A 144179-nucleotide genomic window follows, 5' to 3' on the forward strand; every position below is an offset into this window, starting at 1 on the left:
GCTCTGAGGGCTGGCCTGCGCATTAGAGTATAGCCAGCAGCATCCCTGGCCTCTACCCTCTACTAGCAGCACCCTTTCCTCCCCATGTGTCACAATCAAAAATGTCTCCAGGAGGCAAAAATGACTGTGGTTGAGAACCGTGACCCTAATGTATTACCTCACTGTTGCCTACATTAAAATTTGGCTATTTCTGTCTACTTACACTTTAGCTCTGAACCAGTCCATCCAGTAAATATTTATAAACATGGGTAAAGTCAAATATTTAACATTGAGGGTATGACAAATGTAGGAAATTAAAACCAAAGATCATAAATTTAAATTATTAAACTTTGCGGGGCTCAAGGACACTGTCTAACTTGGAATTCACTGACTTCAGTTAATCTGTATACAATCTCACTTTATTTCTATGGTTATTAAGTATTCATAGCTACTCAGGCCACATCAATCAAGCAGGTACCAAATGCTCCCTGCAGGACTATGTTACATTCTGTGGGGTTACCAAAGAGCATAAGATGTAGTGTCTCCCCTCAAGGAACTTGTTCCATCAAGCTGTGGGAACACCTTCTAATATATTATTATACTCTGGGCTGACATTTGAAGTAAAATATTCAAGTGTCCTTCTTGAGGGGGAGTACCAAAGCACACTTGAATTTCTTAACATGGGGCCAGCCCGGTGGTGCAGCAGTTAAGCGCGCACGTTCCACTTCGGCGGCCCGGGGTTTGCAGGTTCGGATCCCGGGTGCGGACATGGCATCGCATGGCAAGCCATGCTGTGGTAGGCATCCCACGTATAAAGTAGAGGAAGATGGGCACGGATGTTAGCTCAGGGCCAGTCTTCCACAGAAAAAAGAGGAGAATTGGCAGATGTTAGCTCAGGGCTAATCTTCCTCAAAAAAACAAAAAAGAATTTCTTAACATTTTATTTAAATTAGAAAAAATACATATATGAAAAAGCATAAGCAAACCACAAGGAGCTCCATGTAAAAACTCAAGAGATCTCTATCAATAATAGCAACAACAAATAATTTGTTCAATAGCAGTAGGCCTAAATAAGGTCAAAAGTTGCTAAGATCTCAAAGAAGTGTTTTTAAGGAAATGTCTCAATGGATCAGGTCTCAAAATTTAGCATTCAGTCTTCCACACTCTTTCAAAACTCTGGCCCAGAATGATGCCAGGGAAAGTCACTTCAAAGACATACTTAATTTACTTGTTTATTAAAGTTACACAACACACTCTTAGGTAGTTGTGAAATTAAAGCAACTGGAAAGAATTCAGAAGACAAAAAAATGGGAGGTGTAACATGTTATAAAGTGAACAATTTAAAGATTCAGCAAGAGCAGTGCCTAGGGGTTTAACCAGGCAGCAATAAAACATACAGTGTACCCATAGCGTGCCCAGCACTATACCAACCTCAGTGAGGAATTCAAAGGGAATCCATTCATTCATTCACTCAACAAATATCTGTTGAGGGCTTATTACATGCCACATACTGTTCTAGGCTCTGAGGATACAGCAATGAACAAAACAGACAAAAATCTTGCCCTCAGAGAGCTGACATCCTACCTGGATAATCTTCATGTAAGAGAAGCTGGATCTCTGGGCTCAAGCACTCAATAATCTTGTTGGGCAGACTAAACAAATGAAATGCATGAAATAAGAAAAAATTACCATGTGAATGTAATAGGAGAATTTGGAAGGAGGGCTTGGAGCAATGAGGAAGGCTGAGTGGGGGTGGGCCTTGAGATGAGCCTTAAATGATGGAGCTTGATTCAGACCCTTGCTACTCAAAGCATGATCCAAGAATCAGCAGTATTGGCACCATGTGATAAATTGTTAGCAAGGCAGAATCTTGGGCCCACTCCAGACTTCCTAAATCAAAATTCGCACTTTAAGAAGAATCCCAGGGAATTTCTATGGACATTAAAGTTTCGGTGGTACTGCCAGTTTCTGGTTAGGCTGACATTGTGAAGTGTGAGCTGGGCTGGTGGGAAATAGACTGGATTGGGGCCTATCATCAGGTTAGAAGGAGCAAGGGCCTGGAATTGGGGAACCAGGAGTAAGGGAAATGCAATTATATCCTTTATCGTGTGAATGGATAATGAAAATGTGTTGTATATACATGCAATGGAATATTATTCAGCCATAAAAAAGAAGGAAATCCTGCCATTTGTGACAACATGGATGGACCTTGAGGGCATTATGCTAAGTGAAATAAGTCAGAGAAAGACAAATACCACATGATCCCACTTACATGTGGAATCTAAAAAAATACCAAACTTACAGAAACAGAGAGTAGACTGGTGGTTGCCAGGGGCAGGTGATGGAGGAAACAGGTGAAGGTGGTCAAAGGGTACAAACTTCCAGTTAGAAGATGAGCAAGTTTGGGAGATGTAATGTACAGCATGGTGACCATAGTTAACAATACTGTTTTGTATACTTGACAGTTGCTAAGAGAATAGATCTTCAAAGTTAGACGAACCTGGGTTTGAATTCCCAACTCTATCACTTCTTAATTGTGTGATATTTGGGTCAAATTATTTAACTTCACTGAGCCTTTTTCTTCTTGTGTAAAATGAGGGAAAAGCAATACGACCTCAAAGGGCCCTTGTAAAGATTCAATAAGGTAACACACATATAATACTTAGCAGTCCCTGGGCAAAGAAAATGGCATCCGTTAATAACAACAATATTGATAACAGTAATATGTTATCTTTTGAGAAAGATTCAAAAGGAACAAGAGAAATATTTATTGAGCATCTACTAGAGCCCCAGCACTGTGTTGGGTACAGACCTACAGCAACTTGCAAGGTAGGGAACTTCATCCTCATTTTAAAGTGGCACTCGGATATTACATTTTTAAAATCTTATTAACCCCTTGTAGCTTCCCAAAGGTGCCTTCACAACGAGATTCCTGTAATTACTATTATTATTATTGTTACTGTTGTTATTATTAGGGTACTCTTAAAGGAGCTTGTCTCCCTCCTGAAGTGGAACTTAAAATGGGGTGGAGGCTGGGAGTTGCCGGAAACATTGCTGTGTATGCTGAGTCCAATAATACGGACTGCTAATGATCCGATCTCATTTCCCATGCCTCTATTATCCTCATTAACTTTTCTGCCGCTATACCAACTGTTTTCCAATTTCCCTCTCTGTTACACGTGCGAACTTGCGGCGAAGAGAAGCCTCAGTCTGGCCGTCCCCCACCAACTGAGAGCCCAAGAGGCAGGTGTAGCCTCAGGTTTAAGTCATCTGAAGCACGTCTGGGGGCAAGGAATCCGGAAAGCAGGACAGTGGCTACGGACCCGCCCAGTGGCGCGCAGCCCTAGATTGAGGAGATTGGACCCCGCGAATGAGCAGGGGTCCACTGACTTGGCGGCTCTCTGTGCCTCCACCCTCGACAAGATCGGGGAGCCAAGAAACACTTCCAACACTCCCCGAGTTTCAACTCAAAACGTCTCTGAGGCTGCGTGTGCCCCAGTCTCGCGCGCCTGCCTGCAACGTGGCCGCGTCCGGGACGCCCTCAAACCCCCAGGGTCACCCAAACTCTTCCATTCTCTCTCCAGGCCGAGCCGTGTTCCAGGTTCCCCAGGCCCCAGGTTCTCATCTCCATGTGCCGGGAGAGTCTCCCCCTTCTCAGGTTCCAGCAACTCCAGCCAAACCCCTTCACTGCGTGGAGCCTTAGTTCTCCTGACACCGCCCGGCTGCGGGGCGGGGGCAGGGCCAACGGCGGAACCGCCCCCAACCGCCTCCCGGGCCAGGCGGGCGGGCGGGCGGGTTGCTGGGGCGCCTCCACCTCCTCTTCCTAAAGCGGCGAGGCGCAGACAAGCGGCATCACTGGAGCCCAGGTCCCAGCCACCGCCACACACAGCGCCCCGCATTCAGGAGGAGAAGCGGCAGCGGAGGCGGCGGCAACAGCGCCGGGCGGGCGCCAGAAAGGTAGACTGAGTCCCAGGGAGCCGCGCCGCGAACTGCCCACCTCCCAGCTCGAGCTACGCGCCACCAGCCCGGTAACCCTACTTCTGTGTGTCCTTCCAGGCCCCGGTCGAAAAGCCAGGGAGGGCCGCGGAGCTACCCCCGGAGGAGGAGCCAGTCCGAGCCCAAGGCGCCACCGCCGCCGAAGCAGTGTGGAGCAGCAGTCGCCTTCATGGCCCACTCACCGGTGGCTGTCCAAGTGCCCGGGATGCAGGTGAGGAAGCCCAGGCCTCCCCCGCCGCCCACGTGACGGCCCGGGAGCCCGGTGCGCGCTCCAAGCTGGGCACCGGCGACGAGAGGCGGCCCCAGGGCTCCCCTCAAGGCAGGGCCGGGTGCTCTGGCCAGGTGACCCAGGAAGAGGGCTCTAAGTGTTTCTTGGCGTTTAGGCTAGGTAGTGCCCCGCGCTGGGAAGGCGGGGAGGGACTGGGGCGCGCAACGAGGTGGGAATGGGGGGCGGGGGCTTATAAAAATAGGCCAGAGCGAGACACCTGCGCCTGCTGAGCGTGAAACGATTGGGGATTGGAGTGGGAGGACGTAATTTAGGAGAGATGGAGGTGCCTCGGAATTCGTGGGGTAAAACGCCAGTCGTGCTGCCCCACCACACACACACACAAGTTGGGCCGGAGCAAGACAAGAGGGTGTCTGTGGTGGCGGCATTGAATTGGGCTCTTCCTGTGTGCGTAGAGCGAAGAGCGAGGTGACTTCTTTTCCCCTTTTGGTGCTGCTTCTGAAGGGCAAAGTTGTATCTCGCTCCCCCACCTGGCCCAGCCCATAGTGTGGCGTGAGAAATGCAGGGTCCTATGTCACAGTCGCCTAGATGATGACTCCCCGGTCCCCTCCCCCTGCCTTTCCCACAAGATGACTGTTGAATGTACTTAAAGAAAGCTTTTTGTCCTGGACAAGGGACTACAGCATGGGACCCAATTTGTTACTCGCGATCTACCCAGCCCCTCGTTATATTTTCATTTTACTAAAGAAGAAATAAGCTGTGTCCATACACTTTTTATGCTGTTATGTTTTTAGATCGGTGCATTTCAAGCTATCTACTAAATGTTATCCAAGTCTACTAACTTTTAAGCGTTCACATTTTTTTTCCGTTGCTAGATAGCCTAAACAACCCATTTATGAATAGGTCAGAGGCTAGAAATACTAAAGCCGCAGTCCCTCATTATCTTCTAAAACTGTGAAAGCAAACTTTTCAAGTGCAGAAAAAATGTTTAGAGTAGTAAACAGACAGCTTATGTTTCTAGTAGAAATCAAAGCACTATGCATTGGGGCCTCAATTTACTAACTGATGCATGGAATTCATCCTGTTTTAGCAGTTGGTCACATTTTATGCATGGCCACAAAACAGTGATTTTAAAAATACTTTCCCAAAAAAGGACCATTTGTGTCAGACATATATCTGACCTATGACTCCCGTGTGTCTAAGCACCGGGCCTGTTCGCTGAATATGGGGCAAGTCTGTGTTCAGTCCCAGGAAGTCGGTGTGTATTTAATAAAGAAGAGAGGGGGAAAAGGGGAAATGAGAAATATTAGGGCTTTTTAAAAGGTTAATCCATTCAATTTTTGCAGAATGCCTCAAACTTTTTTCTAAGGCCGCCCCCCTCACCATCCTTTCCTCCCTCTTTCTCCCATCCATCCTGCCCCACACCCCATTCATTCAGCCCTGCCTTTAATTGTATCAAGAGAATTAATAGTTTGCAATAATAACTACAGTTTTGCTCTTTCTGGTGTGGAAGAAAGTGCGAAAGTTTTCCCACCGTGCTCTTCATCATGTGGAGAGCAGAACGTTACAGATGTAAAATTTGTCTCTGAGGGTCTCCATGTTTCTCTCTCCATTGTGTACGCGCTCCTGCGTGCATACGTGCAGTGCGTCAGCAGAGTGAGTGCCTCCAGTTCATCAAGTTTGTGGTTCTAGGGAACCTGTGTGTTGAAGAGAAAATGGTTTCTGGTCTTTATTTCATTTGTCTTGACGTTATTTGATTTATATGGTTTCTGGTCCTTATTTGATTTGTTTTATTTGATTTATGGTTTAGGAACTGCTTACTGTTCAGTATTTCTTTTTGCTCCCTGCTTTTTAATTATCTGCGTTCCCTATCACTTGAATTTTTAAATCTTAATTAAGGTGGCTTAGAATGTGAATCACATATTTTAAATGTCAAATTCTGCCTTTTCAGTTTATGCCTTCTCAAAGTTGCGAATACTTCTTCCAACCTAATTTGGGGAGGGCAGTCATCTCAATATTAGCAAAGAAGAAAGGAATATTTGTCATTTTCTCCAACTTAATGAAATGGTAAATTCTTAAATTCTTATTTCCGTTTTCTTAGTAGATGTGGTTCTTAAGCATTTGGTGCAACACAAAAGTTTTCCACAGTTAAAATTGTACAGTACCCTAAAAATAAATTTAATAGCATGCAGTGTGACTCTTGAGCCTAGACTACTTTTGCTATTTTTTTGTTCAAAAATATAGCAGATGAGATGCAGAAATATACCAAGAGCTTGTAAAATTCTCCTAGAGTTTTCTTAAGGAGTTAGGAGCAACTTTTAGACCTTTTGAGTAGTAAGAAAACTCGAGTTAGCCATGTGTTCTTGAAATTAATGTATAGTATTTCCACAAATCAGGGTGAAGTGGTCGACCAGCCTATAACTTTTTAACAGTTTATTTTAGAGAATTATGAAGATTGATGGAAAAAATGATTTTTCCAGAAATAAAAACAAAATTACTGTACCCACAGTGTTTTTCTCCCCCTGAGGAGAGACGTGAAGTAGAAGCTGAGTTACCTGTTCTATCACTTAAGACTTCCAGCGTTCCTGACTTTCAAACAAAGAAATTTCTGTTGCCACTAGTTTAAAATAGAAAAGAAACTTGGAGTGACGAAAGAAAACCCAGGATTTGGTCCAGTTCAAACTCTTCCTTGTGAATTAGTTATTCAAACTCATATTGTTGATATTTCTTAATATTGTGGTAATGAACATTTTTGCCATATTACACCAAATGTTGAGGGTAGGAATTTTTCTTATACTTAATTTGTGCTTACTTCTTTAGTATATAAAGGAATTTTCCATACCAGGAGCTAAACTCTTGAAAAATATTTAAAGCACTAGTTTAAAAAAATAAGCCAATAAACCTGTTTCTTTCCGCTGAAATATTTACTCCTTAATGGTTTAAAACATGTTTTTTTCTTTGAAGTTTTCGGTTATAAATCATACTTGAGTTTAAGATATTTCCCCTTAAAACCTGCATTAGTATTTATGAAGACAGTATTCTAAATAGGTTGTTAAATCTTTCATAAAATGTAGGTGGGAGAACAAAGTTAAATGTTGGAGTACTAAGCATTATTGTTATGCTTTATGTTATGCCTTTTGTGAAATAATTTTTTTAAAGTTCTTACTGAAGAATTTTAAAACTAGCCTTCACATATCTTTAAGTATGATCAAGGTGATAGGTGATACACTTTTTAAATGGTTGTTATTTGAGATGTGAGACGGAAATGAAGTTTAAGGATTAATGAACACTTTATTGAAGACTTTTATCTAAGAGGTGGAAAGTATTGCCTTGCATTGGTGAACCTACTTACTGGGTTCTGGGAAGGATGTAGAAGTACACTACATAATCTGTGCCCTTAAAGATCTTAAAATGTTGTTGAGGAGTTAAATCTAGCTCATGAAATATCAAATAATGGAAAATCTGTGATACTCACTCTGTAATAGAATTTTCTGCCTAGAAGAGTTGAAGGCTTACAGAAGGTAAACTGACCCCAAAGGATTGTTAGGCTCCATGTTGGAGAGGGCATTTCCAGGCAGGGAAATGCCCTGAGCAAAGCCATGTGGACAGAGAAGGGCCCACCCACAGGCATGTGTGCACACACAATCTTTGAGAATGGAATAAAATCACTTGGACTTTGATGAAGAATTCCTGTAGAGAAACAGTAGGGGGTAAGATTGGAAAACTTGATTGGGTCCAGATTATGGTCGTTCTTGAATGTTAGGGAGAAATTTTGGCCTTTGGACTAGCCACTAAACATTTCTGAGTAAGGGAGATTTAATGAACAAAGTTCTATTTAGGAAGAAAAATCTCAAGACTGGATGAATGGATGAACTGGAGAACTGAGAGACTTGAGGCAGTTTGATCTACCGAGGCTGTTTCAGTGGGACAATCATATCTGTACAGATGCAATGGACCTTGCACTGAGTGATTGCCTTCTATATGCCTAGTACTGTGAAGAGAAAAATATAATTATCAGACTTAATAATTAGCTAGTTACAGAAGGAGGACTCAAAGCCTTTGTGGTATTGAATATGGGGAACTGGGAAAATTATGGTACATCTGAAAGAAATTGGAAAGTCAGGGGGAAGAGCCAATTATGGTAGGAAGTTAATGATTTCTAGGCTTGTGAAGTTTGAGGTAGCAATGGGATGACAAAGTGAAAATGTAGAACAGTATGTCTATTACCTTGATTGTAGTGATGGTTTCACAGGTGTATGTGTGTGTCCAAACTCACCTAATAGTGTACATTAAACATCTACAATTTCTTGTTTATCAATATGCCTCAATAAAGTTGCTTGAAAAAATGTCCAGCAAATACTTGAAGACATAGATCTGGAGCTTTAGTCATTCATCAGACATTTAGTGAGCATTTACTATATACCAGTCTCTTTACTTGAAACTGAAGGATGGAAGCCACCAACCAGGGAGAGGTTCATAAAGCCAGAGAGAATATGTGGAAGTGAGGGCCCTCGTGAGACAGGAACATAGATGGAGGATTAGCTTGTAAGAAAAGGAAGGGTGACTTTAAGAGGCGTGGTTGGATGAGAAAATATGTCAGTATCAGGATCTAGAGGGAGTTAACTGGGGGGAATTCTTGAACTGTTTAACTCTCATCGTGAAACCTAAATTGGAGTAGGAATTCAGTTTGGTTCCAGAATATAGTATGTGGAGTTCTTACTTCCTTTATACCTTCTGAAAGGACTAATCAGCTTTGCAATTTGAGGTGGAAAGCATTGCCTTGCATTAATAAACTCAAACCATTGACCTTGTTGGTACGTGATTGATACAGAGATGTTGAATATGCTAATAATAATGGCAGAAGACCAGCTGGAACAGAATAATCAAAGACAACTGTTAGCTGGGAGAGTTGGAAGGTATGGGGTTAGAGGCTAGGGGCTGTAGGGAGAGTAAATAGGAATTGGATATCATAGTGCATGTGCCTTGAAGACTAATGAGGGTCTAGAAATGGCACTTGAGGACAAATGTCCATCATGTCCCACCCTTACTTTAGTCATAGAAAATAAGAGAATGTAATTTAGCTGGTACTTAGGAACCATTGAACATTGTGATACTGTGTTTTTTTATTCTGCCTTTCATTTATTGAGTAACCTTGAGCAAATCATCTACAAAATGGGGAATAATAAAAGCTTCATTTCCTTTGCTTCAATGAGATGTTATTAGGATGAATTAAGTATCATCTGTGGAGTATATTTTGAGCTCCTTTATAAAAGGTGTTATGATGTATATGGGCAGTTCATCCTGCAGAACAATGCTAGGCTAATCACGTGAAAACGTTGTCATTATCTCACCTCTCTGCTGCTTGATAACCCACATTTTTCTGTTGAAGTCCATCCCCCCTCCACCACACACCCTGCCGCCAGACCCAAAGTCCTCTGCTCGGCTTTCCAGACTTTCTGTTATCTGGCTTCTCTCTACAGATCTAAACTTCGTTATCACTACTTCCCACCAAGAAATTTCTTTTGTTGTACCATGCTAGTTACAATTCAATAATCACTGACTAGCCAAATCCTACCTGGTTTTCAATGTCTCCATTTTACTTTCTCTATGAACTTTCTCTGAATGTTCCAGGCTACAGAAATCTCACCCGTTTCCAAGCACTTATTATATCTGTTGTCGGTAGCAGACAGTCCAGTCAATTTATTTACTGCCTTAGATTTTCTCTAATTATATATGTTATTCTTGCCTCCCAAACTTAAGTTGTACATTTCTTGAAGGGACCATGTACTTTACTTTTCTTTGTACCATTAAGTATGAATTATATGTAACAGTGTTGGCTAATGAATGTAGTATAAACTAGACTTTTCTAACTTTTTTCCATTGTTTCTTTAAATATATTGTGTAATGCTTTAATTCGTGTAGATCATGAAGGCTAATTTCTGTGTGCACAATGTAGACATTTTATACTTACTAAAATGATTTGAATGCATTATATGTAATATGTCTAACAAAATATACTTGTAACTAATCAGCTGTCTACACACTGAAGCTCTCATTCCCTTGCCTTCCCAGGGTTTTGAGAGAAAAAGGAGCCTCATTGCTTTCCTAGTAACTAGGGCTGATTTCAGACAAATTTGTGTCTTTGGGAGAAATAACCTCTTGTCCCTTCCCTCTGTCCCCACTCTCCCCCCACCAAAAAAACCCAAATAAGTAAAAGAAACTTTTTCAGTTCTCTATCCCAGCTATCACACTAAAATGAAACTGATGAATTTCATTCATATTAAGGTGGTTTTGATTAATGCCTCAGTGTGTGACCTCTCCCATGGATGTTCACATTTTACAGGGAATAATGCCTTAAAAAAAGGAAATCTAGTAGTAGAATTTCAGACAGCTTGATAGTTTTTGACTGAGTTGTGTCTCCTGAAAGAGTGGTGGTTTTACATGTTTTATTTGATGCTAGAAAATGGAGTTAGGAGAACAAAAATGAACACTATTACTAGGTGTGATGCAACAAACTCCTTTTCATTTCTCATAATTAAGACCCAAAGAATTTCTGCCACATGTACATATAAAACAATGTCTCTAGAGGAATGCCATGAAGTAACTCACTTTTAAAAGAACAGAAATCAGTAAAGTGTGCACAACTAAAATTTTGACTTCATCTTGTGTACATTTCTCATTTGGTCATCTGCTGCCGCTTTAGACTAAGGTGCTATATGGCAGAGACCACATCTTTGAGTTAATGCTTGTAGGAATCAAACATTTTATAAAGATACTAACTGATTCTTCTCAACAATTCTATGAAATCGGAAGAGTTGTCCAATAGGAAAATGCCTTCAAATTTGGATTTAGAAACTCTACCCATCATCCTCTTTATTGTCCCTCCCCCAAATCCCATATAATTCAGGCAGGTCACCTGACATGCACATGCAGAGAAACCCAGAAACCTAGTACAGAGAAGAACCCATACTTCTCTAATCCTGCCTGTTTCCCCATCACCTTTCACCAGCATTTACCTGACTGGGGATAGAGCTACATTCGCCCTCAGCCTTTTCTGGACTTGTTCCAGCATCCCCCTGACAGCAGCCCTCTGGCCTTTCTTTTCCTTCGTTTAGCATATGATCATGGATTACAATGATCCATGTCCTAAAATCTCAGATTAGTCGTTAGTATGGCATAGCTTTAGATATTCTAGCAAAATTAGAACAAAATTGTGGTTCATACTTCCTAGGGACTAGAGACAGCTTAAGTGAAAGAGTTAAAAATATTCTAATTATCTTTTATAAGTGCCCACTTTCCTCCTTTTTGGTCAAGTAACTTCAAAAATGTGCTGCTGAGGAAATTCAAGGACTGTGTTTTTGTCTTTTTCTCATGGAAAATGTTTATAGGAAAAGCTTTTCAACCTTTCTTTGTGATCCTTGTAACAGAGATTGTGTGTTCTTAGTGGTATTTTTTCCCCTCTCCGTCTTTCACCTGTTTTTAAAAAAGCGGGGAAAAGAAATCTGTAAAACCCTACCAATTTAAAATGTAAAGGACTGAAAAAAGTAGGTTCAAATCAACCATCATTGAATTTTTAAATTTGTTTATCACAGAACAATAGAGTGTCTAGCTGAAGAATAACAGTTGCTTTGAATTATGGAAATAGCTTCCCAGTATCAACTTAATGAAGTTTTACTGGATTTGAAATCCATACCACACTAGATGTGTTAGGGAATTTCTAAGCATACTAGTGAATTACTCTACCAGGTTTCAGTAGTGCCTGGTAACACAATCCTAGCAGTGAATTTTTGGCAAATGGAGGAAATACTTCAAGGACATCTAGACGCATCCAGATTTTTCTTTGAAAATGCATTTTTGAGTTGCTCTGGTAATGCCTTTTTATCTCCCTCCCCCAGCTTTCCATTAAACCATTGGCTTCGGGACATATCACTTTACAGTATGTTATATTAAGCTAGGACTTTACTGCTTGGTGCACTATAGTGTAAATAACAGCAGTGGGTGATGAGGAAGGGATGGGCAACGTAGATAATCAGGTGGGACATAGGTTGTTATTAATGCAAGAAAATTTGGGGGACCTGAGCCAATAGAAACCATAAAGTCATAAGTTCTTCAAAAAGCCTCTGCCTCATCATCATTGCTGCCCGCTAGAGCTGGGAAAGTTTCTAGACTCCCTGGTCTCAATTTCCTGCTGCCTGCCTTAACTTTAAGCAGAAGCACAAAAGAAACTAATCAGCAAAGCATGCACACATGCTACTAAGTATGGTGATAGAAAATAGAACTTTGACCTCTTGTGGTTAAAGAGACTACAGTCGGTGTGTCTAGGAGCCTCAGGGAAAGAAGCGTATTTCAGATGTGTGCTTTTTAAGTGCTGCTGACCCCATGGGAAGCACAGTTAGCAAACTCATTAATTAGGATCCTGTTTGCTTCTCTAGCTTTAGTTCAAATCCTTTGTTTGAACTTAGCTCTGAGCCTTCCTATGTGCCTGTCAGTAAATGGTAATATATTGGACTTTCCCAAGTTGGACACTGGTGATCCAGGTTTAATGGTTTTACACACTTAGTCTTCATAAAACAACGAGGTGTGATTTAAGCTAGAAAATTATCAGCAAAGTTTGGAAGGCCCACTTTGTGTAGGACATGGTGCTTGATGCCTGTCTTTGAGATGCAAAAAGTATGAAAGTCTCAGACCTCAAGAAGTTTATGCTGTGACTGGAGAGACTGGACACCTGCACATTTAGAAATCTAAATGCAGAGCAATAGTGATGAATCCTAAATGAGACAGAAACTGCTGTAGTAGCGTCTGAGGCAGACGGAACGAAGGAAGGGAACTATCGTTTACAGAATTCCTTTATGCTAGGCACTCGTGCTTTTGCCACTGCTGTACTTTGCTTCTAGGCAGGGCAGCCCTCAACAGACCCTTAAAGGAGAGTAGGAGACAGGCAGGAGAAAAGGCACAGAGAAGCATGCACAAGGTTCCTTCTATAACAGACGTTTGAGGTAGGTACTTATTGCCATGAACTGTCTTAGGGCCAAATTATAAAAGGCCTTGAATGCCAAACTGAGACTGTTGTTTTTAACCCAGTCTACGAGGAGATTTTCAGCAAGAAAGTGAACTGATGAAAGCAATGACTTGTTTGTTTGTTTTTAGAAGATCACGTTAGACTTTCAACCCACCAGGCTGGGTTGGAGAAGGGGAACACTGAATGTAATAAGTGGATATTGTAATCGCCCAGGCTTTAGTTGATAAGGGTTTGATCTAGGGCAGTGATGGTCAAACTTGAGCAGGTATCAAAACTAACCGGAGGGTTTGTTAAAACACAGACTGCCAGGCCCCCCATCTCCAGAGTTTCTGATTTAGTAGGTCTGCAGTGAGGTCTCTGAATTTGCATTTCTGATAAGTTCCCAGCTGCCCTGCTGGTCTGGGGAGCACTCTGAGCACCACTGAAGGAAGACTAACAGACCTTGGGGACTCATTGGATATAGCAAGGGGGGAAACATGATGGGAGAGTAAAGACCCAAAGATATGGCTGAGTTTGGGAGAAAATGGGTTCATTTTTACAAGTGTTCAATTTGAAGCACTGGCCACATATCCAAACAGAAGTAATTAGGAACAGGTTTGTTCAGGAGTGAAGATGGAGATCGGAGGTTCTACATGGAGGTAGATAGTAGATGAAATTGTGAGAAATTAAAATAACATGATTTTCAATTATCCCTCCAAGAGACTGAGCTCAATTTTGTGTTAAGTTCTACAGCTTCCAAAATCTCAGTCACCCATCACTTCTGTTTCCCTTCGTCCAGGTAGGTGTGACAGCTCAGTAAATGCTCTTATCTTCAAATGCAAACACTTTTATTAAGAAAATGAAATCTATTTATGCTTATAGTTGTGAAAATGCAACTTGGCTAAAGTGAAATAAAATGCCAGTAAGTGGTAATATTTCCCCCAATGGTAGATATTTTTAAGACTTTTTCCAATTGTGATACATCTCACCAATTTTTATTGTTCAGAATCCCTTTCCCCCACCCTGTTATTACCCCCTGCAAAAAATCCTATACTTGATAACTCTGAGCTGCTATTATGTCAAAAGTACCCATTTACAGTCATGACATTCCAAAACCAACTCATGTTTACATATGTAAATTCCTGGAGAGGAGAGGAAGTTACTTCTGAATCATTAAGGAAATATCAAACCACTTCCTAAATGGCCTTTCTGACTCCAGCTCCTGCTCTCTAAAATATTCCCTATACCTGTCAGATTAATGTATTACCATTTGCCAACAAGTACCATGTAGGAAAATTCAGAGTTTAGTTCAAACAAAGGATTAGAACTGAAAAGAAGAGAAGCAAATAGGGCCTCCCTAATGAGTTTGCCAACATCAAACAATGTGAGCAAACCTGATCACCCACCTCACTCACTAGCCTTGGATCTAAATCTCTTTTCAATTTCTAAAATGAACACACAACAAAACCGAAAGTATCCTTCAGAGTCAAAGATTTGCCACCAATAAGGGTGTTAAGAAACATGTGTAGAAATGTACCTCTAAACCATTTTAAGCAATGTTTAATTATCATTAGAATAAAGTCTTTGAATCTCTAGGTGGCTTGCTCCCCCTTTAGGGAATACAATTTATTTGGGTGTAAAAATTCTAATATGTTTATCTTATACCTCACACCTCTTATGTGGTAGCTGTCTCGTTTCCTGGCTACTTAATTACTCTTGTGACCCACTTTTCATTTTCTGGATGGTAGATTAAGTTTTTGTTGGGGAAAATTGGTTGGGGGATATATATGCACAGGCAACGTGTATTGTGCGTGAAGTATATTTTGTGTTTGAAAACGCTTTTAATCTATTCAAGAAAGTAAGACTCAACATTTGCCTTTAGTTTTTAATGAATTGTACCAATTTTAGACGTAATTGTTTTTAAGAAGTAGAAAAGTGCATTGTCAAAACAAAAATGGGCAAAAGATAGGACGGTCACTAAGTTCAAGAAGCAGAAAATTATGATTTGGCGATGTCATTTAAGAAGGTCTGTGTATAAAATGAATTCAGTAAAAATTATGTACTCAGTAAAAATCATGGTATCCATGGATTTGCTAAATATTTTTGTTAGACAAAAAATATATAGAATTATTTATTGCCTTTAAAATATCTACTTTAAGGTAAATACATATATGTATATGTACCTATCTCTAAATACCTGAAAGGTTATCAGGATTTTACACATGTTGCATTTTTATCATGGCTGGTTCGGTTTGCTGCTTTTAATATTTAAACTATTATTATTATTATTCAAGAAATTGGACTCAGAGCAATCCATTCCATATAGGGTGCAGATCATGGGAAATGACTTTTAATGAAATTCAATACCAGTATTAAGCTGTTTTGGTGAATTAGAATTGAATGGTACATCATGTAGGATTATATTTATCAAGATTCTCAGTTCTCTGCTTAATTTCTTCCATAGAATAGTCTTATAGAGAATCATTGCATCAAAGGAACTGCTTTTGATAAATTTAACCGGTTTACCTGTTAGTAAAATCAGAGGCATGTGGGTAGTATACAGATGACTTGTAGTTAACAGAAACTTGTGATCATTGTCTAAGCTCTCATTTTGAAGCTAAAATTGTTATAGGTATTTTACACTGTAGATTCTAAGGTGATAGAGAATGGAAGGGATGGGACATTGGACCCTGTTTCAGTGACAAGCAGAATCTTGTATGCAGAGAGCTGCTTTTTTTTAAACTATTTATCTCTTCATGAAAAACGGTAACTGTCACCAAAAGATCTTTTTTACTCTTTGACAAGCTTCCCAAAGGACACATAAAATGAAAACGTGGGATTTGACTAGTTAAATAATGAATCAATTTCAAGGTTTTAGCATAGGTGACACTTCTATGGTCGTCTTTTTGGACTGTGATTTCTGGTAATAGCAAGTGAAAAAAACTCTTACCGCTGTTGCTATGGATCTTCTATCTGCTGAGGTTCAGGCATCGTTTTGGAGGCTGCAGTGTAAACCCTGCTTAGGGAAGGTAGAATTTCATAATACCAGAGGATTACTGCTGCCTCATGAGCAAACAGAAAATGTAGGTGAGGGAAAAGGTGTTGGACTCTGGAAGAAGAGAAAGACAGTATTTCCAAGGAAGGGGAAAAGTAGTCTTTTGCTTGAAAGGTTGAGAATTCTCTCTTTATTTTTTAGAATGGGAAATTTCTCTACTTTCTGCAGAGAGGAGAAAAAGCTAACAGAAAAGGAAATTGGGGAGGTAATAGTAATTCATTTCTTTCTTGTTGCTTATGACTTCTGTGATAAAAGTTACATTTACATAATTGATTTGTTATGGCAAGAAAATGTCAGTAAAGAGTCTTTTGGTTGGGAGAAAGCTTGTGAAAGATCAGGGGGAAGAGCTGACATCAGAGAGATGGTGATTTAAGCTGCTTTGCTGTTTAAGATATGCAATTTTGGTGGCGTGTGTATTGGGCCAATAAATTGTTTCTAGACACTTGGAGTCATTTTGGGTGGCCTTTTTTTTTCCCTCTGTAGGCAAGATGAATACTTTTCATTAACAAGGAAAAGTGCCAGATATCACTGGGTTACAGCTGGCTAATTTGGACTGTTATTTTGGGGGAGGAGGGAGGCTAAAGAGAAGGAATCTTTCTTTCAAATGACTGGACTTAATATTGTTGTTACTTTTCCAGTAGGTTCTGGCCTTAAAACTCTCCCTCAGGGAATGATTAAAACAGTTCTTTGGAGCGTTTCAAGGCTGAGTAGCATCTCAGATTTACTTTAAAATAAGTTTACTTAATGACTTTTTAGCACCACTTGATTTATGTCTCGGCTGAGAGAAGACTTCTAAGTAGTATGTAGTCCAGTTATTTTTTTTTCTAAGAATGCTTAGGGATGCTAAATACTGTATTATCCTATTGTTAGCTTTCAACTTTCCAACAGTTTAAAAGGTATAAATATCCTCATACAAAACAAAACAAAACATTGTGTTCTGCTCCCAGGAATGCAGCCCCCTCTCCAGGTTCCTGGCTAGACACAGGTCTCTCCCGTTGTCCATTCACATGCCTGAGTTCTCTGGGAGGGTCCATCTGTGTAACTGTAAGCATTTTAATATGATTGGTCTTGTGTGTATTTTTTGATGACAGTGTGTCATGTAGTTAGAGTGTAAGTATGATCCTGATTGAAAGATCAAGCACATTTTTGGAGGATTTTTAAAAAAACTCCTTTAACTGAAAACTTGATCTGTATATTATGAAAGAATATTCTTGTTTAATATGACCAAGTGGTTCCAGAGCTTGAGAATTTAATTATTTTTTCCTGGTAGGACACTAAATTATTTCCTCCTAACTACTAGAATGAGGAATGCAGTGTATTCTGTTCCTCTATACTATGTAATAATGCCTGCTTGCATCTCCTCAAATGTAAAGTAAGGGGATTGTATAGGGAATCCTTAAGCTCTAAAACTGTGAGCTTTGGGGATTCTGCTCAGGAGTCTGGACTAGGTTATTATTTATGAAAGATAAGGCATACACAACTATTCATATATTGAAGGCATCAGGTACTCATTCCAAGTAAATTTTGAATTAGGTGTAATTAATTTTCTACTGAGGCAATTTGTGTGTAATTGCTTTTCCACTGTGTGTAATTAATTTTCTACTAAGAGGTAGTGAAGCTATAATGTTTGGCTTATGCTTTGGACAGAAGGAAAGTTTTGAAATTTTGGATTTTAACTTCTTCCTGGTAAATATTTTTTGACTGCCTGTACTTTTTGAAAATAATAATGATCACCTTCTTTGTTAATCTAATGCAGCCTTTCTCATCCTGGATTGTCATCTGAACCACATAATAAAGCAAATGATTTGAGTTAATGTTTTCTCAATTCTCCCAAGAAGGACACGTGACTAAGACCATTCTAGATCTACTAGAGAGGAGTTCATTTAGTACATACAATGGATTCCTTACAGCAGCAGTCGGCAAACTGTAGCCAAGGGCCAAATCCAGCCTGCAGCATGTTTTTGTGTAGCCTGCAAAGTAAAAATATTTTTTACATTTTTAAAGAGTTGTTGGAGGCTAAAGAAGAAGAATATGTGACAGAGATTGCAGACTGTACCTGGCCCACTAAGCCTAAGATATTTACCATGTGGCTTTTTACAGAAAAGTTTGCCGACCCCTGTCTTAGGGCATGCAACCACATTGAGAATTGCTGATCTAAAGAAAGGAAGCATTTTATAGCATTTGCTCCAAATTGGGGATACAGTAAGATAATAGGAAAGTTTCTCTTTATTAAGGTAACTGACTTGTATCTTGGTCCCATTATTGTAATGCTTGATTCAAGGAAAGACTCCAGATTATAGCAAAGAGGTAGACATATTTTTGTTTTCTAGACATAGATTTTAATGGTTGAATTATATGGAAAGTTACATTGGTAATAATAATGAATGGTAAATTATGTGTGTGTGTGTTTTTCTTAATTTCTAGAGCAAGAAAATAAAAGTGGGCAAATTTTATACAAGCATGTAAGGGAAGGCATTCATTTCTTTTATCGCTATTTTAAATTGAAGGGCCATGTCTATTAAAGAAGGAGAGTGAATAGAGAATGTTACGTGTCAGATATAATCACATTTGTTTCCTCCTTGTACTGAATAAGTGTCTTCACCCTACAATTAACATCTCAGGTACTTTGTCAGCAGTAAGAAGAATAGTACTGTAATCAAAAATGCATTAAAATTATTAGATCATAGCATATGAAATAATCAGGCTCCACCAAATGCCACTTAACTACTTGATTTAGTGGGGGAGGTGCCATCAGCCATAAAACATATATTGGTAAATCGCAAAATTATCAAGGAGAAAAAGACCACCAGGCATTATTTGTCATTTGCGGCTGATTTCCTTTATCTCCATGTTCAGTTAATCATGAAGTTCTATCAGTCTTTTTTCCCAGAAAATGTCAGACATCATCCCTTCTTTTATCATGCCGTTCTGGCCTTTGTCACTAGGTAGACTCGAGGCTACTCACAGACATGATGGAGCTGCCTGACACACAGACTTTATTTTTTCACTCATCTGCTGAAATCTTTCAGTGGCTCCCTACTAGCCTGATCAGAAATTCCTGGGGAAGATGAGTTAAGCCAGTCTGCTGAGATGGGCAGGAAAGCCGTTGCTGGGTAGCTGAGCTGGCTTTAAGACTAGTTGGGAAGAAGGGAAAGAAAGGGAAGGAATGAAATTAGCCAAGGCAAGAAAGACACACAGAGTTGTAAGGTGGTATTTTTCAAAATGTTTTGAGTCCTTTTCGGGTGGGAAGTGAGAATTTGTTTGATGAGTGGTACTTTCTCCCTGGTTAGAGCTGTAAAATGATAGGGTACAAGTCAGCCGAAGTTGTAGATCACAGATCATTTTGGGTAGCACACTGTTCAAAGCATTTTAATTACTTTGAATTGCTCATCAAGCTTATTTTGGCGATGGCAATTCAAGAACTAATTAAGGAACTTTGTCATTTGTCTCTATCTTGAGGTTGCTTGTTTGTCATTGCCCTCCCCACCCCATTCCCAGCTAGAAATCCCTCATTATAAAATCAGAAAAGCCAAGTATTTTATAAGGGTCGCTTCCAGTTCTAAAATGCTATGACCCTTTAAAGTTCCCAAACAGACTACATAGCAGGTTTTTTTGGAGGAAAATAAATCAGATTTTGTGCATGTATTCAAATTTGGTACTGGATGTTGATTATCCTTATTGGAGAATTATAGTTTTGCTAAGTTGATTGCTAAATGAACAAGGACTATAAATTTCGACTAATAAAATATATTATCCTAGCCATAGTTGTGTGGAGAACATTTAAACAACCTTATGTTTATAATGGTATTTGTTAAAAATTGGAAGATTCAACTCATTTTACTAGATAGCTCATAATTTCACTAGCATTTTCCCCTTCATTTGAACATTTAATTTATCAAATATTTTGCTTTGGTAACACGAACAGATTTCAGCACAGGTCAATGGGGGTAAAAACTGGTCAATCTGTACCTTTAGGAATAGAGATTAGGAAGTTCACAATTGCTATTGACAGTGGGGTGTAGAGTAGGATGGAGATTTATTTGAGAAATTTCAGTTCAGGAAAAGTTGGCGAAGTTCGAGGGAAGATTAATTTATAGCAGAAAGCAGAAGAGTTCTCTAAGCTGAAATTCTTTGGGAAAAGGAAATATAACAATATTTAGGGCATTTTTTTTCAAATGAACTGGCACTCCCTATGCAAGGGAAAGGGAATAAGTATAATAAAGTCATCATCAGTGAGGATGTTGGAATCCAGTCCCTGTTTTGTTAATGTAACGAATTTGTTAACGTAAGCTAATTTTTCATATATGTTGGGTGTATCATGGTGCTGAGTACAGAGCTAACTTTTATGCCCATTTATAGTAGTTCTTCTTAGCTTAGGTTTTCAGGACTAACTATCACACACACATCCCATTTTACTTGGTTTCTAAGTGTATTCTTATTTATTAATGCACTGCTCCAAATCTTTTAAAGAAGTAGATAGGGCATAAAAAATAACAACAAGCCTTATTCTTTTAGCCCTGCACCCATAGACACACATAAACATACACACTGATGATGTTTTTTGCTTTGGGTAAATGAAAATACTAGATTGTTGAAACTATTAGAGACCATTCTTTTAGAGTATTCTATAATCTCTCTGCTTCATTCTTAGTGTTTGCCAAGATTAAAATAGTTTTCTATTGACGCCATCGTGCCATCAGTGTCATTGTCTTGGGATCATAGAATGTTAAAGACAGCAGGACCCAAGAGATAATTTTCCTTAGTCCTAAGATTCCAATGGGTAACTCCTTGCAAAGGCTATTTGATTAAATTCGTTCAAAGTATAGATTTGGTTAAAGAGGAAAATGTTGGAGGAAAATTATTCTGCAGCCACTTTCTCATTAAGAATGAAAAGGTAAGTCTACGTAAAATTCCACTTTTTCAATCAGTGTTAATTTTCTAAAAGAACTCATGGTGTTAATAATTTAGTGCTGTGCTTACAAGCTTCAAACCTATTGATTTTAATTGGAGTTCCACATCTAGAAGGAAGATAGGCAGTGAGCAAATCAATTTTGTTTTAATCCAATGCATTTTAATAAGTGTGCTGAAGATTCACCATAACATTACCTGTAATAGTTCGATATTTGCTATGAGTCCTCTGCCTCAGATTCCATCCAAAAGTGTTTATTTCTGAAAGTGCTCGAATGACATCCTTTTATTTTACCTCCAGGATGAATAGCATAAAATAAGGCTGTGTCCATCACGTTAAAGTGCCCTGTGTGGGTTTGATTGAATAATGGCCTGAATAAATTAGGATACCTGTTTTATCATTTACATTTTAGCAGAATCCTTGTCTTCCTTTCATTGTATGGCCTTATCCCCCTTCCCAAATAAATGTTTTATAGTTAGGGCTTGTTATCAATCCCAGGGAATATTTATGTAACATCCTGTCTAGTCAGTAATAATCCCTTTTATTTTAATATTAATGCTTATGGTTAAACCTGATCCCTGATTGAATTGTGTATTTCTATATGTGTTTAGCCCAAAACAATTCAATGAAATTTACAGCAGAGTGATATACAGACTGTGGCTCTTCGAGACTTCTAATCATTGCATTAGAGTCTGAAATCGCCCTAGACTCTCCGGGACATACAGTAGTCACGCGGCTCTGGTTAATAGTGATTGTAGGTATGCTTCCAGAATCAGACTTGCATATACCACTGATAATGCATCCTCGTGTGTATGGCCACTACCAACTCTCCTTTGGTATCCATATTATTCAAGAACTGCTGTTTTGCGACCTAGAGAGCTCTCCAGTAGAAAGAAGAAAAATCTTGAAGTTGTCACTTTGTAAAGTTTTTATTATGTTAATCAGATATGAGAATAAGGATTGACTTAGAATTTCGTACCTATTTTAACATCCTTCAGTTTATTGAATGTGATCTCCCTTGCACCAAAAGTCAGAAATCAAACTGCAAATGAAAGGATAACCTTATGCCGAAGATTGCATTGTAGGAGGGCCCCCAGGTAAACACTCTGCAAACATCCAAGGGCCACAGTATACAAAGCACTGTACTGGGTGCTATGAGGGTACCTAGTGTTTAGTGAGACAGAGCCCACAGAGCCCCCTCCTTATTGAGCTTACTGTTGAAAGCAGAAAGGTCATGGCAATGAAAGAGAATGCAAAGATGATAAAGTGTGTGCAGTAATGGAGGTGCAAACACAGTGGAGGCTGCAGGAGGGCAAAGGAGATAGTAATTGATTCTGTTTGGGTGATCAGGTTCCCCTGGGAGTTGGGAAGGTTGGTGGGTTTTTTCTTTTAAATTAGAGGTACAGGATTTTCAGAGATGGAGGAGAGGTAGGGTATTGTCGACTGAGAAAATGGCATCATTCAAAGGCTCAAAACAAACAAAGTAGATTTTTCCCCAATGAAGCATTACATTTAAGTTTGTGTGTCTAAGCTCCTAATCACTGATGCACTGGGTTTGAGATATGGTAAGATATCCTTGAAATTTTCCCTTTAGGCACCTAGTTTTGTTGGATGTTCTAGTTCTGTATATGGACAAGTATAATTATGTTACTTTCTGAATGCTACTTTACTTTCTGAATGAATTTACTTTACAGTTAAAGAAGAGGAAGACTAATAGAACCTTAAGTCCTGTATGAGCTGAACTCCTGGCTCCCCTTGACTTCCTTGGAGCAGTCACTCATATATAATGGGACATGGCCAGCGTGAGAGGCTAGAGATCAGTCTGGGCAATAACTCTGCTGCTCTTTATCCGTCTATCCTTGGCTTCTGAGCCTACTTCATTATAGTATCAGAGAGTTGGGACTTGAATGAAGCCTATGAGTGATTCGAAATTTCTTGCTGGAATAATGGGATAGTACATAGTTTTTGTTTGACTATAGAATTGACCATTTGGCCAGTGCCAGTTTATCTCTTGCCTTAATGATTGCTTCAGAACTAGAGTTGGCAAACTGCTAGTGATAGAAGGAGGGGAACAAAGGGATTTGGCTTCTAGTACTTCACAAATTCACAGTGTCAGAACAGTAAGGGATTTAGTGATCATTTAGCCCACCTCTGTCTCTCTCATACAGATGGTGAAGCCAACATTTAATTGCTGATTTCTTGTAATTTCCAGGATAAACAAAATTAAGCCAATTTTGCCTGACCTCTCTGCTCTCTTTACTTCTGTAATACTTATAAGAAACCAGACCGCCCTTTTCCTTTGGAATGGCTGTAAGGTCAGAGAGAAATGAGCTAAATGATGCAATGGAATTTGCATCCAGCATTTATTGTGATGATAGCCTTCACTTTTGGTTTATTGAAAGAAGAGTGTGATTGTTTGCAGGATGTTTCCTTTCCCTTCCCCATGGATATAATTAAAGATTTAAGGGAATTTCAGATCTGAGAGAGTTAGTCAAAAAGACAAAATTAGTTATTTCATTTAATTTAAGAGCTCTTAGATCCAAAGATGATTTAGCTGGCTGAACAAAATAATCTGACATTTCTACTTTCAATTAAATTTAAAGATCTATCTGGGAAATGGAGCTAATAAAAGTGTTGCCTATTATGACTTTGTTTCTTACTTGAGGATTTCTAAAAGTGGGGGAAGTTATTAAATTTCTTCTCATTCTTTATTTCATTTTTCTTTAGAAAAACGTGTTATGTGGTAAAATGACAACAGAATCAAATAATTGTTTCATTTTTCTTTACTCGATTGTAAATTCAACTGTCTTACAAACATATGTAAAGAACTGCGTTCTTCACATCCCAGAATGTGTTCTCCTTCCTTCATTGTTCTTTTCCCCTGCCTCCTAACTTGCTGTTCTCTATGATCTGTTGAGTAGGCGGAATTAAGATGAAGGAATATTATCAATTATTCTTTTGTTCTTAAAGAGGAAGTAGATGCAAAATTATTAATCAGGATAAACTCCTCAAATGGCTGTGTTATTCATGCAGCTATGTCAAAACCTTTGTAATAATTTTAATGAAGTTATCCTTTACTAAAATATTTGCATTCTAAGTATTTTTGCTAATGAGTTACATTTAAAAATAGAAATAATAAAATAAAGAGAAGATGAAAAAGTACTTATAAATCTAATTATATATTTGCCTGATGAACACATTTTTCTTGTTGCTAGGCACAATATTGCTGAAAGTTTAAATTGTTGCCTTAAGAGTACAAAATATTACTGCATGAGACCTTTGACTTTATCCTTTGCCGTTAAGACCAGGGCTGCTTTGCTGCTCAAAACTGCCTTTTAGGTGAGTGAGTAAAGACAGGAACTCAGCTGTGAGTTGATAAAATGCTGTCTGATGACCACAAGGAAGCCCAGGGTTGTTGTAACTACATTTCTGACTACGTTCATTTATCCCATTGCATATATGTAAAATGAGACAATTTGACTTCCACTTTATGTTGCAAAAGCAGGTTATAATAACCTTTGAGAGAGATGTAAAAATGTGAGTATGCCATAAAAATAGGTAAACTAAGAATATTTTCTTTATGTGCTTAGATAAATATTTTGAGCTCTCATAAACATGGAAATGCAAACTCAAATGACTGACCACCCAAAGAAGTTTGACCTCAAGCCCAATTCTTCATGTTTAATTTGAGACGTATACAGACATAATTATCTTAGTTCTTATTCTGTCATATGCTAAATATAGTGAAGCTAAATATTTTACTTCAGTAATATAAATCACAGAGGTGTCTTAAGAATTCCATAGGGGGCCAGCCCCGTGGCCGAGTGGTTAAGTTCGCGCGTTCTGCTGCGGGCGGCCCAGTGTTTCGTTGGTTCGAATCCTGGGCGCGGACATGGCACTGCTCATCAAGCCACGCTGAGGCAGCGTCCCACATGCCACAACTAGAAGGACCCACAGCTAAGAATATACAACTATGTACCGGGGGGCTTTGGGGACAAAAAGGAAAAAAAATAAAATCTTTAAAAAAAAAAAAGAATTCCATAAAATTTCATCAGATGCTTGTAATATGAACCCGAGGTTGTACAAAGTGGAGAAATACTCTAACATCACATTCTTCAAAAGTCTCTATGAGTTTGTTTTATCCTTCTCATTGTTAAAGTAATCTGAGTAGTCATACGGTCATTTGAACAATTCTATGCCTATATATAACCTAGCACAGAATTATTATTTTTATTCTTGGACAATTTCATCAATTTGAGGGTCTTTTTTTATGAAGAGAACTGAAAACCTTAGTGTTAAGGGCTACTGAATTCTATAATAAATCACTGATAAAGCTGACATTGGAGCTGTTGGCTTCTGGACATTGGATCCTATGGGAATCATAGTATAGAATACCAGCCCTACCTTGTTTCCCATGCTCTAGAAGCTGGCCCATTCTCGTCTGGTTATTGACATGGACAAAAATGGGCTGAGAATCGTAACTTTGCCAGAAAGGCAAGATTACATGCAGGTCGCTTCTCTGAAAGATTGTAGTATGAAGTATTTGGTAATTGTGCATATATGCAGGGATCAGTCAATTGTGTAGAGGTTCAAAAATTATAAGAAATCATAGCATTCAAAGAATAGGAAAGTCCTATTTTGAGTTTTTCAAATGCTTTTGTTTAAACTTTTTCAAATTCAAAAAATTACATTAATAAAATAAATTATAAGAATTCATAGCATTCAAAGAATAGGAAAGTCCTATTTTGAGTTTTTCAAATGCTTTTAAGTTTAAATTTTTTCAAATTCTTTAAATGTAGGGCTATTACTAAGTAGACATTAGACAATTGTATGATCTGTTCATAGTGGAAAATAATCTTGGTTTTATAGCAAAAGAGTAGAGTTTAAGTTACAAATTAACCCAAGTTGTAGTGAAAGAACCTTAGATTTAAGAGTCAGGAGACTTGAGTTCAAGTTTGAGCTTTGCCGCTAGTTAACTGCCGTATATCCTTAAACAATTTATAACCTCTCTGGACTACAGTTTTCTCTCTGTAAAAATAGATTTGTGATCAGATGTTTGCTAAATTCCTGTTCATCTCAAAGATTCTATAATTCTTTTAATTCCAGGATTTCTGCTTCCCTTCTTAACCTCTCCCTACCTCTACCATCACTTTGACATAAATGGCCTTAAATTTCATGGTTTCCATTAGGTGATATTAACCTAGGACACAGAAGGCATACAATAAATACTTGTTGCTTTATTGGAGTTGGATTAAATGACCTATACATTTCCTTCCAGCTCTAAAAGCCTATGACTGTTGTAGTTCCATCCAGGGAGAAGTCAATTTGTGCTTAGATCATATATGGCACTTTAAAAAGACAGATGGTGTCCTGTGGTCTTTCTTGAACTCAAGCAGTACTAAGAGGTATATGGCTGTTGATTTTTAATATTTTTTTTTCTTCTGACAGTATCTTGATTAGGAAGCACTCAACAAACTTTTGAGGCAATGTTCATAGGGCAGTTGAAAAATCTTAACATAGTCAATCATAATAGAACTAATTGAATTTGAAGCTCGTAGATCCACTAGAGAATAACTTATATTTATATGCACCCTACTTGTTAGATGACAGGTAATACTATAGAGATGGAAGTAATCCAGAAAAGCCTTTCCTCTCTAATTTGGGAGAACTAATCTGAGCAATTTAAATAGGTAGCTAACTGGGTATGCCTCTAGTTTTTAGTACATCATTAGGCTAAAGTTTTCAGTTACTCTCTGTGATTGTCAGGGCATCTTGAGTTCACTGCTGTCACTCCTGGTGTTACCGCTTGAGAATTTGAAGAGCGTAAGAGGTCTTCCTTTCTAAGCCTTTATATCATTAGCACATTCTTTGCTCATCATTTCCCATATACCCCTCCTCATCAGTGAGTCACTGAAAGGCCTATACACAGATCAGTCTTTGCAAAGTGCAAAAAGTATCTTATAGCCAAGAGCATTCATAGTATGGATTTTATTAAGATAGGGAGGCAAGTGCAAAACTTAGAGTTCAACCTTGCTCTTCTTGGTTCTTGGTTCTTGAAGGTCCTTTCACCTGAACTCAACCCTTCCTAGTCAAATCTTCTGAGAAATCTATCGTCTCTTCCCTAAATCTATTATGTGTTCACTCTCGGCTCCAGACTAGAGGTCTTACTTAGCTACTGCAGATTCAAAGAAACTATATTTTTTAACTTTGGTTCTTTCCCACCTTTGGCTCTCCAGGTCTCCATTCTGTTAGAACCTCAAGGCTAATTCTAATTCAGTCTATAATTTTCTTGTTTATCCCGATCACTTATTCCTAATGCCCCCTCATGGGGTTCAGAACACGCTACCCCAAAATATAGCACCTTGGCATATTGAATATTTGAAGCTGAAGGAGTTTGAGAAAACTGCAGAAGCACGAAGGTTACTGTCACTCCCCCTCTTCTCCCCTGAAGCAGATCCTAAGACCCTCATGTGAGAGGTGCTCTCCCTATACCCAGAGGAAAGGAGCATCCTTGTCTCCAAAGACAAAGAGACGCCAAGAAGAATCTGAACAAACACACCTCACTGAGCTTCCCCCGGTTTACTACACTTAGCTCATACTCTTGGCCCTATCACATCTTCCCACGACTTTCCACACTTCATCAAACCTCGCATAAAACCCCACAAGTTTAACCATTTCCTCGAGCCTTCACTTCCTTATGGAGGCTCCCATGTCACACAAAACTTATATTAAATAAATTTATATACTTCTGTCCATCTGTCTCTGTCAGTTTAATTTTCAGACCCGGCCAGGGACACCAAGAAAATCAAGGAAATCTTTTGTCCTCTCCTACATCCCGCTCCATGATTCGTACCTACTTTCTACTGGCTAACTAGGACTAAATTTTCACTCCTTAGCAATGTTGACTGTTACCTCAAAACTGTCATCAATTAAATCTTAACTTGTTAAACACCCTATTATTACATAGACTATACTGGGTAAAGAAAATGTTCGAGAATACATAGACAAAGAGTATGGGATCTATTGTGTGTGTTTTGGTACATACTACGTGTCTGGTCATATTTTGAGAGTAGGTACTAACTTCAGAGAGGTGTTCTTAGAAGAAGTGTAGCAGACTTAATTTTTAAAATATAGGTATGTATATATAAATACCAAAGTCCTCTTAGTTTTTTTTTTTTTATACTTTTTTTTTTTTTTAAAGATTTTATTTTTCCTTTTTCTCCCCAAAGCCCCCCAGTGCATAGTTGTATATTCTTCGTTGTGGGTCCCTCTAGTTGTGGCATGTGGGACGCTGCCTCAGCGTGGCTTGATGAGCAGTGCCATGTCCGCGCCCAGGATTCGAACCAACGAAACACTGGGCCGCCTGCAGCGGAGCGCGCGAACTTAACCACTCGGCCACGGGGCCAGCCCCTAAAGTCCTCTTAGTTTTATTTTCCTCTCCAAGTTGTCCACTTACAGTGTGCAGAGTTAGAAGAGAGCCGTGTGCTTGCCTGGGGGAAAATAAGGGTAATGGGTTCCCCGTAATCAACGATACAAATTTCAGATGTGTCTACTCCATGGTTCCTAAATGCTGATCTTAAGACTGGTGCCAAAATGACTACATAGGGAATAGTTTGTAGTACTTTTTTAAAAAAAAAATACTGATTGCTGGGCCTCAATCTTAGAGATTCTGACTCAGTAATTTTGGAATAAGGCCTAGGTATCTGCATTTTAAAAGTTATGCTTGTGCTTCTAATTTGCAGCCAGGACTGGAGAGCACTTAGAGAACCTTTAAGAGTTCTTCCAGCCTCTGATTCTGTGAGTTAAGTGTGCAGGAAGTCTTCTTCCATCTGCCCCTGACTTTCCACAGGAGACAAGCAAGAGGATCATCTTGCATTTTTCCATTTTGGACTTCCTAAGAGTATTTCCCTACTGAAAGGTCCTTGTTATTGTTGTTGTTGTTTTAGTGGTAATGATACCTTCTGTCTAAGACTTAAATTTGTAGAGGCCGGCCCCGTGGCCGAGTGGTTAAGTTCGTGTGCTCCGCTTCGGCAGCCCGGGGTTTCACCGGTTCGGATCCTGGGTGCGGACATGGTACCACTCGTCAGGCCACACTGAGGCGGCGTCCCACATGCCACAACCAGAAGGACCCACAACTAAAATATACAACTATGTACTGGGGGGATTTGGGGAGAAAAAGCAGGAAAAAAAAGAAGATTGGCAACTGTTGTTAGCTCAGATGCCAATCTTTAAAAAATAAAAAAAAGGCAAATTTGTAACAGTGTGCTTAGAACTGAAGAGTCCAAATCCAAGCAAAGGAGAGGTAGAGAGTGCGAAGGGCTCGTGAGAATGTCCTGAGGTGACTCTTTCAGGTTTTCATTTTCACAGACATATTTTTGAGGGGCACATATAAATCGTCTACTAATAGTTTGTAAATCAATGTGAAGTGAATTTAGTAATTCCTCCTATTTGTTGCTGCAGAATTTAGAGCTCCTTCCTGGGCTAACTCTTTGAGAAGGCAATGCAAATACAAATATAGTAGTAAACTATAATTTTGCAGTAGAGATAGAAAGATTTGGAAATTTTAATATTCTTCAAAGAATATTTGATTGAGTGGAGAGGGAACTGACTTGACTTGATTTTCTTAGAGGCTCTGAAGAAGAGTGATGTGGATGATTGGGCAAATCAGGTTCTTTGTATAGGTAGCTTTTAAATTGCATTACTTGGGATGTTTACCGTTTATTTTCTTGACTTTTGCCCTGTTATGAAAAACAGAAAAGAAATCTGTCTTAATAAAGACTTAGGACGCTTTGATTTAAGAAGCTGGTGAGATAATACTTAGGTATTATCTATCCACGATTCAGGAATTGGTAAATAGGGCAGGGACCTATCCCTCAGGTAGTCAAGGAGGCGAGGTTATACTAGTGAATGCTCGTTCTCATGATTCCCTCCATTCTGAAAGTTTGGGTTTTTCATGAGAAGTTTTAGTCCCCAAATAAAAGAGTGGGAAGTGCAAACATTGTGTAAATGATAGATCTTTCTCCAACTTGGTATTCATTGATTTAAAATCTTAAACTATATTGATGAGTTAGGATTCACTTCAGAGTTTCTTTAAAATGCAAAATGTGACTTGATTTTTAAATCTTTGATTTACATACTTTCAGGAACTCATTTATTGTAGAAAGCAAGAGCAGCTGTGTGCTCCCTGGGGCTGATTGTTTCAGTCAAATCCTTTTAAAACATGAATTATGAACATTAGGATTTAATCTTTGTTTCTTGCAACAAAAATTTCTGGTTTTAAAGTTAACGAAAACACTTCTTAGTCCAGAATGTGTTATCAGAAAGTATGTACTATGTATTTTTTAATCAATGTTATATTTACAACTTTTAGATTTGTAGTTACATGAGAAAAACTGAAAGATTTGATTTTTTTATTTTTCCAAATCCACCGAATTTAATAAGTTATAGGGAGGCAAACTTACCACCAAGCTGTTTGGTGAGTATTTTTGCTGCCAGGTAATAGAAAGACAAGAACCATCACCAAAAGTAGGAAGAGGTAACTTGTGGGTTAGCTACTGTGTAATAGTAATCACAATGAGCTACAATGCCAAGGGAACCAATAATGATGATACTCAAGTTTTGGAGAAGGTATTATAACAAAATGTGAGCATTAAAGAGGCATTTGCAACCTACAAGAAGTCTAAATTATTTTTAAAAGCCTATACAGGAAGGTCAAAATGTATTTGCTTCGTGTGGGTGCTCGAGGTAGGTGGGGATAACAAGTGGCTTGCAATATCAGAGACTACTACATAGAAAGTGCATCTTTTAGAAGTGGAAAAAATCCAATCAAGGAGAAGGGGAAGCTTGTAAAGTAAGCAGGTCATGTGCAAATTGTATTTTAGGCAGGTTGAAAAAGAAAGGTTGGTGAAATTCTTTAAAAACAGTCGTAAGTATTTAAGTTACTCAAAGGTGTGCAGTTTACTGGAGTACTAGTGGATCTATTTGGTGATGATGGTACAAAGAACTTGAGAGAAAGCTAGTAACCTTTAATGATGTCTTTCTCTAATAAGAGAAGATATAAGGAAACATACTGATTCTGTAATTATCTCCTGAAATTGAGGACTAGGTAACATTATAGCAAATGAACAGACAATCTAGGTCAGATTGACAGATTAAATATAGACAGCTCACCAAAACTAGATAGCATCCTCCTATATTTTTAAGGAGCTCAAAGTAAAGTTTAAGACGTAGACTAATTAAGCACCTAAGTATAACTTAATAGCGTTCCTATGGGGAGGGAGGTTTGGAAATCTTGTGTTTCTACTTTATCAGTAGCATTTATTCAGCAATATGAGTTTAAGTAAGGATATAAAAATTGTCTTGTGGGAATAAAATTTTAATTCAAAATTGTATAAGACAAAGGATATTTCCAAATCGGGAAAGGACAGTGAATTTGTCAATCTAAGTCATGCCTATACATTTGTTAACCTAAAAACCTATGCTTGATTCCAGATTTTATTGTAGCAAAATTTTGACTTATTATGGATTCCCACTGTGAGATGAGTTGTGGGAGTTCAACATATTACCATTTCCCTCATGAGTACTAGCAATTATGGTGAAGCTATAGAATCTTATTTCGGCCATTGATGAGAACATTGCATATGGATAGAATCCCACGTAAAGAAAAAAAGACTTGTAAATTCTCGAGTGTTCTGTGCTGTTTACATGCTGGTTTAGAAGTACAGGTGGGGTGATTGGGATGTCCGAGCTGGAGAGAGAGGAGAGTTAAAGGGTAATGTTTTGCTGATAGGATGTTAGGTTCTCTCACTGTCGCTACCATCGCATTGATGTGCAAATTGTGTATTCTTAAAAGTTCCTGTCCATTTTTCAGGCACCGGAGACAACATTTGCTCTGTGGGATTGTTTGTGGTGGTAGGATCAGCTCAACTCAGTTAGTGTGGGCGATTCAGTAGAATATGGACTGGCTGGCTGTTTAGGATTGCAGTTGTTCCAACAAAGCACATGTGCAGAGTCAAGGGAGTTTGTATTCTTTTGAAAAATGTGTGATGTCTTATCTGATTTATTTTCCTTCATTTAAACAAATGTGCTGCAAAACATTCCTTCTCTCCTTTCTTTCTCTCTCCCCCCTGGTAGAATAATATAGCCGATCCAGAAGAACTGTTCACAAAATTAGAACGCATTGGGAAAGGCTCCTTTGGAGAAGTTTTCAAAGGAATTGATAACCGTACCCAGCAAGTGGTTGCTATTAAAATCATAGACCTCGAGGAAGCCGAAGATGAAATTGAAGACATTCAGCAAGAAATAACTGTTTTGAGTCAGTGCGACAGCTCATATGTAACAAAATACTATGGATCATATTTAAAGGTAATGTGTGTGCTATATTATTTAAGTCATAAGGTATTTTCATTATAAGTTTTTCTTTGTTTTTTTTTTTAAATTCTATTTTTTGAAAGGCAATGTCTTAAATTAGGATTTGGCAGTCTTTGGCCTCCAGGCAGAATCCAGCTCCATTTATAGTGCCAAATAGACTGTTTTTCGATTTAGCAGCTGTATCCTGAATGCATCCCAGCCCTCAGCTGCACCGTTTTTCCACACCTGAACTTCTGAGTTGATGGAGGAGCAGAAATGTAGCTGGTCCTTGAGACATATCCTTTGTCAGAAAAGAGCTTTCCCCCTGGGCTTTCATACATTATTCTTGATGATCCAGTCTGTCTCAACCTCAGAATTGATGGAATATGTAAATACTGTATGTCACTTATTCCGCTGAGTTACAGTGGTTATTTACACATCTCTCTGTCCCTCCAGGTTGTGAGCTCCTTGATGGCAGAGAGTTTATAGCTCAACCAGTCTTGGTTTTTACATCACTCAGTACAGGGCATGGCACATCTTAAGCACATAATAAATATTTGTTGAAATGGAATTAAATGGAATAATATCTGTTCCCCACCTCCTCCAAAGAAGAAAAGTTGGATTTTTAGTTTCCGTGGAATTAACAGACATTAAAGTTCCAGCAGATGGAGATGTTTCTGCATAACAATAAACTCTTTGGTTAGTAAAACCCAAGAGTTCTTGGGTTCCAGAGTTCGAAGTCAGGATTGGTATCTATTGAAATGTGAAGAATAAATAGGTAGAAACATCTAGCTTATGTTAGAGTTTAAATTATTTTAAAATAAAAAATTTCTGTGCTTGTGTTGAAATTTTTCAAAGGAAGGCAGTGTTAGTTAGATCCTTGCTTTTCTGGGTTTACAATGGGGGAAGGGCGTTTTGTTTGGTTGGTTTTTGGTTCATCTATCTCTAGGCCAAAAAGGGTGTGTTTATAACTCATCATGCTGTTAGCCTGCATAAAAATTAATTCTATATTTTTACGTTCTGCTGACCAATAAACCCTAGGATAATCTATTTATATTAATCAATACTGATGTAGAAATTCGTCATCAATTTTACTGCCTTTTTATGATGCGTGATTTATTCTAATATTACATGAATTATATTAATGTGGAATGAATGCATAGTAGAATGAATCATTAAACAGCCAGTCACTATGTGTCTTATACTGTACTAGATGCTAGAGATAGAAAAATGAGCAACTCACTCCTGCCATTACGGAGCTCACAGTGCCATAGTGCACTAAAATGGTACAGATTCTGTGATTAAGTATGTATAAGGTACAGATGGGGCACAAATAAGCAAGTAGTCACTTCTGTCATTTTTTGGGGGGTTGTGTGAAGCAAAGGCTTCCAAGAGGAGGTGATACTGCTGGTAATTCTTATCCAATTTACTTCTAAGTATTAGCCGTTACTCTATTTTACTATATACGCAATTATTGGATTCTTTGTGGCGTATTTTGCTTTGGTATTCTTTTCTAAAAACCTTATTTAGTGGATCAGATTCTTCTTTAGGAATCCTATCTATTGTCACCCAGTCTCACTAGTTTTAGGTCCCCCTGCTAATTCCCATAGCAGTCTTGGTTGTAGGCAGCCCCAGGAATTTGTCGTCTCGTGTGTGTGTGTGTTTGCTTGTTCTGGTTTACTCTTTCTGGATTAAATCCTGGTAATTCCAGACCCACTCCAGAGCAAACCTGAACCCTTGCTATTTTTAGACACCTGTAACAGATAAGCTATTTTTGGTAACTGACTTAAAATATTAAATAAGCCCTATTTAAAATTGGCTATTCTATATTATATTGAAATGAGTACTGAATGGCATGCCTGTTTGGTTTGTTGCTTATAGCCTTTGTTTATTCATATTCAGTACTCTCATGGAAAATAAATTATAGCTCTGTTTGTATTATTGATTCATAAGATTTCATGTTTAAAAAGAATTCCCCTCATAGTGCGCATGTACCGGTCACCCAATACATACCTGATCTTTAAATGTAAAAGAATGGATAGTTTGTTTTGTCCAAATCTTGATTGCAGAATGCTCTCAGGCCAATCAGTGATATAAAACCATTATCCATGATGTCTTCTTAAAGGATTAAACTGGATTATTTTTATCTGTTTTACCCACGATTAATTAAAGTCCATGATGTGAAAGACTACTTTGAAAAACATGTCATTTCATGATAAATTCTAGAAATTCACAGCTGGCCGATTATTTATCATTTTTATCCTGAATCTGTTTATGTTAAAGTAAACAAACATGTGTTTGTGTATTATCTCTATATGGATGTACACATATATGCACAAAGAAAAATCTTATGCTTTTATAACCTTTTAATACTGTTTATTTAAATTACTTTCTTAAATTGACCAACTTGTTTATTTTCCATTAATATTAAAACATAGGGTGACTTTGTGGGCTTACTTTTTTTTTTGTTAACTAAAATCGTATCAAATATAACAGGGTTCTGTTTAATGCAGTTAATGTAATTCAAGGCTACATCGTCTAAGTGCCATCAGAGAGCTGCATTATCAATCGACTTATGTTCTTACTGTGACCCATCCTTCCGTTTCAGATGACATGGGAGATTTTGTGAGTCGAGTTAATTGAGTAAAGTAGGATATGGGTTTTTCTCAGATTGTCCTTACACAGAATATCATACATAACCAAGACCTCACTGTAAGCTAGAGGAAAGGTTATTGCATTTGAGACTAAATTATATGCTCTCTGAAACTGTATGCAGTTGCAGTGATTTCCTTGAAACATGCAAAAATGTACTAGGTATTCATTTTGACTGAGCTCACTGTATAACTTCATTTTTAAAAACAAGAGTAAAAACCAGACAAACACATCAGTATGACCACAGTATTTTCCTTTAATTTTAGTTCACTGCAGATTTTCTTGAGAGACAAAGTTAGTCTTTATGAAGAGGGCTAAAGTAAGCAAACCTTTCCCTTCTGATCTCATGATATTGGAAAAATCTTTTATAATCTTTAAATATTTTTTCTGGTTCGATGTAAATCTTAAAATGAAGCTCACTCAGGCATTGAGTAGAATTTGAATCGTGCCTTTATTTGCTGCTGAAAATTGCCTTTAGATTTCTGTTTGTGTTAAGGAAATATGCCCCCCTCCACATACCACCACCACTGATATAAATGATTGAAGTAAAATATTTCCAGAATAGAGTCTATACAGTTTTGTAGCCTTCTCATTATTTTTTCTGAGACTTCTGTGTGTGCTTGTTTCTGGTGTATGATGAATGTTTCTGGAATATTCTTTAATTTTTAAAAATTTTGGAGTTTTCTTATAAAACTTGAAGGAAATTGAAGTGGGACACATTTTCTCCTTCTTAGGATGATTTTTTCTCAAAATAAGAATAGCTTTAAAGTTCATATCACACACCTCTAAGAAGCCCCATGTTAGATTCAATTCAGCAGACATTTATTGAATGCCTACTGTGTGTATTCCTCTCATTGTGCGTATTTGGCCTGTCGGTCTCATTCACTTTATTCTGACAACCTCTAAATTCATGTCTCTGTTTCCTGCCTCTCCTCTTAGCCCCAGATAGGTCTATCTAACTTGCCTCATATATGCTTATCTGTAGGTACATCAAGTGGAATAATCCTAAAACTGGTAGCATTTGAACTGGGTCTTGAGTATGATTTTGCTGGGAGTTGGGATGTGAAGGTGGGGTATAGACAAGGCATTCTAGACTAGAGGAAAATGATTCGGAGGTGGTAAAGTATCTGGCAAGATGATCTCTACTGTCCCTTCCAGCTCTATAAAATTTCATATACTGTTTCTTTTTTATTGTGGTAAAATATACATCACAAAATTTACCATTTTAACCATTTTAAGTGTACAGTTCTGTGGCATTAAGCACATTCAAGTTGTTGTGCAACCAACAATCACCACTATCCATCTCCAGAACTTTTTCATTTTCCCCAACTGAAACTCTATACACCTCAAGCTGTAACTCCTCATTCTCTTCTTACCATAGTTTGGTAACTACCACTGTACTTTCTGTCTCTATGAATTTCACTCCTCTAGGTTCCTCATATAAGTGGAATCATACAACGTTTGTCCTTTGGTGACTGGCTTATTATACATGCTCGTTTATGTGGTCAGTGTTAAGATTGGCTATTGGATCCACAGACTAGCCCACTTAATTCAACATATACTTGCTATATAGTACAATGATGATCTCTCAAATACATATAATGAGTATTTTAAGTGACTTTTCTATCAACAAATGAGTTCTAAGTTCTGTAGTAGCATTTCTCCCCGCTTTGGCCAAGTGTCTGTTTTCGCGACCAACAGTGGGATTCAAAGGCCTCATGGGGTGACAGAGTTGATACTTCAGACACCAGTAATTTGTTAACACTAGGCTTCAACTTCTCCTCAGTAAATAGTACAACTATTTGTTACACTAGATTTGTATAGAGTATGAACAGTCCCTGACTTATAGTGGTTTAACTTACGATTTTTCAACTTTATAATGATGCGAAGGTATTACATGTTGAGTAGAAACCATATTTCTAATTTTGAGTTTTGATCTTTTCCCACACTGACAATATGTGGTACAACGCTCTTGTGTGATGCTGGGCAAAGGCAGCGAGCCACAGCTCCCAGTCAGCCACGCAATCATGAGGGTAAATGACCGATACAGTGACAACCATTCTGGACTCAGACAACCGTTCTGTTTGTCACTTTTAGTACAGTGTTCAATAAATTACATGAGATGTTCAATGCTTTATTATAAAATAAGCTTTGTGTTAGATGATTTTGCCCAACTGTAGGCTAATGTCGGTGTTCTGAGCATGTTTAAGGTAGGCTAGGCTAAGCTAGGATGTTCGGTAGGTTAGGCCTATTAAACGCATTTTCAACTTACAATGGGTTTATCAAGATGTAACCCCATCATAAATCAAGGAATGTCTGTACTTACTCTTTAGGCATTCTGAATTTTGGAACAGAGCCATTTCTTAACCCCTAACTGACTACCCATGCTGACGCAGGACTTTAGACTTACTCCTCCAACCCTTTGTTAAAATATGTGGATCATTTTGGAAGTGGAGAAGTGGATTTTTTCCTTTAGGGACTTCCTGTGCTTAAATGTACTGGATGTATGGTTATAGTTTACAGTCACTTGGCTCTTTTGGAAGTGTATGTAGATAAATCATCTTTGCCTTTTAAATTATTTAAAAGCAAACAAAACATACTTATTTGCATTCTCCAACACAAACATCTTTTATCAGAAATCAAAGGTAGAAGTTGTAGTTCCCCCAAAAAATACAAACATAGGGTCTAGGTTTTTTCGTTTTGTTTTGTTTACGATGGGTGTTTTCATCGAGACCTGCGGTGGACAAGGAACTGGTGAGAGGAGCCTCTGTGGGTTAAGCTTCCTTGAGCAGGGAGAAGCCCCACCAGCTCACCATTCCTGCCTGAGCCCACTCGGCCCTTGCTTCAGTCCCAGTGCCTGCCTAGCACTCTTCTGAATGCTCAGATCTATGGCCATCCTCCAGTGAGGCTTATTTCCTGAAGTGGTAATCAGAAGGAAGCAGCCAGAAAAGCTATCAGGCAGGCAGCTCTGGTTCCCTGCCTGTCTCAGAAGAGTCCTAGTTCCACTGAACAGCTTGCTTGCTAGGAGGAAGCCTTCTTTTCAGATCTGGAAGTTGCTTAGTCATAACTTTAATAACATTTTAAGCTTTCTATGAATAATTTTTAGCGAAGAACAGTTGGTAAGTTTCTGTTTTGAATTGGTACCCAAAAAACCCCCACACATTGTTTTTAACTTGGAAAAACCGCAAAACAGGTAAACATGTTTTATAAGACCTTTTTCTTTTAAATGTCAGGTGAATGGGAAGCATTCTAAATTCATAAGGTAGAATACAGTACTTATTAGAAACAAGCTTGTGGCAAAAGAAAAATTCTCAGGCTATATGGCATTGTGAGAAACACTTTTTTCTTCTCTTGAAAAAAGTATAAAGACACATCAGGTTCATAATTCTCTGAGTGCCTAATTTCTATACATAATAACAAGTTACATGAATGATTTCTAGAACTCCTCTTTCCTCCCCACTATTATGGAGATTTATTTCTCTCTTTCCTACTGTAGACATCGCTGCTAGCGAAGACTCTCAGCTTTCTTTCTTTCCTCAGTTCAAGCTGGCCTGCTGTGACAGGAGAGAGTGGATGTGGAGATTAGGGGGAAGGCACATTGTTCCTCTCTTCTCTTATACATCCTACATAGGGGCAGCCTCAAAAAACAAAGGAGGAATCCTTTCACCTTAATTCAACTGAGCCCTCCCTCCTCGGTCCCTAACTTAGGCTACATACCCCATACTACTGCCTAAACACTCATCATGTTGCTGGAGTCCATTCTCTGCCATGATAAAGCCTGAGCCTCATGGAAACACTTGGAAATGTTAAATGGAACTCCTGAGTACTTCCCGGGAATTTTAGAGTTTGAGGCCTACCAGCAGTAGCTTGAGAATCTTCATCACACAGCTGGGGCTATAAAGGTGAGAAATGTGTTCCTGGCATCTCAGGTTGAAGCACAACACTGAATATATTTTTCCCCTAGAAACACTGTTACAGTATAAATAGTAGTTAGTTTCTTTGGTACTCTTTAAGCTGTACTATGGATCCCTTTGTGTTAAATTGTCTTCTGAGGGGGACTACCCCAGGAACCTAGACATTATTTTTATGGAAAAATGCTTGCTTTCCAAATTCCAAACATCTCACTTAAAAATGGACTTTGGAACACAATCCATTCACAACTTGACTACTTGCCAGTATAGTAAAACCAACCATTCCACTTCCAGTCAGTTTTGTGCTCCCACAAAAATTCGGAGAATACCACTCATGAAATGGTATAGAGAGAGACGTGTCCCTTGTATTTCAAGCTATAGCTCAAAGAAAAAAAGATTTAATGGTTTATTCCAGTTTTTATCTGATAGAGCTGAATGATGTGTGTGTGTGTGTGTGTGTACACCTGTTTTGGGATTCATATACTCCCATGTACTCCCCCATGAGCCTCATTTCCTCGTGCACAACTTACAGTGAAGTTAATTCTACCTGGAGTAATCATATGCTTTTTAAGCTGCACAATCCCTTTCTCTTATCCATTTACCTCGGGCAGTGGGGGTAAGCCAAATTCTTTCTAGGTTCCAAATATGTACCAAAAATGCCCACTAATCATGGCTGATAAAAGTTGTAAAGTACATTTGGGGCCGACCCAGTGGCATAGTAGTTAAGTTTGCACATTCTGCTTCGGTGGCCCAGGGTTCACCAGTTCGGATCTCAGGTGTGGACCTACATACCACTTGTCAAGCCATGTTGTGACAGGCGTCCCACATATAAAGTAGAAGAAGATGGGCATGGATGTTAGCTCAGGGCCAGTCTTCCTCAGCAAAAAGAGGAGGATTGGCGGCAGATGTTAGCTCAGAGCTAATCTTCCTCAAAAAAAAAAAAAGTTGTAAAGTACATTCAAACAAAAGCCAAAAACCGAAAGAAAACAAAATATCCAGTGTCCTCAAACTCTAAAATCACATGGGAAGCATCCAGAAGCCCCATTCAAAATTTCTCCAAGTCTCCATTTACCTCCTCATTTTTTCATGTAACTATCTTTTCTTTTCGATAGCATCATTCAAAATAATCATTTAAAGCTATGGTTATTTTTTCTGGGTTATGTAAAAAATGCTAATAGTTTAACAATAAGAAATAATTGTTATTTATTTAGCTGTATCATAGGCTAAATAAGTTTGAGGGAGGGTCAAGACTCAGAATTTTACTTTCATTTGTAATGTTCTATAGAAAAAATATTCTGGTTCCAAACAACTAACTTATAACCTGTATTTTAGAACCAGTACATTAGTATGTCAGATTTAACATTTATGCTCGTATGTTATTTTGCTCGGGTTTCTAATTATGAAATTGTTTCATGGCTTTTACAGGGTTCAAAATTATGGATAATAATGGAATATCTGGGTGGCGGTTCAGCACTGGACCTTGTAAGTATTTTTAAATAATTACAGACACACATCCACATCCATACTTTAACTTTTCTTTTAATTGGAGTAAAGAACAGCTTTTGGGCAAGCTAAGTGGTTGCTTTAGTTAATGTGTTCAAAGTAAACTCTTTCTTTAGGACCACCACACTTGTGTTGACCCAGCTATGTTGCAGGATTGAGCATGTTGCTGACATTCTTAGAGCATATAAGAAATGCAAATAGCTTAATAAAATAAAGCCCCCCAAATGAGGAATAAGTGTGTGACGATTGATGTCAGTTTAGAGTTTTACTTTGCAAGTTTATCCCTGAAAAGACTGTGTATTCTTAGATTTTTAAAAATAGATAATTCAGATAACTGTCACCACAAGTGCTTCCTGGGTTCTGACCAAGTAGGTCTACAGACCCAGGGCTCGACAGAGTTCTCTCTGCCTCTCTATAGGTCACTTGGAAATGTGATGGCATTTTTGCTTGTCACAATGTCTTGGAGTGCTCCAGCCATTTTAGTGGGCAGGGATGAGGATGCTAAAATCCTGCAGTGTGTAGGAAAAGTTCCACACAGTGAAGCCGTGTTCACTCACAAAATGATTTTGAGAAACGCTGGTTGTTTTCCTCATGTTAGTGTGATTCTATCAATGTTGGTTTTTTACCCTTTTAAAATCTTTATTAATATGAAAATAAATTGTATTTAAAATTCAATATGAATTATTAGAGGCAACTTTGTGCAGTAGAATGACCACTGGGCTGGCCTATGGGAGTTTGAGGTTTTAGGGCTGGATTTATTCATAACTGAATCTGTGACAGAACCAGACCCATAAATTCCTTGCAATTGGCTGTCCTATAAAACAAAGACGTTTCACTAAGCTATTTCTAAGTTTTCTTCCATCTTGAATATTATATGACATATTAGCTTGCTTCTGCCTTTAAAATTAGAGTATGCTGTTTCTAAAAATAAAATGTTTTGATGAGTAAGATCATCAAGTAATATTTTAATTCTTATTTTTTAAGTGGAGATGAGTTTTCCTAACTGAAAGTGATTATTTTTAAAGGGCGTTAAGCCTGACTGCCAATGACTCCAAAGTTTCAAATGATCCTATGAACAGAAATGACCATAAGAGATTCTCTTTCCTTTAGACAGAACCATACTTAAACCATTCTGAATAAATGGTAATTAAACTTGATGGAGAGCCTCATCTCCTTCTAGGAATTCATCTTAGTTTAATCAGTTGCTGAGTTAGGTAATCCTTCCTCGTGTCTAATCTAATTCTTGATCCTAAAGCTTGAGCTCATTTTTTCTTTCTCTCTCCTCTCTCGTGAGAGAACACAACTGGAGTTTCTTTGTATAATAATCCTTCATGCATATGGAGTCAGCTCTCATTCTCCTCTTGAAGTTAAGTGATCTCATTTCTATTTGTCTTGTCACGTAGTTTTATTGTACAATAATTTTTACGTTAGCTCCACAAAAAGCCTCATAATTGCTCCACGATCCTCCTTTCTCTTTTTAAATATGAAGAGCCCTTTCCAAATTTACCACAGTTACCTTATCTGGTCCCCTGAGGTGCTCACCATGTCTCTTCCCCGTTTTGTAGGCGTTGGCAAAGCTAGTCCACTGCTTTCATCAGAATCACTGCTAGCCATGTTAAGCATTGGACACTGGCCCAGTCCTAACTGACACAATCTGTGTCCCCCAGTGGGAGTTTGGTCAGTTTTATGAAGTCTCTGAATGAAATGATTGTAAGATCTTAATCTTATCCTGCCGTTCTGATCTCTGCCTAGGAGAATAGGTACCAAATTAACATAAATTCAACAAACTTAAATGCTCTTAGCACTGTAGTAGCTAAAAATCAGGAGTCCTAGGTCCTAGTCCTGGTTCTGCCAGGCTAGCTGGCTAATTTTGGGCAAGCCATTTAACATCTGTGCCTTAATTTCCTCAGATGTTCAATGAAGAAATTCGATTAGCAATCTTTCTAGTTTTGTTTTTCTAGCTCTAAAATTCAATAATATTGTGATTTAATTATAAACCTCATTTAACTGAACATTGTAGGGAGAGCAAATGAGGAGAAAATGTGCTATTTCTTCTCTATGTATAGTCCTGTACAAATAATGCTAGCATTTGGAGGGCCTAAGAAAAGATTAGGCTTAGAGGAGGGCACTGCTACCAGGAACAAGAGAAAACAAGAGGGATACTGATCTGAGAGTGTTTATCACTTTAAACTGGGGCCTGACTAATGGAATATTATTATGACATAATTTATGTCAACATTATATACTGTATATCTTAAGATTCCCTACCATTCTTGAAAAAAAATTAGTTGTATGTGAACAGACTTGGAGCATACTGTATGTTATCGTATTGAATTTATTCTACCTCCCTTCTTTCCAATAAGAGTTGCAGTGGCTTACAATAAAAACACATGTAATGTGGTTAATAGAATAAAACTTGAGTACCAAGGAAAAAAGTTGGAAACAATATGCTTAACCATAAGAGAAGGCATAACATAACATGGTGCATTAGGGACCGGCTGGAAGTCAAAGGAACGTGAGGAAAATCCCCAAGCCCATAAGTATACAATCTTTGAAAGAGCCAATAGTCCTCTCTTGCATATCCTCAGCTGACAGGCAAATTACCCACCACGGGTAAACTGCCCTGAAGGCAGAGGTATTAGCTCTTGGGGACAAGGCGCAGTCTTCAGTCATTGGAGAGGAGTTCAATTATGCACTCCAAGGACAGTGGACCAAGATCTTGGGATTCTCTCTCCCAACGTTACATTAGAAATTAAAAAAAACAATCTTTGTTCCATCTACTTTACCTTCCTTCTCTTTCCAACTCCCTTTTTTTCGCCTTTTTCTAATAGTTATCAACATGACTAAGGAAACCTTTTTACCACAAGGTTTGGGATAGTTTTCTGTCTGATAATTAATGAGAAAAACCCAACTGTCCCACCATCACATTCCCATTTCCTTGCTATGGAGTCTCCCCTTCCATCTTCTTCCAGGACCCAGTAAATTGAGGTTTTACTTTTACTGAATTTTAAACTGGACCTAAATATACCAGATAAGCTAATGGGTGTTTAGGACCCCTTTTTTGTTTGTTTTTCCTTAAATACATTTTTAAAATTCTGTATTAGGTAATACACTGGCTTGTCCAGGCCGTTTTAGAAGTCCTTCAGAATGTTAGCTATTACCCCTTATTAAGGACCTTTCCCAATTTCTTAAGTAACTGAGGGTATACCTCCTCTGGTCCTGTCAACATTTTATGATCACTGATGATAAGTACTAATATTTTTAAGGGAACATCAGTGAGTCTTTTTTTTTTCTGTGAGGAAGATTGGCCCTGAGCTAACATCTGTTGCCAATCTTCCTCTTCTTTTTTCTCCCGAAAGCCCCCCAGTACATAGCTGTATATCCTAGTTGTAGGTTCTTCTAGTTCTTCCATGTGGGACGCCGCCTCAGCATGGCGTGATAAGGGGTGCTAGGTCTGCGCCCAGGATCCGAACCAGCGAACCCCTTGTTGCCGAAGCAGAGTGCGCGAACTTAACCGCTTGGCCATGAGTCCGGCCCCATGAAGTACCAATTTTTAGTAGTATGATGTTTGTCTTTCACTTATTTGGTTAGTACCTCAGAATTTCATTGCCAGAATCGATAAAATAACATGCCATATTCACCTTTTAGAATGACTTTAATCATTACCATTTAAATAGAAACTTTTGGGGTGGAAGTTGATAGATTTGAGAGTAAATAGATAATGTTACCTAGGAAAGGCACCTATTGAACTACGGATGTCCCTGGAGTCTACTGTATACCCAGACCACAGTTAATATTAAATAGTGAGACCAAAGTATGGGTTCTATTTTAAGCTGTTAAATTTCAACATAAAAGTGCCCTTTATTCAGAATAAATACGGCATTCATGAAAGATGAAATACACAAGGTGCCAAAGAGCTGTGAATCCCTCCCAGTGTGAGGCGGAGTGGGCGATGTTTGATTTTCACCACCTCTTCCCTCCTGCCAGCAAACAGAACTCTACCTCAGCTCTGACTTTAGATTCCCACCCTTTTCCTGTAATAATATTGTACAGTCCACTGTTTGTGCTTTATGAGGTACCAGAATTTTAAAATAACCATGTATTTTAAAGAGAGATTTTCAGATATTCCATTACAAGTTCTCCTGAAACCTAATCATTGCTTTCCTTATATTCCAGTTTGGAACTATTGGCTTCGGTACAGGGATGGGGAAAGAAAGGGAAATGTGTTACAGTTATTTGAAAAACTGTATCCCTCCATGATTTGATAATTTTTTTTTTTACAATGAAAGTCTGAATAGTTTAATTATTAAATTCCTGGCTAGATTTTAAATTGGAGCCTCAGAAAAGCTCTATGCTTTCCAATGTTATTGAAATACATAAATTCTAAGAACCGTGTTGCAGTGGACCTACACGATCAAATTGGGTTGCTGCGGAAATCTTATGGACTGTCTGATCTAAAAATCAGTTCACTATAAATATTTAATAGCTTTTAAACAACAAATGCCAAACTTTAAGTAGCTGATTTCTTTTTTCCTATCTGAAGAAGAGAAAGCTAGTCTGTCATTATTTAAGCGTATTTCTTAAATCTTTATGTCAAAGATTTAAGAACCTCAGGATTTGGAGCTAGTATATAGGTGACACTGCTTATATTATCTGTCAAGATTAAATCTAATCATTTAAAAACTCCTTCAGCCCTTTGACTTAACTTTTTTACTCTCTTCCCTCACCTTTTACATTTTTGATCATTTGTTTAAAGATTGGTTTAATAAACAGAACTTCTTCATATATCTAAGTGATTCCCTTATTTCAAAGCTAATATCAAGTTTGAACTTTATTGTTCCAAACATTTATGCGTGTATGTGTGTGTGTTTTTGCCCTAAGCTGCGAGCTGGTCCATTTGATGAGTTCCAGATTGCTACCATGCTAAAGGAAATTTTGAAAGGTCTGGACTATCTGCATTCAGAAAAGAAAATTCACCGAGACATAAAAGGTACACAAACATCTAATATGAACCTGAGAAAAATAGATGCATTCTGAGGAAGCTGAGGGGTAATTTTTGTTTGTTTCCTTTTTCCTCCTAGCCGCCAATGTCTTGCTCTCAGAACAAGGGGATGTTAAACTTGCTGACTTTGGAGTTGCTGGCCAGCTGACAGATACACAAATTAAAAGAAATACCTTTGTGGGAACACCATTTTGGATGGCTCCTGAAGTTATTCAACAGTCGGCTTATGACTCAAAAGTAAAGTGTTGCCTGTACAAACTCTTCTCTTTTTAATAATAAGTTTTATATAGCTTACTATCCTGTTTAATCAACTGCCTTAATTTTCCTTCCTTTTAAAGTATTCTTTTTTTTTAAAGATTGGCACCTGAGCTAACAACTGTTGCCAATCTTTTTTTCCTGCTTTTTCTGCCCAAATCCCCCCTAGTACACAGCTGTATATTTTAGTTGTTGGTCCTTCTAGTTGTGGCATGTGGGACGCTGCCTCAACGTGGCCTGACGAGCAGTGCCATGTCCGTGCCCAGGATCCGAACCGGCGAAACCCTGGGCCATGGCAGCAGAGCATGAACTTAACCACTCGGCCACAGGGCCGGCCCCCTAAAGTATTCTTAAAGCCAGAATTATGTCAGATGTTGCTGCTAAATCATAAGTTCTCTTGATGCTGGTAATATTTGGATTCTATTCCCTTCAGTGGCGTTCCATCCCACTTGGAATAAAATCCAAAGTCCGCCCTTTCACATACATGCCTCTCTGTGATCTGGCCCTTGTCTGCCTCTCCAGTCTCATCTCCTATCACTCTCCTCTATATTCTATCTGCTTCAGCCATAGTGGCCTCATTGCTGTTTTGCAAACATAGCAGTACACTCTGGGCTCAGGACCTTTGCACTTGCCCTTCCCTCTGTCTGGAATAACCTTCCTCCCAATCAGGTCTTTGCTTAAACATTACGTACACAGAGGTCTTCCCTAGCCATCCTGTGTAAATATGCAGCCCCTTGACCCCATCATTCATTCTTCTTTTTTTTTTTTGAGGAAGATTAGCCCTGAGCTAACATCCATACCCATCTTTCTCTACTTTATATGTGGGATGCCTATCCCGGCATGACTTGCCAAGTGGTGCCATGTCCGCACCTGGGATCCAAACCGGCGAACCCCGGGTTGCCGAAGCAGAACATGTGCACTTAACCACTGCACCACCGGGCCGGCCCCATTCATTATTCTTTTATCCTGATTTATTTTTTTTTCACAGAACTTAGCACCATCTGACATGATACTGTTTGTTTATTTATGTGTTTCTTCTACTAGAACATAAGCCCCTTGAGAGCAGGGATTTTTGTCTCGTTTATTCACCCCCTGAATCCTCAGTGCCTAGAATGTGGTACCTGGCCCAAAGTAGGGAATTTGATAATTTTTTAAAATAAATGAATTCTATTAATAAAAATTTAACACCACATTTCTTGAGATGCTTGAATATCACATGACCATTAGATTGCACAGGTTATTTTGTGGCCGGGTGTTGGAACGGAGTTTCAAGGTAATTTTTTCTGTCTCTTGCCTTAGGCTGACATTTGGTCATTGGGAATCACTGCTATTGAGCTAGCCAAGGGAGAGCCGCCTAACTCCGACATGCATCCGATGAGAGTTCTGTTTCTTATTCCGAAAAACAATCCTCCGACTCTCGTCGGAGAATTTACTAAGTCCTTTAAGGAGTTTATTGATGCTTGCCTGAACAAAGATCCGTCATTTGTGAGTATATATTGCTATCACTCCTGTTTTCTATTATCCGATCTCCATAGAGCAGATGTGGTTTTTTTCCACAGTGAGGAATTACAGTGCATGTGACAATTCTCCAGGATGCCAGGAACCTGGCCCTTCCCTCTGTATTGCTAATTCTGTTCAGTTCTTCCCAACTTCCTTAGTTCCTTTGCTCCTTCCCCTGCATCTCTTTCGTCATCCCTAGCTTCTTCCTTATTCTATTGATCATTTCCTATTTCGAGGGGAAAGAAGTTTGGGAAATAATGTTTATTTTATAGGATATCATGATTAAAGCATATGTGTAACTATTTGCAATGGTTTTTATTCAGCTGTGTTTTCATTTGCACGAAAAGTTTTGTTTGCGTTTCACTATTTTCTCACTTAATGTTTCGGAATTCCAACATGAAGTTGTATACTTTTCCTGAAGTCTAGTGAGCTCCACTCATTTACCTGGCAAATTTGATTATCGTTGTTTTATTGTTTTTAAAATAAAGCTGCCTGGTGACTTCTAGAAAGTAGAAATATACAAGAACTAAGTTTGATGCAACTGTTTTTAAGTCAATAATAAATATTCTAATATTAATAAAATACTAGGGAGAAATATCCCCCGCAGCACCCGGGTATAGGCGTTGAGATTCAGTAGGAATGAATGTGTGATAGATGTGGGATGAGTCTGAAGATCATAGGATATGTGCAGATAATAACAAAGTTACAGCCTTGCTAGTTTTCATCTGTTTTTTCAATTTACAGTAAATAAAAATATTTGAAAGTGCTATTTTGAGATGTTTTTAAATTTTTATTTTCAAAATCCTTCCTGTGTTTCTCTGCTTTTGAGAAGGCCCTACCTGCCGATCTGCTGGTACATAGGCCATTTTTTGCCCCTTGGGCTTTAACAAATTGGTACCAAAGTAGTGAATTTAATTTGGTTGCCTTGAGCCACTTCAAAAATAGGATTAGCTATTGTCCTACAGCATTTTAGTTTTTCTTATGTCTACAGACATACTTTTTTGCCTTTCAGCTGAATAACTGAAATGATTTCTCATTACCCCTAGTAATCACAAAGAGCCTAGAAATATTCATGCATCCTTCGTTGTTTTCCTCAGCGTCCTACAGCTAAAGAGCTTCTGAAACACAAATTCATTGTAAAAAATTCAAAGAAGACTTCTTATCTGACTGAACTGATAGATCGATTTAAGAGATGGAAGGCCGAAGGACACAGTGACGATGAATCTGATTCTGAGGGCTCTGATTCGTATGTACAAATTATTTCACTTTTATGTAGGTAGCCCATTTTAATATTGCATCTCTTTTAACTATGATCCAATATGCTTTCTCTAGTATAAAATATAAACCATATCCTAAAGTTTCACTTTCGAAACGGAAAATGTTTTAAAATTATAGTCTGTTAAATACAATGAATTTGGAAACATGTTTTTCTTAGAAGTGAACTGCTCTAGTTTTAAATGGTCTTGGTCTAACCCCTAGTGGATACTTGAGTATATTACAAAATTTTGGAACAAGGTTTGATTAAAGGTGTTATATTAGTTTGCCCAAAGTGATAAGGGGCTATGTCTTCTCATACTTCGGTGGCAACCTGCAAAATCCCTCTGGAGAACTGACTGCCAGGTCTTTCCCACATCTTGGCCATGTACCAAACCATGATCAGACTGGTACATTTAACTATTCATTTATATATGATTTGTACCTGCTTAAAAATTGCACCAGTTTTTTTTTTGTTTGTTTTTTGCTGAGGAAGATTAGCTCTGAGCTAACATCTGTTGCCAATATTCCTCCTTTTTTTTTTTTTGCTTGGGGAAGATTAGCCCTGAGCTAACATCTGTGCCAGTCTTCCTCTATTTTATACGTGGGTTGCCACCACAGTGTTGCTGACAAATGGTGTAGGTCCGCACCCAGGGTCCAAACCTGCGAACCCAGGCTGCTGAAGCAGAGTGTGCTGAACTTAACCACTAGGCCACAGGGCTGGCCTCTGCACTGTTTTTTAATTGTAGCATTTACATTAACATTTTAGCCTCTAAATCCATAACTTAATGCAAATGTGGAAAGTCTGTAGGCTATACTAGAATTTACTCCTCCACTGGCTGAATTGGCACAAAGGCAATACCAAATTTCTTTACATGATACTCTCAGAGTCCTGCATTTATGAGAAATTGCCCAACTTTTAAAAGGGATAAAAAAATATCAGGATAGTTTCCTACCCTGTTCTAATACTTATTGGCCTTAGCTGCCCATGAGAGTTGCCCATGAAGCCTTAATAAAATCACAAGCTGTACTACGAGAGATTCTGTTCCAGTCAGTGGGGAGGGGCGGGTCAGGGCTTTATATATAAGAGGCCTCCACATGTGATTCTGATGCACACTTAGAGTTGAGAACCACTGCTCCTCTTCAGTAAAATGTAATATCTACCTGAAACTAAGATCAAATGCTTTTTATACTATGATTTTTTATACATTGGGGCAGTTCTCTCTTCAGAGTCTGGCTGCATTGATTTGGTATTTTTACCAAGCTGAATTGTTTAGGAACTTATAGAAATATCTTTGGGAATCTCTTTAGGGAATCCACCAGCAGGGAAAATAGTACTCATCCTGAATGGAGCTTCACCACCGTGCGAAAGAAGCCTGATCCAAAGAAACTACAGAATGGGGCAGTACGTACACGGAGATGATCACTTCCTCTTGACAGACTGTTTTGAACTACATAGTGATATTATGATGGCCGAAAATTGTTAGAATTGAATACCCCTAAATGCCTGTCTACCTCGTTGTGTCCATAGGATGCTTCATTTGCCATTTTTTGAGCTAATTAAGAAAAGGTCATAGAATTCATTTAAGTGGCCATTGGTGTATTTTTAAATGATTTTACCAAGAGATACATAAACCCAGTGGAATCATGAGTGTATGTTGTAATCCTACAAGTTAGAGGCCTTCTGGATGATGGATGGGAATTAGCAAGGGGAAGAAAGCGTGGAGACTTGCCTTATATTGAGTCTTTTGGCGAGGAGGATTCAAATTAGTGCACATTTGTTATAGAATAACTAAGAAAAATATGAATGACTTTTAAATTCATGTGTATAACTATACTATTTGTTCAAAGGAGCAAGATCTTGTGCAAACCCTGAGCTGCTTGTCTATGATAATCACACCTGCGTTTGCTGAAGTAAGTACAGATTCATTAGGTTTGGACATCTATTTTAAGAAGTATAGTCATTTTAAATGTTATAGCTATTGATCTTTCTCAGCTTAAACAGCAGGATGAGAATAATGCTAGCAGGAATCAGGCAATTGAAGAACTCGAGAAAAGTATCGCTGTGGCTGAAGCCGCCTGTCCTGGCATCACAGATAAAATGGTGAAGAAATTAATTGAAAAATTTCAGAAGTAAGCTTGAAATGTCATTTTTAAAATTTATTTTGATGTTTTCTGTTGGATGTTAATTTATAATGCAATATAATTACCTTGATTCAGTCATTTCAATTATTCCCAGCAAATTAACTTCTTAATGGTTGTATGCTTGAAAACTGTTTTGCTTGTTGCCCATCTTAAACATTAGCTTTTGAAATAATTACCTTCAGGTATTACAAGGTACTTTTCCATGGAATGAAATGGCTTTTTTTCCCTTTCCCTGCTAGTAGGAGTATAGACAAAAGGTCACGGAGCATGGTCTTATTTGGGCCCTCATAAACACCACTGAGGAATGCTTTCATTCTTGCCATTACTCTCATCACACCACTATTCATGTAATTTCCAGTGCTCAGGTTCATAAGTTTAACCCCCATAAGAAAAGGAAAGGATTTTAGGTAGAGGAACTCAATAAATTGAGACTATAAACATTCCTTGACTTCAATTTCTATAATGTCTGGTGAACTATTAATTTAACTTCGTTCGTATTCAATAAAGTTCTCACATTTTGTTTTAAAAATTCTCTTTTTAAACAAGACTTTAGTATGCATACACAAACATACACACAACTTTTTAGCTCAGGCAAGTTATAAAGCAATACTGATCTTAGCCTTAATCCCATTATATCACTTCTCAGTACATCTTTATATTTCTTTGTATTTGTGACACCACTGGGATCAAGACTGTAAAATCACACACTCTCATAGGTCTTGCTATCTGATAAAGCCTACTTGCACTTATAAACTAAAGCCCCTTTTAAAATTCGTTAGATTTTAATGGAAAACTCCCCTCTCTTTTCCAATTTGCAAACAAATCAATTGGAAGTTGTAAAATCAGGTGCAGAAGGGATTTTTTTAACATCTTTATATTTTAACATCTACATGATGAGACTCAATAGAAAGAATTTAGTTTGCTGAATCAGTTCCTTCATTGCAGAGTTCATACAGATGAGAAATATAAACATGCATAGTTGTATATCAAGTTTTTCTTAATTTCCTAGGTGTTCAGCAGATGAATCTCCCTAAGAAACTTCTTCTTATTGGCTTCTATTTCATATGGACCCAGAGAAACCCACCAAAGCCACTTCAAGCTTAACAATGCTTAATTCATGAGCTCCATGTGCCTTTTGGATCTTTGCAACATTGAAGACTTGGAAGAAGCTATTGAACTATTTTGTGATGGTCTTTATCATTTTGTATTTTAAAGAGATTATTTTGTAAGGAATAACTTTTAATACTATAGTTTCCTCAGTATCCTCGTAAATGTTGAGCTACAGTTTGGCTTTTAGGTATCATTATTACTTAAGTTCCTAGGATGAATGCCTTTCATGTTTTCATCTTTAGTTAACTGTACATTCATGAAACATACAGGTCTTTCAAAGTCATCCTAAGTATTCAACATTTGTAGATCATCAAGCCTCAAAAAGCTTTTTTTTTTTTTTTTTAACACAAGCATGTTCTAAAAATGACTGTTGGTGTAGAGGTGGAAACAAGTCATATCTTCTTAAAACAGAAGTTTTTAATAGGCTCTTGGAAATGAAACCTTGAAAAGTATTGACTCTCCTGCCAAGTTGGTGTGATATTCCAGGCAGCTCAATGACGATCACATTTGAGAGCCCTGTGATTGAAGCATTTATCGGCAACATGTAGCAACAGAGGTCCCTGTTGGTGTGCAGTATTTACCTTGTCTTTTTAGAAGAGGCAATTAACCCTTATTTAACATGGTTGGAAATTTAAAGCAGTACCCGTTAGCCAAGGATGAGTTTTTGGTAATACTGGAGGAATTAGTCAGGCTTCATTTTAAAAATCTTCAAGTGAAATCGTATATTATATGCTTGGATTTGGGGAGCTTAAAAAAGCTGATCATCATGTGATTAAATACCTGATCAACAGGTATGAATATAATTTACACCAGCATATTTTTGTCATGGTAGTAAAATGTCCTATAAATTATTTATACATTTTTGTTCTTCATAATTATCCAATACATAAGCATCATTTGTTCATTTTTAAAGGGTATTTAAATAAGCATTTTCTAGTTCATAAGAAAATAACCATAGTACAGGATGATTTCTGTCCGTACAAAGGTAAGTTAGACTGTACAGTTAATTTTCAGTTATATTTATGGTACTGTTATGTGGGTAATACTTTTTTCTTTTAAGCCCAGTATATATATTATGCCTGCCTGAGTTCTGAACTGGGGCTATTTCGGTAGTTGTAGAATTATTGATATCAGTTAGCTTTGATAGTTAATGTTTTATTGTTTGGATCTGCACAATTTGGTTTTTGCACAGAAGTCATTTTTAAAAATCTGAATAATTGCCAAATATTAGAAGAAATATGTTCTTCAAGTAAAGAATGCAGTTTTTAGTCAAAGTGCCCATTACCTCCTCTGTTTTTGTAATAATACAGACATGTGAATAAGTTGTCATATCATATGCCAAGAAATTCTTTTCATTGGTGCCTGTACTGTAACAATTACTTTTAACATATTATATTTTGAAGTAATGGTCCAGGTAAAATTTTCACCTGCTGTCTAACTGAAATTCCATTACAATTTATGATCTGTAAAGGTCTGGAAATAATTTTGCAACTCATCATTGATTAAATGAATATTTTTGTAAAAGTCAAAGCAACAGATTTATAAATTGATTATTTGAAACTTGACGACACAACTGTATCATGGATAGAAATTGTATTGCTTATTCATTGTAGTTAGTAGTCCTGTAAAGTGTTTCTAGGTGAAGCATACTCCAGTGTTTTGGGGGGTTTAAAAATAAATTCTTAAATTTCATGGTCTTCAATGTTTGTTTTCTTGAGCGGGGTATGGTATAGTATTTTAATTGTTTCAAATTATTTCTCCTTTGCCCTTTGATCTATTGTTGGAACTTTAACACCAATGTTTCTGTTGAAAACTGGAAGATATTCTTCACATTGTATTAAGCATTGATTGTAGCTACAGTGAACGTCTGTCCTCATTTCTGCCCCATCCTGACAAAACTATTATTAGATTCCTATATTTCACTCAAAAATGTCCAAGGTTGGACAATAAATTATATGATCACCCTAATTATAGTTTTATTTGGAAATCTTTTACAGATTGGAACCCTATAGTTCCCTGGGGCAAACAAATTTCACAAAGGTTTCCAGAAATTCATATGAGAAATAGCATAAGCCTGAAGGAATTTGAGATTTTCCTAGAGAAAAGGTCAAAGATGAACTTAACATAGCTTTGAGGATCTATAGGATTGATATATAGGTGATTGGCCTTCGATATAGTCTTATTGTTAAATATTCTAGTCTGTGAGTTACTAGATACGATTCCAGGGACAGGAAGGAAAGTGGTAGAATGTGGGGAAGGAGTAGAGTGAGGTATATTAAAAGGGATTTTTCTGATGTTAGGACTAAGAGAATAAGGAAACTGTTCCATCCATCTTTTCTCACTGAAATCATAGATAAAAATAGCTTGCCTATATGATTGCATCATTTCTTTGAAGTTAGTACCTAACATTATCTTGTAAATATGTTGTACTTAACATTAAAATCAATAAACAAAGTTCTCAAATAGAATGCTATAACTTCCACGGGGAGTGGTAGAGAAATTCTGAATGGGTCAAGAATAGAATTTTGGTTCATTAACTCAGTCTGGTTTTAGTACTCTCCTTTTTCATTTCAGCTACCCCAATTTACCGCTTCTCCATCCCTTACTAGGCATTTTCACATGCCTCCCTCTTTTCCTTGTTCTCTAACTGTCCCTTCCCTTAGTAATAGACTAGAACCAACCACTTCTGAAATTGATTAAAACAAAAGGAAGATCATACTTACAAATTATTTTTTAAATAAATGGATTTCCATTGCTCTTTATTAAAATACTATTCATCTCATTCCCTTGCCTACATTACGTACATGCAACAAGATATAGCAAAAAATCAATTCTCGCAGGAGAGATTAAATAAACACCATGTTAACTTTTATCTTTCGCTACATATAATAGATAGTTAAGAATAGAGAAGTAATAAGTCAAACATCATATCTTCATCAGGCATATATCTGGCTTTAGCAATTGATTAATTCATGAATTTTTGAGGTTTAGAATTCTGCCAGTTCCTAGATGAGTTATAGACTTGTGTTGAGAGGATCTATGCCACTGTCTTGTTCCTGAGATATAGGAGGGCCATGCTCCCCCTAGTATATGTTATAAAAATTAAAGTCCTTAACATATAACAGGACCATTTTTACCAGGCCCCACGCAAATAATGAGGACTGAAACCTTTAGTCATAGTATTAAGAACAAAATGACCGACACAGTCACAATCTACTAAATCACTAAATGACATCAGAAGCCAATTCTATATGCCAACCCCTACTGTTACCATTCTTCAGTGTTGAAGAGCCTGACTTTCATTTATAATGTCTCTATGGAGAAATGTATAATGGAGATGACAAATACCCACCTCACCCCACCACAGTGCTGGTGAGGAGAGGGCATGGTCCAGAGACCCTTCCGAGGGAACACAAGAGTGGAGCTTGAGGATCGAGGCAGCAGCTGGATATTTCATAAGCTAGGTGCCCAAACTTAGAGGATTCCATTAATACCAAGGAATACTAACTAAAAAAGTGGTTTATGCAGAAGGTTCCTAATTTTTTACCTAAGTTGGTAACATGGAACTGGCCCAGGAATGTCCGTAGAGTTCACATTTTTAAGTTAAAAAGTAATTACACGGTTTTAGAAAAGTCCTGTCTTCAGCAGTTGGTGTAGTGAAAGAAACATCTTCATCTTCTTCGTCTAGCTGTAGACTACCAGAAGACAAGCGGATTCTGGCCATGGGTGACCTTATTCCTTTGCCATACAAAGAGTAGTAGTCTGGTTTAAGAATCTCTGATTCAGAATCACTGGATTCACTGGCTACACATCTTTCTGCTGCTCCCTGATCCATTAGAACTGGTGGAAAGTCCTGCTCTGCAAACATATATGTAAACAGGTCAGCTTTACGACTCAGAGCAGGACAAGGCCCTAAAGGTCTAAATTCTGACCCAAAAGGAAAACGGATAGTTTTCATGTCTGATTGGCTCTGGGATCGTTTAGGGGTTTGCTCTTGAATGTTACTTGCAAATGCATCTTCTAAATTTGGGTCTTCCTCTTCTGGATCTACATTGATGTTGCTCCTACCACTAGTCCTGGCCATAGCTTCTTGGAGTTCTTGAAAGTCTTGCTGAAAGCTCTTCATTCTGACATTCCTTGGGCTTTTTTTGGCCGGCTTCATTGCAGTGGGCTCTAGACAGTTATCTTGCCTTTCCCTTTCCTCTGCCATGATTGGAGACCGTCGGGGCACCTGGGGTGGTCTGTCCACATAAAAAAAGACTTGAGGAGGCATGATATCAACCTGCTGACCAGTACAAGGGATATAGGGCACATCTGTGTAAGTTAGCTGCCTTGCTGGACTCACTTTGCTTGTCAGGCCAGAAGATGTGCTCATGTGATTGTCAGCAAACTTACAGCTTGTTCGGAAGGAGCTTAGAGGACTCCTTTCCTCAAAGTAGTCTCTGGGATCAGTGGCAGGATCGGGGTCAGTTTTAAAGACAGGGTCTGTATAAATAAAAGGGAAAGAGGAACTGCTTTGGGACTGATGTAATGATGTGGGATCCGCTTCTGGTTTGGAACGCTCCAGCTCGGCTGCAAACGTCACCTCCACTGCAGAATTTCTCCTCCGACTGTCTAGCACCGGCTCAGATGCATGCACTCCATTCACATTTCGGTAGTACCCACCGCTGTATGCTAGTCTCAAATCTTCCACCTGGAGAGAAAGGACATATTATTGGTAAAAGATGGAAAAAGCCATTTGGTTGGGGTCGGGGCAGGGATCTAAATTAGCCTTGAATTTTGCAAAGGTAGTTTTTCAAGAAGTCATTTCAATCCATATTCTATTCCAGGGTTGATGAATATGTAACAGAAGGGTAATAACTTCTACCATATCCCAATTCATGCGATAAAAAATACCTATGACGCGATCCTTTCTCAATGCCATCCCACTCCCAGCCTCCGAGTTCTCTATGTCGTTCAGCCAGCATTGTGCTTCAAGCAGTATGGTTTAGTAGTTGTATCAATGAGCCAGGAGTGCTTCCTTTTGTCCTGGCTCTGCCTTTGACTAGCTGTGTGGCCTTAGGCAAGTCTCCTAACCTCCCTGTTCCAGCCTCCTCCCCATTTTCTGTAAAATGGTGGGGAGGAGGGCTATGAATGGCATGAGAGTGTCATGTCTTAGATGGCATCTTCCAGCATTATATCTCTGTGATGCCTTTCAGATAAAAACTGCCTGTGACTTGCATGAAGACGTGAGTTTATGAGACCTATAATTAATTTTTTTGTAGAGAGAGCAAAAGAAAAATGATTAACATGGTTCATACTATAAAACTCAAGTGAAGCCTTCATCTCACAGTTCCAGGAGAATAGCACTTTGTTCCTAAATTAAGTTACAAAATTACACAGCAAAAGTACTTTAAAACCTTAACCCAAGACCTTATAGCTTCCTCTACGCCTTAAGATTTTCATAGGTTAAAAAGCAGAGCTTTTAGTTTTAAAAATACGAAGCCATAGAAATTCATTTGCATCTGCATTTTGCAAGATGTTAGCAATTCAGGTTGCAATTTAAAGATGTGCCAGATGCTTCCAGTCTATAGGGTACGCACTGCTGGTAGTTTACTAAATGGTCTTCTATTGGCTGGAAAGACTGAGCTAACAGACCTCCCCAGGAGGCCGACCTACTTGAACAGAGTAACCTTTTTACACACTGGGAGATTCTGGCAGAATCAATTCTTGGAAGCATTTGGAATGTGGGCACATTACATTTATCTGAAGAAGAAGGAATTTTCAGAAACCTACTTGTTTTGACACATCAGAGAGGAGGTCTGGCGAGGACCTGCACTGCCGTTCATGGTACTGAGATGGATAATGTTTCCTGAAATCCCCAAACAGAGAAGGAATTGAAACAGTCTTCGTGTGAATACAGGATACATATAAATCTCCAAATTCAACTTAAAATCAACATGAGAGGGAGAAACAAAACTATGTACCTTTCAAATGGCAAGCTCTTCAACCTTCCTTTTTTTCCATATTCCAAAAGTTGCCTTTGGGTTCTTCCACTATTATAAGAACGAGATAATCATTTTATTAATGCTGGCAGTAAGCCAGGAGGCTACTAAAACTTGACGGCCTCATTTGTTGTTGACAAAAAAGAGTTTGGATGAATGACGTATGTCATGAATCTTTGGCCATCACATGAATGATAATACTTATCCAAGGACCAGGCATAGAGCAGTCTTAACTACTCAGAACCCAGAAACTTTTAAAAGCCTCTGAGCAGGGCTATACAACAGTTAAAAATTCTGGCCTTGAAAACTCATGTACTTTTCTTTCAAGGCCTTTTCCTTACCTCTGCATTTACACACAATTTCTAGTGAGGCTATTTATCCGGTTTCCCAATCCATGGCAGAAGACAAACAGCTAACCAGACAGTAGAATCTCCAGTCAGACACACACTGGCCAAGAAAGCCAGCTGACTGCCAGGAGAAACACAAGAGCCCAAAAAGAAATCATGGAATGATAAAATCCAAAAAGTCTGGGCCATTTATCACTGAGGTGCAGGGTCTGACATGCCTCCCCCACCCTGAGGCCATTGCTGCTACAGCTGCCTGCAGAGGATAATAAGCAATGTTTCTAATAACTCAGGTCATTAAGAAAAGGGCAAAATATGCTCAGTATCATCTGTTTAAGAAGGCAAGGATTTGTAGAATACATTTTAGAAAGATTCCATCAAAAATAAGTACGTTTTTAAAATCTCAGTTCTTACTGGGGTAGGCTTCCATTGTTTGAAAAATTTCTTATGGGAAGCATTCGATTAGAATTTTTTTATCTTAGCTAAGAGTTTTGAAAGCTTCTTCCAAAGAATTCCTAAGCTGGTGTGTTCAAGTGAAAACAAGATCTCATTTCGACCTCATTTCCATTCCTCCAAAGTGTTACCTATAGTAAGGAGCCTCTACTGCAACATTGCTCAACCTTTCCAATCCCTTAGCCCCTCCAGTGCTTTCTCACACATCTTTTGCCTAACCACTACCAAACGGATGTTGTTGAGCTTTCCTTTTCATGGGTTGCATATAAGAAAAACAATAGGTTCGTTGAATATGTTTTCTCAAGCTGCATATGTCCCCCACCCTTGCCGAGATTCCGATCTAACCTCTTAAGTAGGGTGCTCCCCTCCCCCGGCCTCCCAGTTAGGAAATATGTACTTAATGCGTCAGAGAATGAGCAGTAAAGGGCAACATCCTTTGAGTGATTGAAATGGATTCTTTATTGCTTCTAGAACTCAAGCTCCTCTTACTGCCTTTCATGTTATTGAAAAGAAGTTGTGTGTGTAGTTTGCCTGTGTGCAATATTTAATTACCTATAGCGGAAACTGGAACCTTTGCTGCAGAGTAGGGTTTTGGGCTTTGATTTGGGCTCTTCGGAAAGTCGGAAGAAAGCATGGTACTCCACACAAGTCTTCCAGAAAGCCTTGCAGGCATCTCGGCTGGCCATGGTGAACTCCAAGGTGTCCTTGCACAACACCTGTATAAACCAATTTCCATCAAGCAAAACACCCTTCAAGAATATCAAAGACCTGAAATCCCAACGCCTTCCAAACTACTGGCCCAGGGGCCCATGCAGCTTCTGATTTTCCACTTGGCTCCCTATAGGCTTCACACCTACTGAAACCAAATGATCGGCAACCTTCTGAGGAAGAGACAGGGCCCCTGCTCAAAAACAGAGCCTTCTCTAAAAAGCAAACCTTGCTTTGCACACCCCCCTCACCTCCAATGCTTTTTTACCCCCTCTTCTCTGCCAGGAACGTTTTCATAAAGTTGTAAATTAGGTCAAAATGAACATCAAAAGGCATCCTTTCAAGGTGACAAGAAGTTATAAATGACCAACAGGAAAGGAGCGGGAGGAGATTTCCTTACAGATGGTAGGATTTATAGGATGATTACACGTACATGAGTCTTTTTAACATGCCACCTAGAAACACTTCTTCCTTTCTACACTCCCTTGTTTCTCTGATGCTCTGTATTGCTCGTTTAGCATAGTCTAATTTGCTCTAGGGGAGCTTAGCCTGTCAGATCTAAAGTTCAAGTTTTACCCATCCCCCGACTCACTATATAGCCCCATTTGCCCATGGATGCATGTAGCCCTGTTTTCAACAGCCGCACCAACCCACTCTGCTGCCCTCCCACCTTCTCTCATTCCTTTCCAGGTTCCTGTATGCAGCCCTGGGACTCTCCATGAGCTTACACTGGACAGTCTCCTAAACTGCTCAAATGAAAACTTTTTTTTGGTGAAGAAGATTGGCCCTGAGGTAACATCCATTGCCAATCCTCCTCCTTTTGCTTGAGGAAGATTCTTGTTGAGCTAACATCTGTGCCAATCCTCCTCCATTTTGTACGTGGGACACTGCCACAGCATGGCTTGATGAGCAGTGTGCAGGTCTGTGCTGGGGATCCAAACCCCTGAACCCTGGGCCACCGAAGTGGAGATCACAAACTTAACCACTACTCCACCAGGCCAGCCCCCTGAATACTTTTATATAAGGCTAAGATCCAGAGAACGAAGCCCAAACTACTGGATCTTCTGTAGTTGACAAACGTCTTGATAAATACTTTTCATGATAAACATTTTTCATTTCCTTTATAGTCACAAAAGAACATCCTTTCTAGTACCTTTGTCTTACTCCGTACAACACAGCCTTGACCAATAATTGCTTCTTTTGCTTACTATACACTCACTGCCCCCCCCCCACATCCTGCTTTGGCATATAGTAGGTGTTGAATTATTTTTGCTTAAGGAAAGAAGATAAAAAGACTTCATAAAATGGAGCAGATAACATCAGATGAATATGTCAATACTCCTGGATGTAGTCACTTCCATTTGATTCATCAAATCCCTGAAAAATGGTTTCTAAGGAGACTTGTCTTTCATCCCAGCCACCCCATTTTCCTATTTCTTCATTCATTCGGAACTGCCAATAGGATTTCTTAGTGTTTTGCCTTTAGTAAAAATATGACTAAAGCTCTGTTTTATTTATGTAGAGGCAAAAGAGGGAGTCCATCCCCCCTCGGGGCCAGCCAGCTTTCACCACTCCTATTCAAACCATTTGCAGGAACAACCAAGAAATCTCAAGTGTGCAGAAAGTAAAAGAATTTATTAGAAAAATACTTACCAAGATGTTGGCGTGAAGTTTGATGAGAAAATGCTTTCTCTTAAAACTCAACTTGCGGATTTTAGCCCAGTTGAAAGTATTGATCTTTGTATTTCCCTATAATGAACCACATGGCAAATTTCAGGATGAACATTAGCACAAGCTTGTTTGTAAGACAATGTAAACCTGTTTAAAAATGTACTTCATGAACAGGACTATCCTTGATCTAGCGCTCGCACAGACTGAGCTTGTCATAGTAGGTAGAAGTCATAGCCCAAAGAAGGCACTCCAGGCGGGACACAAGGCTGCTCTGAAATGCAAGAAGGGGTATGCCTGGGAAAGGTTTCTAACCAGGATCGAGAGATCACAATAGAAAAAGATTACTGTAATAGCTTCTGTAATCTCACCACTTCCCATGTTTCCAGATTCAACTACTTAAAAAACTCCTATTTATCCTGCCACCCCATTGACTCAAACTCTTTCCATAACTCTTCGCTGTCTGCATCATGGATTTTCTTGCCCCAATTACATTGACTATCTAACCTTATATCTCACTGCTCCTAGAAAACACCCAACTCTGCACCTTCCCTCCCATAGGTCTCCTCATTCTCCTTACCCAGAAGGCCTTCCCCACAGTTAGGCCTTCTTGCCAGCTCTGGTAGCAACCCTTCTAGGATATTCTATATAATTACTGCAGGCTGCACCCATTTCTAACTCTTCCGAACTCCTCTGGCTCTCCTGGACTGCCCAAACAGTTTTGCTCTTTTGGCTGGTTGGCTGGTTGGCTGGTTGGTAGTTGTTTGTTCACCTGGTCCAAAAATCAAAGGTGTACAAAAATATATATATTGGGAAGTCTTACTCCCACCACTGCCACTCCTACCTCTGTCCCCATATAGCCATTCTCCACAGGTAACCACATTTATTAGTTTGTTGTGTATACTTGTTGTGCAACTATGAGTTAATATGATAGATTACCTTTGATTACTTACTATCTGATATTGATCACTATTTTTCTGGTCTCTCCAAGTAAATTGTGAGTATCTTAATGACAGGAGCCATGTGTCATGCTTAATGTTAGTTTCTTGATTATGCCATCCTTTATGCTTCTCAGGGCCTTTGTGTTGTGCCTTTTCTCTGGCACACATTCCCTCATCTGCCAACCCTACCCCTTTGGTCTGGATAACCTCCTCAGGTCTCAGCTTAAATGTTAAGCCCCTTTTACACGTGTGACCTTAGCACCTCATACTTCCAGCTCAAAGCACATCACATTTGTTTATAATTACTTGTTGAATTGTCTATCCTCCCCCTATTAGAATGCAAGTTCCGTGAAGTCAGAATCATTCCTGTTTACCTCTGTAGCTCTAGAGCTTGGCCCAACTCTGTAAATATACTCAAACCCATTGAATTGTACAGTTGAAACAGATGAATTTTATGGTATGAAAATCATATCTTAATAAAGCTGATTTTTTTTTAAAGATTTTATTTTTTCCTTTTTCTCCCCAAAGCCCCCCAGTACATAGTTGTATATTCTTCGTTGTGGGTCCTTCTAGTTGTGGCATGTGGGACGCTGCCTCAGCGTGGTCCGACAAGCAGTGCCATGTCCGCGCCCAGGATTCGAACCAACGAAACACTGGGCCGCCTGCAGCGGAGCGCGCGAACTTAACCACTCAGCCACGGGGCCAGCCCCCCAAGCTGATGTTTTTTTTAAAGAAGGAATAATACAATGAAGAAGACATAGAATGAACTCGATACTTAAGTATTCTTTGACTGGATTTGGGGTAGGACAAAACATGCCAGCTATATTGTTTCCAACTGCCCGTAGTATTCACACCAAAAGAGATAACAACTAACATGATGGCCTTGCTCCCTTACTCTCCTCATCTTCTCTATGAGATAGGAAATGGCAAGGATCAGGGCTTAGAGTGGAATGGGTAAAAATTTCCTCCTAGGTGAACAGGTATGCCTGTGATCCATAGGGCCTTTTGTCCATCAATGTGACTCTCATGCTGTAAAGTTTACAACCAAATAAATGAGAAGATCAAGATTCTTTTAGTCAAGTCTGCACCTGACCTGCTTTGTGACTTACCTCGGCACTGTAATTCAGTCCTGGGAGTCATTGGGTCTAAGGTCACCCCTTCCTCTCTCACAAGTAATTCATTTGCAAACCGGTCTAGGTATCTGCCCATCATTTTGAAGATTAGGCAAGTGTTCTCGAACTTCAACTTGGATCTAAATTCATTGAATGTTTACAGATGTGAGGAGACATAATGGACTGAAAAACTGCTGACAAAATAGCCTCTGGCCAAGTTCCTTGGAGGAGGATTAATAATGATGGAGGATCAGAGAGCCCTGAGTTGGTTTCTAACCGGGAAAACAAAGTCCTTGGGAAAGGATGAGCCAGTAAACAGCAACAATTGCTGGCGGGGTTGGTCACTAATTCCCTACCAGCTGGCACTGGGCACCTCCAATGAAACCAGTAACTGAACGAGAACACCACATTTTGGACCCTTCAGGTTGTTTCTGCTGGATTTGAACAGGTTGAATGCCCTGTGTGTCAGAGCCTAAGCTTTTACAATGCCAAAATCCATATTCTTATTTAGGTCTAAAATTTCCAAAGACCCTCTTGACTTCGTCTCTCCACCATGCTGGCCTGATCTAACGTGTGAGCTCCTCAGAACCAGAAGAGTCAGTTACAGACTGTAAATGGAAGCAAAGCACACTGAAGGGAGAGAACTTATCCAAAACACTTCCAAGTATCACCTCCCTTTCTGGCTGGTGGTAAGACTGAAGGGTGAAGTCACCTTGGAGTGGATACCCAAGTTTGAGCCAAGATAACCCCCAAAGGTGAAGGATTTTAAAGGAAAGAGTTGTTACCCGTAACACCAGTACGCCCATGTGAGCAACAGCCAGGTGGATCTGCATCCCTTCGCCATCACTGGCAGGGTGAGGCCTGATGCCATACATATCCAACTTCCTCGCTATGTCCAGTAGCAGAATGTCAGATTCAGCTGGGCTCCTGCCACTGCAAGAGGAAGGAATTTATGAGCCTAATAAATGCAGCCAGAATGACACCTTCGCCCTGAGAGCTCCATGAGGAGCTCAGTGTTTTCCTGAGCCTGAAGCTTCTCTGACTTAAGGGCTTGCTTTTAAGAGTCTGTCCCCAGCTTTAGTGTTCTCCGCTGGTGGAAGCAGGTGCCAGTTAAAGTACTTACATGTGCTTCTGATGAAAGTGCGTGATCTTGCTCTCTAAACAGTCTTGGTTCGGTAAGTACCGGGTTCGTGCCAGATGTTTTCTATCTGTTTCTTCGTGAAAGTCTCCCAGTTCTGCTACATGACAGAAAAGTGACATTTTTCACACTACCATTGAGGAGTTAAGTAACAGAGCACCCAGCAGACTCTCTGACCTCCCCCAAACAGCCCTTTTTTTGGTAGCCAGTGCAGCCCTAGGCCTCCCATCCATACTTTATGTGTATTTATGTTTTAGTATATGGGGAGGAGCTAACTGGTTCTTTTTCAAATCAGGAGCAGTGGGCTATGAAGTCTCAGTATAGGAAGTCACAGACACAGTGTAGGTCTGAAAGACTCCAGGACCACAGGTGAATATTTTGTTATTTTTTTCTCCCACACTCTGTTTATGATCTCTTCTACTTCTGATCAGTCCCTGGTATGGGCTGAATTGTATCCCCCCTTCTCAAATGCATATGTAGAAGTCCTAACCTCCAGCACTTCAAAATGTGACTGTCTTTAGAGATAGGGCCTATAAAAGAGATTACGTTAAAATGAGGCAGTAGGGTGGGCCCTAATTCAATCTGCTGGTGTCCTCACGAGAAGAGGAAATTTGGATACACAGGGAGACCCCAGGAATGCAGATGCACAGAGGAAAGACCAGGTGAGGGCGCTTCAAGAGGGCAACACTCAGAAAGCCAAGGGAGAGGCCTCCGAAGAAACCAAAACTGCTGACACTTCAATCTTGGATGTCTACCCTCCATAATTGTGAGAAAATCAATTTCTGTCATTTAAGCCATCTAATCTGTGGTATTTTGTTGTGGCAGCCCTAGCAAACTAACACAGCCCCCTAACCTTACTCCACTCTGATCATACATTATCAAGAAAGGAGAATAAAATGCCAACTACAATGCCAGCCAGTCACAGCCATTCATCATTCTGTACATCGAGAATCTAGTAAAACCCCAGCTATCTGGAATCCTCACTAGATGAATCATTCTGAAAATCATTCTGGCTGTTGCAAATCACTGGCGGTTTATCCTTGATCATAATCGATTCTTTTCTAGATGTCTCCAGTTTATTGTTATAAATATCTGTTATAGCACTATGCCTACAAAGGCAATTGAAGTATATAGGATCATCTGCCCCTACAGTAAATGGCTTCAAACTGTTTCAATTTTTGAACTCTTATGTCTTCTTTATAATTTTTGTGCTTTCTCCCTCTCTGTCAGATTGATACAAATCATTTCTTGGTCATTGAAAAGGTCTCCACTTGGTTCTAAATTGTGACTTCTAATCTACCATAAACAGGGAACTCACAACAATTTTTACAATTAAAATTCACATTTTAACATGCAAAAAAAAAAGGGAACCCAGATATTCGAACCTGTTAGCATTTTATGAATTGTATGAGTAAACAGACTTTCCACGGAATCCTGTGTTGCTCTCTTATTGAGTTAAACACATAGACACAGGGGAACTGATTTTAAGTGCTGAAAAGCTGTTATTTTCTCTTTTATCTTGATTTTCTAATGTGTTTTAAACAGATGGCATGCTCATTTTTAGACAAGTGAGGTGTATATATATATTTGAAAAACCACGTTATAATGAAAATATCCATATAACAAGCTTTTAAAAAAATCAATGGCTCTTTTATTTATTTTTTGCCAAAATTGATAAATGTATGAATCTCATTAAAACTCAATCAAGCCCATATGGTTTCACTGCTGAATTCTGTCAAATATTCAAACAAGATATAAACACTAATCTCTCAAAACTCTTCCAGAAAATAGAGGAAAGGATACTTACCAACTCATTCTAAGAGGCCAGTATTACTCTGATACCAAAACCAGCCCAATAAATCACAAGAAAAGAAAACTACAGAACAACATCCCTCATGAATACAGAGGCAAAAATCCTCAACAAAATCTTAGTAAACTGAATCCAGCAACATATAAAAAAGGATTATACATCATGACCAAGTGGGATTTATCCCAGGATTGCAAAATCAGTTCAGCATGTGAAGATTAATTAATGCGATATACTATGTTAATAGAATAAAGGACAAAAAATTATCATCTCAATAGATGCAGAAAAAGCATTGGGCAAAATCCAACACCAATTTATGATGAAAACCTTCAACAAACACGACATAGAAAGGAACATTTTCAATCTGATAAAGATTATCTATGAAAAGCCTATAGCCAACATCATAATCGTACTAAATGGTGAGAAACTGAATGCTTTCCCTTAAAACCAGAAACAAGACAAGAATGTCTGCTCTTGCCACTTCTCTCCAACATTGTACTGGTGGTTCCAGTGCAATCAGGCAACAAGAAGAAATATAAAGAATTTGTACTGAAAAGGAAGAGATAAAACTGTCTTTACTTGCAGTCAACATGGTCCTGTCTGTAGAAACTCCTAAAGAATTCACAAAAAAAACCCTACTAGAAGTAATATATGAGTTAATCAAGGTAGCAAGGTAAAAGATCAATATACAAAAAGTAACTGTCTAGCAATGAACCATCAAAAAATGAAACCAGGAAAACAATTTCAAGTATAATAGCTTATAAAAAAATGCTTAGGAATAGATTTAATTGAAGATGTATAAGACTTGTATACTGAAAATTACAAAACATTGCTGAGAGAATTTCTTTAAAGGTCTATATAAATGAAGAGACACTTTAGGTTCACTGATTAGAAGAGTTAATATTGTTCAGATGATTAATCTGCCAAAATAGATCTATAAATTCAATGCAATTCCCACTAAATATTTTTGTAGAAATTGACAAACGATGTTAAAATTCACATGGAAATCCACAGGTGCAAAATAACCAAAACAATTTTGAAAAAGAAGAACAAAGTTGGAAGATGTACACTTCCCTGTTACAAAGCTTAATACAAAGCCACAGTAAACAAGACAGTATGGTACTGCTATAAGGATTTATAGATCAAGGAATCATAGTTGAGAATCAAGGAATAAGCCCTTACATTTATGGTCAGTTGGTTTCTGACAAGGGTGCCAAGACAATTCAATGGGGAAATAACAGTCTTTTCAATAAATGGGACAAATAAACACCCACATGCAAAAAATGAAGTTGGACTTTTACCTCACAACATACAGCATACAAACATACAAAAAATAATTCAAAACGGATCATAGGCCTTAACCTAAGAGGTAAACCTATAAAAGTTCTAGAAGAAAACTTAGGAGAAACTCTTTGTGACCTTAGGTTAGGCAAAGAGTTCTTAGATACAACACCAAAAGCATGATCCACTAAAACATATTGAGAAAATAGAATTCCATCAAATTAAAAATCGTTGGACTCCAAAAGACAGCATTAAGAAAATGAAAAGTTAAGCTGCAGATTGGGAGAAAATTTGCAAATTACATATCTCTTAAAGGACTTTTAATCAGAATATATAAAAATCTCAAAATTCAATTAGAAGACAACCCATTTTTAAATGAAAAAAGATTTAAATAGGCATTTTACCAAAGAAAACATAGGAATGGTTATTAAGCAGATGAGAAGGTACTCAACATCATTAGTCATTAGGAAAATGCTAATTATGATTGCAGTGAGATACTTCTTCATATCCACTAGAATGGCCATAATCAAAAAGTTAGACAATACCAAGTGTTGGTGAAGATGTGGAGAAATTGGAAACCTCATACATTTCTGGTTTTATTGTACCAATTTTTTTTTGAAGAAGAAGATAAGCCCTGAGCTAACATCTGCTGCGAATCCCCCTCTTTTTGCTGAGGAAGACTGGCCCTGAGCTAACATCTGTGCCCATCTTCCTCTACTTTGTATGTGGGATGCCTGCCACAGCATGGCTTTTGCCAAGCAGTGCCGTGTCCACGCCCGGGATCCGAACCGGCGAACCCCAGGCTGCCGAAGTGGAACATGCGAACTTAACGGCTGCACCACCCAGCCGGCCCCCATTGTACCAATTTGAAGAACAGTTTGGCAATTTCTTAAAATGTTCAACATAAATTTACCTTAAGGTGAAGAAATTACACTCCTGGGAATCTACCCAAGAGAAATGAAAACGTGTGTCCACACAGAGACTTGCACATAAATGTTCATAACATTATTTAAAACAGCTAAACTGGAAACAATCCAAATGTCCATGACCAGGTAAACAGAGAAACAAAATGTGGTATATCCATAAAATGGAATACTACTCAGCAACAGAAAGGAACAGACTGTTGTGATTCGTGCTGGAACGTGAATGAATTTCAAAAACATTATGCTGAGTGAAAAAAGCCAGATACAAAGGGCCACATAGTGGATCATTGCAATTACATGAAATGTCCAGAAAAGGTAAATGTATAGAAATAGAAGTAAATTAGTGGTTGCTGGGGCTGAGCTTGGGAGCAGGGAGTGACTGCAAATGGGTGTGAGAGATTTCTTTTGGTGTGATGGAAATGTTCTAAAACTGGACTGTGGTGAAGGTTGCACAACTCTGTAAATTTACTAAAAACCATTGAATTGTGGACTTAAAATGGGTGAATTTTATCGTATGTAGATTATACCTCAATGGAGCTGGTTTTAAAAATAAATTAGAAACACACACACAGACACACACACAGACTAATCTTCCTGTTTATTAAGCACAAGACTGTACGTCGACCCTCAGGAAAAATCTAAGAACACATACGACCATGCTTGTTTTTCTCTCCACGCAAGACTATGACAATCTAGGGAGAGACCTACGACATACAAATGAGTAAATATCATCAGTAACAGAAGATAGCAAATGTTAGCATCTTCACTGATACCACGCTGGTCCAAACTACCATCATCTCTCTCTCCTGCAATAGCCTCTTTCTGGTCTCCCCACCTTCCACCATTCCCTCATAAGGTCTATTTTCTTTCTCTTATTTTTATTGAATAAATTTCAATAATGACATGTAACATTGTGTAAATGTAAGGTGTACTATGTGTTACTTTGATACATTTATACATTCTAATACAATTGCCATTGTAGTGATATTTATCACATTACATCATTATGGTACAATATTATGGTCTGTATTCATTGTATTGTACAATAGATCTCTATGGCCTATTTACTACTCATTACAAGTTTCTATTTTCACCACAGCAGCCAATATAATCTTGTTAAAACCTAACTCAGATCATTTCACTCTTCTGCTTCAAATGCTTCAATGCCTTCCCATCTCACTTATAGTAATGTTCTAGGTCTTTTACATGCTTTTAAGGCCTTCCATGATTACTCTCTCCCGCTCTCAGTCAGTTCCAGCCAGCCACAAAGCCTGTTCAATGTTTCTTGAACACTCCGGGCACACTCTCGTCTCAGGCCCTTTGCACTGGATCTTCTCTCTGCCTGGAACTCCCTTCACCATATCTCTGCATGGTTTGCTCTCTTACCTCCTTCAAATCTTTGTTCATCTGTCACCTTCACAGTGAAGCCTACCTTGACCACCTTATTTAAAAATTCAGTACCCATCCCCAGAATTCCCCCATCTCCCTTCCACACTTCATTTTCTCCAATGCAGTTAGCACCGTCTAACATACAGTATACATTTCCTTATTTTGGTTATTATCAGATTCACCTCCACTGCCAAAACATGAGCTTCATGAGAGCAAGGATTTTTGTCTGTTTAGTTCACTGCTATGTTCCCAGTGCCTATAATAGTACCTTGGCATGTAGTAAGTACTCAATAAATTTTTGTTGAATGAATGACAAAGAAGAGTTACTAAGGGTATTCATAAAAGAGAGGTTTCATTTGGAATGCACAAATCATGTTTGGGAGGCAGTGTCTGGCTAGAGTCATGGGGGGTATAAGAGAGACTTAAGCAGACGAGAAGGTCCGAATGCGGAGGTTCTTGAATGCCTAGAACATAGATATTGGATGAGTGAAGAAATGAGTGAATGAATGAGCAGTCTGGTTGTGTTCTGCACACTGCCTTAGCATGCAGAGAAATAGTCTGAACTGGATGGATTGGAAAGAGCTGACTCATTGGAACAACAGCTTTTTGCTATGGAAAGAGCTTCTATTGACAAAATATCCTCCGGAAAAGCTGAAGTGCTCTATGCTATGCCGGAAATGGCCACTAGGGAATGCCCAAATCCATAATGCTGAATCATTAAGAACGAAATTGGGCTCCCCCATCAGAGGCTGTCCCGGGACCCCCAATCCCCTCAGTGCTGCCTTAACAGGTAGCTAAGAAGGATAAGTCTTCCAAAATTGTTTTCTCTATCTGTCTTACCCCATGCCCTCCAGCAAGCCAAGCACAATACTGGAAATATGGTTGGTGTTCTTGTCATTCAAGGCCCTTTAAAATGATGCTTACTTTTCTGCTCTCTCTCCTAAACAGACCCTATGCTTGAGCTGCACTTGAGTATATACTTCTTCCTGTCCCACCACCAGTTTTTTTCATGCTATTTTCTCTGCCTAGTACTATTTCCAATTCCTGTGAGTCCCTCTAAGGCCCAGCATGAAAGCCATCTCCTCCCTAAGCTTTCCCTGATTACTACTGATCCCATTACTCACTGCCTCCCTGAGATCCGGGGGCTCACGTCACCTGTCCCAGTCAGGAGTCATTTGGTAAATACTGATTCACACACTGTTCCTACCCAAGCACTTCATTCTAGAGTTCCCAGTGAAATCAGAAATCTACCACTTCTGGACCGTCAGGAAGGTAAGCGATAGAGATAAAAAATGAACTTACAAAATAAAATAAAATGCAGTCATGATCCTGTAGGAATAGTGAGGAGCGGCCTATTCTTGTAATGACTCACTAGAAGAGAGAGAAAGTCCAGCCAGCCCTAGAAGAAGACATACTTTCTCTAGCTGCCTCGATTCTGCCCTTAGGGATACAGAAGCAACCTGGCCAGCCCGGCAAGCCCCCACTGATCCACAGGCCTCCCTCTCCCTGCCTTCGTTATTCAGCCTAGTCCAACTACTTGGCTGCTAGGATACAGGGAACTCTAATAGATGCCTGGGGCCTTTTTCCCTTTTAGCCTCTCCCCACCTGCTGTACTCTGTGCTTTGTTCTCTGGAATCATGATAAAGAACAACACAGAAATCACATCAAACGTGACAGTCTGCTGCAGAAAGCACGTACCAGAAACGTAACCTGGGGTAAGCAGAGGGAGTGGGGGCCTGCCTGGCAAAGTCCATGCTCAGATTAGTCCAAACCAGCTCCTGGACAGCAAGCCCCGGGCAGCGAGAGGGGAAAGTTAAACTGAGATAGACGAAAATTAGCATTTACTTTTAATCTACATGACACTCTGTGAGAAGGTATTCTTGTCACTATTTTAAAGACTAGGAAACTCAGGGACTTCACCCAAGGCTACAGCAGTTAGAACATAGTAGAGACAGGATTTGAATCCAAATCTCAATGACTACAATGACCAGCCTGTTTCTACTGGACCATGCTATTTCTATGTATCTTATCCAGGCTTTCTCTCCTCTGTAAGTCCTAACACAGTGATGGACATGTTGGAGGTGCTCAGCTCCTTTGCTTGGTTCTCTGCCTGGCTGATAGGCCCCAAAGCCAACATTTGCTACTTACATTGTAAGATGTGAGATACCATCAACGCTGTACAGTTGTCACTGCACGGAAGCCTTCCTAGAGCCAAATCCTTCTTTATTTGAAGAGTAAAAAGATACCTGCAAAGAAGTTGGGAAAAATCTCTTGAGAAGAAACAGGAACAAGAAAGAAGAATTTCCCTTCTCCCCGATCCAAGATGTTTCAAGAAAGAAACGGCGCCCCCAGTCAGTGAGATGCCTTTTTGAGGTGGTGAGTAATGCACAGGCTTTGCTTCAGCCCCAAACCAGCACTAGACCACAACTCGGCTGATCCAGCACTTTGGCAGGCCTCATAGCCATTAGGAATCACCCCGGCCAAATCCTCCCGCCAACTTCAGAGAGTTGGCCAATCATCCTCTGCTGGTTTCTGCCACGTCGCAAAGCCACATACCCAGCCAGAGAGAAAGGGAGATTTAGCAAGAATAAGCCCACTCAGGAGGCCAGTACTGCTGTTTATAAAATGTGAACAAGTAGTCACTATCGTAACAACATAGGAGGTTGGCCAGGCAGGAGCAATCACCCCATTTTACAATTATGGAAAGACAGAGGTTAGGTATTTGGCAAGGTCATATCATCCAAAGGTAGTGAAAGTGTGACCAGATCTCAGGTCTGCCGCTGAAATTAGGCTGCCTCCTATACAAAAGATTATGTTTCAGAAATAAAAACCTTGAGACCATGCTTCTGCCCCTTTGCCTGGACCACCTTCTCTATCACCAGAGCCCAGCCCAGGGCTTTGCTCAGAGCGAGAATGGAACTACTGTGTACTGAATGGAACGAAGCCAGACTGCCCTTTTTCTTATCAACGGCTCATCAGGGACCCATAAAGTGCAAGTTGGTATCGAGAGCTTTGCCAAACAGATAGCATTTGTCCCACACTTTTAAGTCCTCATCAAAAGAGGATCAATTTTTGAAAAGATGTGTATAATTAAAATTCAATCACTGACTGCTTTCTTCCATGGTCCAAAATTGGTTCCAATATTTTATTTTATACATTAAAACATTTATTGAGGGGCCTGCCCGGTGGCGTAGTGGTTAAGTTTATGTGCTCTGCTTCACTGTTCATGGGTTCACGGGTTCAGATCCCGGGTGTGGACCTCGCACTCCTCGTCAAGCCAGGCCAGGGCGGCATCCGATGTAAAATGGAGAAAGATTGGCACAGATGGTTAGCTCAGGACCAATCTTCCTCACACACACACAAAAGTTATTGAGTATCTACTGTACAGCGTTTCCCTGTATAAGACATGATTCTCAAAATAAAGTTCTATCTGGAATTTTTTTTAAACCAATTAAGCCTTGAAGGCAATGTGGTGAATCAAAATCAATTGCAGGTGATAGATGAACAGCTAGAATAGAAAAAAAAATCAGGCAAATTAGTAGGTGATTATTCAATTTACAAAAGCATTCATTATTATAATCCTTCAAATTATGAGCTCCCCTAATGGATTAGAAATGGTTCAATTAGAAAAATTGTATTTGCACATCACTGTCAGAAAGTCACGTATTGGCCCCAAACAAAGTATCCTTATAAAGACAACTACAGTTAAATATTCATAAATGGGCCAATGGGGAAAAAATAAAGGAATTCTAACCTTTGCCATTGCCTGCTTTCAAATATAGATGTAAATGAGAATAATCAGCCTCAGTTGCTAAAGGGAAAGTGAATTTCAGTTTGCTCCTAGCAAGAAAGAAAGGAAACTTCTTGTCATTTGACACGTTCCTTGCAGTTAAGAAGGCAGCTGCCTGCTACAAATACTAAATCCTTGCTCCGAACAGCTGATGAATCATTTATCATCACATTGATTTTCTCTTTTTTTTTTCAGAGAAAGTTTATCTCCATCAAAATTGGTCACAACTTGAGATTCAACTGAAATGGGTTAGCAAATGCAAACTAAAATAGATACCAAGATATCAAGTTGTCTGGGAAAGCAGCCTACAAGTCACAAATGTGGAGAGAATTGGGAGAGAGAGAGACCGTCTTGTGAAAACTGACTTCTGCAAAGACCCCTCAGGAAAAAAGTCCCCCTATACCAAAGGGATGAAGAAGAACCGGCCATGGACCACACGGGGGGGAGACTTCAGGGAGAATAACTGCCAGCACTCTGTGATCTTGGCCGAGTCACTCTAGCTCCCAGGACCGGTTTCTCATCCGTAAACCAAGAGGGCTGGACCAGATTCTCTCTTATTCCTTCTAGATGTCAGAGTCTAAAGTCTACAAAGCAGAGTAAGGCATTGGGGAGTGTTATGTTGACAATGTATTTTTGAAGAAGTAGGTTTACATTGTAATTTTAAAGGACATTTTTTACAAGTATAAAAATGCTTTCTAAAATGTTTTGTACTTTTTGTTCTTTGCCTTTTTAATTTTTACAAGTATAAAATACTTTTACTTATATAAAATTATCAATAATTTGATTATAAAATTATCCATAATTTATAATTATTAATTATAATAAAATTATAAATAATTTATAGTTATACATTGCAAATAATTTACAAATATTATCTTTTATACTTTAGTTTTTAAATTTTTTATAAGTATATGTCATCATCCTTTCTACTGATGGGATACATACAGACACACAGCGTTTTCAATGTCCATGGACGTTAGCTGGCATTATACTTGTGCTGACAAGCTGCCGTTGGATTGGAACACAGATGCAACGAAGGCAAGCACTCTTATTGTTGTAGCAGTTTGTGGCATAACCCCTAAGTGGGCACCCAGACTGGCTACCACTTCTAGAATACCACCCCCCACTTCTCCCCAAAGTCCCCACCCTTTGGAAGATTAACATTTTGGGGACCAGCCAGGCCCTCCTTCTCTTCAGCTTCTTGTCATCTCCCAGAGAGCAACTGAGAGCCAAGCTTTCCAAAGAAGGCTAGAAGCCCATTCCCTGATAAATGAAGAATACTTATTCATAGGTAACATCATGCAGCAGACACACAGGTAAGTACTATACCTTGTAAGCTCTTCTCGCAGATGTCCAGGGTCCACTGGGAAAAATTTCACCATAAATTTGAAAACAACCTCCTTAGGATCTTAAAACACAATATCTTCATAAGTTTTATTTAAATGTCCATCACAACAGTTACAGGTCTTCACACACACACTCCCCTCTCCTATTCCCATGACTCCCTCCCACAGACTTCTGAATTTCAATTGCTCACATTTGTAAGATGCTGCTATTTCTCGGATTGTGTCTCTATGTGGATAGCGATTGGGAAAGTTCTCCTGCCCCGCTTTCTACCCTCTCGCCCTTTGAGTTTCTTTTTATAAGGATGTGCCTGTTTGGGTGTCCTCTCTTAAGAAGTGTCCCATTTAGAAAAACATACTACTTGCTACTTGGGATTCTGCATTCCTGGCCAAGAGAAGGGGCCAGCTTTAGAGGCAAGCGAATACCACCTGCCTCAAGGATGTCATAAAGGGAACTAGAAGCAGTATGGACCGATGCCTCTATGTATCTTAAATTTTACATTAAGAAAACATATCTACTTGCCTTCACTTCTCCTTGCATTTGAAAATAAGAAACTTTTTGCATCAAAAGCAAACACATACATGTAGCATTAGCACCACTCATTCAGTAAATATTTGCTGAGTGCCTATTATATGCCAAGCATTGTACTAGGTAGGTACTGGGAATAAAAAGACAATTAAGCACTCATAGTCTGTTAGAAGAGACAGACATCTAGACAAACAAGCACACCACCACAAAGTGTGATAAGCAATGAGTAGTGGGGAAGCACAAGAGAGAGAAAAGAGTTTGAAGGAGGTCAAGGAAGCCTTCCTAGAGGAGTTGACACCTGAGTAGGGCTGCCAGATTTAGCAAATAAAAATACAGGACTCCCAGTTAAATTTGAATTTCAGATAAACAACGCATGCATGGGACATACTTATACAAAGAAAATATTCTATGTTTATATGAAATTCCAATTTAGTTGGACATCCTCTATTTTATCTGAGAAGCCTATGCTTGAGGTTAATATTGTCAAAGTCAGAAGAGGTAAAAATATGAAGTGGTCAGTAGCAGAGGTAAGGCTGGAAAGGCAGTCAGAGTCTATTGCTCAGTGGATCATGCTAACGAGTTTGGACTTTATTTTAAGGCAATAGGGAGCCATGGAAGCATTTTAAGCAGGACAGTGATGTGGTCAGGTTTGTATTTGCAATAGTTCCCTTTGGGAGTAGTGTAAATGATGGATTGGGGGAATCAATTAGGAAGCTAGTGGAATAATGTACAGATTATCATTACGCTGTGGGAACAGACAGAACTGTGGGAAGCATCAACACGTAAAGAGCACGTCGGGGGAGAGACACTAAAACAGCATTTCTCAAAGTGTTGACTGAAATCCACACGCATCAGAAACACCCATGGAATTTGTTAAAAATGCACGGTACTGGCCCCCAACCTGGAATGAGGCCCAGGAATCTGCATTTTAACAACAGCTCCTAGTGATCCTAATTGCGACCACGCTAGATTGTGAAATATGGGATGGGAGGATATTTCATACATAGTAAGGCACTCAAATAAGAACTGAAACAAATGGACAATGTCTGTGACAGTATAAAACAAAAACATCTTCAGGCGGAAGGTGAATGGCATTGCAGACTGACATAGAGGATGTTTGAAGCTTTGAGTGCTAGAGCCTGTGATATATTCCCAGAGCCAATCCACAGAGTGCTGTAATTACTAGGGTTCTTCAAACCTATTCAAAGATCCAGCAGCATGATTTTCTTCATCTTGGGCAAAGTTAAACGATTTTTTTAAATTGCTAAATTCACTGGATGTATGAAGGATTAAAATAATACATCAAAGCCCATTTCTCCCCTTATATTAAGGTGAGGAATAGTATGGTGTTGCTGAAACATTTTCAAGTTGTAACTGGGAATTATATTCCTTAAGTGATTTTCCATACGTACTTTTTACTTGCTTTGTAATGGGCTTCAGAAGTTCCAACCAGACCTGTAACAACATTAATGAAAAAATCGGTAGAACATGGCATTGAGTGCAGGGTTTTTTGGTTTTTTTTTTTTGGTAACAGATAAAAGTCAACATGAAATAAACAAATAGCAAGATTATTTAGACTTCTAAAGATAGTTGGAAACAGCAATGTCAAAGAGATGATGTACCTCCACCACACTCACTGTGTCCCCTTCTGTTTTCCCAATGACAGTGAACATTGGTAATCTATAAGCTCTTTGCTGTTGACATTTGAATCACTGCTCCCCTGCCTTAGTAGGATGACAGAGGTGTCACATACAAGGCTCATTAGTTGCTACAAAGACTAATGAAGGCATTTGGCTCCACATTTGAATCCTACAGGCCCCAAAAGCCACCTTACTAGTCATAAGGAGCTTTTCTGGGAAGGTGCCAGATAGCAGACATGCCAAGCCAGGACACAGCGGGAAGAGCATCAGGAATGTTAGGACCTGAGAGCGGGAAAGGAGAGTCCTCTGAGTTCTCGTTGGTGAGGTTAAGAGTCTTAATTCTGAAAATTGAGGTCCAGACTCTGGAAAGTCAGACTAGATAAAGCATAGATGGCTGCTCACAGGATGACGAAAGAGGAGCATGGGGTAGAAGAGATTGTGTTTGGCAAACTGAGGTGACTTAACGGACAGGGAGGGAGGAGGGAAAAAGAGTTATTAAATTCAGTCATTTTGCAAGGCTTTAAATGGTTTTTCATCTTTCCCATCAGGGGTTTGAGCCCTAAGTACCTAACTACAAACTGCATTTAGAAGCAATTCTAGACACAAAGCACCCTATAATGAAATCAACTTACATTATTTCCAGAATGGCTACAGAATTCTAATCCAAAATATTCCTTTTCAGCAAGATTTAGATGGCTGCAACTCAGGTTAAACAGCGCCTTCCCGGATGACTTTTGCTAAACAAAACAAAGAGATCATAGCACAGTTTGCGTTCCTAACCTGATATTGTTACTGCAGTGTGGAATAAAGGGTAGAAGCAACAAGACTTTTTAAACACTGTTTACTTTGAGCACTGTTTAGAGGCCCTGCATCCTCTCAAATGACGTTGAGTTTTAGAGAGAAATACATGCATCTATCTGTAGATCGCTTTAGGGGTACTCCTTAAAAAGCCTCAGACTGATGACAAGCCCTCTTGGAAAAAGAGAGCCTTGCACTTAACTATAGCTAGAACTGCAAATCTACCCTTTCAATGGAATTCTTTAATCAATTCATCCCACAGGCAAGTTGAATGATTTGCTCCAAACTGACAGATAGTTTAATCAAGATGCAAATCTGACCTGCTTAAAACCTTTCAGTGGCTCCCCCCAGGATGAAGTCTATACTCCTTAACTCAGGAGGCTCGGCCCTCTCTCCCACACGTGGCCCTACCTGCCCCTCCAGTCTCATCTCTTGCCCCACCCCTTCTCTGACACTTTCCCTTATAATAATCGAAGCCAGTTCAGTTCCCCACACATGTCAAGTAGTTTCATGCCTCCTTGCCTCTGCTCCTGTCATTCCTTCTACGCAGACCGCCCTTCCCACCTTTCTTTGGTTTGGCTTCCTCCTACTCATCTCAGATGTCATCTCCCTGGGAGAGCCTTCTCTGATCCTTAACAGCAGCAGTTGAGCCAAGGGCAACCTCCGTGCTCCCAAATACCCTGGCTTACCTCAAACATGGCACTGCTCACATGGGATGTCTATCTTCCCCATTAGACTGAATTCCTTTACAGCAGGGACCTTGCTTTACTTTTCTTGTTACTCACCAGGTCTAACTCAGAGCCTGGCACATAGTAGGTGCTCTTGAATGTTTGTTGATCCTACATGAAATTGACCAAATTACTCTTAGGAGCTCCATGAGTAGATTTCATTTTGTAGCTTTCCCCACCAAATCTGCATATAGCATACTCCGTTCACATAAGACCATGCATATTTTTTATCTTCATAAAGCCCACCCACACTGAGAACAAAACAGTCCCTTCCTTACGCTCCTCTGAGAACAGGAACTTTGAAGAGCTCTCTGTGAAAATCTCTTTGAGCTGAGTATGACTGGGGCTGATCTTCAGCCACCACCATTGCAGAACCTGAGGGCTGCTGTTGCAGGGAGAACTGTGATGGGAAAATTGAGCCCTGGCTGATAGGCACAAAGACGTGCTGCTGAAAACTGCTAGTTAAATACAAGTCATGCAGTGCCTGCAGTGCTGCAAAGGAAGCCGGGCTCAGGGAAATGTAGCTGGAAATCACCGACCCATAGAATTAACGGCAACCTTGAGAGGTCAGAGAGTCCAGCCACCCTCCTCCCACCCCCTACCCTCTCCCTCAAGGCAGAGCCCACATCTGGGATTTAATAGCTTCCAGGAAGGCGGCCTACCCCACCCCCTTCCTCCAATGACCAAAAATACTCCCCTCTGCCCTGGACTTCTTTCCACTTGGTTACACCGTCCAAAGCTCCACCAACTCGAGGTTCGTGTGGGTTAACCAGGGTCCTATTTTTAAATGCAAATAGGGCGCCAAGGGTGAAACCTACTGCAGCCCTCACACCTGGAGAGAGAGCTGAAGGAAAGGGGGGTTGATTTTATGTGGGAGGTCACATTGGAGCTGTAGTCCAGGAAAAGGGGGTCAGCCCACTGTTGAGAGGAGGAGGATGCGGGGCATGAAGAGCACTGGGGGGCAGTCGGGGAGGGGGTGTCTGGTAGGGAGAAGGGAGGGGGAGTTTTGTCTATGTGGCAACCTTGCCTAGGGCAAGTGCTGACACAGACCATTCCAGACAGATGAAATCGCTCCTATTTTTAAAGTCCTCCAGACAAGTTGCTGCCACGGGATTTTTATAACGAAAAAAAAGAATTTCTAAAGAGAGAGAGATATGACAGCAATACTTTTTCCAACACCAAAGAAACATTTCAGTCATGAGGACCAAATTCCATCATAGACTCCAGTTTTTTTTTTTTTTGCAAACGTTTAAGAAACTCAAGATTTTCCTTTTTTCTCCTCATTTTTTTATTCTTTTTTTCCATCAGGTTGCTTAATCCTCCCCATCAATGCTGCCACATTCCACGTGTTTGTATATTTAAATGTTTCTGCAATCACAAAGAATATATAGCCATTATTGTAAGGTTTCCAATCAAGGCTTCCTTTTTGCTCCCTTTTGTAAGATCCCATACCATGTTTATAAGAACAAGCTCCCGATTCTTCCGTCCCTGTACATGGTGCCAACTGCCTCTAAAAGCCTTTGGCATTTACGCATTTGGAGGTCAGGCGCTCATGTGGCTCAGGCTCTCCGCCCCCATCTCCAGGAGAGGCATTTATTTCCCTTCAGTCCTCCATAGTGTACGTTGGAATTGGCCAACCTTATGGAATGTGTTGAATAATAGGTAAGGTCTTGGTTCTGTCTCAACACGCAGCTTTTAACTTTTTCCACCACTATGATCCAATTCCTCAATCTTTATATTATGATTATTTTTCTCATAATATCTCTTTATATACAGTTTTCCTATTTTCTCTTTGCTGGACTTCTGATTCCTTTTTCGATTGCTTGTTCTTGTTTAAGCTGACACTTTTCAACATTCTAATCAAGCTCCTAAGTGGATCTAAATTCTTTACCACAGTCCTTCCACTCCAGGAATTGGAACTCCAGTCCTGAATCCTGTCTTATCCTCATCTCTCTTATCTCCCTTGGGTTCCAGTAGAGCAATGTTTGCCTTAAAAAAAAAAAAAATATATATATATATAAAATTTAAAACTTTTCAGAACTTGTATTTACAATCTCCAATTTACAAACACGGTCTTAACCATTGGACACTGATTTCTGGGGCCTCCAAACTCATCTTCTCATGGAAACAATAAGTATCCAAGGTGGCTACCTCTAAAACCAATCTACCAAATCTTCTCTGCACCCACAGCGTCATATAACAATTTGTTAAAACAAACCTGATTTGTAATCCTGCTCCATCCACTTACTAATTGGATGATTCGGGGCAAATCTTTTAGCTTAGCAACTGACCTGCCTTTCCCGGGTACCCAAAGACAGAAACCGTGTGTTTGAATAGTTGGCATTAAGTAGAGTGACTGGCAAAGAGTGGACATTCAATAAATGTTTACTGAATAAATAGATGAATGAATCCAAACATTTAACTTGATTCATGTACATTAGTAAGACAGTCCTCTCAGGAGGAAGAACAAATTAGTCACTATGTGATCTAGGGCAAATTACTGAACCTTTCTGAGCCTCAGTTTACTCATCTGTAAAATGGAGATTATAGTAGTATTCTCTCATAGAGTTGTTATGTGTATTAAACAAGATAATTCACATCAAAGTTTCAAGTACAGTGCTTGGCACATCATATGACTTAAGCAATGCACATGTATAGGTAAATGCATAGAAGACTCTGGAAGGATACACACCAAACTGTAAACAGCATTATTATTGGAGAAGGGATTAGATTAAAGAGAACTTTAGCTTTCTACTCTGTACATATCTGGATTTTGCTTTTTAACGAGCAAGGGCAGTGGATACTCAACCACTCAACAATGTACAGAGAGTGTTTTCCATTCCCTCTTTGAAACATTGATAGATGCCTATGTCATGATGAAAACTCACAGCTAGTGGCTACTCTAATACTATGGTGCACTTTAACAACCATTGATTAAGTTCGATGCTTAATAATAACTATTTTCTTGAACACATTTTTGGCAATTCTACTCGTTATTGTATTTACACAATTTAATTAAATTGTATAGAAATAAAAAGAATCATGGTCACTAAAAGCCAGAGCTGTTTCTATGATAACTAAGTCAATCACTTTGCAAAAACTCAATAAGGGGGTAATCACAAAAATTATGCTGTCAAATTAGTTTTGGATATGACAGCAGTAAAATATTAGGGGAGAAAAATCTGGAAGGTATTCTATACTCAAATTGCTTTGAAAGCATCTACATTCTTGTTCCACATTAAATAAGCAAATGCTGGAAATCATAGATGATGCATTATGGGTATGATTTATGGCAGAAAGACAAAGAGAACACCAATCAGAAGTCCTTACTCAAAAAGGCCTTGACTCTACATCAAAAGATCGGCATATAAATCTAAATGTGTATGTTCTATGTCAAAATAAAGCTTATGGTGTTTGTGTGTGTATGTATATATTAATTATGACTTTCTGCTTCAGCAAATTTTATCAACTAAATGACCAACAACCACCTTTGACACATTAGATAAAGGAGATTCTAATGTATCCACATACTGATTGTGTACTTTAAAAAATATAGACTATACAATTAAGGGTTCAGCAAAGGATAAACTGGAACAAAATGTAGCATATTATTAATAGTAGCATAATGGGTTATTTCTACTTTTTACTTATACTTGTTATATTTTACAGAGAAATGCAGCAGACATTGTAAAATTTCAAGTCATAGTGCCATGCAAAGAGTCTTATAGACGCTTCTCCTTTTTCCAATGCTGATTTCCACATTCAAAGTATTTCTGGGGGCTGGCCCAGTGGTGTACTGGTTAAGTTCGAAAGCTCTGCTTCGGTGGCCCGGGTGTTCGCAGGTTCGGATCCTGGCATGGAGCTAGCACCGCTCATCAAGACATGCTGTGGCGGCATCCCACATAAAGTCGAGGAAGATTGGCACAGCTGTTACCTCAGTGACAATCTTCCTCACAAAATACATGTATATATCTTTCTCATGCTCCTCTTAGAAAATTGTTCTTGAAGACCCAGGTAATAATCACTCATTGTCTTGACTTTATGAGTATGCCTCATTTTTTATCCCAAAATATGACTGTATTGCTCCAGCTGCCATAACAAAATACCACCGACTGTGTGGCTTAAACAACAGGAATTTATTTCTCACAGTTGCAGAGGCTGGAAGTCTGAGATCAGGGTGCTAGCATGTTTGGGTTTTGGCGAGTGTTCCCTTCCTCACTTGCAAATGGCCTCGTTGTGTCCTCACACGGCAGAGAGAGACAGATACCTCTCTCTTCCACTTCTTAGAAGGCCACCAATCCTGTCAGATTAGGGTCCTACCCTTATGGCCTAATTTAACCTTAATTACTTCCTAAAGCCCTATCTCCAAGCATAGTCACGTTAGTCACATGGGAGGTTAGAGGTTCAACATATGAATTCAGGGGAGAACACAATTCAGTCCATTGCAATGACCCAGCTTGATAGCTGACTTTAGTTACCATATTTGCTCTTTATGACTTTTGGCTCTTTCCAAACATTAAATCTACCCTCAATTAATGAAGATTTGTGAGGCATTTTGGAAAGAATGCGCCCAGTTACAAAAGGCCAAAAAAGATTTCCAAGAATGTGCTGAGTACCTGCAATAAATTTGGGGAGGCAACACATCATGGCAGCTAAGAATGTGGGCTCCAGAACCAGACACACCTGGGTCTAGTTCTGACCCCTCTACCTGTGAGAGGGGTGATCTTGGGTGGGCTATTCAATCTCTCTGAGCCTCAGTTTCCTCAACTATAAAATAAGACTGTCAGAAGCCAAACACAAAAGGCCACATATTATATGATTCCATTTATATGAAATGTCCAGAACAGGCAAATCCACAGAGACAGAAAGCAGATTGGTGGTTGCCAGGGGCTGCGGGGAGGGGGAAATGGGCAGTGATTGCTAATTAGTATGGGATTTTGGCGGGGGGGAGATAGAAATATTCCGGAATTAGATAGTTGTGATGGTTGCACAACAGTGAATATACTGAAAACCACTGACTTTTACATTTTAAAAGGGTGAATCTTATGGGCTTTGAATTTTATCTCAATTTTTAGAAAGCATCTAATGAGAATATTCATGTCAAGTTCTTTACACGGTGTCTGGTCCACAGAAAGAGCTCAAGAAGTGTTGACTATAGGGTGATCAGATAATTATTCATCCAAACTGGGACATTTTTGAGGGTTGATGGGGATGCTAGTAATTATTATATTGTCACAACAGGTGTAAACCAGAACTGTCCTTGACAAACCCTGATGTATGGTTACCTAGCTATTAGCGTTTGGATCACCCAAAGGGTCTGTTTTGACAAGAGCAGCATTTATTTGAATATTCAAGATGTGGAATATTAAGGATCACATACCTGAGTTTCCCTTCATAGAAACCAGTGTCCGTTGATCATTCCTTCACCAGCAAGTGAATGAGCTGCCTTTCAGTCACAGTAAGCCTCTCATTCCACATTTTCATAGATAAGGCTCCATCACCACAGCCACACAAAAAGACAGGAACGGAGAACTGCTTCATCAGTCTTAACCTTCTCCTTAAAAGCCAATCCCTTGCTTCTCCTTTAGCATGTTTTTCTCCATTCTTTATTCTCTTTTTCCAATTCTTTTTTGTTGTTCTGTTGTAATTTTCCCTTGCCCAAACTCCAGGCTTGCTTTCCATGCACTTGCCTTTCTCCTTCTGTATATGCCTTTACCCTTTTGAGACCCTGTTCTCCAGCCATCCCTTTGATTCAACACATTATTGTGCACCTGTTCTGTGCCAGGTGCTCTCCTGGGCTCCAGGAATACTGACGTGAACAAGACACAGGCATTATCACCAAGGAATACATAGGCTGGTAGGCAAGACAGGCACATCAATACGTAATCACAGTAATTGGGGCTAAATGCCCTTGTGGAAGCATGTATGCAGGGGGTCATGTGAGACCACACCCAAAGGGCACCTAACCCAGAAAGATGGATAAGGCTGTAGCACAATGGATTTTTAACAGAGGGGACACCTAATTCAAGATGAGCAGTAAGATTTGGAGTTAGCCAGGTGAAGAGGAGAACAGGAGAAGGATGTCAGAGGCAGAGGAGATAGAAGAACTGGTGTGAACAGTGAGACTGCAAACAGTGTGGTGTTCCTAAAGGAGCAAGAGAGATACAGTGACTGGAAAAGTGGGCAGGAGCCTTACCAAGACGGGCCTTTTGCGCCATGTGATGCCATATACCTGAAGACAGAGTAGGCGTAGCCGGATGAATTTAAGCAGGAAATCAACACGGTCAGAGTTGAGTTTTAGAAACACCATCCTGGCAGCAGTTAGGGCAGAGCCTCCCAAACTGTAAAGTGCATATGAATCACCTGGGGATCTTATTTAAAATGCAGATACAGGGGCCGGCTCCGTGGCCGAGTGGTTAAGTTCGCGCGCTCCGCTGCGGCGGCACAGGGTTCGCATCCTGGGCGTGGACACGGCACCGCTCATCAGGCCACGTTGAGGCGGCGTCCCACATCCCACAACTAGAAGGACCTGCAACTAAGATATACAACTATGTACAGTAGGGGTTTGGGGAGATAAAGCAGAAAAAAAAAAAAAGATTGGCAACAGTTGTTAGTCCAGGTGCCAATCTTTAAAAAATAAATAAATAAAATAAAATAAAATGCAGATACAGATTCAATAGGTGGAGTGGGGCCTGAGAATCTACATTTCTCACAAGCTCCCAGGTGAGACTGAGGCTGCTGCTCTGTGGACTACACTTTGAGGAACAAGGGTATAAAGAATGAATGGAGGAGGGGGCAAAACAGGTGACAGGCAGACCAGGTGGGGTTACTGCAGCAGTTCAGGTGAGAGAAGATGGTAGCGTGGACAATGGCAGTGGTAGTGAGACTAGGAAGAGGTGAGCTGTGAGACACATCTCCGTGGTAGTGCAATTGGACTTGGGGAAGTGAGAGAGAAGGGGAGGCCTGGAGATCCTGGTATTCTCTTTGCTTGCTCCCCTTTTGCAGTTTCCCCCTTTTGGCCAGGGTCAGGGTTTGCACACACGGTGGCAGACCTTAGGCTATGTTTTGCTGTCTTGCATTCACCTTTGTGCATCTCTTTGCTCATCCTTGACATTTGTTTCTTTACCAGTTGGCCCACCAACCACATGTAAAGCAAGGGGCTACCCAAGCAGCTGATCTTACTTCCCACCACCCCTTATTGCTGAATTCTTCCCACTCCCACCTATCTGAGAGTGGGGATGCTTGGAACATTCCTCACCAATGTCTGCACATATTTGAGCCCCTCCTTTGACACTCCCTATCCTTTGCGTAGGTCTGGAAAGAAAATCACAGCTTGTCGTATCCAAGGCTTTCTGCTGACATAAACATAAAATATCTTTTTGACACCTCATCTCTGATGTGTTCGCTGATTCCTTTTAAAGTTGCCTGGCTGGAATTTTCTTTCTGGTCTTTTACCGTGCATCTGAGAGCTTCCTTGTGTATTATTCCATTTGCAACTTACCCCAATCACCCGTTCTGGCAATGATCCAGAATCAGTTCCACCCAGAATAGTATAAGCACATTGCCACTCAGCATCTTTATGGGGACAATTGTGAACTAGTCCTTTCTGGCTGCCCTGATGGCTAATTTCCATATCTCCTTTTACTCTTCATATCCTGAATGGCATTTTGGAAGCCAGAACCAAGCAGAGTGCACTATGAGAGGATCTGACTTGTGCTGAGTGGAATAGAAGTCTGGAGGTATTTCTGCATTTTGGTACCATTTGGTGCAGTTCCAGGCTAAGCGTGTTTTCACTGACCCTGATTTAATTTTGGCCACGTAGGGAAATCTTATTCTGCATTTAGGGCTATGCTCCTTCGCCTCAATCCTGATCTCTGTTTATAAGCAGCAATAGGAGTGCACCTCATTTACAGTTTGGACTCCTCCGAAGGTAAGTCTTTCTCCTTTCTTATCATCTACAGGCTACATCCAGAAATCTCAGAACCCCTTAGGGATTAACCCCTGGGACTGTTCCTTTTAAAGGGCTGTTTTACTTTTCATTAAAAATGCAAATATCGTGACATTGCAAAAAAATAATCAGGCACATAGCCTACACATTTACCAATATGAGATCAGACGCAGCCAGTTTTCTAAGAAAGGAGTTGGACATAATTTCAAAGTTTGCACTGGGTAAACCACCCAGGGAACTAGGAATCATAATGCCTTCAGAGCAGGGCAGAAGAAATTATTGGCCAAGCTGTAACCCTTCTGGGGGTTGGACTGACTCTTGGTAAAAAGAGAACTGCTGAGAGCGCTGAGAGGCTAATTACCAGGTAGCAGCAGTTCACTCTAAAATGGAGCCCTCTCTGCAGGCAGTCTAATCTTCTAGCATCTGGTGGAGAGCAAGGTGCAGTTAGACACATCAAAGAACAAAGAATAAGTAGAAAGTCAACTGAGGCCCTTTCCCCAGAGCCCATAGGACTCAGCAATAAACCCCGGAGGGAAGCACAGTTTAACTGGGTACTTAAGATTTCCTGGTGGCAGTAAGCAGAGAGAACAACCCTTGTAGTTGCTTGTGCACGTGTGAAAGTCACACCAAGTTACAACTGGTTTTTATTTTATTTCTGAAAACATAAAGCAGTTCAAAGGACTACATGTGTGATAGATGGAAGGCCTAAGGTTGCTTAGGATTAACTGCTCAGAAAGATTTCCAGCCCACGTGGCTGTCCTTGGGGGGTCTGGGGGAATCAAACTGAGCAGCTGCCCAACCACCACCCTCTGTATCTGCAGCCATATTGATACTAACTGAAAACTAAGTTTGGAAAAGAACTCTGGAATCAGAGAGCTAATCTAGTATCTGATAGATACTTTCTGGCAGACACCTTTTTAAGGTTACAAGGGAATGATTATGTCACTGCCTGAGGCCTCATGTAGCCCTGGCAATGACCTGGACAGGTTGCATCTGATTCACACTCTTTGCTAGATGGTGTCTAAGAGACTCTCATTGCTCAGAGTTACCCTTCATACTAAAGAAAAAAAACACAAGATTATCACCCTAATAGCAATCTTGCCCCCACTCCTGGGACATTGAAATTACCACGCCTATATTGGAAAGGCTCTTGAAAAGTGACAGTGTAATAATAGCATTCTCAACACAGTGCTCCCAAGTCTTGTCGAAATTACTAGCTACTCTGGGTAATTAAAACAATTATAATTGTTTGTTTCCACGTAATGCTTTAGCACTAAATCCGTGTGGTATGCATGATGCACAACCAGATTCCAAATGGTAGTTGGAATTTTCTTTTAAATTTGAAGTTGGTAAATCATTCTGTACATATCTAGCAATATAGACATTCAGGACACAACAGAGACCATTAGATGTCGTGTAGTCCAGCACCATCATTTTTTAATTGGGGAGGTTTAGATCCAGAGCAGAGAAGAGACTTGCCCAAGGTCTTTCAGCAAGTTAATAGCAGAACTGGGACTGCCACCCAGGTCTTCTGGCCTCCAGTAATGGGCTCATTTCATTGCACCAGGCTGTCCTTAAATGTAAAATGAAAACTAATATCTAGGTGTATGAAGGACAGGAAAGAGAGAAACGTCTGAAACTTGTTCCTTTGATTCACTTTTTCCTTTCATAGTCACTCTGTTTTATCCTAACTTGATTATCTTTTCTCAACTTTTGACTGTCCTATTGACTCACTTTTCTCTTCTTTTGCTTAGGACTCCAATGTCTCTCCTTCTTAGCCTTCCTTTCCTCACTCGCTTTCCATTCCTCTCTCTTCTTTCCTAGAATCAGTTTTACTCCATTTATAAAGAGTGCTCACTGTGTTACCCAGCGCGGCTGTGAGCAGGTTGGAAGCCACTCTGTTCTGACAGGTTGTGAATTTCACAGAAACTCTATAAAGAAGTCATTAAAGGATAATGCCTTTGAAAATGTCTACTTAATAAGAGGCCATGAAACCCAACGTATTAGGGTTACTGTGGAGAATCTGTGCTGACTGAACAGAAAATCTTTTAAAAATATATTCACAAAACCCAAACTAAATAGAATGGTGGAAGCACATGTGGAGTTTAGGGATCCATAAGAAAGTAGCATTTCAATGTATAAAATATACACCAAAATGTTGAAATCTGGGTGGCAGGATTATAGTTGAATTTCATTTTCTTCTTTTTGTTACCAGAATTTTCTACTCTTTCTATAATGAATTTACGTTCTATCATATATTGAAACTGGAATTGAGAATTTAAAAAAAATAATGAGCCTCTAAGGGCTTCTGATTAGCAAAATGAGGGGTCGTGTGAGCTATCACTCAGGCTAATCTCCTGTCACAAAGTGCCTCATTCCCCCACCCTTTTAACACCCCCACATTAGCCAGGTGTGCTTGCTTGTCGTCACCTGTGGACTACACTAAGGGACCAGCTCTGCCCTGCAGCAAGAAGCCCAGAAGGGGCCCTTGCCACAGTCTCGACTTGGCTTCTTGCCAAGCTCTACCCCTGCAGAAGTCACTTAGGACGAGTTATTTCATTCTTCTTTCAATACCCAGACGTTTGCCTGAGTTCCTGACTCATGTTCACCTAGTTTCTTCACTTGGCTTCCTGCTGTTTGGTGCTGGCTTGGACTCACAATGGCAGCCAGCTAGGCTCCACTAAGCTCTGCTCTCCTCCTGACTGATCTTCACCTATATTGTGCACACGGTAGGTGCTTCGTGAAGATTTGCTGCACCTGTGGCTCAGCAGCTTAACTCCTGGGTCTGCTTTCAGCTTTCTACCTCTTCCCTCCTAGCCCACGCTGGCATGCAGCCGTTCAAGTCCTGAGTGCTAACTCACTGACACGGGCCTTGGGGTGACCTGGGCTCTACAACGCAAAGCCTAGCGATTATATATTTTTCTCAGTCTGGCTTAGTCTGGGGCCGACCCCAGGTTTGCAGACCTTTGCCGTCCTCCTTCCTCAAGGTTCTTTCAATATGGCGGATCTATTGGTAGGGTGTGCAACATAACTCAAAACAGTTGTCTGGGATTGTCTAACTGTACCCAGGTACAAACACAGCCAAGCCCAGGACATTTTTAATTCGTATGTTGCTTTTCAATACTACACACCTAAAATTCTAACGTACAAGAAAGAAAAAGAAAGCATGATTTAACTTGCAAAAGGTGGAATTGTGGGAACCTGGGAGGGGGTAGTGGAAGGAATTGTTACTTATTAGCAAGCTTTAGTGGGAAACTGGGTCCCAAGAGATACTAACCTCTGTCTTAAAATTAGTTGCACACTCCAAATGCAAGCTTTTCCAATACCTTTCTCCTTTAATTGCTTAGGTGGAATTATTTGTGCAGAAGGATCTGGTTAAGATGACTCATTGCTATTTATAAATCAAAACCAAAGATATTCCTCCCTTCTGAATGTTAAACTTGACATTTGCCTGTGCCAGCTTAGGAGGCTCTAATCCACATTCCTCTCAATGCAGAAACGAACAAACATGTTCATGGTAACATCCACACACAGACTTGGGGAGCCTTTGTAGATTTTTAGGAGTAGAGATGACCTCTCCTTTGCTGAACTTTAGTGAAGCCTAAGTCGGGGTATTTCTCATCTCTGGCAACACCATTCCAAACAGTCAGCGAGGGCTTACCGTGACCACACAATTTTATATGGGTACAGGGCTGGTCCAGGGACATTTTGTGACTGTAATATGTGAAATGTTTGTGCCACATCTTCCCTGATTTAAGATTTGACTTCCTAGAGTGACATTTTGTCAGTTAACTCATTGGAGCAGAGATTAGCTGCCTGGCAGCAGAAGAGAATTCATTCATTCCTTGCTTCAAAGATAGTTATTGAGCATCTCCTATGTTTCAGGTTAAGTGCTGACTATACTATAGACAGTCGCTGACTTCACTGAATTAAGAAACCCCTCTGTGTCCTTTCAGATGCGTAACTGCCCCCAGTGTGCACGAAGAATGACCTATCCTTTTTAGCCTCATGCAATTCTCAGACACCCTATACCCTATCTTTCTAAGCCTGTCCATTTCTCTGCACCATTTCCATTGTCCATCTGGCCTGTGAGAGCTTCCTCACAGCTCTTGCAGGTCCTGCTTACCCTAAGTCAGTTTTTCCCTGAAACCACTGACCCTGTTTTCCACATCAAGACAAGCCTTAAAGAAGTTCCCAGCTTGCTCAAGTTGCATTGTTTGTTTCTTGTCTTAATTTTGTTTGAGACTTTGACTTAAATACTAAAATGTTTAATTTTTCATGTAAAATTTTAATTAAGTACTGAAATGCAAACTGTGGGAAAGATTCATGACAGTGATTGCCCTCGCTTGGTAAAGCAGGGAAAGGATTTTATGAATGCAAACTTCCTACTGGGTATGAGAAGTTGGGAGGCAGCAGGCTGTAGGGGAAAGACTTGGGGCTCTGGCATCAACACATCTACTTTTTTTGATTTTTTAAAGATTGGCACCTGAGCTAACATCTGTTGTCAATGTTTTTTGTTTCTCCCCGAAGCCCCCAGTTACATAGTTGTGTATTCTAGTTGTAGGTCCTTCTAGTTGTGGCATGTGGGACACTGCCTCAGCGTGGCCTGATGAGCGGTGCCATGTCCACGCCTGGATCCGAACCGGTGAAACCCTGGGCCGCTGAAGCAGAGCGCACAAACTCAACCACGAGGCCATGGGGCCGGCCCCAACACATCTACTTTTAATTGCTGGCTCAAGTACTTACTTGCAGTTGTATGACCTTGGGCTCATATTTAACCTTGCTGAACCTTAATTTCTTCATATGAATAATCTCTTTTATGACTTGGCCCATGCTTGTTTCTTCTATCTCATCTCTCAGTCTCTCACCATTCTCAAAACACTCTCTGCCCTCAATTTTAAGATCCAATCACATTGAGCTACTCTTCAGGCCTTTCCCTAGGTTTCTACCTTTGTCTGGACCAATCTTCAACTCTGCTCCCTCCTATTCCCCCAACTCCCCATATCTAAATAACTAGTACTGCTCATTAGGGCTCAGGCTAGGCGTCACCTCCCTCAAGAAAACCTGTCTGACAATCCCCTCAACACACACGGGTCAGTCTGGGTTAAGTGCCCCTGCTGGGTTGTGCTGTTAAAAAACTATCCTTGCCACTGTTATTTGTATACATCATACTATAGTGTACATGCCTGTTTAAGTTTCTAATTCTCCACTAGACTGTGAGGTCATTGAGGTCAGGTACCATTTTTTATTTTTGTCTGCATCCTCAGTAGCCAACACAGTGCATGAGAGCCGTGAAAGCTCATAAGAACCTGTTAAATGAGTGATGAATGAATGAAGTAGTATAATCATACCGATTTAACAAACTTATTAACTAACGATTGTATGAAATAATATAAGTGGAAATGCTTGGAACATAATTAGGTCAGGAAATGGTATCTCATAGTGTTAAAGGCAATGGAGAGTAACTTTGTGACAGATCTCTTGCAATCACTTAAGATGTTCTGAGTGTGAAATTCTGGAGAACCTTGGTCTTTGTTTAAGTCTGTTGAAAGGTGAATTTCGTCATCATCGAAGGAATCTCAGAGGACAAAGGACCTCTTGTTTAAGACAGCTAAGCCCAGCGATTAGCGGTGAGGCGCCATGCCTAAGTGCTTCCAGGGCCTGGGGTCAGCTCACTCAGACAGACCTGCCCTCTCTGGCCCCACACCTTGGACCCAGAAGAGAAGGAGGAAGTAGGTAAAGTAGAGAAGGAATAAATAAAAGGGAGCTGGAATAAGATTCTGTGGGGGTAATAATTGTAGCTTTTGCACAGCAGCTGTGTTTAGAGCAGACTATCCATCAGAGAGTTCCACAGCTCCCAGAGAAGTGCCTCCTGGATGCCTGTCACCTTCCCTTCTTCCTGAGCTTTGCAGCCTTTGGCAGGTCTTCCCCGTTGTGCCTTGCCCTGGCCCCTCATTGGCCAATTCCCCACTACTTCCTGTGGGGCAAATGATCTGTTAAGGGTGGATCTCTCAGCAGTAGAACCAGTCTAACCAAATGTTTTCCAGTGTTGACAGTCTAGCACAAAACTGCTTAGCGGCACCTGGTATCACAACAGGCAGCACTGCTCTCTGCTGCTGGGAGGGCAGGCTCCAGGTTCTTTAAGGAAATTGCTGGGTCAGTCTGGCCACCTCCCAGGTGGTTCTGCCCCTCAGGCCATACCCTTTTGACCCCAAGACATTGGACTCAGCTCAGTCAATTTGAAGAATTTCTGTCTCAAAGTTGTAATTGACAACTTCATTGCCTTAAAGCACAAGTTAAGGCTCAGCTCTTATTAGTGTGATATATTTGTATTTGCGACACGTCAAACAATGATGCAAGTACAGGGTAAATGACATGTAAAAGAAAGAGAGAAACTCGTTAATATAGAATTCAGAAGAATCTCGCCACCCTTTAGCAAGTTTCACTCAGAGAGAAGCTCCGCCTTGAGATCCAGCTGCAGCTAGTCCTCCCCAGTGCCCAGGCAGCAGGCGGGGCCCCGCACTGTGATGAAAGGTGAAGGTGGCAAGGCCCCAACTAACTGAAACTCTTCACAGAGATTCCCACGAGTGCAGACTTGAACAAACACCCAACTGCCACCCACCCAGCTCCAGAGACAGTTCTCCAGTCCCCACCCCCAGTGCCTCAAATGTTCCTGTGTTCAGGTTCCCTCCTCCTTCCAGCTGTGGGGAAGAGAAGAGGTGGGGGGGGGGGCGGTGGGAAGACTTGAGTCCAGGCCTCTCCTGAGCTGTGCATCAGGAGGGCAGCCTGGCAGCCAGGTGACAGCAGAAGCTATGGGGCCCCTAGAAGGGTGGGACAGGAGGCACCTAAACCACACTTGGCCTGCTTCTCAGCCTGGCCCCAAGCCAGACAAAGCACAAGCACTTTCTTTCTTTTTCCGTTCAATTTATTCTCTGAATCAACAAACCTTAGGCTATGAGGGGCAAAGCAAACTCAGTAGTTTAAACAAAGGCATTCATCAGGCAGCTGGGGCCCCTTGCAATGACAAATAAATCCCTGGCAAAGAGGCTGGGACATTATGATTCCAGGATGATTTTTCCGACATGGTTTAGAAGCTCCTTCTCTTGGAGTTCCTTGTACAGGCAGGAGGTGGTGATAAGTTGATATGGTCTGTCTATTGGTCAGCCTGTCATCAAACACTGATTGCGCCTCTAGTGTGGGGCAGGCTGCCTGGAACTAGAGAATATGTCATGAAGTCCTGGAAAACCAGGAAGCTGGGGGCCAGCCTGGTGGTGTACTGGGTAAGTTCGGTGAGCTCTGCTTTGGCGGCCTGGGTGTGGAGCTATGCCACTCATCAGGCCATGCTGTGCCGGCATCCCACATGCTAAATAGAGGAAGATGGGCACAGATGTTAGCTCAAGGCCACTCTTCCTCAAGTAAAATGAGGAGGATCGGCAACAGGTGTGAGCTCAGGGCCAATTTTCCTCACCATAAAAAAAAAAAAAAAGAAAACCAGGAAGCTTCACAACACATGCAGCAATCCCATTTGAGTCATAAGCCTACCACCTAACCAAGGCCCAGCCATGGTTTTGAAGCTAGACAGACTGGGGCTTGGACCCCAGCTCACTCATTAACTGAAAGAGCAATGTGACCGTGGATAAGTCAAACTCTCTGCACCTCAGGTTACATGCCTGTAAAATAGAGATAAAAATAACATTCCAGGCCTCATCAGCTTGGAATACTGCTGCTTGGACATAAGCATCAGGACTTGTGTTCATCATCTAAACTTGGAGCCAAATTCCACATGGCATCAGCATAGCAAACACTTTTATAGCACTTACTGGCACTGTTCTGTGTTTTACATATATTAATTCATTTAACCTTCGTAACAATCTTATGAAATGAGTACTAATATTATCCCCATTTTGCAGATGAGAAAACCCAAGGCACAGAAAGGTTATATAACTACCCTAGATAGTGCCACTCGCTTATCCGACTTACGTGAATATTACATAAGATAGTGTATGCAAAATACACCTGGAACGCAGGCTGTCAATAAATACTATCTATGATTATTAGTCAGTAATATCGTTGTCATTATTATTAACTGTGTTGGCATTACTGAGTAGTTACCACAGAGTAACTTAAGATGTAGTTAAACACAAAGGGTTTGGCTATTTCCATCTACTTCCTTAAAGGAAGCTCAACATTATTTTAGGTAACTCTAGACAGTTATTGCGGACCTTCCTAGGATTAATCACTCCAGGGGGAAGAACAAATCCGCCGGGGCTGCTGACTAAGCATAGGGCGAACGGCTCCGAAAGGCGGGAAACCCCAGATGAAGGGCAGACCTGGGGAAACACACGTTCTTTTGCCGGGAGGTGGGCTGCAACATCAAGTGTTATCAAAAGATACTCCAAACTTAGGGTTAAAGACTATTCTACGTTGGTTTGCAAAGTGTAAAATAGAGGTCTGCAAGCAAGGGAAAAGGGAATGAACATGCTCTGAGTACCTACTGTGTGTCAGGAACTTTAGCTCTGGTACTTCATTTACCTTCACGATGACTTTATGAGGTAGTGCTATGATTATCCCAATTTTAGTGATAAGGGCACAGGCTCTGAAAGGTGAAATGTGGAACCTAAGGTTCCACATCTTAACATTGTTAGAGCTGGGACCAGAACTCAGGTCTGCCCAACTCCAGATGCATTTCTCTTTCCATAATCCCGTTTATAAATCCACAACAAAACTTATCGCCCAACCTAAACTTGCTCCTTTTATTCTGTTCTCTGTTTGTGAACAGAGGTCACCATCCAACCAGTCACCTCAGCCAGAAATTTGAAGGTCATATAGATTCCTTGTCACTTATCTCCCATATTCAGACTGGCGTTAAATGCTTCTAGAAATTCTACCTCATTAACGTCTCTTGTATCCATCCTTCCTGTCTGTCTCTACCATTCCCTATCAGGCTGCAATATTGATGTTTGGGCATATGTGTTAGGACATGGCTTCACTATCTAAAATTGGAGCCACTGAACTTGAAGCTATTATCCAGATTCTACCTGGCATCTCCAGCACTTAGAACATCTATTTCGTTAAATATTGGCTGAGTGAACGAATGCATAAATTGAGTAAGCAGATGCTAATATCCCCATTTTGAGCTTCTTAAACTTTTCAGTGATTCTCTATCACCCTCAGGATAAAGCCCAAACTTCATATATAAACTACATGTCCCAAATGATCGAGCTGCTGACTACCTCTGCCGCAGCTTGATTTCCAGCTCCTCCCCATCTGCCTTGCAGGCCTCCACTCTTCATCAGATTGACCTTTTTTCCCCTGAAAGGGCCATGTTCTATTTTGTATATTGGCCTTCAATCTTTCCTTTGTGTAGACCGTCCTACATCCCCCTAGCTCCCACGCTTCTCCTCCTTAGTTCCTACTCAGCAACTTAAATGTTTTATTCTTTGGAAAGTTTTTCCTGACACCCCAGGTCCAAGTTTTTAGAGTTGACAGAACTACCTCTGAGACAGGCTAAGTGACTTGGCCAGGGCCACACAGATTGTAAGTGGCAGACTCAAATTTGTCCTGCTTTATCAGACTCCACAAGTGCATTACATCATTTATATTACTCCTCACAACAACTCAGGGAGCTAAGGGGTTAAGTGACTGACCCAAGATTACACAACTAAAATGGTGCAGGTTTTGTAGCCCCAAATCCAGGTACATTCTACTACACGAGAGCAATTCCATCTCATTGGAGTTTGCCTTATAAATGGGAGGGGTATTATTTCACTATCGACAAAACTGCAAAAGATCCCTCATCATTATAAATTGAAAAACCAGCTTCTGGACAGACATTCCAAGGATAAATACCACTACCAATAAAAAAGAAAATCACTGGGCCAGTTCTTTGCTTTCTTATTTAGCTGGAATAGTGCTCAATCCTGGCACTGCCTCCCCTCTGCCTCTTTTAGAAAATGAGTACTCGTGGCTTTATGACGGGCTCCTAAGAGAATGGGGTAAGCTGTCTCACTATATCCACTCACTGGGCAAGCCACTCGGTACCCACTGCACTGGCCAATTCAGTCACCTAGCAATCAGGTAAATGTAAGATTTGAGATGTTTCAAACCTCTTATTTTGGCTCTAGGCTCCAGAAATCATCAAAATGAAGTGTGCTTTTTGAAAATTCACAAACAACAGCTGGTCATCCCCCCCGCTATGCTTCTACAGAGCCAGACCTGCAGCAGGAAGGGGGATGTCAGACAGAACTGTGTCAAATATGGTGATGGGATTATTGTTTTGAAAACTGTCCATGTAAACCCGAGATAAGCAAACAGTCCAGGCTTAAAACGAGGTCACTCTCCAACAACACTCATTGCTGCTACTGGTATGTGTGAGCTCTGGGAGGACTCACAGTGATGCTAGAAACTTGACCTTCTCTACTCCTTCTAAGAGCTCAGAAGCTTTAGCTTTGGTCTTAGCCTCCCTTTTTCTATCAAGAAAAGTCCCAGTCCCCATGTTGAAGAGGTGAAACTGAATTTACACTAAAATCGGCAATTATTTTTTAAACGATTGCTTTATTCCATTTCTCCTCCTGCCTACCCACTCCCATCATCATTCTAGAAAGACCCCCTTGATTATCTAAGGATATTCAGCCCAGGATAAGTGCAACATTACGGATGATGTTGATATTTGACAACGATCAATTTTATTAAATAAACATGAGACCTCAAAAAGTAAGATGAGATTTTCACTAAATACATTTTCTTCATTGGACTACACTTTAGTAGGCACATTCCAGCAATTCTGCAGTTCTATATCTATCCTGCATCCCCTAAATACTCTTGGAAATTCCGGAAGGAAAAAGCTAATATTCTCAGAGAGTTCATCTATAAAATCAATACATGGTTTCTCAGAGCGCAGATATGCAAAGAAACTTCAAAAAACCAGGCCCTCTCTAGCCACTCTTCCCAGTAACCTAACTGAAGGCATTAACAAGTTAAAGACAGGTCACTCACAAAGGGAGTTTGTCAACCATGCAATGAGAGAAAAGGGAGTCACTGAAGCCAAAGTTGGTAGCTCCCAGCTGGCACTGTCCAAGCAAGGGTGTGACCTTGCTCAAGAAGTTTACCTACCCATATGGTAGAGTCTACTGAGCCCAGAACAGAGCCTGAAACACATTAGGACCTCAATAATAATTCGTTACTGAAATGACTAAATGAATGAATGAGTGACTCATTGTCTCGATGACAAGGCCTTTGTGCAGATGGATGCATTATCAGGCCATCAAATATTCAGATCATATGTCTAATTCCTTTAAATCTGATTCTTTTGACATTTAGCAGCTGATATAACTGATGAGAGGATCCTAGTGTCCCCAATCCTACTGTAAATGGTGACGCTAGCATCCTGATTTTAATTATCAGTCTCTCACTTCAGTTCTTGTGGAGTGCTGACAGCTAAGGCTTCTGAGTCTGTAGGCCTGAGCCAGATCTTGGACACCAGTAAATTCACCAAAATAATGCTACTAGGGGTGGAGTAAATGGTTCTGGACATCAATTAGCCTTACCCTGGAGATATTATTCTTATCTGACCATGTGCCCTTTTCATATTTCTACTCCTGTACTTTCCGTAAAATCAACACCAATGCCCAAGACTCCATTGTTTTTCCCATGCAGCCAATTGTTTTCTTAAATTTTATCTTGAAGAACAATTCTCCCTGGGACTGATCCATGCCTCCTGAGACTTCAGTCAATTTTGGTATCAAAAGCTCCTCCATGTGGCTTTCCTTAGCTGCTAATGATTCTCTTAATTATGGTTCCAAGCATTTATTCATCCTGTTTAAGATATTAGTATTAGTAAAAGAAGATATGTTTAGGTTGCTTTTTTTTTCCTATCCTTGTCTGAAGTCCCCCAAAATGTGGCACTGGTGTGCGTTTTAAGGAATTATTAACAGATCCGAGGGAACTTTTTATGCTTTTGAATCAATGAAAAGATTCACCCCCTGCTCTCCCTGACCTCTAGGAACTACTTTCTCGCATAGCTCCTCATCCACGGATACAGAAAGAAGGAACTACTAATTGGTGCACAATAGTCATCAGAGGCTTGCTGTACACCAAGTTCTGTGCCCTTTGAAGGCAACAGAAAATAATGTGCAAGAGCACTATTAAAGAACTAGAAGGCTACTGACAAATGAGTCTTCTGGATACATTGTACATGGAGTAGTGGGGAGAGTTCTGGATTGCAAGCCCCAGCTCTGCATTTATATGCTGTGTAACCCTGCACAAGTCACATAAGCTCCCTGAGCCCCTATCTCTTAATTCGTAAAATGGGAAAAGAGTGGAACGGAGGATCAAATGAACTAATGGATGTGAAATTGCTTTGTAAATTTCAAAGTGTTATCCATTGGTGATTACTACTATAGCTATCATTATCATCATCATTTTCCTTGTCATTATCCTCCTCCCTCATCATCAGTCTACGGTTTTTAAGGAGAGAAGATACTGTTGGATGACTGGATGCTAAGTTAAGGTTCCATTTCCCTCAGGTCAAAGCTGCTCGCGGGACTGCAGTCAGTGCTATTGCCATTCTTGGTAACGCCACGATTGCTACTTACAGAGCAGCCTTCCACAGAGCAAAGGGATCAGATGCTGTGACATCTGAATTGCTGGGTATCAAATCTCTCCCATTATCTTCCTAAGGAACACAATGTGTTGCAGCTGGAAAGAGACAATCTGACTTGAAGCCAAAGCTTGCTGGCTTCGAGTTGCTGGAATTGGCTCCTCAGAAGGTAAATTTTGTGAAGCTATGGTACTGTGCCTCCCACCCCTCATTTAATTGGATCTGAATTTGAACTGCACATTCAGAAAGCTCTTCTGTCACTTTTTGTCAAAGAATTCTCTTTGAGTCGCTTGAAATATCTATTAAAAACTTAGCCTAAAGCAGTGTCTTTTGAATACCCAGCTCACTAATTCAGGTACCGGAGCACTGTGAGCACACCACCAGCCTGCAAATGGATAAACTACTCAAAAGACATTTTCCACCCCTTAAATATAGTTCCAAGAAAGAATAGGAAATGCCTCATACCTCTAATGGAAGCTATTTGCTACAAAAACAAATCATTCAGGTCCGTGGACCTAGAAATGCCTTTTGCAAATAAAAGTCAAAGGAAGAGACAGCCAAACAGCAGCTGAAGCCATGAAGTCATCACCAGAAAGCACATGATTCAAATAAAAATGAAATACTTGTTTGAAAAATGGGTTACCCACACACCCAACAGCAGTTGTCAGTTTATGTATAAAAGAAAACAACCAGCATTTTGTATGAATTTCAAAGAAAATGAACTATTTGTTCCTTGTTAGTAGCTAATGTAAATATCAGAGCAAATAGCTTTTTTTGTTCCAAGAAAATCGTAGAACATTTCAAAGTGCTCATACATAAATCCTGACATCAAAATGTACAATCTTAAGATACAGGAAGATGAGCCCCAAATGATGTACTTAATACATTTGTTCTTTCTTGAAGAGATGAGGTATAATTGTACGCAATCATCTCGTAGCTAGGAATTATATTAAGAACCCTGAACTATAAGTACTAAATCAAACTAAATAGTCTCTTATCCTATTTTTCTCTTTCATACTTGTCATTACTTCCTGAAGTTCTCATTACAACTGCATAATTCTAAACGCCCCCCTCAACCCCGCAGGTTTTCTTCAGAAAAGGAAGGTAGCTTTCCCCCTCTCTTTTCCCTCAGAACCACAGTTTTCTCCCCACAAATGCTCATGGGGTGACACTCAGACAAATTATTTCAATGAGCCATAATACCTTTTTGGGTAGGACAACTAAGTTATTGCTGCTTTGTCTTTTCATAAATATTTAGCGTATCTTTAAAACTTGCTTTTGTTGTCCCTTGAGAAAAGAGAAGCTGTTCTAGAAGAAAGGTTAATGGGAAGACATGAGCTACATTGTGATATTAAATACAGATTTCTTTTTCCAAAGCTAAAAACCACAGTCCTCCTTCATTTGGTCCTAAAGAAGACATAACATTGCTGGCTAATGGGCTGTCCACAAATGACCATTATTGAATGAATAATAAACGAATAATAGCAATGTGATTTCCACTTACATCAACCACAAAAATCTTCTGGGAATCATCCAAAAACTGCACTTTTAAATGTAGCATTCTCGGAGAGGCTGTTGGGCTGCGAGCAGGATCAGAGTGCTGTGGGTGCTGTGACAGGAAAGGGGCTTTCTCAAGGAATTTCACTCTCAGCTGGATGCAGTGTGCTCGGGTCCCGCCACCCCCACCCAGGCACCCCCACCCTCAGCAGGGCACACTTCTGTTTGCTTGAAGTGATGCACACCCAAGGGCGTTTGTGCTGCTGAATGCTGGTGATCAATAGCATCTGGACAATCTCCTATGCAGTCAACGTCAAATCCAGCTGGACTCTCTCTGGCCCTCTTAAACTCAGTTCCTTTCTTCAAAGGAAAATAAAAAGAAAGAAAGCATTTGCAACCCCTGGGTATTTTCTTTATTTCACAAGAGCACGATTTGAAATCCCTAAATGAAGCTTTGATAAACTGAAAATAGCCATTCTCAAAAGTAAAAGGATCAGTCTCAAGTAAAAGAGTCTCATATTGTACTAGAAATTTCATGGCCAAACTAGGAAGCTTTATAGTAATTTTAGTTGTTTTGAATTTACATGATTTAGAAATGAAAACTACATAAAAAGGAATATACGAAAAGCCTCACTTCCACTTCTGCCCCCTCTGTGCTGTGTCCCCATCGCATCCCTATCAGTAAGCAATTTCATTAGTTTTTTTGTTATTACTTAGCCTTCAGTGTTTCTTTATGCAAATACTGAACAAGCAAATATGAATGTGTTTCTTATATGTAGATAGCACACTGTTACACTGTTTCGTGTCTTCCTTTCCTTACTCTACATTGTAATATCTCTTCACCATTGTGATATCTCTTCAACTGTGCATGGAGAGTGTCCTCATTTCTTTTTACAGCTGCATAATTTTGCACTGTGTGGGTGAAACATAGTTTACTCTAATAGTCTCCAGTTGGTGGACATGGGTTGTTTCCAACGTTTTGCTATCATAAACAAGGTTGAAATGAATATCCCCATACATATGTCATTTTATATGTGCACAGGTATAGTTGTAAAGTAGATTTCCAGAAGTGGAATTGCTGGTCAAGGGTAACGTATTGGTAATTTTGGTAACTATTTCTAAATTCCACCCCATAAAGACTGTTATGGGATGAATTGTGTCCCCCAAAATTCATGTAAGTCTTAACCCCTGGGTAATCAGAATGTGACTGTATTTGGAGATAGGGCCTACACAGAGGCAATTAAGTTGAAATGAGGTCATTGAGGTGGGCCCTAATCCAATACGACTGGTGTGCTTATAAGTAGAGGAAAATAAGACACAGACAAGCACAGAGGGAAGATCATGTGAAGATACAGGGAAGAGAAAATGGCCACATACAAGCCAAGGAGAGAGGCCTCAGGAGGAACCAACTCCACCGGCATGTTAATCTCAGACTTCTAGCCTCCAAAATTGTGAGAAAATAAATTTCTGTTCTTATAAGCCACCCAATCTCTGGTACTTTTTTATGGCAGGCCTATCGAACTAAGATAAGAGTTGTACCAATTTGTAGTCCCACCAACAATGTATGAGAGTGCCTATTTTCTCCAGGCTCACCAACAGAGTGTGGTGTCAAACTTTTGGATTTTCACAAAATTGGTAAGTGAGAAGAATCTCAAGGTAGTTTTAAATGTTTCATATTATGAGAGAAGTTGAGTGCCTTTTCAGATAATTAAGGGTCATTTGGATTTCTTTTTTTGTGATGTATCTATTCATGTAGTTGCACACCCCCTTTTTATAATATTAGTTATTATCCTTTCTCCTCAATCTTTAGAAACTCTTTAAAAGTTAGGCAAATTGGTCCTTCATCTGTGATATGAGTTACAGATATTTTCCCCCATTTGTCCTTTGTCTTTTGACTTTGCTTATGGTGTATGTGTGTGTTGTTGTTTGCCACAAGAAGGTTTTAATTTTTGTGTAGTGAAATTAGTCAATCATTTTTTAAATGGCCTCTAGATTTTGAGTCATAGTTAGAAAAGCCTTCTTTGCTTCAAGATTTTCTTATAGCACTTTTATGGTTTCATTTTTTAAAATTTAAATCTCTGATCTATTTGGATTTTATCTTGATATATGGTGTGAATTATGGATCAAATTTAATCTTTTTCTAAGCGGATACCTCGTTGTCCCGATGTCGTTGATTAGAAAGTTTATTTTTACTCTCATTGATTTGAGAAGCTCCCTTTATCATACATTGAATTGCCATACGCATTTGGGTCTGTTTTCGGATTTTTATTCTCTTCTATTCACGCACCAATTCCACACTGTTTTAATTTTGGAAGCTCTAGAGTATATTTTAATATCGTAAAGCTGCTCCACACAACATTGCCCTTTATTTACAGAGTTTTCCTAGTTATTCTTGTTTACTTACATTTCTATATAAGCTTGTTCAGTTCCAGGAAAGGAATGTAGGTATATTTATTGGGATGTGTTAAAAATTATAAATTTACTTATGGAAAATTGATATCTTTCTGATGGTTAGTCTTCTTATGATGGGGCATCTGTGTCAACTTGTTCAGGTCTACTTTTATGTCCTTCTCTTCCGGAATGTTGTACTTAATATACAATAGAATTAAAGAGTTTAGTACAATGAGCTCCCGTATGCTCATCATCTAGATTAAATAGTGTTATGAGATGAACTGTGTTTCCCCAAAATTCCTATATTGAAGCCCTAACCTCCAGTACCTCAGAATGTGACTGTATTTGGAGAGAGGGCCTTTAAAGACATAATTAAGTTAAAATGAGCCCTTTATGATGGACCCTAATCCAATCGGATTGGTGTCAGAAATACAGAAAACACAGAGAGATACAGGGATGCATGAGCACAGAGGAAAGACCAATTATATCTTCTAACTGGAAGCTGTTTGCACACATGAAGGGTGTTTTTATACGTTAATTTTATATCTTACTAACATACTGAACTTTCTTCAATGTTTGTAGTAGTTCTTCATTTGACTCTTGGATTTTCAGGTATAAGACAATTATATTATTTGTGAATAGAAATCGTGTCATTGTTTCCTTTCCAATTCTTATACGCTAACTTCTTTCTTTTTTGTGATTGAGTTGGCTAATACCTCTGATGAAATGTTAAATAATAGTGGCCATGGTGAGCATCCTCTTCTTTATCCTGACTTTAGCAGGAATGCTTCCAGTGTTTCCCCCTTAAGTAAAACAGTGGCTTTTGAAGCAGATATTTTAAAAAGTACATTTCAACCTGATTGGGCAAGAAGCCCCAAACACCACCCTTTGTCTATATTGAACCAAATTATTCTATGTCACTAAATAAATAGTGTGGAAAAATTAGACCAATGAAATGCTGTCGTCTGATGGACAAGAGTGCAGACCTTTGATAATATTTTGACAGCTCACAGCACAGTCTCCACAACAACTCCAAGTGGAGAGGCAGCTGCGAGGCTGGTGGAAAAAGCAGTGGCTCTCGTGAGCAAAGAATCTATTTTAAATCTTACCGGCAATGTGACCTGAGGCGAGTCACTTCAACTCCCTGTGCCTCAGTTGCCTAACCTATAAAGTAAAGTAACAATTCTAATTCATAGAGTTGTTACGAGAAATAAAAACTCTAGATATGTGAAATCATATATTTCAGTGCCTGGAAAACAGTAGGCACTGAATAAATGTTTGCTGAATATGTGAATATTAACAAAATAAATATGAATAAATTACTTTCTGCTGAAGTTTAAAATGGTAAATAAAGACTGAATTCTCTCTCTTCCTCTCTCTTTTTCCACCTAAACTTTATTCCTTCAGTTATTACTGGCAAAATATTACTAATAGACTGTGATCCAAAACAGGAAACCGTCCTAAAGGAAATTTTCATATTCTACTTTAAAGTAAAAATCCAAAGTTGAGCTCACTCTTGGAAAAATTAGCCTGGCTGGTCTGTCTTTACTTAGTCCCTCTACACACAGGGAGGTGGAGAGGGAGAGCTGGGCAGGAGGCCAAATAGGAGCAAAAGGAGATTGAGGAACGGATTCCAGGGTCTGTGAGCTAGGACGGAAATAGAAGAGTATGCTACAGAGCTTTTACCATTATCACTTAAAAATAAGTAAAATAAACCTAAACCAAGAATGAAAAGCACCACACAACTGTTTGTTCCTAAGATTCAAAGAGTGATCTGTAGTATGACTTGAGGGATAAGAGTTAAGAATTCTGACCAAAATTATGGCCCCAGTTCCTGGCATTTCATCATTAGTGCCTAATTTCTTTGAGGTTAAAGATTGTTCTTTTTCAAGGGTCCCTTATTTTTTCCAGCTTTATTGAGATATAATTGACATATAACGTTATGTAAGTTTAGGTTCAACATGATGATCTGATACACACATATTGTTAAATGATTACCTCGGTAGAGTTAAACACCTCCATTACCTCATGTAATTACCATTTCTTTTTTGTGATGGGAACATTTAAGATCTACTCTCTTAGCAACTTTCAGGTACAGTCAGGCATTGCTTAAGGATGAAGATATGTTCTGAGAAATGCATCGTTATGCAATGCTGTGTGAACATCATAGAGAGAACTTACAGTCACCTAGATGGTGTGGTACTAATCTTATGGGATCACCGTCATATGTGGTCCCTCATTGACCGAAATGCAGCAGCGTATGATTGTACATTATACAATATTGTTAACTATAGTCACCATGCTGTACTAGATTCTCAAAACTTATTGATCTTATAACTGGAAGTTGGCACCCTTTGACCAACAATTTCCCCATTTTTCTCACCTCCCCAGCCCCTCGAAACCACCATTTTACTCTGTTTCTGTGAGTTCAGCTTTTTCAAATTCTACATATAAGCAATATCATACAGTATTTGTCTTTCTATGTCTGACTTATTTCACTTACAATAATGCCCTCAAGATCCATCCATGTTATCGCAAATGGTAGGATTTCCTTCCTTCTCATGGCTCAATAATATTCCCTTCTATCTAGACACCACATCTTCTTTATGCATTCATCTGTGGACTGACACTTAGGTTGTTTTCACATCTTGGTTATTGTGAATAATGCTGCAATGAGCCTGGGAGTGCAGTATCTCTTTGAGATCTTGATTTCATTTCCTTTGGATATATACCCAGAAGTGGGATTGCTGCATCATATGGTAGTTCTATTTTTAATTTTTTGAGGAACCTCCATACTGTTTTCTGTAGTGGCTGCTCCAACTCACATTTCCACCAATAGTGCACAAGGGATCCCTTTTCTCCACATCCTCGCCAACACTTGTTATCTCTTGTCTTTCTTACAATAGCCATTCTAACGGGTGTGAGGTAATATCTCATTGTGGTTTTGATTTTCATTTCCCTGATGATTAGTGATATTGAGCATCTTTTCATGAACCTGTCGGCCATCTGTATATCTTCTTTGGAAATAAATCACTCAGTTCCTCTGCCAATTTTTAAATCAGATTGTTTGGGAGCGTTTTTGCTACTGAGTTGTATGAGTCCCTTATATATTTTGGATATTAACCCCTTATCAAATATATGACTTGTAAATATTCTTTGTCCATTTCATAGGTTGCCTTTTTATTTTATTAAATTGTTTCTTTTGCTGTGCAGAAACTTTTTAGTTTGATGTAGCCCCCCTTATTTATTTTTGCTTTTGTTGCTTGTGCTTATGGTATCATTGCCAAGACCCACGACGAGGAGCTTTTTCCCTATGTATTCTTCTAGGAGTTTTATGGTTTCAGGTCTTAAGTTTAATTCTTTAATTCATTTCTTTTTTTTATTGAGGTAAAATTGGTAGATAGCATTATATAAGTTTCAGGTGTACAACATTATAATTCAACATCTGTATACACATTTGGTGATCACCATTAAAATCTAGTTACCATCTATCACCATGTTTTCTGCTAGGAGTTTTATGGTTTCAGGTTTATGTTTAATTCTTTTATTTATTTTCAGTTATTTTTTGTGAGTGGCAAGATAAGGGTGCATTTCATGCTTCTGCATGTGATTATCCAGTTTTCTCAACACCATTTATTGAAGAGACTATCTTTTCCCCATTGAGTATTCTTGACTCCGTTGCCAACTGTAAGTTGACTGTATAGGCAAGGGATTATTTCCGGGCTCTTGATTCTGTTCATTTGGACTATGTGTCTGTTTTTATGCCATCATCACACTGTTTTGATTACTATAGCTTTGTAGTATAGTTTGAGATCAGGTAGTATGATATCTCCTGCTTTGTTCTTCCTTCTCAGAATTACTTTGGTTACTCAGGGTCTTTTGTGGTTCCATACAAATTTTAGAATTGTTTTTTCTATTTCTGTGAAAAATGCCATTGGAATTTTGATAGGGATTGCACTGAATCTGTTGTTGACCTTGGGTAGTATGGACATTTTAACGATATTAATTCCTCTAATACATGAACATGGGATATATTTCCATTTATTTGTGTCCTCTTCAATTTGTTTATTCAATGTATTATAGTTTTCAGTATGTAGATGTTCAACTCCTCAGTTAAATTTATTCTTAAGTATTTTATTGTTTTTAATGCTATTGTGAATGTAATTATTTTCTTCATTTCTTTTCCAGGTATTTCATTGTGATTGTATAGAAATGCAACTGCTTTCTGTATGATTTTGTTTCCTGCAACTTTACTGAATTCATTGATTAGTTCTAATGGTTTTTTGGTGCAGTCTTCAGGATTTTCTATATATAAGATCATATCATCTGCAAACAGTGACAATTTTACTTCTTCCATTCTGATTTGGATGCTTTATTTCTTTTTCTTGCCTGACTGCTCTGGCTGGGACATCCTGTCCTATGTTGATAAGGAGCAATGAGAGTGGGCCCCTTGTCTTGTTCTTGATCTTAGAGGAAAAGCTTTCAACCTTTCACCGCTGAGTATAATGTTAGCCGTGGGCTTGTCATATATGGCCTTTTAATATGTTATTACAGTCCTTCTGTACCCAATTTGTTGAGAATTTTTATCATGAGAGGATGTTGTATTTTGTCAAATGCTTTTTCTGCATCTGTTGAGATGATTATATGATTTTTATCTTTTATTTTATTAATGTGGTGTATCACATTTATGGATTTGAGTATGTTGAACTATCCTTGCATCCTAGGGTTAAATTCCACTTAAGCACAGTGTGTGATTCTTTTATTGCACTGGTGAATTCATTTTGCTATTACTTTGTTGAGAATTTTTGTATCTATATTCATTGGGGTTATTGGCCTGGGTTTTCTTTTCTTGTAGTGTCCTTATCTGGCTGTGGTATCAGCATAACGCTGGCCTCATAAAATGAGTCTGGGCGTATTCTCCCCTCTTCAATTTCTTAGAAGAGTTTGAGAAGAATTGGCATTAATTCTTTAAAATTTTGGTAAAATTTCCAGGGAAATCACCTGGTCCTGGGCTTTTGTTGGGAGATTTTTGATTACTGATTCAATCTCTTTACTTGTTATTGGTTTCTTCAGATTTTCTATGTATTCATGATTCAGTCTTGGGAAGTTGTATGTTTCTGGAATTATCCACTTCTTCTAGGTTATCCAATTTGTTCTTGTATAATTGTTCATAGTAGTCTCTTAGGATCCATTGTATTTCTGTGGTGTTAGTTGTAATATCGCCCCTTTATTTCTGATTTTGAGTCTTCTCTCTTATTTTATTTAGTCTAGCTAAGTTTTCTCAATTTTGTTTATCTTTTAAAAATCCAGCTCTTAGATTCATTAATCTTTTCTATTGTTTTTCTAGTCTGTATTTCATTTATTTCTCCTCTGATCTTTATTTCCTTCCTTTTACTAGATTTGGGCTTAGTTTGTTCTTTTTCTGGTTTCTTGAGGTATAAAGTTAGGTTGTTTATTCGAGATCTTTCTTTTTTCTTAATGTAAATGTTTATTACTATAAACAGCATCTACTTCTAAGCAGCATCCCATAAGTTTCGGTATGTAGTGTTTCCATTTTTGTTTATCGCAAGATATTTTTTAATTTTCTTGTTTATTTCATCTTTGACCATTGGTTGTTCAGGAGTGTGTTATTTAATTTCCACATATTTGTGAATTTTCTGGTTTTCTTTCTGTTACTGGTTTCTAGTTTCATACCATTGTGTTCAGAAAAGATACTTGGTATGATTTCAGTCTTCTTAAATTTTCTAAGACTTGTTTTGTGAACTGCCATATTATCTATCTTGGAGAACATTCCATGAGAGCTTAGAAGAATATATATTCTGCTGTTATGGGATAGAGTGTTCTGTATATGTCTGTTAGGCCCATTTGGTTTAAAGTATGATTCAAGTCCAGCATTTCCTTATAGATTTTCTGCCTAGATGATCTATTCATTGTTGAAAGTGGGGTATTAAACTCCCCTACTATTATTGTATTGTTGTCTATTTCTCCCTTCAGATCAGTTAGCATTTGCCTAATATATTTAAGTGGTCTAAGGTTGAGTGCATATAAATTTATGATTATTATACTCTCTTGATGAATTGACCCCTTTTTCATTATATACCAACCTTCTTTGTCTCTTGCTACAGTTTTTGACTTAAAGTCTATTTTGTCTGATGTAAGTATAGCTACCCCTGCTTTCTTTTGGTTTCCATTTGCATAGAATATCTTTTTCTATCCTCTCACTTTGAGCCTATGTGTGTCCTTATAGCTGAAGTGAGTCTCTTGTAAGCAGCATATTGTTTGGTCTTGCTTTTTAATCCATTCGGCCACACTATGCCTTTTGAATGGAAAATTTAATACATTTACATTTAGAGTAATTATTGATAGGTAAAGACATACTAATGCCATCTTACTAATTATTTTCTCACTGTTTTATATTTCCCTTCTTCAGGGGTCCCTTATATAAGGGCCAATAGTCTTGGAAGTTAATTAATTTTATTACAATGGATTTAGTAGAATTCAGCGCCAAAAAGAGCTTTCTTAGGTATATTGATTTATTCATTTTCTGTATCTCCTATGAAAATAGTTTTTTAATGATCATATAAAAAATGTTCATTTTTTTAATAGTTTGGCAACACAAACATATAAAGAAGGAATTAGTCATCTGAATTTAACCCAACAAACCTGAAATAATCACTATTAACATCTTGGTGACCATCTTTAAAAAATTACAGTAGCAATCTTGGTACTATAATTTGCTAACTGAGTGACTTCTGATAGGTTGTTCTCTAAACCTGTTTCCTCACCGTAAAACAGGGATAGCCAAATATTGTCAGTCAGTGCTTTGCCCAGATCCTCTCAGATGCCTTTTACTATTTTTCTGTGCCCATCTTCCCAGCTTCTATGTATTTTGCCTTTAACAGCCAGCACTTGCGACTCTTCTTAAGAGGACTGTCCTTGGGTGATTGGAGCCACTTTTCCTAAAACAACAGATAATCACAAAGTCTTGGGTGTTTGCATCCATCCAGTGTAGCCCTTAGCCAATGGTTGATGCAGAAGTATGTAAGTCTAGCTCTGATGTGTAATTTACATGCCAGAGCTACCCTGAAGGATAAAACTAAGGCTGGGACTTAGCCCAAAATTGCACCCTTTTTTGGCTTCTTCTCCTTCTGTATCCCACCTTCCCCACTCTTTCCAGTTCTTCCAGGAGCAATTGCTTAATAAACCACGTGCACACGAAGCTTCATCTCAGTGCCTGCTGGGGAGCCCAGCCTAGGACACTCTGGTTGCTTACTTCACAGGTTGTTGTCAAGATAACTCAAGAAAGTGAAATTGGCTAAACTTGCTAGCTCGAGGACCCTCCCACAACCATCCTTTCTGCTTTCCTCTTCTAGAATGAGTTCTACATAGGACTGACTCTCGGGATCCATGCAGAACCACCTCTCTAGAAGTGAGTCTCTGCCCATGCTTAGAATTGAAGAAACTGCCACTCCTAGCACATTCTTTCTTTCCAGGCATGTTAATCCAAGAATACTAATAATTACAACTCCTATATGTCAAACTCTTACCATATTCAGAAGGTTTGACTATGTTATCACATTTTATCCTCACAACTGCCTCCTGAAGTAGGAATTTTTATTATCATCCCCATTTTACAGATGAGAAAATGAAAGTCCAGAAAAAATAAGTATCAGCAAGTGCCAGTGCTGGGATTTTAACTCAGGTCACAAATTCATGACTTTAGTGCCTAACTCGACCAGTATGTGTACATACTGCCTCCACTTTTTACCTACCTCTCACTCATGGAATTCAGGAATCCTGTTTTTTCTTCCCATGTATGCATCAGAACCTCACCACTTAAAACATGCCTTCATTAGATCTCAGCAATCGCGCCTGATCAAGTCTCTGAATTTGTGCAGTATTCATCCTGGAATTTTGCTTTGGGACTTCTATATAAAAGTTTATCTTTAAATGACTGTTCTGAGACTTCTGGGAAAATGAACTTTTATTGAGTGTTCATTATGAGTTAGGCACTTTGCTAATCAGCTAATTAGCTCATTTAATTTCCACACAAACCTATGATGTGGGTACTATTTTCATCAGATAAAACATGAAGATTATTTTGCAGATGGAAAAACTGAGGATCAGACTGGTCTTACCCAAAGATCACCCAAGCAACTACTGGCAAACCTGTAATCTGAGGCCTGTTGACTCAAAAGTTTGAATCTGTTCTTTTTCCATCAGGCTGCCTCTTAACTTTATTTGTCCAAATCTCAAATTTGACTTGTTGACTACAGAGCTAAGTGTGTTGCCTTCTGTTCTTATTGATGCACTATTACTGAAGACGGTATTTGCTTAATTGTGGCACATATTTGTTTTTCACCACGTGCTCAGTCTGATTATTGCAAGCTGTGTTATTTGTCCAGGGGTTTTTGAGAAGGTGGGAAAGAAGTGATGAGGGCAAAGTCACTGTCTGGTGTCTTTTGGTTCCCTGCACAGCCAGTCTCCCATGACACACCTAACCATCCAAGGAGAAGACTAGCAAGAGGGATGACAAAATAGGTGGGTGACAAGTGAGGGCATGATTCTTCTCAAGGTGGAAGTTCTTATTCTCACACCAACAATATGTCGCTCAATTTCCTGCAGGGTTTTACTTGAGTAAGAGGCATTAGGATTTTCTTGGGTGCCAGTCTTCTTCATATGCGATTCACTCATCATTCATTCAAAAATATCTGTTGAGCCCTGTTAATGTAAGACATTGTTGTAGCCATTGTAGATGCAGGAATGAACAAAATAGGGAAAATATATGCTGCTCTAGAGCTTACATTCTAGTGGAAAGCAAATAAAATCTTGCTTTTCTTCCCCCAGCTACAGCCCCAGCCCCAGCTCCAACCCTTGCATCTTTGCTTTTATTTATTTACTATGTAGGGAGTTGAAGTGAGAATTCATTTGAGAAAAGAACCCTGCAGCCTGGAAAACAAAGTTGAGTAAGATCACTCTAAACAAATCAGATAATTAGATCTAAAGTGGATCCATAACTTAAACACAATCTTTTGGATCGTTAAAACCCGCTTTTGTTAGGAACTAAATAGCTGCTTTTTTCAGAGAACATCATTCTAAGTATGAATCAGTTCTGAGTAAGGGCTTTCGGCTTAGACAGCAAGAAAGAGATTTGAACTCTTTTATTGTCGAAACTGCAACAAAACACCAAATAAATTAAAATATTGCATTTTAAAATTACCAAGTGAGAGTTAATTACAACAACATTGCTTTCTTATTTAATTTTCATTGCAACTGCGTAAAGTAGCTGTAATGATCATCCCATTTTGCAGATAAGGGAATGAAAGCTTGGAGAGGTTGACTTACTTGCTGCTAGGGAGCAGAAGTAGCAGGGCTTGAGTGAAGATGTGTCTGTGTTTCATCCACACAGCCCGTATCTGAGAGAGCTGGGATTTTAATCAAAGTCTGTTTAACTCCAAAGCCCAGAGACTTTTTACTTGAGCAGATACTCTCTTCTAGAACTGAACATGGCTGTTCTGCTCTCTACGCTGATACTAATGAAAGACAGTGTTCAAGAGACATCACTTATGCTTTGGCTAAAAACAAGGAAAAGCAGTGTGGATCCCACAGCATGTATCTCGGCTGGTCTTCCTAGGGGATCACTTGATCAGAGGCCCCTGGGATTGACCATGCCAGGGAGGGCCTGCATTTGAAGAAAGGCAGTTTTGCCTCCTGTCAGATTCCAGGGATTGGAGTTCAACAGGCTATGAAGGAAAGGACAGCCATTTATTAGTTCCTTTCCACTCCTTGAAAATTCCCTGTGATCCCTGCAAAGATGATCCAGGTTTATGGAGGTGCAAGGAAACTTTTTAAGAGAAGGGGGACAGGGGGCACATCGTGCTGCCAAGAAAAGCCAACCAAGCAGTACATATCCAGCTGATTGTGTTCCAAGATTTCAGCTCACAAGCATGAAGCATAGTACATTCTTCCATATTTGCCCCTCAACTCCGGCTTCCTCAAATACCAATCTCAGAGTCAGTGTACAGCTGAAACACTTAGTAAGTCATGGATGCCCTCAATTGGTAGAACACAGCCAGGTCTTTGAGAGCAGATACAGTGAAATCCACCAGATGGTGATGTTTCCAAACAAGGTGATGTGGAGCGTGACTTGGAACTGCTCGGGAGGTCTGAAGTGTTTACTGATGGCAAACTAAAAGAACACTTTACATGTTGCTCAAAAGTCAAAGGGCATCTCTAAAAGCCATGAAGGTGATGGGTCCATGCAGAGGGTAAAAAACAACTTGGGGCCAGGAATCAATCATTCGCTCTCTAGACAAGGAACCCTTTAGCTTAATGGGGACTAGGCTTACCCTCTCCAGGGCCCCCAGTACTTTATGTCTTGGAGAAAGAGATACATGACTAAAAATTAGGGCTGATGTCAGACATTTCAGCAAGAAAGCAAGCTCCAATGTCTGTCCTAAGATCAGCCCAGATGAGGCCCCATGTCCCACATGATCTATATCAGTGGTTGGCAAACTTTCAGAAAAGGCAGGCCACAGCTTTATTTAGCCCCACTAATTTAAGGTTGTGCATGCCAGGAATACATTTGAGCATTTGAGGTCTCTTGACTCAACCCTTCACATATGTACAGCAAATATGATTCCTAAGTGTTGGAGGACCTCCTTTTAAAATTCGGCTGCAGTGGCGATTTGGCCACTTTTGTGTGATTCCTTCTCTTGACTTTTCCTTGCAGAATATCTTCATGGATGATTTAATCTACCTTGACAAAATGTAGCCCCCAGCAGTCATCTGGCCTGTGCCACTCTGCATTGCAATCTCCCAGGGGATTAGAGGACTTGTTTCCAAAGGGCAAGCCACTGGTATTCTCTTCTCCCTGGCCCTCAAGGCCCTTCTCTCTGAACTGCAGAGCATGCAGTGCTTCTCTGTAGGCGGCCTCAATTCCTGCTAGAAATGTTGTCCAGCAGGCTGAGCACCCGAGACATATTAGAGACCACCAAAGCATCCTGGGTTCTCTCACCCTCCTCCTCTTTCTCTTAGCCCTCTTCTCCAAGCTAATTTACTCATTCTCCATGTCACGGCTTAAATGTCACTGTTGGAGCGGAGATGTCTTGCCTGATTACCTGGACCAGAATTGATTTCCCTCTTAAGCATGCTCATGAGCCCCTTTGTAGCACTAATCACAACTTTACTGTACTACACTGTAAGATCCATGGGGGCAAGAGGAAGTATCTATTTTGTTCACCATCATATTCCCAGTGGGTAATAAAGTTAATAATTATAATATTCACTAATAACAAGCATTTGTATGTGCCAGACATTGTTCTATGTGCTTATGTGTGTGTCCTGTGTATTAATTCATTTAATCCTCACAAAAATCTGATAACGTGTGCACTATTATTATCACTGTTTTCGAGGTGAGGAAATTGAAGCATGGAGAGGTTAAGCAGCTTGCCTAAGGTCACATAGCTAAGACATGACAGAGCTGGCATTTAAACTCAGGTAATAGGGCTTCAGGGTCCATGTTCTTAACCATTACACTCCAGTGCCTCTGCCCGAGACTAATACATGAGTAGAAATGAGTAAAATGAAATGATCCACCTCTAACATATTCCTCAGTTATGATCAAAAGTACTGCTCTTCTTGGACTTCAGAAATGGCCTTTTGAGTTTGAAACTAGAAGTGAGCACACATTTATTGACAATCTCCGTTTAGAGGGGTCCATCCAAGTAGAATTGTCCTCTGCCGGGCTAGCGAGAGAATACCTGGGGCTCAATTTGCTTTATATCCCACACTGAAAAATACATTCTTAAGAGTCAAACAGGGATTTGGGAAGACCTTATCTTTAAGACAAGGCAGAGAAGGCTGAATAATACTGTATTATTGGGATTACGTTCAGTTACATGCAATAGAAAATCCCCAAACAGCAGAAGTTCATTTCTCTTCCATGTTCAATAAGTCCCAAGGTCATCAGTCTAAGACCGAGGCATATAGTGTTTTATAGTGACAGGGGCTGTGGATGGAGATGCAAATCAAGAAGCGAGAAATAAGTGACTGGAGTTCAGGGCAAAGGTCAGAGTTGGTTATACCAAATAGAAAGTCATCATCATAGAGGTGGTAACCGAAACTCTAGGAGTTGGAGCAAAAGTTCTTTCTTTTTGCTCTGCCATGTGTATCTTCCATTCTCACAAGCTGTGCGACAATTCAGGAACCACCTTTTCAACACTGGGAACATATTTCTGCATTTATTTTCAAACTGAAAGTTCACTTTTGAAATAAAGTTTCATTTACCTATGGAATTCTGAAGGTTTTACATATTTATAAAGAAATGGCTTAGGTTGTAGAAATCTCCTTTAGAATCTTAGAGTAGGGCCGGCCCTGTGGTGCAGTGGTTAAGTGTGCACGTTCCACTTTGGCAGCCCGGGGTTCACTGGTTAGGATCCTGGGTGCGGACATGGCACCGCGTGGCAAGCCATGCTGTGGTAGACGTCCCACATATAAAGTAGAGGAAGATGGGCACGGATCTTAGCTCAGGGCCAGTCTAGAAGTGAGCACACATTAGCTCAGGGCCAGTCTTCCTCAGCAAAAAGAGGAGGATTGGCAGCAGATGTTAGCTCAGGGCTGATCTTCCTCAAAGAAAGAAAGAAAGAATCTTAGAGGAGTCAATTTTCTAGCTTTTATTTTAAGCTATTTATTCCTGAAAGGTTTATTTTCTTTTTTTTTGAAGATTTTATTTTTTCCTTTTTCTCCCCAAAGCCCCCCGGTACATAGTTGTATATTCTTCGTTGTGAGTCCTTCTAGGTATGGCACGTGGGATGCCGCCTCAGTGTGGTTTGATGAGCAGTGCCATGTCCAGGCCCAGGAATCGAACTGACAAAACACTGGGCCACCTGCAGTGGAGCGTGCGAACTTAACCACTCGGCCATGGGGCCAGCCCCAAAAGGTTTATTTTCTGAAACAACAATGAGATGCCACTACACGTCTGTTAGAATGGCTAAAATACAAAACACTGACAACATCAAATGCTGACAAGAATGTGGAGCAACAGTAACTCTCCTTCATTGCTGGTGGGAATGCAAAATGGTACAGCCACTTTGGAAGACTGTTTGCAGTTTCCTACAAAATCAAGCATACTCGTACCATGTGATGCAGCAATTGTACTCCTTGGTATTTACCCCAATGAATTGAAAAATTGCATCCACACAAAAACCCACACGTGAATTTTTACAGCAGCTTTATTTATAACTTCCAAAACTTGAAAGTAACCAAGATGTCCTTTGATAGGTAAATGGATAAACAAACTGGTATGTCCAAACAATAGAATATTATTCAGCACTAAAAAGAAATGAGCTTGCCACAACTAGGAGGACTCACAACTAAAAATACACAACTATGTGCTGGGGGGATTTGGGGAGGAAAAAAAGAGAAATGAGCTATCAAACTATTAAAAGACATTGAAGAACCTTAAACACATATTGCTAAATGAAAGAAGCCAATCTGAAAAGGCTACTTACTATATGATTCCATCTATACAACATTCTGGAAAAAGGAAACCACAGAGACAGTAAAAAGATCAGTGGTTGCCAGAGGTTCCAACGAAGGAAGGATCAATGAGAGGAGCATAGGGGATTTTCAGGGCAGCAAAATTATTCCATATGATACTGTGATGGTGGACATATGACATTATCCATTATCAACACTCACAGAATTGTACAACATAGAGTGCACTCTAATGTAAACTATGGACTTTAGTTAATAATAATGTATTGATAGTGTTTGATCCATTGTAACATGAATCACACTAGTGCAAGATGTTAATAATAGGGGAAACTGTGTGCAGGGTTGGGAGTGGAGGAGTGGAGAGGCTGGGTATATGGGAACTCTGTGCTTTCTGCTCAATTTTTCTGTAGTAAACCTAAAACTGTTCTAGAAATAAAGTCTATTAATGAAAAAAGAAAGGCAAATACAAAGGTCATGCACCCACACAAAGGTTTATTTCCCTTTTACATATTTTGTGGTTATTGTTATTTATTATCACTACAATGATACTAGCTTGACTAAAAATCTGGATTTGATTTGTGAAAAGCCACCCAAAACAAAGACATAAATTTTGATTTCCAGTTCCAACTTTAGAAATTATGGACCAAGGTAGCTTAAACCTCTCCAAGAGCGAAAGATCGTCCAAAATCCTTGGAATGGCACCAAGATTCTCATCACTCTTTGCAGCTTGTCAATTCTATCAAGTACCCAGAGATTTCGATCTGAATAGGATCTTTACAGTAATCCCTCTTGTGAGAGCTTATTCTCTTGCCTGGAAGCTTGTTCCTGGAGCAATGGTCTTCTTTTATACTTGTTAACTGTATTTGTTTCTGAGGGCCACCCTAAAAATTACCACAAGCTGGATGACTTGAAACAACAGAAATTGATTCTCTCTTAGTTCTCGAGGCTAGAAGTCTAAAATCAAGGCATCAGCAGGACCTTACTCCCTCTGAGACTCTGGGCAGAATCCTTCCTCAACTGTTCCTAGCTTTTGGTGATATCCAGCAATCCTTAGCGTTCCTTGGATTAAAGCTTCATCACCCACTCTCTGCGTCTGTCATCACATAGCATTGTCCCTTTGTATCTCTCTGGATCTTTTCTACTCTTATAAGGACACCAGTCATATTGGATTAAGGGCCCACCCTACTCTACTCTGACCTCATCCTAACTTGATTATATCTGCAACAACCTTATTTCCAAATAAGGTCACATTCGGAAGTATTAGGGGTTAGAACTTCAACATATCTCTTGGGGGAATGCAATTCACTATAATACTAACAGAATAGTAAGGTCAAGTTGTGGGCATGTTTTGACCCTTGGCCTGAAGCAAGGACTTCTCAGAAATGACACCTTCTACTTAGAATAGCCTTGGGACTCTAGATAGACCAAAAGTCTAACTCTTACAACCTAGTCATGCTTCCTCAGAAATCAGGGGTTCTTTACCTAGGTCAGGAACTCTAAAGAGGCTTTTTTTTTTTGAGGAAGATTAGCCCTGAGCTAACTACTGCCAATCTTCCTCTTTTTGCTGAGGAAGACTGGCCCTGAGCTAACATATGTGCCCGTCTTCCTCTGCTTTATATGTGGGACGCCTACTACGGCATGGCTTTTGCCAAGCGGTGCCATGTCTGTACCTGGGATCCGAACCGGCGAACCCTGGGCCGCCAAGAAGCGGAAGTGCAAACTTAACTGCTGTGCCACCGGGCCGGCCTCTAAAGAGGCTTTTCTTATCAGCATCATTGGGCAGGATTGTGCAGCTCCTTGAAGCCACTGAGCCTGCCAGTGCAGACCACAAAGGTAGCACCTCCCCCAAACAGGCCTCTAACCCCTATACTGTTCGCAGCCTTAGTTCTGAACTTCCTACCCTAGCCATTCTTCCTTATTTCTGATTCTTTTATCTGCTGAGCTCATGATTCCTTTCACTGATTATGGTTATACCTGTCCTTTGGACCTGATATTCAGCACCACTTCTCTGGCTTTGACCAATATCTTCCTTCCTGTACCCCAACTTACCAAAGACCGTATTATAATCATGCCTTGTGTGCAAATACTCTACAATGTCCATCCATATGCTAGCACGGTCATCCACAGATAGCGCTTCCATTGGACCGCACCACACTCATGAACCAGAGCCAAACATTAAAGCCATGACCTCTAAGATTCTACAACATCTCTTGTGCTGCCATGAAATATTTGACCCAGACAGAACTCTCATTTTTTCACTGGGAACATATTTTTGCATTTATTTTCAAAACTGAAAGTACATTTTTGAAATAAAGGTATATTTGCCCACGGAATTCTGAAGCTTTTATATAGTTATGAAGGAATCTTAGGATGTAGAAATTTCCTTCATACTCTTAATGGTGTCAATCTTCTGCACTCACATCGTCCCTTGAACAGGACCCTAGGAAAGGTCCCTAATAGACTCCTAATTATTACATTCGATCAATTTTTTTCAGCCCTCACACCGCTTGACTTCACAGTGCCATCTGACGCTATTGACCATTCTCCATTTCTCAAAAATATGCTCTCTCTTGACTTAAGAGATATAACCTCTGCTTTTTTCTCCAACTTCAGTGATCACTCCTTCACAATCCCTTTGCTCTCTCCTCTTCCTCTGACCGTTCTTTAATCATTGGTAATTTCCCAGGCTCTCTCCTTAGCTTTCTGTTGTCAGGCTACACCCTCGGTGAGTGATCCCATTTACTATCACAGCTTTAGTTATATGTTGATGATTTCCAAATCTACATCTCCAGCCTTCGCTTCTTTTCTGGGCTCCAGACCAGTGTATCCAATTAGTGACTGGACACCTTTACTAAGATAATCTTCAGGCAGCTCAAATTGCACGTGTCCAAACAAGTCTCACTTTTTGCCTATATTGCCTACCTCAGTGGAAGGACCATCAGCCTAGATTAGTCTCTCTTCTTCACCGTTCACATCTCATTTACAGGTTCTGCCTCTCTTAATCGACTCTTCCTCTGTACTCACTACCTTTACCCTAGTTTGAGCCTTTATTATACTGTTCTGGGCTATTTTAATAGACTTTTGCAGGGTTTATCTCTCACTCAGAACCATTCTCCACCTGGCGTTCAGAACGAAAATGTCACAGCATGAAACAGTCCAGTCGCCGTCCATTGCCTACAGGATAAAGTTCAGTTTCCTTAGTGAGACATTCAAGAGATGGCCTTTTGCACTTTGAACCTCACCTTTTGGTTTGCTACCCCTCCTCCCCAGAGCTTCAGTCATATCAAACTACTTGTAGGATCCCAATGTGTATTATTGTTTTATGCCTTTTCTTAAACTTTTCTCTCTGCCTGGAAGGCTCCCCTTTCTCTACCTCCAACAGCTTAGAAAAAGCTCAGGGCCAGAGCTCCTGTCTGAAAATGAGACAAGAAAGGTGACCCTATGTGAGAGCTTACCCACTGTGGGAAGTCCCAGAAGACACTGTTGGGCAATTGCTGCCTTTGCATTGGGGCCCTGGAAGACTACCGCAAAGTGACCTTGGATCCCTGCCAGAAGCTGCAGGGCAGAGACAACTTCTGTGGTGGACTCTTCCGGATGTGTGTCAGTTCCGGGTAAAGCTTTGAGGCTGCCAAGTTCTCAGGCTGGATCTCCTGTTGGCAGGTTGACAGTTTCTCCATGCCCTAGGTGCCAGCATTGTGAAGGTTTCTGCTGGGGTGCTCCAGTATTCCACAGTTGCACAGACAACTTCACCTACACTTGTCTTAGAGCCTGACTCAAAAGCAGATGGGTAAATGGAACTGTTCCCATCCCCACTGGCTCCTGGGTTGCGTTGTGGCCAGCCCACAGTATCCAACCTGCAAGGGGCCTCTTTCTCTAAATAACTTATAGGCTAACCTCTCTCTCATTCTCTCTCTCTCTCTCCTAGCATTTATTCAATCAACCAGTATTTATTGACTGAGAACTATACACCAAATACTCTACTAAATAACGAGGCCACAGCAATGTACAAAAAACAGGCACAATTACCAGGGGAACAGGGGTGGGGGGTGGGCACAGGGGGTGAAGGGGAGCACTTGTGTGGTGACAGACAAGAAATAATGTACAACTGAAATTTCACGATGATGTAAACTATTATGAACTCAATAAAAAATGCATGCACAAAAAAGATCACTGCCTTCTTTGAGTCTACAGTCCAGTGTAGAAGACAGACACTAAATACAAAGACATGCAAACATTTTCTTAATAACAATTGTGAAGGAAAAAGTGCAGTGAAGGACAAATGCAGGATTCTATGAAGCAACTGGCTCTTTACCAGCCTGATTTGTTAGAGAAATGACATTCCTCAAATGAGTATAAAGCAATTGCTTTTCTCTTGCAGTTTTAAGTTTTTCTTCTCTATTTGTATGAGTTTTCATACATTAAAGCTATTAACCCCTTGTCTATCATTTTTCTTACAAATATTTTCCAAGTTTTTAAAATTTAGTTAAATCTAAAAATCTGATACATTTGAACATTGCAGGCCAGTTATGTAGGCATCTCCCATTTGAGTTTGTCTAATGTTTCCTCAGCATTTGGGGCACAATTGTCACATATGTGATGCTTTGGACTTTTCATTGCATCCTATCGGGGGTGGGGAGTGCACGTGATTTCATTGTGTTGTGTTACTGATCATATTCACTTTGATCACTTGGGTAAGGTGGTGTCTGACAGTCTTTTCTGCTGTGAAGTTACTCCTTTTCCCTTTGTCTTATTATTTTGTGGACTCGTTCTTCACCCTGCATGGACTGCAGCATCCCACACCAGGCTGCCCCTCCATGGATGCTTTCATCACCCAGGAACGGACAACCTCCTCACCTGGTCAGGCTCTGGCACCCCATGCTGGGCCATTCCCAGGTGTGGATGCCTTCACACCCCACGTCTGGCCGTCCTTCCGCGTGGATGCCCTTTCTTACCCTGCTCTGACTCTGATGCTGAGCTTTCCCCCTTCATGGAGGCCCTTGTCCCCCACTTAGGTTCCAACATCCTATAGCACGTGCCCATCTCGCAGAGGAACACCCTCCATTTGGGCTTGGACGTCTCCTGCTGGGTCTTCTCCTGCATGGGCATCCTGCCCACACTGTTCAGACTCTGACATTCTGCACCTGCTAGGCATCTGACTGCACAAATGCTGGGGTTCTGTGGGGACACCCTTCTCACCATGCTCTGACTCTGACTTCTCACTCCAAGCTGCATTTTGCTCCATCCCCCTTAATGGCAAGGGGACTGAATTGCTCAGGAAGGGAAGGAAAGAGGAAGTACTAGAGCTCCATGTCCTTAAAAAGCTCTCCCCACTCTGCTACCTCCAGGGTCTAAAGCCACCGTCACCTCTCACCGGGATTACCTGAATTACTTTGAAAACCGCCACCTTTTTAAGGGTCCGTTTAAATGACATCTCCTTATGAAGCATTTTCTTATCAATTCATCCAACTATAAGTGATCTCCCCCCTTACTCAGAACATTCTGAACTCCTACACTTTCATTCATTCAACAAACATTTATTGAGTGCCGACTCTAGTGCCAGGCATTGTGCTGGACTTTGAAGATACTGTTGTAAGAATCACCCCAGCCCTGATGGAATTTACAGTGTAGTTAGGAAGACAGGGAACAGGGAATAATAAAGTGTGGTAAGTGCTCTGATGAGAGAAATGCAGAGTCTGCAGAGAATGAAGGGGGAGTGGAGAAATGAGGATGAAGAGGTAGGCGAGGCCAGATCATGTAGAGGCTTTTCAGCTATTCATTCAACATACACTGATATGGAATTTACTATGTGCCAGCCACGGTTCTGGGCACCGGCAATACAGTTATACAAAAGAGAAAAAACTTTACCCTTGTGTAGTTCATATTCTAGTGGGAGGAGGCAGCTGATGAACAAACTAAATAAGCGAGTCATATAGGACATCGCATGGTTTTAACTACTATGGAGAAAAATAAAACAGGGAAGGGGATAGGGAGCACCAGCTGGAGGCAGGGAAATTAGCAGGAGGGGGTAGTTCGGTTATAATTTTAAGTAGGGTCGTCAGGGAAGGCATCACCATTAAGACGGTATTTTACTTCCTTCATTGAAGCAAGTGCAGGAATGACATGGGCATTAGACATCGGTATTCTAACCAGAGAGAAGGGCAAGCATAAAGGCCCCGAGGCAGAAGCGAGGAAGAACAAGGCTACCATGCTGGAACAGAGAAAGGAGGGGTAGTGGGAAATCAGGTCAGAGGCTGATAGGAAGCCAGCACCCTGAAGGCCACGTAGGCCCACATACAGGCTTTGGATTTTGTTCTATTCTGTATGGAATAGAAAATCATCATAGAGTTTTGAGAAGCGTGGCAAGGTGTGGCTTAAGCTGTAGAAGAATAAGAACAGCAGTTGTGCTGCGAATAGACCGCAGAGGAGGAGGGCCTGGGTGGTGGGCGGGAGACTGGTCAGGGGTCTACTGCAGTAATCCAGGGGAGAGGTGATGACGGCTTTCTGCTCTGGAGGCAACAGAGGAGGTTTGGAGAAAGAGCCAATAGGATTACTGATAGACTGTATGGGGGATCAGGCACTGGATGGGGAAAGAGAGGACTCCGGGATGTCTCCAAGTCATGTTAGGGAGCTAGGACTGTATGATGAAGACAATGGAGAGTCACCGAAGGGATTTAAACAGGAAAGTGATATGTGCTTTACATTTTTAAAACACCCCTCTAGCCACTAGGTGGAAGATGGATCAGGGGAGTCAATTTTGAATGTAGAGAGACCAGTTAAAGGATTATTCCAGTAGTGTAGGCAAGAGATGAGCTTGTCCTGTACTAGACTGGTGGCAAGGGAGACGAGGAGAAGCTGCGGATACAGAATACACGATGGAGGCAAACCTGACAGGAGCAGCAAATGGATTGGACGTGAGAGGGAAAGAGAAGAATCAAGAATGACCCAGGCTTTTGGCTGCAGCACCTGAATGGTGCCAATAACTGATATGGGAAAGCCTGGAAGAGAGACAGGTTAGGGTAGAAGGAGAAAACGGAGAATTCTGTTTCAGCAAGAATAAATTTTGAATTCTGTTAGATATTCATGTGGAGATGTTAACTAGGCAGCTGGATATATGTCTTTGAAGCTCAGAGGAGAGCGCTCCATCTCTGAAACTTCTCATTCTGAGACTCCCCTCCCTTCCTAATCACAATCTCCCATCCTAATAAACTTGTTTTTCAGTTTCATCAAGACCTCAAGTCCCATCCTCCATTTTCGTTTTCCAAGTCTAGCAGCTACCTTCTAGCTTCGTTAGTTTTCTCTCCAACCCAAACTCAATGGTCTGCTCTGTCAAACATTCCAGTCGAAATTTGCTCTGCTTTGTAATTTCTGTCATATCTGTCTTGCTAATCCTCAATTCTAGACAAACACAGTCGTGTTTCTTTCTTTCCTGTTCCTGTTCCATTTATGGGTTTCATAACCTGGGGTCCAAAGATGGACTCCATAAATCCTCTGACTTGCATAAAAATTTTCCATATATATATGGTATGTGCATTTATCTGAACAGACAACCCATTGTATTGACATTTCCAAAAGGATTTGGAGCCTTAAAAAAGAGAACTATTGGTGGCCGGTCAAGGGGCACAGCAGTTAAGTGCGCACATTCTGCTTCGGTGGCCCGGGGTTCATTGGTTTGGATCCCGGGTGCGGACATGGCACTGCTTGGCACACCATGCTGTGGTAGGCGTCCCACATATAAAGTAGAGGAAGATGGGCACGGATCTTAGCTCAGGGCCAGGCTTCCTCAGCAAAAGGAGGATTGGCAGCAGTTAGCTCAGGGCTAATCTTCCTCAAAAAAAAAAAAAGAGAACTATTGCATTAAATGATACTGTAAATATTAAAATCAAACAACAATAATGAGTCTCATTGTAAATTCATGTTATGGGAGCTCGGCTGATTCTTTAATGTCACTTAGTGATGATTTTTACTCTTTACTCCTGTTATGAGCTCAGGGGTTGAAGAAATTTGAGGATAAAAATACAAAATTATATGTGAGGTTGATTCTTTCAGTTATAGATGCTTCTCAGGCGTAGTGGATTTTCATCTAGGCAGGGTAGAGCAGAAAGAGCATGGAATCAGGAGACCCAAGGTCTAATTCCATGTCTGCCCAAAACTAGTAGTGTGTCTTTGGGTAACTTAACCATCCCTAGGCATCAGTTTCCTCATCTGTAAACAGAGATAATAATATCTCACAAAGTTTCATTTCTTTGTTTTGGGTTTGGTTTTTTTTTGAGGAAGATTGGCCCTGAGCTAACATCTGTTGCCAATTTCTTCTTTTTTTCTCCCCAAAGCCCCAGTACACAGTTGTATATCCTAGTTGCAAGTCCTTCTAGTTCTTCCAGGTGGGACGCTGCCACAGCATGGCTGGATGAGCAGTGTGTAGGTCCGCGCCCAGGATCCAAACTTGCGAACCCCATGCCACCGAAGTGGAGCACGCAAACTCAACCATTAAGCCACTGGGCCAGCCCCCTCACAAAGTTTTTTAAGGGTCAAAATTGTAAGCAACATATGCGGATGCATTTTGTACATATCTTCACTAGAAACCACATGTCGAGGACGAGAAATGGCCGAATTTTCAGAAGTGTGGCATTTCTTCTTTTGAAACAAATTGAGTGGAAGAGTCACAGGGCAAAGGCCTGGAAGCAATATGAAGTGGACAGAGAATTCATAATTAGCAATTGATTCAGTGTGTTTTGATATAAACATACTCCTGGAAATATTTTGAAAATCTTCGGCTGTAAATCTCCAGGCACTGAGCTGAGCCAAACAGGGAGGGGTTCTCCTTGAGTGGAATGATGAAATCCAGGATGTGTCTTTTTGGGCCCCCTTCATGCATCCCCACCCCCACCCTCCATCCCCGCCCCTAGTGCCCCCGCTGGCAGAGTCAGAAAGTATCTCACTCTGCAGAAATGTGGGAACATGGAACAGCCTGAGGGCAGAAAGGGGCTGAGCGAAGGCAAGCCATCATTCCTGCCAATTTCCCCTCCCTTTGCCTCTTGCCAAAAAGAAGTCATGTCTCCACCTGGCTCTCTCCCTCTCTGTCAACTTCCTTTCTACCAGTGAGCTTTGTAGTTTCTTAAGGAACTCTTGAAGACCCATAATTTTTCCGGACCCCAGGGAAGGAATCTTTCATGGTATCATTCTAGGCACTGCAACAGTATGTGGAAACAATACCTTCTCAGCACATTGATAACCCGGCCCAATATTTGCCTTTCAGTCTTCCTACTCTGAAGATCAGCCTTGGTGACAGAAAAGAGGGCTACAAGTCTTGAAAGTTCTAGTCAAAGCTTCTCTTCCAAGAATCATGAGTCACCAGGGTCGTTGGCCTAGCTAATGAACAAATATTGAAGCACTGGCTTCTTGTTGAATCCTCGTGGTTAATAATTCTTCAAAAATAGATAACCTGAAGTGGTGCCATATTGCAAATGCCACTGAAATTATGATGTAATGCAGTGGTGCTCAACGCAGGGCACACACTGGAATCCACTGATGGAGGGGATTATTGGAATTAACTAGAAACCAGCCCCAGGGAGTATGATTCATTTGTCAGAAGGATGATTGGGTGGGCGGGGCACTAGTATTTTCTAAAAATTCCCCAGGTAAAACAGTCTAGCAGTTCCTTAAATGATTAAATATAGAGTTACCATATGACGCAGCAATTCCACTGGTAGGCATATACCAAGAGCAGTGAAAACATATATCCACACAAACAATTGTACACGAATGGTTTAAAGTAGCTCTATTCAAATAGCCAAAAAATGGAAACAACAACAAATGTCTATTAATGGATGAAGAGAGAAACAAAATGTGGTATATACATACAATGGAGTATTATTCAGCCATAAAAAGGAAGGATGGACTAATACAAGCTACAATTTGGATGAAGCTTGAAAACACTGTGTTAAGTGAAAGAAGCCAGTCACAAAAGTTCAAATATTCTATGATTCCATTCATACGAAAGTCCAGAACACGGAGATCTCTAAAAACAGCAGGTAGATCAATGGTTGCTTAGGGCCAGGTTGGAGTTTGGGAGGATAGCAGGGTGATAGCTAATGGGTGTGGGATTTCTTTTTGAGGTGATGAAAATAGTCTAAGATTGACTGTGGTGATGATCGCACATACCTGTGAATATACTAAAGTCATGGAAATGAGTGAATCGTATGGTATCAATTATCTCAATAAAGCTGTTTAAAAGAGAAAGAGAAAAAAATACTCCCCAGGTGATTTTAATGTGCAGCGAGCTTGAGAACCACTGTCTTTGAAGGAGCATGCCCTTGAAGTTAGACAGACTGGAACAAAACCACCGTGTCATTAGATGACCCAGCTGTGGCTCTCTTAGCTTCACTTTCCTCATCTGGAGAATGAGGATAATAATATCTGTCTCATAAGCTTGGAAAGAGGATTTAGTGTGGAAAACAAATGAAAGTATGTGTAGAGTCTGACACTTAGTGAGCTGGCACTCTATTAAAGGAAGCTATTGCCGTCATTGTTTTTCTTTTCTGCCTGAAGGCTTGGAAGGCCAGCCTTAGAAATATCAGTTCTCACTGCACAAGCTGGGAGAAGGCAATCTGAAGAGTGGAGGAGACCAAGCCAAATGCATTATCTGAATGTAGACTCAATAAATGTTCTCTGTGCTGGTAATAATTTTTTTGGCCCCATCACAAAACCCACATTCTTCCCATGAGTAAGACTGCAGCGTCATTGTTGACTAAGGAGAAGTGTTGGAGTTTTTTTTTTTTTTTTTTTTTCCTTTTAAAGCTTATAGAAGACCAAATACAGGCCCACAGTGGGATCTACTGATATTCTCTTGCTTTTCATAATATATTTGCCATCAAGTTCTGTCAAATATACCACTGTAATAAGCTTCTTAAATCCACTCACTGAATCTACTTCCACTGCCACTACCCGAGACCAGGCCACCAATACTTCTTGCTTAATGATTGCAACATCCTCCTTAGCTGCCTCCACTCCTTTCCCCTCCACCTCCTTCTCCACACCGCAGCCAGAGTGATCTTTGTGACACGCCATTCTGATGGGATCTCTCTTGTTTAAAGACCTTTCAATGGCTTAAGACCTTTCAACAGTTCCCTATAGTTCTTAAAGTCCAATCTCTGTCTAACCCTTCAGCCTTATCTCTTGCTACTCCCAGCCTCCTAAATCTCTTTTACAATCGTCCATTTCTCTCCAGCTCCACTCTGTCGCCATATTTAATATGCAGTCTTGCATAGCCTGCTAACAGGTCTCCTTGGCTTCAGCCATGCTTCCTTTCAATCTACCTTCCACAGAGCAGCCAGTATGACTCCTTTGCTTAAAACTCTTTTATGCCTCCCAATTTTTCTGAAGATAAAGATCAAGCTTCTTGGCAGAGCTACAAGAACTTCCATGATCTTATCCTGCCAACTTTCCCCCTTCATGTTTCCTCACTGCCAATGCCTGAACTACTACAGTTCTTCGCATACATCACTTTTTCCTACCCCTGCACCTTTGTGAACATTCTTGTTTTCTCCTGGAATTTCCTGCCTCTGTCCTTGTGTGTCCAATTCCCATAGAGCCTTCAAGGCGCGGTTTAAATGATATCTCATTCAGGACCTCTCTCCCGACTCCCCGCAAGAGCAGTGCTTCCTGGCTTTTCAGAATCCTCGTTATACATTGTTTCTGTCTTTGTCTCACCACTTTCTTATTTAGTTTGTCATTCTATCTAGGATGCATCTCTCTACCTCAGCTGTAAGATGGTTGAGGTTTAACTACAAGTTCCTAATCGAGGCTCAAATAAGAAAGCAGGAGACCTGGGCAGTCCCTGAAGATGCTTTGACAGGAACGGCTGTGCAAGTGTGAATGGTAATGAGCCTAGAGATATAAACTCCTTGGGTTACTGAAATGGATTAGTCACCCCTGCTAGCTGGGTCTGTGTGTGAATTTAGATTGAGGGAGTTAGGTCAAAAAGAGAGGAGTTGTTATAGAGTTGAAAAATGGGATCAAGGTTCTTGGCAAAGGACCAGCTCTAACTAGAAGTGTGTTAAAATGGTGTACTGGGGGGCCGGCCCACTGGCGCAGCAGTTAAGTTTGCACATTCCACTTCGGCAGCCCGGGGTTCGCCGATTCGGATCCCCAGTACTGACCTACGCACCACTTGGCACACCATGCTGTGGCAGGCATCCCACATATAAAGTGGAGGAAGATGGGCATGGATGTTAGCTCAGGGCCAGTCTTCCTCAGCAAAAAGACGAGGATTGGAAGCAGATGTTAGCTCAGGGCTCATCTTCCTCAAAAAAAAAATTTTTAATTTTAAAAGAAGGTGTACTGGGTATATACCTCTGTATGTGCATGTGTGTATGTGCACTTGCACATGAGTGCTTATTTTCTACATGTGTGAGTGCTTACATAGATGGAGGAGTTTATGTGTAGATCTGCATGAGCAGACATGTTGGCATCTGGTATGATTATGAATATATTAAATGTGGTTATATATGTGTGTACAGTTGAGGCGGAGGGAGGGGCTTAGCTTGAGCCTAAGCTGTGTCAATTGCCAGCATTCACACGTGCCTGGGCGTGGCTGGGAAACTGGTGGGGCAGGCCCTCAGAGAGGTATTTGTATCGACAGACTAGGGAGCCTCCTGGGAGGTAATTTACTCTAGGGAAAGAAAGAGTCAGGTAGACAAAGTTGGCCCAGCAAGAAAGCTTTAGTCACGAGAGGGGAGAGACAATTCTGAGTAGAGCACAGTGGCTGTCACTTGAATTTGCCTCCAGGCCCACCCCCAGGGATTCAATGTCTGAGCCTTATGGGAGCGCAAGATGGTATAGTCAATAAAAATGAAAAGTGCTATTTTACAAAAACATTTCGTCATTAGGGTACAAGGACGACTGCTTCGGGACTTCAGTAATTCATTTATGTATTCAGTCAACAAATATTTATCTAAACCTGCTCTGTACCAGATCCTGTGTTAGGTGTTGGGACTATAGCAGTGAACAAAGCAGAGAGAACTTACATTCAAGCATAGCCTAAAAAGGAGAGACATTTTCTGCCAAATTGTACCAAACACCATATACTTTGACATTTATAGGCAGAGTCGCAACTAGTCTATACTGTATCTTCATATGAATTAGAAAATGGCACCTGCTCTAGGCAGCCCTAAAGCTTTGTGAGGGGACATTGCCCTCTCTGAGCAGGTGAGTTAGAAATAGGCATCCAGCCCTTTTCCCAAGACAGATTCAACAATACATGCATACTGTATGGCAGGGGGATGCAGGTTGGATTTCAGGCTCCTTGTTCTCTCTGCTTAGGCATCTCTTGTACAGTGTCCAACCTGCACGACTATCTGTGATGGCTTTGCTGCAAGGCTTCAAGGTGTCAACAGTTACTCTGGGCGCAAGATAGTGATGCCCAGTACTAATTTTGGTGGTATCTAGGAAAAGCTGTTACCAGGAGAAACTATTACCACATAGAAGTAGCAGCAGTGCCCAGAGTGAGTTGTAGAAGCCAGTGGGGGCAGCTGGTACCCAGTGGATGTGGTACAGTACTTTCCAAATGCAGCATTATACAGCATAAGGGTCAGCTATGCCCAGAAAATACAGTGATGTTTAGATCACACAAGAGCATCCAGAGGATGTAAGCTGGAGCAGAAGAATAGGAAAAAGAAAACACAAAAGCCATGTGGAAACTGACAGCACTTATTCATGAGCACACGTGAGATTCCCCCTGAAAACATCTAGAAAAAAAGTATGGTGGTAGCTCTCTTCAGGGGCTGAAAGAGGAGACGAGAGTGAAAAAAATGCGTGTACGTGTGTGTTCAAGTATGTGTGTGCACACGCAGACCAGGGGCTCCTCTTTACCTCTTATGTAAAGGATAGAGCTCAAGATGTGTAGCCACAGCTTTCCTGCCTCTCCAAGAGGCGGAGTGGTTTTCCCTTGAGTAAAAGAAAATCCATTTGTTCAGCTAGGCAGAAAGGGTTTTCTTCAATATTGGTTGGACCATTGAATTTAGGTCCACGAGACTCAAAGTGCTATTGACAGCAACATAAAGATATCTTTATATCTAGAGTCTTAGGGCTTTTCTTAGATTTATGTGAGTTCTTTGTATAATAAGAACATCAACCATTTAAAGAATTGCTGTGAATATTCACAGTTAATTCTAACGTGTAGCCTTTTTAAGAACTTTTTTCTGATTATAAAAGAAATATATGCTAGCCTAAAGAATATGTAATTTTCAAAAATTCACAAAGAAGGAAGTAAAAATGAGCCATAATCCCACTATATGTGTGTGTATATAGATACAGAGAGAGAGATATTATACAAATCCATTAATGTTTTCATTTGTTTCCATGCATATACAATATTTATATATACACACATAAATATATATTAGGATTACGCTGTTATATACAATTTGGTAGTCCGATTTTGTCAATCTTATATCAAGAACATTTCCCTATGTCACTATATATTCTATAAAATATAGTTATTAATGAATGACTGCATAATATTATATGGATTTATCATAAAGGTTTTTTTGCTATTGTAAACAACATTTCAATAAACATCCTCAAGTATACATTTTTGTGTGCCTTTTTGCTTATTTACTATGATATATGATTGGAAGTGGAATTAGTCAAGCTTATGAACATTTAAGAGATTCTAGATATATATTACTAAACAGCCCTCTTTTTAAGGTTGAGCTAATTTACACTCAATGTACAGTCCTACCAGCATTGTGTGAGTACTCTTTTCACCATATGCTTGCTAAGAGTGAGGATTATCTTTTAATAAAAATCGTTGTTAATTTCATTCATGATGAAATACATGTTTTAGTTTCAGATAATATGACTGTCTAGGTATTTGAACAGATTCTGCAAGAAGAAAACAAAACTGCTGGATAAAGTTTAAAATATATATACATATATATGTGTATATATATATATCTTCTTAAAAGTATCAAAAAGCTAACAAGATAATAAGGAATTATTAGGCTCAAATCTAAGTGAAGGCGGTAACCCAAAGAGGTAAACCAAGCACTGAAGCTAATTTTTCCCTAAGGACATTTGCCAAACAAGTTCAACTTGAGCGTTGCTCTGTGTGTGTGTATATGATTTCTCCAGCTACAAAGACAGAATGTAAGGCTCAGGGCCTTACCAAGATGGGGCGTCTAATTAGGAGTCCCCGCCCTCATAAATCTAGTATTCCAAAGGGCTACATCCTCAGCATAAAGGTGAATCACAAATAAACACCCATCCTAAAGAAAATGTACGGCAAGTTGCTTTGTCGCCTATCACAGCTACTTGAGGGGGAAGGTGGGTGGAGTGACCATCATTGAGAAGTTGTAACCACAATCCAGCTCCCGTATGAATTTAATGCCCTAAATTCACATTGCCTGTATAGTAAACAAGCAACAACAACAAGAAAAACAACTTCAAGACATGAATGTAGCGCAGTGTGGTCCCAGGCGAGAAGTGCCCCCAGGCATCTGGCAGAAGTGAACACATATCTGGCCTGGAGAAACACATCTTTATCCAAGGCCACAGGTAATTTTCCAAGGACTGTGAGCGGCTGAGAGCCAAAAGTAAATACGCACGCAATGAAGCAAGACACCTTGAGTGAGAAACAACAGGCGAGAGGAACAGATCCATAAAAACTTCAGACACTGGGATGATCAGACACAGATTAGAAAATAATTCTGCTTGATATGTTTAAAGAAATAAACGGCAAACTCTAAAATAGCTTCCGGGAACGAGAAACTATTACAAATAGCTAGCAAAGATGAAAAAGAAACAAATAGAACTTTTAAAAATTAAAAAAAAGATAATAATGAAATTTTTAAAAAGTAATGTATGCCTTTAAAGATAGATTAAAAACATCATGTTTGTAGGAGAGATAGAGCAATAGCTGACTTTTCAATAGCAACAAGAGAACCCAGGAGACCCTGGAATGATATCACCAATGTGGTAAGAGAAAATAACTGCCAACGCACAATTATATACCCAATGAAAATATCTTTGAATAACAAGGAAGAAATACAGTTCTCAAACATTTGGAGACTTTGTCACCAGCAGACCCACAATAAAGGAAATGCTGAAGCATGTGTACTCCGGGCAGAAGGAAGATGATTTGAGACGGAAGGCCTGGATTCCAAGAAGGGTTGATGAGCAAAGAAAACAATAAATATGTGGGGATAAGGAATCACTAACTATATAAGATAATAGTATCTTGGAGTTTTTAAAAACAAGATAATTTAAATATACAACAATAAAGTGCTATTTCTCTTGTTTTATTTGCAGATTTTGTTACACAGTAAGCTTGAATATTTTTTATATGTAGCAATACATATTTTCTACGAAATTTTTCCTTGTCTAATTTTCTCCGGAGGTTTTCAGTTTTTCCTCTCTACTTGTATGAGCTTTTTAAAATTATATTAATACCATTAACCCCTTTTCTATCATATTTGTTACAATTATTTTCTACGTTTTAAAAATCTATTTAAATCTAAAACTTATCTTTTGTTATTTCCTCCATTGCTTTGAAACTTACAGTGTTCTTCCTTCTCAGGGAAGCTGATTAATAGTCTTCTTGGGTTTTGATTTCTATAGTTTTTGGTTTCGTTTTTCATACTTCTTTTTTACATTCTTCTGGATTTTACATTGATATATGTATTGTGAGCTGAAGTTCTAAGTGACTGCCCACCAAAATAGTTAACTAATTACCCAGCACCATTTCTTGTATAATTTTTCACTTCCTCACATATTTTTAATACCTTCTTATAATATATTGTTATATGAACAAGGGGTCTTTTGGGGGGATTATCCCTGTGTTTCACTGATCTGTTCAATCTTACAGTTGTATCACGCTGATTTAAGTACTATAGCTTTGCAGTATATTTTCATGAATGCTAAAGCTAAGGCTTGTCCTTCCCATTACTCTTCTTTTTTCAAATAAGTTGAAAATAAAGATGAACAGCAAATTGGTTTCTAGAAGTACAGTGGTTGATTTGACCTTGAGGCCATGTGATTTAACTTCAATAGATCATCGAGGAGACAGGTTACAAGGTAATTAATATGCCTTTACAGAGTACGACAGAATCAGAATAAAAAATTATATCTTATTTACCTGCTTTAGGATACCCAGAGAGCACGAGATTTGGGGAAAAGAGAAATGGCCTTTCCTTCCATGTGCTAACTTTTTTTAGGATTTTGAAAAACTATGACAGAAACAAACTTGCTGTGGTGAGATCCAAAGCTTAGGTGTTCAGAAAGCTCCTGAGGTAGCTAAGTGCAGAACTGCAGGTGTAGGAAAGTCCTGTTCTGTGAGTCAAAGAAGGCCTTTTAGGAGCAGCTGCCTTGTCTTGTCTATGGTATATTTCCACAATGTAAATCATTGGGTGTCTTAATAAGACACATTCAGAGAACAATACACAGTAAGATGAAATCCCGTGCTAGACAGTACAGATGCGTTCTATACAATGACTGTCCTCTACAGGCTGAATAAGCCCTGCATTTGATTTGGTAACACTGCTATGTATTATTTTCTAATAGCAATAAACAAACATATCAGAATCCGAATTCCCTGCCAAAGGCAATGGGTATATTTGTTTCTAATGCGTCCATGGAAACCTTAATAGGAAGCTGAGGCTCTTAACTCTGTTACATTAATGAAGATAGTTAGGCACTGATACGCATACCCACATAAAAGATGAGAAAATACTCATTCACTCAGTGACAGACTGAGGAGTATGTTGATCTGGGGACAGAGGTGGAAATTTACTCATCTAGTTTGCAAGGGTTGCAGGGATCAGAAATCCTGATATTAGCTTTGTTTGACTTTGGCTAAGGCCCCAGTGGAGGCTGATGGAAGAAAACAAGTCTTTATCCTCCTATTCCACTCCCCACCTTCAGGCACAGAGCCAGAGGCAGAGAAGACTAGAAATTTGACTTGGCTGACTTTTCTGCATTGGGTGTGGATTTGGTATTGATGTAAGTCAGAGGCTGACATCACTCTGCTTAAATAGAAACAGTGATTGGATCTGCTTTAAGAGCGTCACTCCATGAATGGGCACAAGATAGAGGCTTGTCCTTGGAGATAATCGTGGAAACTGTCCACTGTACCTCCCCACCTGTACGTCTTTAGGCATGTGCAATTCCACATGCCCCAGGCTGAAATCACACCCCCCCACATTCCCAACTACTCTGACAACCCAATCCTGCTGTACAGCAGTTCTATTAATAGTATCACCAGCCACCCAGCTGAGTTCAGTTCAACAAATCTCTATTGATCATCTGCTTTATGAGAGGTACTGAGGTAACTAGTAAAGGAGACATAATCCTTTCCCTTTTAGAGCTTACCTACTAGAAAAGGGAGACAAGCAATTTCAACGCATGAGTAGTGGATAGGCCAGGAAGGGGAAAGGAGTTTCAGGTGGATGAAAGAGAATGAGCAAAGGCGTAAGAGTGTATGCAAGAAACTCCAAAGCCATTTGATGTTAAAGGGAAAGGTGTGAGGACAGGAGTGGTGGGAAACAAGGATGGATAAGCGGGTAGGGGCCAGCTCATGCTAAGAAGCTTGGACTAAATCTGATAGCGATAAGGAGCCATTGAGGAGCTTTAGGCTGGGGGAGAATCAGGATTATGTTTACATCTGTAGATCACTCTGGCCGTGTTGTAAAGGGAGGATTAGAGTGGGTCAGGAGAGGAAACTAGATTACTTAGGACTGTCCAGTTAGCCAAGCCAGAAACTACTTAGTTTCTATTTCCCTCTCTTCATTATAACCAACAATCACATCAAGTTCCGTCAGTTTCACCACCGAAATTAACTTAACCACTCAGCATTTATTGAATCCTTCCATGCCTCTGTCCACGAAAATAATCCATTATCAATCTATAAATGAAAATTTGGGAGAGTTTATTCTGAGTTAAAATCTGAGGACCATGGCCTGGGGCTTGCACCGTAGAAGTGAGGTGTACAGAGTGGTTATATACCCCCAAACAGGATGTTTCACATATGATTGAAATGTCCCTCCCACAATAGTCACAAGATTGCCCTGTCGGCACAGCGCTTAATGAACACAGCAGGTAGTGGGTCTGCTATCCTGGAGGGCAGGGCGTAGCAGGAGGCAAGTCTACTGTCTCGAGCTGAGTGGTCACAGGTGAGCGCAGCAATCAGTTCCTAGCCTAAGGAAAGACGCTTAATTCTTAAGGAAATGCCAATTTTGGGAGGGGGAGGGAAGTTGCACCTTTATCTCAAGGGCCTTTGTTCTTGCCATAGGGATTATCTAAGCAGATATACAATGCAGGCTCAACGGCCAGGGTCAGGCCCTTTTGGAAAGACAAGGTCAGGCTGAATAAGGTTTACACCAAACGGCTTCCTCATATATTCCAATATATCCTATTACTTGCCATTTTTATTTGTCACATCTAATGCTGTGCTTGGTGAAAAAGAATCCATTCCTCTCCTAAGAGAAGCTGACTGCCTTTTGGAGAAGACAGATATGTAAATAGATCATTTTGAAATAAAGTGGTAAGTATTCACTGGGTGATATCCAAGCTGGAGGTAGGGAGAAAGAAACAGTTGGGTGGGGCGGGGGTGGGGGGAGGAAGGGAGAGAGAGAGAGAATGTATCTCTGCCTGACAGGAATGAGAGAGAAATCAGGGATCTACGGAGATGTATGAGTTTTGTCTTAAAGATGAGTAAGAATTCCCTGGAGGGAGGAGGTTGGGGAGAGGGTATTGCATATGATGGGAACAGCTCCTGCAGAGGCATAGAAGGGGGAATGAAGAGGGCTTGTTTGGGGACCAGCAAGAAGTCCTTGTTTAATGCAGTAGATCCTGGAGAGGCAAGAGAGAATTTTAAGCTGAACAATGTGATATGATCAGGTTTGTGACTTGAGTCCATGTTTGGGGCCACTTTATCACCATCACGTCATTCTCCGCGATTTTGCCCTATTAAGGCTCTTGCTCTTTCTCATTTATATGATTGCCATGGTCTCCTAACAGGTTTCACTGCCCCAGGTAGATCCCCATCAGTTTATTCTCCTTCCCTTTGGTGTCCTTCTAAGACACGTTTCTGTTCCTGCCATTCTGCTGCAGCCTGCCAGTAGCTCTCTGTCGCTGCCAGGAAAACTCCTCAAATGCTCAGTAGGGCACACAAGACCCTCACATTCCAGCCTGTGCTGTTCTCCAGCCTCATCTCCCACCCCTCCTTCTCACTCTTATTCCGGCCTGTCCCTTTTGCTATCCTTGCCAACTCAAGGTCTCCCAAGTCTGCCAGGCACATTCAGGGCTCCACACCTCCTTTCACTCTTCTCCCTTAAAGTCTATCTGAAATGGCCTTCCTGCAAATTTCTCCTTAGCCTTCAAGAATCAATTCACAAGGCAAGCTTCTCTGACCTTCCCTTGACCTCTACAGGGAAAACACATCCTTTCCCTTTTCTGGGCTCCCTGGCATCTGGTACATGCTGATGTTAGAGCATACATCCCATTGCCTCATAATTATTGCTTTCAAGGCTGTCTCCAAGGCTAGAACGTAAGCTCCACCCGAGGACAAGGCCATATCACATTCCTCTTATGAACTCGGCTCATAGCACAGTGCCTGGCACATACTTAGAAGCTCAGTAAATGAAGGCACTGATCTTCTTGTTCCTTTTCTGTCTAGAATAGTTATCCTCCTCACCAAGCAACTATTTACTGTCAAAGGGAAATCGCTCTTTTTGGGGTCAGATTTCCATTCCTAGGTCACTGCAGCTTTTTAGCCAGCTGGAGAGCAAAAGCCCTGTAGCCAAGACTTCTCTTGGGTTAGAGACCAAGGGCTTCCATCTCCAGGCCATAGCAGTTGGAGGGACCTGCCATAGACTCAGCTCCCAACCAAGCAGCATGATAAAGCCTTGCGTCTGCCATTTCAATGTCCACCCCTCCCATTTATTTCTGTGTATTTTGGGACCTGAGCAAAGGACCAAAAACACTCGTAGAGATATCTTGGGGAATGGCATAATGTCTGCACTTCAGCTGGGACTTTTCTAAGGATAGTCATACAAGTGTCCAAAAGAGGACCACAGGACACCAGAGAAAACTGCGCACTGGTATCAGGACGTCCTCGGGCTCCCTCTTAAACAGAGGAACAATGAACCCCCAAAATGAGATTTACTGAAGAGTCAGAACCCTCAGCGATCCTTCTATTTCTCAACTGTAGATTTAACACCTGTCCACTTTCAAGCTCCAAGAAAAGTTCAGCATGGCTTAATTAAGTCCCTCCCTCCCTGGTACTGCCCCCCCCCCCCCAACTTTAAAGCCTACAGCAGCTGGTAGGAGCTTCAAACTACTAAGTCCAGGGCATTCCCTGTGGCTTACAGCATGAGTAAAAGTATCTAGAGCCTCAGGAGCCAATTCCTGGAGGGCTTGCTGGGGCAGCCGGGAGGCTCCAGTTACATGACAGACTGCACAGATCACTGACACTGAGGCACATAGACGGGGCTGATAACCTTCTATTGGTTTAAGGACAACCTGAAAATGTCTCAAACTATTGGTGTCAAAAGATTTAGAGACTGAGTCTTGGGGTTGGGGGAACCAGAGCAAAAAATTTTAGTTCCATTAGTTTCATTATTCATAAAACTATCTTTTGTACAGAAAAAAGGGAGGGGGTGGGGGGAGTTTGGTTACATGGGGTACAAATTAGTTGGTAGGTACAACGAGGGAATGGGAAGAAGGATTAAAGGAAAGGCCTAGGGGATGACTGGAGGGGTGCGGGTGGGGAGTCACCTGAGGTTTTGCAGGGAGAACAGGAATTATTGGCTTATTAGAGGGGAAGTATTTGAGACGTTTTTGAATGCAATATGAACATTTCTCTGACTTGCGTATGAATGAGGCTGGGACAGGTCTGGGTCAGCTTCAGAATCTACTGCGGAGGAAATCCAGCCACCGGCAGCAAATAGTCTTTCTTGATTGTATTCTTCTCCCTAGAGTCTTGGAGAATTTAATCTTGGACTCAAGGCCCTTCAGTCCATATTTACAGTATATCTGCATGGACCATCTCTCTATGGTATACATTTCTGTTGGAAGTGAGTTTAGAAACAATTACTTCTATTATAAACAAAAACAGAAAGGAAAACAAGCAAGCAAAAAAGAAAAACAGTGCTACAGACGATGAAGGAAGATGGGGGAAGAAAACGTATTTCCCATGCTACCTAAATGCTATAAATGAGGAAGGCCAGTAGGAAATGGCAGGCTTGGGATTTTCTAAAGAGTGAACCACCCATCTGCCTGCCATACTGATCCTGTGACTATAATTTCATAAAATATTTATTGAGTGCCTATAATGCACTGGAGATAAGCACTGAGGATGGGGAGGTGACGGGCAAAGCCCTACCTTGAAGGAGCTCACAGTCTATGGGAGAAAACTCACAAATTATAATACAATGGCAGGACCATTGAGGTTGGGAGTGAGGCAGCCTGCGCCATAGAGAGTAACGCCTATAAGCACAGGAGTAGTGTCTCTTTGCTGACAAAACATATGTCTGGGATCAGCTGCACTCCTGGTCCTCCATTCAAACTATAAGTTTAGGGAGAAAAAAGGTGCAGCTGAGCTCTGCAATGGATTCAGGATACAGCTGCTAAATCTAACTACAGTTGTTTTGGCACTGCTAACTGGACTGGATTTTGCCTGGCAGCCAAATGCTGCCAAATCCTGATTTAAGACATTGCCTTTCCAAAGAAAAATAGTTATAATGAAAATAGCTTATGTCTTACACAAACTCTTAGCAATATAACAAACACATTACCTTTAAATAGGACCCATAGTATTTTGTTACCTATGGACTGTCACACTGACTTAAGACAGCTGTTTCTTCCTGTGTGGCTTTTACCTTGTTTCCATGAGCTTTATAATTTTAATAGCACCCATTTGACTCATCCAATAATGAATTTATTTTAAAATTTGTCCAGTAGACCCTTTCTCAACATTTTAATCGTTTGATCTTGCCTTTAAGATCTTAAGTCACAACTTTCCTGAGCCTTGGTTTCATCAATAAAATGGAGACAGTAAGTCCAAACCACCACATAGCACTAAGGTTCTAATGAGATAGATACATGCGAAAGTAGGAGCTTATCTGAAAAACTGCCCCTGCTTTAAATCTGAACAAGAAGTCTTACAGCCTTGGATCTTGACCCCAGGCTGCCATATCCTGGAGAAGGGTGAAGACTAGATGAAGTTTTCTCCCCAGATAAGAACAACATGAGGGCAGAGAAGGGGAAGAGATAAAGGTGATGCAGCTGTGACAGCTGATATCCAACACTGATTGGCTCATCAGGCCAGTATCCCTTAGCTCTCACCGTACTCCAGCCTCTCATCCTCTCCCTCTGTTATTCACTTGGTTACAAATGCTGACCTTGCTGGATGAAGAGGGGGAGGACCCTGAAATCATGAGTGCCTCCACTGTAGAAAAGGGTTTTTGGACTTCAAGGACAGCATCTAGTACAGCATATATGGGGTGTCTGGAGCCCAACTAAAAAACAAAAATCAATGGTAATAAACAATAAGATGTTTTCTGTATGCTATGACACAGCTATATAAACCTCCCCATTTTTACAATTTTTTTTAAAAGTCCAGTTCCTCTATGTCTGGACGGAAAGAACTGTTCACCTTCACAGAAAAGATTATGGGTTTAAAAAACATCGAGGTTAAGAAAATCTATTCAGTTCAACCAATTAAAAATATGGAGTTAGTGAATTAAAGTGACTGGCAAAACCTTTCGCTAGATAAAGTGATAACTTAATTGTGTTGAATTTTCTTAATTCATTATTTCAAAATTTAATTATATTGCTTAACACTGTCTGAAAGCTCCTATCCATGGACAATTTGGGCCACTCTCTTCATATGGGACAAGTCATATGTTATTCTTTTTTTACTCATTATTTATAATCTCTAATTTATTTATAAGTTATTCAATTGATTAAATATTACATTTTAGGATATATCCGTTTCTCCCCACATATGGCAGAATGGTGAATAAAGACACAAGTGAATGTTTACCTTCTTTAAACATGTACTACAACACAGATTATCATTTTGGTAAAAAGTTATGACTTTCACTTATGAGAAAGAGATTTACGAGTTAGCAAATCTAGAACAAATGGTAATTCACCAAATAATTCAAGAAAACAACCTCAGTAATACAGATGTCTATTTTATTAAAAAAGTTACAAACAGGTGGACTGCAGGATCGTCTTACAAAATGACAAGAATGAAATCTATTGGAAAAATTTTACTTTTACAAATCTTTATAGGTCATTGTTCAATGTTTGTACTTGTTATTCGAGATTTTTTACCTTTCATTGATAAAGTTACAGTACATTAGATCCATGATAATAGGTTACATGATTTTATTTGCAGAGCCCTACTGCAGTGATTTGAACAACTCCTAAACAGATGCCATAGTAAAGACAAGACATATATTGCATTTAATATTAATTTATTATCCTAATAAGCAACTTGACATGCAATCTATTGTGGAAGCTAAAATAACTTTTGGTCCCTTTTCTTAAAATGTGCTGGAGAAACCACCTTTAATCACTTTCCCCTGATTCCTGTGATCCTAAGTGAATTCAAGTTAAATTTGGTGCTGAGGTCAGTGACAGAGAGACAGAGAGAGAGACAGAGAGAGAGAATGAGAACTGTCGGTAAGAAAGAAACACTGTATAAAAAAATGTATCTGCAGAAAATTTAAATCATCATGAATTATTTGATTCCTTTAAAATTTCACACAGCTGATAATGATGAACCATGATCACTTAACCGACTTTGAAGTGAGTGTTTGGTTTTAAGTTTGGTATTAAAGTGCAAACTTAAGTATTCATTTCAAGCAGTTTATAAATAAGGAACAATGTTTCAATTGCCTCCACCCTTACAATCTCACCACAAAATTCAAAATCTAAGATCAAGAGTTCACTTTGAGGGAATTTGATCAGGAATCAAATGCAACACGATTTAAAAAAAGGAAATCAAAGTTTAACCAATTTCTACACAATAATTAATGGTCATGCTGACCAATAAATCACATGAATGTAGATATCACTTTATTTGAACATCACACACAATATAAATTTAAAATTGCCACACCCTTCCATAAACCATCACTGCATATATTAGAGCTTTCCTTGACAAAGTTATTGAGCTATTATTGTAGATTAAAAGTATAGTTTTGGTTTTTCGTTTTGTTTTATTTAGAAGCATGTTCAAATGACTAAAGCTGGGCTCCTAAAATCGAGAACTTTGGTGCAGTAGGTGAGCTGCAGTTACTAACTTCTGCAAATTAAAAGCAGGCGACTAACCAAATAAAAAACCAACAACAAAATACTGTCAAATTTACAAAATTTAAAAATCATTGCTAGAAAAAGCGCTCATTGTCATGATGTTAAAACTGAACCAAAAGATTACTCTTTATAAGTTTCCTTTCCGTTTCTATACCTGTGTTACTGTTAAAATGTTCAAGTATTCAGACAAAATGTGCTGATTAGGTAAACAACATGGAAGGCAATGGCTATTAGAAGCACATTTGAAAAAGAAAAACAAACAAAAACAAAAACAAAAAATAAAAGCCCAGAGACTTGGCGCTATCCTCCTTCCTGTTACACAGATTTTTTGTCTCTACTACAAACATGCTTCTTGAGAAATAACTAAAAAGCAATTGTGATAGTGCAAGAAAACTTTAACAAATATTGCTTTAAACTATTATTCAGAAAGACAAATATTAAGAACTAGAAAGTGTATATGATTTTATTTGAATTCAATTTTACATGTGCAGAAGTCTACTAGATGTCAATTACAAGCCTGACTGGCAAAGCTGAGCTATCTCTGTTTGGGTATACAATTAATTTACCATGGATACAATATCCCTTTTCAAAGGCATTGCTAAGTAGGTCATAACTAAATTTAGAACTTCACAGAAAGGAAAATGTTACTGCTGCAATTTGATGCCGTAAATGAGATTAACACATGTGAAAACCTAATGGAATCAAACGCTTAACTCTTCAGCTAAACGTGCTACAATTTGAAATATCAATTGTAACTTTCAGAACATGTTAATTACAAAAAACACATCACAAACTACACTTGAAGAAAAGGGATATTCCATCCACACAGGTAAATTATGATCTTTAGTTTCTTTTTACAACACTGCCACACGTAAACAAAGTCTCAAAGTATTAACCAACCATTTAAAGGAGAAAGATTTTACAAATAGAATGAAGCACTGGTGCGAGGTAATATACAGAAGTAACCATTTGTTTAAGGCTCAATTTTTTCTCCATTATCACTTTCTTTTAAAAGGCATTGAGTAGGTAATACTGAGTTTGAGTATTTAATAAATACAAGTTGAGAAACTGATTAAAGAAATCAATTAAAATATTAAAAATTAATTCTTGCATATTAGCCATCAATAAGAACTTAGAAAGCTACAAAAGGACTGATTGATAAAGAACAGATTTTAAACGTATGGTAAACGTGCTAAGCATTCCCGTTTAAGGTCGATGGAGCTTGAAGGCCAAAGACCTTATGCACTTAATTAGATGTATGGCAACATGCTGTAAGAGAGACAGGTTTACCAAGGCTCAGTTCTGCAACCCAGGTTGTAAAGTTCTCCAAAGCAGCATCTGTGCAAATTTCCTCTGAGTTTTATCTGCAATTAAGATAAAAATGTCATAAAAACGTAGAAATAAAGATTACAGTTTAAAATGACAACGCTGACAACAGATCTATATACATATGGAAGTTGTACCAGAATAATGATCTTTAGATGGAATTTCACTGTGTTCCCCATCAGTTTAAATTAAAAAGTAATTTTCTGTTGTCCAAAAAAGTCATTAGAAACTGTAATGATGCATCGGATACAATATACTTTGTGTAACTACTCTGGTTTATTTTTTAAAATATTATTAGACTTTACACAATATTAAAACTGCTCTTACTTTAAAAGATCTTACAGTATAAAGTGGTTTAAAAGATCTTACAGTATAAAAGTAGCAGACGTTACTTCTACTTTGAATTTGATCTCTTCATATTTTTAATGGGAAACTGTATTAGAATTAAATGCATATTAATTATGAGCTAACTTGACAGTATGCAAAACTTTTTGAAAATTTAGCTTTTCTTGAGAATTTAAAATAAGAAAATGTAATTCCATCAAGATCTAGCTACTGAGCGTCTGCTAGGTGCCCTGACTTGGGTTAGATATTAGGTGACAACAGCAGTTCACATTTCCCACTCTGGTCTGCCCTTTTGTGGACATCCTCCCCACCACGGGAACTGGTGGGATTAGGATTTCTCAGTCTCTGCTCCTACATCTGATAGACTTCCGCCCTTCTAATTAATACCAAGGAAAAAGATCTGTCTACTCCCACACCATGTCCTTTCATTGCGCTGGATCATCCAATAGCTTCTAGGGGAGTGGAATTATATATATTTTTAATATAAAAGATAAAAATTGTTAAATAAAGCCAGAAACGAAGGATAGAATTGCAACCATGAAAAAATGCCAAGTGAAACCAATTTAAGATCATCTGAGGGCTCTACCGATGTTTATGCACGCCTAATTTTAATTTCATTTGACAGAGCCACTTCTACAGTGTCCCAAAGAGCCTGCGAGAACTCTTTATTAGCAGCTCTATCATAAAAATGATTACTTTTAAATAACATCTCTCCACTCACTATTATTGAAATTCTGCCACCTAAACACATTAGGAAAAAGAGAACAAAAGTTTGCCTCTTTGGAAATTATTATAGAGACATTTTTCTTCCTATTAAAATTAAAACTTTATTGCATTAAT

General features: G+C 39.8%; 2 protein-coding genes across 2 annotated transcripts; one reads left to right on the forward strand and one right to left on the reverse strand.

The window, feature by feature from the left end:
• The first annotated feature begins 3753 nt into the window (after window positions 1–3753).
• On the forward strand, window positions 3754–53546 carry STK26 (serine/threonine kinase 26). Its single transcript, XM_014858468.3, has 12 exons — window positions 3754–3936; window positions 4036–4186; window positions 32297–32527; window positions 40501–40557; window positions 45460–45568; window positions 45660–45817; window positions 47135–47320; window positions 48433–48581; window positions 49901–49994; window positions 50441–50503; window positions 50586–50722; window positions 51744–53546. Exons 2-12 carry the CDS (start codon window positions 4145–4147, stop codon window positions 51766–51768), a joined length of 1251 nt encoding a protein of 416 aa, XP_014713954.1. The 5' UTR covers window positions 3754–3936; window positions 4036–4144; the 3' UTR covers window positions 51769–53546.
• A 1058-nt stretch (window positions 53547–54604) lies between these two features.
• Window positions 54605–72080, reverse strand: FRMD7 (FERM domain containing 7). The gene is made up of 8 exons (XM_014858449.3): window positions 71741–72080; window positions 64178–64292; window positions 63840–63987; window positions 60987–61082; window positions 59178–59341; window positions 57811–57879; window positions 57620–57695; window positions 54605–56537 (listed from the first exon to the last, which is right to left on the reverse strand). Exons 1-8 carry the CDS (start codon window positions 71760–71762, stop codon window positions 55443–55445), a joined length of 1785 nt encoding a protein of 594 aa, XP_014713935.2. The 5' UTR covers window positions 71763–72080; the 3' UTR covers window positions 54605–55442.
• Window positions 72081–144179: the final 72099 nt, after the last annotated feature.

The sequence above is a fragment of the Equus asinus genome, chromosome X, assembly GCF_041296235.1.
Source record: "Equus asinus isolate D_3611 breed Donkey chromosome X, EquAss-T2T_v2, whole genome shotgun sequence".
In the NCBI taxonomy this organism is placed as follows: Eukaryota; Metazoa; Chordata; class Mammalia; order Perissodactyla; family Equidae; genus Equus; species Equus asinus.

What these genes read in the sequence shown, in the direction of transcription:
- STK26 (XM_014858468.3), top strand. Translation starts at nt 4,145, where the DNA reads ATGGCCCACTCACCGGTGGCTGTCCAAGTGCCCGGGATGCAG. An exon ending in TGAACAAAGATCCGTCATTT is followed by an intron (nt 47,321 to 48,432) that starts GTGAGTATATAT and finishes TGTTTTCCTCAG; the next exon opens with CGTCCTACAGCTAAAGAGCT. An exon ending in AGAAACTACAGAATGGGGCA is followed by an intron (nt 49,995 to 50,440) that starts GTACGTACACGG and finishes ATTTGTTCAAAG; the next exon opens with GAGCAAGATCTTGTGCAAAC.
- FRMD7 (XM_014858449.3), bottom strand. Translation starts at nt 71,762, where the DNA reads ATGGTATCTCACATCTTACAAT. An exon ending in TGGGCGTACTGGTGTTACGG is followed by an intron (nt 61,083 to 63,839) that starts GTAACAACTCTT and finishes GGTTCATTATAG; the next exon opens with GGAAATACAAAGATCAATAC. An exon ending in TCTCTGATGTGTCAAAACAA is followed by an intron (nt 56,538 to 57,619) that starts GTAGGTTTCTGA and finishes CTTTCTCTCCAG; the next exon opens with GTGGAAGATTTGAGACTAGC.